Source organism: Mercenaria mercenaria, chromosome 3 (assembly GCF_021730395.1).
Source record: "Mercenaria mercenaria strain notata chromosome 3, MADL_Memer_1, whole genome shotgun sequence".
NCBI classification, from domain to species: Eukaryota; Metazoa; Mollusca; class Bivalvia; order Venerida; family Veneridae; genus Mercenaria; species Mercenaria mercenaria.
Window position 1 is genome coordinate 75989265 of NC_069363.1, and position 144179 is coordinate 76133443.

General features: G+C 36.2%; 2 protein-coding genes across 3 annotated transcripts; one reads left to right on the forward strand and one right to left on the reverse strand.

Annotated features, from left to right (window-relative positions):
- Positions 1-19122: 19122 nt before the first annotated feature.
- Positions 19123-42477, reverse strand: LOC123524342 (DNA-directed RNA polymerases I, II, and III subunit RPABC1). Its single transcript, XM_045302464.2, has 8 exons — positions 42322-42477; positions 34607-34695; positions 33981-34042; positions 32905-33044; positions 31013-31093; positions 29190-29248; positions 28840-28918; positions 19123-19999 (listed from the first exon to the last, which is right to left on the reverse strand). The coding sequence occupies exons 1-8, from the start codon at positions 42376-42378 to the stop codon at positions 19934-19936; spliced, it is 633 nt and encodes a 210-aa protein (XP_045158399.1). The 5' UTR covers positions 42379-42477; the 3' UTR covers positions 19123-19933.
- Positions 42478-43843: 1366 nt separating this feature from the next.
- LOC123524341 (phospholipid hydroperoxide glutathione peroxidase-like) lies at positions 43844-79324 on the forward strand. Of its 2 annotated transcripts, none has more exons than XM_045302463.2 (6): positions 43844-44152; positions 57738-57829; positions 59808-59955; positions 75074-75219; positions 75727-75811; positions 77887-79324. In XM_045302463.2, exons 1-6 carry the CDS (start codon positions 44132-44134, stop codon positions 77917-77919), a joined length of 525 nt encoding a protein of 174 aa, XP_045158398.2. In that variant the 5' UTR covers positions 43844-44131; the 3' UTR covers positions 77920-79324. The 2 variants fall into 2 exon arrangements, with proteins under 2 accessions (XP_045158398.2, XP_045158397.2); XM_045302462.2 differs by lacking the exon at positions 43844-44152 and adding an exon at positions 45649-45802.
- The last annotated feature ends 64855 nt before the right edge of the window (positions 79325-144179 follow it).

A 144179-nucleotide genomic window follows, 5' to 3' on the forward strand; every position in this document is an offset into this window, starting at 1 on the left:
CAGCCTTTGTCTTGATATAAGCTACATACATACCAAGTTTTATTCAAATATCTTTACCGAAACAAAGGTTATTGACCGGAAACACCAGTTTGACGCCGCCGCCCATCCGCCCGCCCGCCCGACCAACGACATACCCCAATCTAATCACTCAGGTTTTCGTTGAAAACCTGGTTAAAAAAAAGGAAAATAAAAAAGGACACCCCCAGTATCCTCCCCAAAATATACCACTATACCGTTATCATTTCAAGAATATTATATATCCCATGCTATTTTCTTATAATGAATACACCTTTACAGTATACAATCAGAAATATCAAATATTTGTTGAATCACAAGCTGATTGTTGTAGGCTTTTGTCCAGGAACACATTTTTGGCATACTGTCCGTTTGCAATAGTCATCCCTTTTCGTTGTCATAGGAACCTAAACTCAAGAGACAGCTAGTAAATATAGCATGCAAGTCGTTGTTGTTAGCTCATCTGAGCAATGCTCAGGTGAGTTTTTGTGATCGCTCAATGTCCGGCGTCTGTCTGTCCGTCGTCTGTCAACATTTAGCTTGTGTATGCGACAGAGGCTGTATTTCTCAACTGATCTTCATGAAATTTTGTCAGAATGATTGATAAAATCTAGGACGAGTTCGAAAATGGGTCATCTGGGGTCAAAAACTAGGTCACTAGGTCAAATCAAAGAAAAAACTTGTGTATGCGATAGAGGCTGTTTTTTTTCCAACTGATCTTCATGAAATTTTGTCAGAATGATTACCTTGATAAAATCTAGGCCGAGTTTGAAAATGGGTTATCTGGGGTCAAAAACTAGGTCACTAGGTCATATCGAACAAAAACCTTGTGTATGCGATAGAGGCTGTTTTTTTAATAGATCTTCATGAAATTTTGTCAGAATGATTACCTTGATAAAATCTAGGCCAAGTTCAAAAATGGGTCATCTGGGGTCAAAAACTAGGTCACTAGGTCAAATCAAAGAAAAACCTTGTGTATGCGATATAGGCTGTATTTCTCAATTGATCTTCATGAATTTTGTCACAATGATTACCTTGATGAAATTTAGGCCAAATTCGAAAATGGGTCATCTGGAGTCAGAAACTAGGTCACTGGGTCAAATTAAAGAAAATCCTAGTGTATGCGATAGAGGCTGAATTTTTCAATTGATCTTCGTGAATTTTGGTCAGAATGATTGCCTTAATGAAATTTAGGTCAAATTCGAATATTGGGTCATCTTGGGCAGGGCTTTCCCTAAAGTTTGAAGTAGTCAGTGATGAAAGAAAAGTAGCCAGCGGAATGTGAGCGGGGGGTCGGGGGGTCCTCCTTCGGAAAATTTTGAAATTGAAGGTTTAAAATGGTGCAATCTGGTGTATTTTTGGGTGTTTTTTCTTTGCTTTCTCTACCTATATTTTTTTATACAAAAAAGACATAATTTAAAAACATAATTCCTCTTAAAAATGTATTTGTGACATCACATAAAAATTCAGAGTCATACCCTCACTCTAAACTACTGTTATTATATATCGTCACAAAATCTGGATTTTCATACAATTTGGTCAGAATGGTTGCCTTGATGAAATCTAGGTCAAGTTCGAATATGGGTAGTCTGGGTTAAAAACTAGGTCACTAGGTCAAATCAAAGAAAAACCTTGTGTATGCGATAGAGGCTGTATTTTTCAATTGATCTTCATGAAATTTGGTCAGAATGATAGTCTTGATGAAATCTAGGTCAAGTTTGAATATGGGTCACCTGGGGTCAAAACCTAGGTCACTAGGTCAAATCAAAGAAAATACTAATTGATACTTTTTGCTCCAATTTTAATGATAATTGGTCAGAATATTTTTTTCCATGAAATAACTAGGTCAAACATGTTTACACTGTTATGGTTTGCTATGGTGTGTTTGTCAGGTGAGCGACCTAGGGCCATCTCGGCCCTCTTGTTTTATATTTGTTTAATTAAATCATTATATAAGTCACATGCTCTAAACGCGCCATGACTTTAAAATAAATCTTGAAGTCTATACTTCGCGGAATCATAGAACGTTGTAAAAAAATTCACATTAAACTCTTTCAATATTTTTTCTCCAAACTGTCAAAGGCCATCGGAGTTTCTGTAAATTCGTTATATCATTTTTCCACTTATACACATAAATATTTATAAAACATCTTGAGAGCAAGAGACGTGTTTTTGCTGCCCCACATTTCTTTCAAGTTCTTTGTATCTCATTAAAAAGGGGGATAAGTTTTTTGAAAAACTGACACTGTATCACTTAGACCGAAAAGTTATCAATTTTTAACATTTCGAAAGTGCTTTAAATTATCTGAAAATGAAAAAATAAAAAAATAAGAATTTCACAGGGCGTCTAAACATTCGTGTCACGTTAAACTTGTTTCCAACAAACATGTCAAAATTACTGTGTATCAAAAACTCTTCATAGACCCATCCTTGACAACCTTCTAATAACTCCGACTATTTTGCACGTATTTCACGTGTTTAAAATCATTTTGATACTTATTCTCGGTCTAAGTTTTGTCTTTCAAGTTTCTACATATGACGTGAAGGGCCCTTAAGTTTAAACAAATGATAACCAACCGACAGTTAAAGCTGACAAATTAAGCGGGCACTGACATAAGAGTTCTACTTAGCGATGTGAACAATGTTGGGAGATTAAGGACAAGTTAAAAGTCTGTACCTTTAAATTGATAGTTCGTGTAATAATTTGTCAATTTTAGCAATTGTAAAAGGTAATTTAGGAAATGACAATTTTGCCGGCGTCTAAACACACGTGTCACATTAAAAGGAATATTTTGTAATAAAAAGTGAAATTATTTTTTCTGTTAGAAACAAATACTCTTACACTCCCACGGATATTTCGAAACCGGCTGCAAGTCAATAAATAAAGCAAATAATATTTAAGTGATTTTTAATCTTAATTTGATAATATCTAAGAAATCGTTGCAGACAGGACTAAACTCTTAATGGCATGCTGTGTATTTATCTATTTATGCACATTGTACTAAAAACACTCAAAAACATGGTGATGAAAGTCGTTCATTTTTCATTATTATATGAAAATGTTAGTCATTCGGATGTTGTTTTTTAAGGATGCTTTTTGCAAGCTTACTGATATATTATTTTATTTTATGCTTATTGGTGAAATACTGGAAAATAGCAACGAGATATAAATTGATATCACTCACAGTGCCGAACTTCTTTTTTTTCCAGATAAATTATCTCCCTTGAAATATATTCTTTAATTACCTCAGTCAGTTGAGTACTAATCAAAACAAGAGCACCGCAATGCGGAGCAATATACGTCCGGAGGTTTGACCTTTGACTCCTCCGTGTAAGCAAGCCATACGAAACACGCGCTCTGCGAGTCGTCTCGATGTGGTGAACACTTGTGTCAAGTTTCTTCGAAATCCTTCACAGAGTTCATGAGTTACAAAGTGGACACGAAATTGTTAACGGACGGGCGGACACCGGCGTCATAATATAATACGTCCATTCGGGCGTGTAAAAGTTATTACCTTTTCAATTGCTTGTTTCACTTATTTGGTTTACTGGGTCAGGTTATTAAGTTATTGCTCATGAACATCCGTTACATGGACATAGGTACGTAGAGCAGATTTGTTTGTTTCAGCGCAAGACTGAAATATCTTTCAGGAGTAAACACCATATGCAGTATTTTCACGAAAATATGGTGTTCATCCTTGATAACTATATATTTTCATCATTGTGTGAAGTTTAATTGCTTTATTTTTGAAGTTTTCGTTAAATTTGCAGCATAAGATTTGTGAGACAATTGTATAGCTTAGTAAGTTACAGAACGGAAATATTTTTAAATAGAAAATACAAAGTAGAAAAAACTTTAATAATCAAAGAAAATAATGTCTTCTGTGATGAAAAGAAAACCCAAAGCATCAGTAGCGCAGCAACTTGTCTAATTTTTTTTATTTTGAAAATCAGTAGCCCTAGTAACGTCGCCTATACGTGTCGTAAACCTTGTCCAAACGTTTATAGTCGGGACAAGAATTGGACCTTTTTTCATTACCATATGCCACTATATTAATCCGGACTGGCGCCGTTAGACCGATGTCAACAAAGTGTTGAGAGTTTCTTGATCATGAGCCGATACTTGCAAAAGATGTCCCCTTAACACAATATTGACAACCGTACAATGCCTATTTAACAGCTGTTTTATATTCATAACTCGATACAAGACAAACATTTTACCAGTAACGAGTTTCGTGGCTTCGTTTTCATAATGTTTGAATTTAGGATTGTAAGCGGAAAGAAGGTTTACTTTGTTCAAATATCAATTACGTGAAAGATTGTTTTACGTGTTTCAAGAAGGCCCTGCCGTCTTCAGAGGATGAGATTGATTTATTCATTATTTAAAGACGAAATATCAATATTCTTACGTTACAGTGATAAATTATTATTTTTCAGGCCTTCTGAAGAAAGGTAAAACTACAGTACATTATTTGAGGGAAGTTAAAAAAGTTCCAATAACTTGGCCATAAACTATCTTACTAGTCGCCCTTTTCTGTTGTTTGTCGGGAAATAGCTCATGAGCTAATGTTATTTGTTATACTACATCCGATGTACAATAAAGTTTCTTGTATCTTGTATCTGAAATTTTGAATACTTGTATGGACATTCGACATGACAACTGAATATTTTGTCAATAAAAAGTATTCATTTGCAAGTTTCGACGTACATGTATGGACTAGGTGGTGCAAAGGTCGTGACGTTGACGTCGTTTTGTTCTAGCGCCTTCTAATGCTCAGATCAAAACCTCCTAAAAAAGGTGAACTGTTGCACAATTTTAAATCTTCTACCGTGTATCTTAAACATGAAATACGGAAGCAAATATAAATTGTAAATGTTATTATTTTGTTCTTATATCGAAAACTTGTAACGTCACCAAGATGACGTCACAATGAAACCTTGCAAAACCATCACGGTACACTTAAAATGAAAAAAAAGAAAGAGAATAAATTGCCAACAAAGTCTATTTAAGAACTGTTTTCAGTTGTAATGTATAAAATGTAATATAAGATGTACAATGATGGCTGTAAATTGTATTTGTAAAATATGAAAAATGTTATAACCTCACGGAACTTCTTGAACCACCCTCATACATGAACTTTTGCACGTATACAAAATGTACATGGCTGTTTAAAATGTTTGCATATTCTTAGCTGTTTAAAATGTTTGCATATTCTTACAGTTTGTGCTTGTATTAAAAGTAGATTTATTCCCATCATTGTTTTAAATTCATGTTCTGAATACTTTCTCCTGTTATAACTCGGAATGCTGTCTCATTACTTTACAGTGAATTGCAAGTTTTGATCAATGACACGATAGTGCAAAGAATGTCCCAACAAATATTACACCGTACAACCCAAACATTTTTTACTCAAAACCCCTGATTTAGCAAACATTTTAAGTTTTGTGGTTCGTTTTAATCATTGATTTGATTTAGGATTGTAAGCCAAAAACCTACAGTAGGTACTTGTCAAATACACAAAATTAACGTAAAATTGTTGTACAGTTAAGAAAGGGCCTGGTTTCCAAGGTCAATTGATACATAAAAGTACAATATAATTATTTAGTAGTAAAATATTAGGATTTTCCTTTAAAAATAAAAAAAAAAAAAAAAAATTGTAGCCAAATAATCTTTGCCATAAACTATTACTAGTACCCCTCAAATTGGGAATTAGTCATGAGCTATGTTTTGTTATACTACTCATGAATAAGTGTCTGTATTTTTCGACATTTGACTTGAAATGGAATCGTCTGACAATATAAGATATTTATAGTACAATAAAGAAGTAATTCATTAGAAGTTTCGATACTGTGGCTATGACAAGTTTCGTGTCTGACGTGTTTATGTTCTGGTTCTAAGTCAATCAAAACCTCCTCAAAAAGAACTGTTGGACAATTTTATCTTCTATGTATCTACTTTGGCATATAATTGACACTTGTCTTTATTTTGTTCTTCGCATGAAACTGAACGTCACAGATGGTCACATGAAACATTGCAACCAAGGGTTACATTAAAATCCTAAAAAAAGCATGAGAAAAATTGCCAACAAGTTTTTATTTTTTCCTTGTTCTAATGTGATAAAATGAATTAAGATGGTACATGTGGCTGAAATGCTCATTTGTAAATTATGAAAGATTATATAAACCTCACGGAAATTCTTGACAACAGTCATTCATGAATTTGCACTTGACACAATGTGACCTTGACTGTTAAATGTTTGCGCATGACACTGTTAATGTGTTGAACACGTTGTGCTGTTCATCAAAAGTCATTCCATCATTGTTAAATGTCACGGTCTGTACTCTATCTCCGTTGCACGACTTCGAAAGGGCGTCCATAATACGTCCCTGTTTTCAAACTGACAAAAATGAAATGGAACCTTATGCGGTTTATTAAAAATCTGTTGAGTTCCTACACGCAAATTATCAGATAGGTTTTGACAAGATACTGAACATTTCACAAAATACAAATAAAGTATACCTATTTATGCGCGCTCTCTCTCTCTCTCCTTTCTCCTGAGTGCATGCCCGTGCATGTGTGTGTGCTGGGGCTAGATTATATACAATATACCTAACTTTGACCTTTAGATCTGACATGCTGTATCATGAAAAGTATCAACTGTGTTAAGAATGAAACAAGTTGGACTGGAAAAGTTTTATGAAGATCCAGACAAAATATGATATCTAATGTTTTTCTATGACTTAGTGACCCATTATCTGCCAAACTGACTCAGCTTCACTATTGCCACTCTTAAAAACACTCCTGGGGTAGAAAATATGTCCTCTAGAGTGATGAAAAGTTCACTTAATGACCTAGTTTTTGAACTAAGAACATCAAGTTACAAACTGGTTTCTGACCCTAGTTAATACAGCTTAAAACTTGGTATTCATTCTGACCCTGTTTCTAAAGCTCTGATAAACATTAGGCTCTCTAGGGATTATAAGGTTTTTCTATGATTTTATCTAGTGACCTAGTTTCTGACCCCACATAACCCAGTTTTGTCTTTTTTTGTGGACAATTCAAATAAAAATATTCTAGCTAAGTTTTATGAAGATCAAATAGAAAATGCTGCCTAACACAGTTCTTGCATCGTTTGACCTATAGATATAAGTTTCTGATCCCAAATACCCATATCAAAAAAGTCAGTGATTTTGTTGAGGCATACATTCTACAAAGTTTCATTAAGACTCAACCGAAATAGCATACACCTATACTTTAACTAGCCCTGAACCATAGGTTCAAGTAAGGCCATGAAATATATTAATCTAGCACCAAAAGATGAAAATAGGCTTGAAAAGCAGACAACTGAGAGACCATTTCACATCAATTTCTGCAATATGACACTTGACTTGTTTCAACTCTTGCCCAGTCCCAATAAATCAGCAAAGGTTTGGTAATACAAATTTTACAGCCTTGTTAGAATACATATCATCAAGAGCTTCACATGGTTTATCATTTGATATACCATGGCTCATCAATCAAATGCTGAAATATATGGGCATATGGACTCTTAACACCTAGAAATATATCAGATGATAAAACATGTGTAACTAAGGCCTTGCTTATTCAATATGATAATTTTCACTACTGTCACTGTCTTGCATTATATAATTAAAACAATTTAATACATCATAAATAATGAAATTTTACATATAAAAAGGTTCTTTTTAACACAATATACCAGTATATAACTTCCTTCAGTTCAATCAAACAGTGTTATTTGAGAACATCTCAATTTTTTTGCAAATCCTATTATATGAGTCATCGAAACATGCAAACATAAAGAAAAATTGGAAAGCCAAAAAACTTCACTATGGTGGTCATATATTTCAAATGAGCAATTATATAAATTACAGGTTACACTCAAATCTGAATTGATACACGATTGATACTTGTGAACAAGCCTAATATCATACCTTTTATGCGTTTTTATGTGTTTAATTACATCGATTCAAAAGGTTGAATTACACAAAAGGGCTACATCAAAGTAATACAGGTTTAATATATTTACATAACCTGCAACTGAAAAGAGTTCCTTTCAAATACTTTGTTCTTTTCTTGTTATATTTGTCAATTATCATATATCAGTTTTTCAAAAATATGTTTAATCCCTTTCTTTTCAAAATTCGAGGTATTTTCATGGGAAACATTTTCAGATATTGTTTAATGAGAATGAAATCTATTAAAATATGATTTATTTAATGATTATGATTAAAATGAAATCTCTATGGGCGTGGTAAAAATGTCAAATTTCATTAACGAAAACAGTAAAAAAAAATGCAGTAGGTAAAGGATTGTATGCAAAAAATTCGTGTTGCGTTTTATTTGACAATTACAAATTAATACTAATTATTACTTAATAAAAAATTTTTCTTTTCCTTGCTGTCAGCGCTTGTTAAAATATGGGAAAATAAATGTGCAAGTGCGTGTATCTAAGTTTAATCAGAGTTGCCCACGGTTACCCACCCTCTTGAAGAATGTTGATAATAGTAAGTAAGAAAGTAACAAGAGCTGTCTCCATAGGATGACACATGCCTCTGATGGCACTTTGAATGAATAGTTATGGCCGATGTTAGAGTTTAGGACCTTTGACCTACGGACCTGGGTCTTGCGCGGGACACATCGTCTTACTGTGGTACACATTCATGCCCAATAATTTTAAAATCCATGCATGAATGAAAGATATGGACCGGACTCGCCCATCAATGCACTATCATGATATATGACCTTTAACGTCTAAGTGTGACCTTGACCTTTGAGGTACGGACCTGGGTCTTGCGCGCGACACGTCGTCTTACTGTGGTACACATTCATGCCAAGTTATTTGAAAATCCATCCATGGATGACAAAGATATGGACCGGACACGAATGCACTATCATGAAAAATGACCTTTAACGTCTAAGTGTGGCCTTGACCTTTGAGCTACGGACCTGGGTCTTGCGCACGACACGTCGTCTTACTGTGGTACACATTCATGCCAAGTTATTTGAAAATCCATCCATGGATGACAAAGATATGGACCGGACACGAATGCACTATCATGAAAAATGACCTTTAACATCTAAGTATGACCTTGACTTTTGAGCTACGGACCTGGGTCTTGCGTGCGACACGTCGTCTTACTGTGGTACTAATTCATGCAAAGTTATTTGAAAATCCATGCATCGATGACAAAGATATGGACCGGACACGAAAATTGCGGACAGACTGACAGAAATGTTAAAATTCTATTCGGAGGAATGCCCGGGCCCGACTGGAGACCACTGGTTTTGTGGTCAAGTGTCTTACCACTGGAAGTCATCTTTTCTTAGTAGAGAAGCTCCCAATGAATTTCAATGGATTTTAGCCAGTGGTTTCTGAGAAATAGCCCGGACAAGAATTCAGTACAGACGGACAGACGAAGCAGTGACTACAATACAATCCGTGAAAATTTCATGGAGCACAAAAATACTCAAATAAATTCAATAAATAAACAAATCAAAGAATTCTGATGTACATTACAAGAAGCATTTTTATCATTTATTGAAGGGTGCATATTTTTTTTTTTTGGTAATTTTCTATGTATCATTGACATCAAATACCAAAGATTTTAATTCCAAGAAATGTTCCCATTAGCAGTAAAATTATTAATAAACTTTTGAATTATCTTTTATCTCCTTTCTGTTTTTATTCAATCATATAATTTTAAGCACTTTTCAATTGGTTGTTTTACATGAAAAGAGAGTTATTTATTATATACCTCAAAAATACAGCTTGCATTTCACAAGGAAACACAAACAGGCTGAAAAAAAAAAAACGTATTGTACCTTCCAAAATCCTGTATTGTACCTTCGGTATTGTATGTTGCTGGACTACTTTCATTAATATGCATGAGCTGACACAGTTATATAAATAGCGCACACAAAAACATCACTCATTTCATTTAACATCAACACACATTTAGGATTTCATTCCATTATAAATAAACAAACAAAAAGATGGAGGTATATAATAAAAGGATCATTACAACAGTAGCTAGATCTGGGATTTTGTATTCGGCTCTCGTGGATTTTGCAAGGATGGATCACATTCGGCGCATGCGCTCCTCTTGAGATCCGATCTGGGAAAATCCACTCAAGCTGAACACAGCAGCCCATTTTTCTTTTTCTGTGAACTTGGGCTTCATTTTTGCACCTACTTTATATACAACCTTTAAAAGTTTGATTCATCTATTTGATGTGAAGATTTTTCTATTATTTCCCTTGTATAAGACAAATTTATATTATACGTGTAAATACTCTTCATTCAAAGGGTGGGAACAGATTTTTTTTTAAATTTCTGAAACGTCTTCATTAATTATGAAGTTACAATCAAAAATGATTTTGATAGAATAAATTTTTTATCATGATTTCTGTCTTTTTTCATTTTTTTATCGAAACTGTCCATTTCTTTTCCGGGAATATTACTTTTATACTACTTGAAAGTTATTTAACAATGCATCACCAAATATGGTCAAAACTGAAATTTTATAACTCTTTGGAATTCAAAATGTACATTCTGAAATGTACAATAGGAAATATCAAAATACCAAGATATTTTTTTTTATGACTGACAAAACGGAAGAATTCACAAATCAATATTAATTATTATGAAGACAGTTTATGGCCATCTTAAATCAACTGCAAAATTATCAGCCAAATATCTATTAAAAGGGGATGACAGGGGAGGAATTTATTATTTCTTTAATGTGATGGTATATCCTATATTAACATGAATAAGATGATGGGCTAAAATATAAAAACAGCAGTATATAAAGAGGTTGTCAATCAAATTTTAGTGAGATGAAATGAGCCGTGCCATGAGAAAACCAACATAGTGGCTTTGCTACCAGCATGGATCCAGACCAGCCTGCGCATCCGCGCAGTCTGGTCAGGATCCATGCTGTTCGCTAACAGTTTCTCCAATTCCAATAGGCTTTAAAAGCGAACAGCATGGAGCCTGACCAGACTGCGCGGATGCGCAGGCTGGTCTCGATCCATGCTGGTCGCAAACCCACTATGTTGGTTTTCTCATGGCACGGCTCAAATATAAAGCAATTACATAAAATAAAACAACCAAAACAAATTTGGTAAAAATAATTTTGAAACAGCTCTAAAAGAGTCAATTCTATTTTAGAAAATAAAATGGCCGCAGTAAAAATAGCTAACCTGATGGGGATGATGATTAAAATTTAATGATTATGCAGTTATCAAATTATTATGGCCTAAATAATTATTGAAGAAGTTTCTTACTTTTTTTCACAATTCACGGAAGTGTTAACAAATGATTAATCTTAAAAACTACTTTTTTATGAATGAGCCGCGCCATGAGAAAACCAACATTGTAGCTTTGCGACCAGCATGGATCCAGACCAGCCTGCACATCCTCGCAGTGACTGGTCAGGATCTATGCTGTTGGCTAACAGTTTCTCTAATTGCTATAGGTTTTGAAAGCGAACAGCATGGATCTTGACCAGACTGCGCAGATGCACAGGCTGGTCTGGATCCATGTTGGTCGCAAAGCCACTATGTTGGTTTTCTCATGGCACGGCTCAAATATAAATCAATAAGATCTTCACATTGTCATAACACTGAAAACTAAACTACCAGACAGTTTGTGAAAGACAAGTATACCACCCAAGGTAAAGGGCAAAGTGCACGTGATATTTGTTTTCCTTGTTTCAAGTTTTTGACACTAAGAGGTGTAGCGGGGCCATCTGGAGACAATCCTGGGTTGGTTTCTTATAGTTCGAAATTCATCACATCTTGCAAACATTACCAAAGTATATAAATCTTAGACAATTGCAATAATGCTTTCCATTTCGTATCATAAACACACCATAATTATAGCATTATTGTATTTCTCAATTGGTAGAAGAGCTTTTTTTCTATTTCAGCTTGCACGGAAATACCAAATTTTGCTTAGTTTTGTTGTGACAAAAGGATTTAACCCTAATCATGCTGGACACGATTGATTCTGCCTTTGCAACCAGTCTTGATCATGATAAGACTGCATGGATCTGCACTGTTTGCCATTCAGTCAGCATCTTTTGGGTAACCACCCCTTAACAGTAACTGGTACTGTCCAAATTGGAAGATGGATAAGTTCATTATAGAAATTTGGCAGGATAAGGGTTAAGTTGTATAATAGTATAAGTTATATAACAACCTAGATGACCATCCATAAATAGACTGGTGATTTAGTACAGTTGGTCTCTGGTCTAGAGGCAAGATGTTAGATTATGAAATGGTTGTAAGTTAACCTTTACCCTCCTAAATTTCTAAAATGGACTGGTCCATCATTCACTTTGGGCAGCACCACTTATTATTCAAAGGCGTGTTCACAGAAAACTTTCTTACTGAATATCGAACAGTGCAGACCATGATTAGTCTGCATGGATGATCAGCATGCTGCAAGGATGTGCAGGCTGATCTGTGGTTTGCACTGGTCTTAAAAGCAAAATCACTTGCCGTCTTCAGGCTAAAGTTTAAAGCCACACATCCTCCAGCCAGAAATGCAAAAAGTCTTAAGAGACAAGTCCTGTGTAAGGATACATTACTTACAGAATCAGGATTTTTCTGGAATATGGGCATTTCAAAAAACCTTTAGGTGTAACTAAATTTAATCCTATTTCAAACTTATTCTTTATAAAATGTGCAATTTACACTGTTGTCAAACATACCGGTAGCCAGGCCCTTTTTAAATTACAAATTCTTTTATTTCGAGAATTGTTCTAACTTGAAGGTAGTTCTGCACATTCGGATCAAATTTATTTCTAGTGAACAATTTTATTAAACCCTGATTTTCAAAACTTCAGAATTTACGTACCAGTAGAAAATTTGAAATAAAAATGATAGGGTCATATGCTTGATTTTTCATTAGGAGAGTATATGGGAAAATCCCATTGTTGATTACATTTTCCTGAAAGAAATTTTTCTACAATTGAGATTTAAATGAAACTTCTTACAGTCATACATAAACATATGACCTAGTACAATATGATTCAATTTTGCAAAGTTTTAAAGCTACAGCTCTTATAGCCTTTGAGCGAAACTGTAGCTTTTAGTAAACAAAAATCTTAAACAATTCTGACAATCAAGTGACTACAATACCTTGAAGATTTATTTAAAAAAAAAAAAAAAAAAAAAAAAAAAAAACAAGAGATCACAGAGTGATCTTGGCGCCCACCAATGTGCCATTTTTGAGTGTTCCAAATTTCTAGACTTGACCAGCTCAAGGTCAAATTTCATTTCCGTACACAACACTGTGCATGTGGTCCAAATTCGAAAGCTGTAGCTGGAGAAATGTGAAAGTAGGTCACTAGGTCAATGTCAAGGTCAAAGTTTGTTTCGGTACACAATCCTATGCATGTGGTCCAAATTTGAAGCTCGACCTTCAAAAATGTGAAAGTAGGTCACTAGGTCAATGTAAAGGTCAAAGTTTGTTTCGGTATACAAAACTATGCATGTGGTCCAAATTTGAAGGCTGTAGCTTGAAAAATGTAAAAGTAGGTCACTAGGTCAAAATCAAGGTCAAATATTTTTTTGGAATACAAAACTATGCATGTGGTCCAAATTTGAAGCCTGTACCTTAAAAATGTGAAAGTAGGTCACTAGGTCAAAGTAAAGGTCAAAGTTCATTTCAGTACACAAAACTATGCAAGTGGTCCAAATTTGAAGGCTGTAGCTTGAGAAATGTGAAAGTAGGTCACTAGGCCAAAATCAAGGTCAAATTACACTTCAGAACACAAATCTATGCATGTGGTCCAAATTCAAAGCCTGTACCTTCAAAAATGTGAAAGTAGGTCACTAGGTCAATGTGAAGGTCAAAGTTTTTTTCAGTACACAAAACTATGCATGTGGTCCAAATTTGAAGGCTGTAGCTCGAGAAATGTGAAAGTAGGTCACTAGATCAAAATCAATGTCAAATTTAATTTTGAAACACGGAACTATGCATATGGTCCAAATTTGACGCCTGTACCTTCAAAAATGTGAAAGTAGGTCACTAGGTCAAAATCAAGGTCAAAGTTTTTTCCAGTGCACAAAACTATGCATGTGGTCCAAATTTGAAGGCTGTAGCTACAGAAATGTGAAAGTAGGTCACTAGGTCAAAATCAAGGTCAACTCATGTCAAGGTTCATCTTGCCACTCAAAAATATACATGTGGTCCAAATTTGAAGGCTGTAGCTACAGAAATGTGAAAGTAGGTCACTAGGTCAAAATCAAGGTCAACTCATGTCAAGGTTCATCTTGCCACTTAAAAATATACATGTGGTCCAAATTTGAATGTTGTAGTTATTGACAAGAACATTTTAAAAGCTTTTCCCTATACAAGTCTATATGAACCATGTGACCCCCGTGGCGGGGCCATTTTTGACCCTAGGGCATAATTTGAACAAACTTGGTAGAGAACCACTAGATGATGCTACATTACAAGTATCAAAGCCCTAGGCTTTGTGGTTTGGACAAGAAGATTTTCAAAGTTTTTCCCTATATAAGTCTATGTAAACCATATGACCCCCAGGGCGAGGCCATATTTGACCCTAGGGGTATAATTTGAACAATCTTAGTTGAAGACCACTAGATGATGTCACATACAAAATATCAAAGCCCTAGGCCCTGTGGTTTTGGACAAGAGGTTATTCAAAGTTTTTCCCTATATAAGTCTATATAAACCATGTGACCCCCAGGGCGGGGCGATATTTGACCCCAGAGAAATAATTTGAATCATCTTGGTAGAGGACCACTAGATGATGCTTCATACCAAATATCAAAGCCCTAGGCTCTGTGGTTTTGGACAAGAAGGTTTTCAAAGTTTTTCCCTATATAAATCTATGTAAAATATAGAAATAAACAAAGGGCCATAACTCACTCATAAATTGTTGAACCAGTCTGATTTTCAGGGGGACACAACTAGGGTACCAATATATCATTCTGACAAAGTTTGGTCAAAATCCCCCCAGTAGTTTCTGAGGAGATGCGATAACGAGAAATTGTTAACGGAAGGACGGAAGGACGGACGTCGGACCATGGACGCAGAGTGATTTGAATAGCCCACCATCTGATGATGGTGGGCTAAAAAAAAAAAATCAGACAAGCTAAACATTTTGAAATATTAGAACTAATTCTTCCATATCCTACCAAAATTAGTCATGATAAATCATTTCCTGACAATCAAATTTTTAATGCAGTGATATTTGTATCCAAAATTTACACTCAATTCAGGAGCTGATCTTGGCTTTGGGTGGGTGGTGATGCAAATATTTCAAAGGTGTTTGAGGGCAAGCCCCCTTGAAAAGGTTTTTAGCATGTATTTCTAATACGGGTGAAACCAATTTATATTTAACATATCTGACACGTCACTTTTAAAATACACAGCACTCTGACCAGAACAACAGCTTCCAATTCTGACTGTTAGTGTTCCCTCACTTCAGCAGTTATGAATATTACTGATAACAAGAGATCACAGAGTGATCTTGGCGCCCACCAATGTGCCATTTTTGAGTGTTCCAAATTTCAAGACTTACTGACTAGCTCAAGGTCAAATTTCATTTCCGTACACAACACTTTGCATGTGGTCAAAATTCGAAAGCTGTAGCTTGAGAAATGTGAAAGTAGGTCACTAGATCAATTTCAAGGACGAAATGTGAAAGTAGGTCACCAGGTCAAAATCAAGGCCAAATTACACTTCAGAACACAAATTTATGCATGTGGTCCAAATTTAAAGCCTGTACCTTCAAAAATGTGGAAGTAGGTCACTAGGTCAATGTCAAGGTCAAAGTTTGTTTCGGTACACAATCCTATGCATGTGGTCTAAATTTGAAGCCTGTAGCTACAGAAATGTGAAAGTAGGTCACTAGGTCAATCTTAAGGTCAAAGTTCATTTCGGTACACAAAACTATGCATGTGGTCCAAATTTGAAGGCTGTAGCTCGAGAAATGTGAAAGTAGGTCACTAGATCAAAATCAAGGTCAAATTTTATTTCGGAACACAGAACTATGCATGTGTTCCAAATTTGAAGCCTGTACCTTCAAAAATGTGAAAGTAGGTCACTAGGTCAATGTAAAGGTCAAAGTTTGTTTCGGTACACAAAACTATGCATGTGGTCCAAATTTGAAGGCTGTAGCTTGAGAAATGTGAAAGTAGGTCAGTAGGTCAAAATCAAGGTCAAATTCCAATTCAGAACACAAAACTATGCATGTGGTCCAAATTTGAAGCCTGTACCTTCAAAAATGTGAAAGTAGGTCACTAGGTCAAAGTCAAGGTCAAAGTTTTTTGCAGTGCACAAAACTATGCAAGTGGTCCAAATTTGAAGGCTGTAGCTACAGAAATGTGAAAGTAGGTCACTAGGTCAAAATCAAGGTCAACTCATGTCAAGGTTCATCATGCCACTCAAAACCATACATGTGGTCCAAATTTGAATGTTGTAGGTTATTGACAAGAAGATTTTAAAATCTTTTCCCTATATAAGTCTATATGAACCATGTGACCCCCAGGGTGGGGCCATATTTGACCCTAGGGGGATAATTTGAACAAACTTAGTAGAGAACCACTAGATGATGCTACATTACAAATGCCAAAGCCCTAGGCTTTGTGGTTTGGACAAGAAGTTTTTCAACGTTTTTCCCTATGTAAGTCTATGTAAACCATGTGACCCCCCGGGGCGGAGCCATATTTGACCCTAGGGGAATAATTTGAACAATCTTAGTAGAAGACCACTAGATGATGTCATATACAAAATATCAAAGCCCTAGGCCCTGTGGTTTTGAACAAGAGGTTTTTCAAAGTTTTTCCCTATATGTCTATATAAACCATGTGACCCCCGGGGCGGGGCCATATTAGACCCCAAGGAAATATTTTGAATCATCTTGGTAGAGGACCACTAGATGATGCTTCATACCAAATATCAAAGCCCTAGGCTCTGTGGTTTTGGACAAGAAGATTTTCAAAGTTTTTCCCTATATAAATCTATGTAAATTATAGAAATAAACAAAGGGCCATAACTAACTAAAAAATTGTTGAACCAGTCTGATTTTCAGGGGGACACAACTAGGGTACCAATACATCATTCTGACAAAGTTTGGTCAAAATCCCCCAGGTAGTTTCTGAGGAGATGCGATAACGAGAAATTGTTAACGGACGGAAGGACGGACGGACTGACGGACGGACGCAGAGTGATTTGAATAGCCCACCATCTGATGATGGTGGGCTAAAAACAGAGGTCTCACTTTTTACTCTATCAAAAATGTACTCTCGCCAGATTTTGGGGAGATAGGGGCAGAGGACTTCACATTCCCACTGGATCTGCCCTTGCACTGCATTTTTGTTATCGTTTAGGCTATTTGTTTCTACGTGATTAAGGTAAAAAAAAGGTAGCAAAAGGTTACTGTAATACAAGTTATTCTGCATAATTTTTATTTGGCAATTTAAAAGCAATCATCCATAACCCTTCATACCTGGGAAGTTAACAGGAGATGTTTCATTTTATTCACATAATCCTCAGAGTTACTAAGTTACCGAGTTGATAACGTTAACTGTTTATTTTTAGTAACTGTGACCATGGCCTAATTGGACCATCATGTGATCCCAACCTCAGTATTTCTAAAAGGTACATTTTGTTTCTTACAGGCTAATTTGCATTTTAGAATATCAGTCCAAACTTTTGAGAAAACGCTATTTTTTCTTCATTTCTAGTGACTTGCCCAGGTAATGATATAAGTTTGCTTCAGGCAAAGTTTCATTTGATTATGTTTATCTGAAGTTGAGTTATTGATCGCTCCCATTTTTTTTTGTTCACTTAGCAATAGTGATCTCTATTAAACATATTCCAAAATCGAGGGTTCAATGCAATAAGGGCGTATCTACATATGATTATTATATGCAGATACGCCCGTATTGCGTTGAACCCTCAAAATGTGTAACACCTTCCTTCATTTTGATTTTTTTGTTTCTGTTGGGTTTAACGTCACACCGACAACAGTTCTCACTTTTTTGAAAGCAGCTTGCTGTAAACCATGACCCTATTGATCTTACTACACTTGCAAGTTAACTATGAGCCAACTTTCATTAAATTTTCAACATAACATTTTTAACGCACGTCATTGAGCAAACATCACAAATTTGGCACTGCCTATCTGCCTGCCTGCTTAATAATATTGCAAATCTTATGACTTGGTTTTTCATTGTAAAAAAAAAACTGTTTAAAATGTTTCCCTGGAAGTAAATGTTTGTTACCACAAGTGAAATACAATTAAGGTCATGTTCTGCCACAAGTTTTGTTCAGCATTTGTTTAGGTTGTAGTGGGAATAGAAGTGGAAGGGGTCAGATTTGCTGTTGCTGGCGATTGTTGGCAACAAGACGATTTTTTGCCCTGGCTAAAATAACAACACATTGCCACTGTCCCTGTTAACTGGAAAATTTTAAAGGCATAAATACATATGAAATACCAGTAATTAAGACAGTGGACCCATAATGGAAACTGTCATTTTCTGTTCGACAATGTATTTTCTGTGTAAGGTTTTAGCATTTCCCAGCTTGTATGGAAAACCTGTTGTTTGAGCTACATTAACAGATCAAGAATTCCGATGTAGGATACAGAAATGATGTAGGATACAGAAATTATGTAACTGCACTGAATTTGCAGAGTGCCAATACATGACAACAAGGGGCCTCCGTGGCCAAGTGGTTAAGGTCACTGACTTCAAATTACTTGCCCCTCATTGATGTGGGATCGAGCCTCACTTGGGGCATTGAGTTCTTCATGTGAGGAAGCCATCCAGCTGGCTTACGGAAGGTCGGTGGTTCTACCCATGTGCCCGCTCGTGATGAAATAATGCTCGAAGGCGCACCTGGTTTCTTCCTCCACCACCAAAGCTGGAAAGTCGCCATATGACCTATGAATGTGTTGGTGCGACGTTAAACCCAACAAAATAAATAAATACATGACCACAACTTAATAAAACTTTTTTAAAAAATGAAATGGATGCAATAGAGGCAAGACTTGGGCAAAGAGAAAATTTGCTAGAAAAATACAAATCAAATTTGTAAATAGAATAGCAACTTTTATTTATTTTTTTTCAAGTTCTACAAGTTTTCAACAGACATTCATAAACATTTAAACATGATTTACAAAGTAAAAAATATGTTGTACTTTCAAATGTATATATAATGTTGTCTTTACAACACATAGGGCTTTCTTTCACCAAATGAGGAATGGCTATGGGTCTGTACAATTGGAAAAAAAATTGACGAGACGACCAAATTTGGAAAAAATGACAAAACCGAAACGGGGGAAAAATACCACTATTTTATATCAAAGTAACGTAAACAATGAACAAAAGTAATAAACATGAAAAAATGGATGCGGTTGCCCAGTAACAGCGTAAGTAGCCTTATAGGCCAATGCTAGAGACATTCAATGAAAATAAGTACTTTTTGCATTTCCAAGGAAATTTTCACTGTTAATTTAGAATATTTCCTGGAACCAATTTGGAAATATTTGAAATTAAACTAGGAAAAAAACATTTTTTTTGCACTGGGTCAGTCCAGACACAAAACATAACTAATTCATATAAGCAGTTGCTTAATGCAAGGGAGAGCACTAGCACAAGATGTTAAGATTTAAATGCAAGATTTATCCAGCTTATACTTTTCCCACACACCAGCTGGTTTTTCTGGAATGAACTTTCTTCCTGCAGTTTGTCCAACACAAAATCTGTTTCTTTTCCCTTTACATTGTTGTTTAATACAACATTATTTTCATTTGTCATCAGGGTGTGTCACGCACTTGTGTGTCTATATGTCATGCACTTGACTATATGCAGTGTGTAATTTAGGTCCACTTTGCAAATTAATCACTATCATACACATAATCTGTAGCTCACATACCTTCCCGCTGTTTCACTAGGCCTGATAATTTTTACAACCTGGAAAATAATAAGAAATATTTTTATGATACATATTTTCTCAAGGTATGAGAAGTATTCATGATTAGCCTAGCTCCTTGGCTGCTTGGTTATTTTTTTCTGTAAGTACTGGAAACATTTTATAAGTATATTTTAAGCCTATAAAATAGCACACTTTGGTCTGATGGCTACACCACACAGCCCCTATGTCTGCAGTCAGGGGCAATAATAAATGTTAATACAGAAACAACCTGCTGGAGTTACCTCCAAGGTAAATGAAAATATATATGAGAAATATGACAGAACCGTCATAGGGACGGGAGCCAGTCTAAACTTTGATGTTCATGTTGTCTTTTGTTGTTATTGCCAAACAAAAAACATTTCAATACATCAGGAAGCCATGGGTTCCATAACCCTATTTTTCATTTTTACAAATTTATGCCAATTTTTCTGCTTAGCAGTTTTTGGTTAAGTTTTTACATGTAAGCAGGTATCTCAGTACCCACTAATGGGAATGAATTGAAACTTCACACACTTGTTCAGTGTGAAGATCTGTCATGTACTGCACAGGCTTCAAATACCCCATTTCGCATTTTTACAAAAGTATGCCCCTTTTTAGTCTAAAGAGTTTCTGTTTAAGTTTTTGTATTTTAGCAATTTTCGGTTAAGATTTTGTACGTAAGCAGGTTCCTCAGTACCCACTAATGGGAATGGATTGAAACTTTGTAAACTTGTTCAATGTGATGATCTGACATGCACTGCACATGTTCCATAACTCTATTTTGCAATTTTACAAAATTATGCCTTTGTCCCTAGTCTTACTGCATATTTTTCTCAACCTTTGACACAAGCAACCATAATTACTGGTAATGTTTTTTACTTGTTGAGTTTAACGTCGCACCGACACAATTATAGGTCATATGGCGGCTTTCCAACTTTTGATGGTGGAGGCAGACCCCAGGTGCCCCTCCGTGCATTATTTCATCACAAGGTAATGTAAACTATAGACAAGTTTGATGTCGGTTTAAACAGTGTTTCAGAGGAACAAAAAGCATGTTAACACATTACTGAACATTTACAACCTGGCCTGCATGACTCAGGACCTTAAAGGCCTACCTTCCGTACCCGGGGGAAATGGTTATCACCTTAGCATGATCCATAATATTTTCTAATTGTCACCTAATTATCAAGTAATTAATTGTAGCTTATGATAAGCAGAACTCTAGTATACATTATCAAAAGCAAAAACATATGGCCTTTGCCTACAAACCACCACTATCAGGTATCTAATTACAACAGGAGGTCCATCATGGCCAAATGATTTTATTTTTTGTACAAAACATGGGCGAGTTATGTGAATAATGGAATATAAAACATTGTCAACGAAATAGTAAAAGTTAGAATATTTATTTCAAAATAAAGTGACACATATGAGTTCTAATACAGAATGAAGTTCATTAATAAGTACATTATGTAGGCATACAAAGTATTCAGGAGAATTGTACTGTTTGCATACTTATTCTTCAAAACACAAATATGCATGGCCACATAAATGAAAACTAATTTGATAACTTTTTCATTTGATTTATTCGTTGACTTTTTTTCCAAGAAGGAGTTTCCAGCTTTTAACAGTATCATTGTGAAACTTGAAATTATGTATGGATACTATTGACCTTTATATCACTAACAGATAATAAATACGTTCCTATACTTTATCAGTAAATAAAATATAGATGAGTTCGGATGCGTAGTAATAAAATCCCGAGTACGCAGCACGAGTAATTTAATAAATCGCACCGGAAGGCACGGTGGTGTAGGGGTTAGAGCGTCGGACTCCTAACCCATAGGTCGCAGGTTTGAATCCTGTCTGCGGAATTTGACCGCGGCCTTCACAATCCATTCTTTCGGCACGAGTACTGGTCAGCACTCCAGGAAGCAGTCACCGAGAGTAGTTTATATAATGATTTGTAAGAACTTAGCTCTACAACTGATATAAAATAAAGTTTAAGATAAAAAATAATAAATTGCATCCAAACGATTTGCCGTTTTTCATTTACCGATAAAATATAGGAACATATTCATTATCTCGATTCTGAAATGACATTTTTAAAGTCAGTATCTCTTTAAAATTTCAGGAAATATTGTTGAAACCTAATTTTGCCAAAAGCACAATTTAACACAGTTTTGAAAATTTTGTCGCATGGACCCTGTTTCAGCCGGTGATAGTTGAATGTAAATTTTACACATGTGTAAACAACACTAACAATTTGCTAAAATAAAACAACAAAATGTTTCCGAGCAGCTATAACTTTTGTACATATATTACAAATGTTTAAAAAAATAGTGTTATCTTTTGCCTATTAATCATCTGCGTTATGTGTGAGACCTGCAACATTGTATTGTGATGTATATACAAACATATAGGGAAACCATCCAATACTTTATTCTACGATAAAATATACTTAGCTTCTCCACAAGTAATGCGTTCGGTAGGTATGACCTACGACATGAAACTTATGTAAACAAGCGCATCCAATCACAGTCTGTATTTGGAAATTACAATGAAATGATGCGTTCAACATAATTCAGGATATTTCTAAAAAAAATGTTTTAGAATCAAAATAATAAATATTTTCATATATTTTATCACAGAATAAAATATAGGCAATCGTTGGATGCGATTTATTAAATCACTCGTGCTACGTACTATTTACTCATGATTTAAATATTATGGGTCCGAACTCCTGCCTATATTTTATTCACTGATAAAATATAGGCAACATATTTATTATCTGATATAAATGTCAATACATGCTTTTCATAACTAAGAAATGCACTGCTAAGGTATAGAATGCATCTATAATTTCATTTGACAATGTTAAATGCTGGAAACTCTTGCAAGTGGTTCTTTTTTCTTAGAGAAATAAGTTACCAAACAATTCGGATAGAGAAAATTAGTGTGGCTTCATTAAATTAAATGCGACCACACATATTTGTGTTTGGAAGAACTGAAGTAGACACACAAAACAATTCTCCTGAATATTGTGTACGAGTGACTACATAATGTACTAACTTTTAAATTTCATTCTGGAAGAACTCATATGTGTCACAACTGTTACAAGGACATCCATTTGATTTTGTAATTATTTACTCTTACCCTTACTATTTCATTGACAATATTTTATGATTTTATGATTATTCACCTTACTCACCCATGTTTTGTACAAAAAATAAAATCATTTGGCCATGATGGACCTCCTGTTGTAATTAGATATCTGATAGTGGTGGTTTGTAGGCAAAGGCCATATGTTTTTGCTTTTGATAATGTATACTAGAGTTCTGCTTATCATAAGCTACAATTAATTACTTGATAATTAGGTGATAATTAGAAAATATTATGGATCATGCTAAGGAGATAACCATTTCCCCCGGGTACGGAAGGTAGGCCTTTAAGAGTCCTGGCTTATAGTTCAGAACTCTTTAACTGATCCAGGGAGACACATCAAGAGTGGACTATCCTAAAATCAGACATATTACTGGTAGAGACGGACAAATATTCCCTTATTTAGCACTTTTGATGATTTTGTGAAACTTATTCCTCACAAAAATCATATCTAACTTATCTGTGAGTACACTGTTTACATTTTAAACAAAGATTTAACATGGTGTAATTAGAATGCTTCTAAATTTCAGGAAATTCTGGTTATACAGTAAACCTCACTTATAAGGAACTCGGATATAAGGAACTTGGATATAAGGAACACTCGGTTATAAGGAACAGTTTTCAATTCCCGATCTAATTCCTTCTTTATTCAATGTAAAAATCCTCGGTTATAGGGAACTCGGTTATAAGGAACACTTTTTCCTGTCCCAAAGTATGAAATTCAATGGAAAACCCCTCGGTTATAGCGAACCGACAAAAAGAAAATAAATTATTAAAAACCGGAAATAAACAGAATCGCTGATGACGTCAGAGTAACGTGGGCACTTTCACGCACATAAACAAATTATTTCATTACTATGATCTATAGATTGTTAATTTACGGATACGATAAAAAGACAATATATAATATCATCATTAACATTTACCGAATACTAGACGATTATGTATTATGCTTCGGTCTTTTAAAGTATACTCGTAGAAAACACACTTGTGCTGTTTAGTTTATATCCCTACATTTGTAGAGACTCACAAAAAAGTATTAAAATCAATGTAACCAAATAATACATTACGCTTATTTCTGCGTATTTGGACGCATACATTTTGAAAAAGGACGCTAGAAAATCCCAGACGCGACATGGGACGCGTATCTTTTTGCCATGCACGTGCTTGCTCAATACACAATGAATTACATTAACGGAAAACAGTTGCGCCTGTCAATCAAAAAGCGGAGTTTACGATGACTCTTTTTGCTCCTGGCCAATCATAGATCCACGTTTTCCAATAGGAGAATGGTCAATTAAGGTACATGTAGTATTTTGTGTTTACGTAATCATCAACACGCGACAAACCACTCTGATAATGTCACAAATAATTGTGTTTTTAACACGCGGCGTACTAAGGTGTTTTGAATTCGCTGCTAATCGCGATAACTGGATTAAATGATGATTGAAATTAGAATGTTTGCAGGACAGTCACAGGATTTGATTGTGTTGATTTTCATAGCCGTTCCTGAATGAATTAAACAATAATTGGCTAACCCTAACCCTTTCAAAATGGATGCAATACGAGATATATTCCTTTTGCTGGTATCGTTTGGTCATTTTAAGTATAGAATTTCCTTGTGCAAGATAAATATAAACAAGAGCTGTCTCCATAGGATGACACATGCCCCCGATGGCACTTTGAATGAATAGTTATGGCCGATGTTAGAGTTTAGGACCTTTGAGCTACGGACCTGGGTCTTGCGCACGACACGTCGTCTTACTGTGGTACACATTCATGCCAAGTTATTTGAAAATCCATCCATGGATGACAAAGATATGGACCGGACACGAATGCACTATCATGAAAAATGACCTTTAATGTCTACGTGTGACCTTGACCTTTGAGCTACGGACCTGGGTCTTGCGCGCGACATGTCGTCTTACTGTAGTACACATTCATTCCAAGTTATTTGAAAATCCATCCATGGATGACAAAGATATGGACCGGACACGAATGCACTATCATGAAAAATGACCTTTAACGTCTAAGTGTGACCTTGACCTTTGAGCTACGGACCTGTGTCTTGCGCGCGACACGTCGTCTTACTGTGGTACACATTCATGCCAAGTTATTTGAAAATCCATCCATCGATGACAAAGATATGGACCGGACACGAAAATTGCGGACAGACTGACGGACCGACAGATAGACGGTTCAAAAACTATATGCCTCCCTTCGAGGGCATAAAAATGGACAGGGACTCACAACTTTCTCACATAAAGATTTATTGTCGGTCCGGAGTGAAAACACATAGCCCTTTTTAAATGTCAGTCAAATAGTGTTCGCTATACAAATTGTGTTTGTTATACCAACCTTGCTTACAAGGAACTAGTTCGCTATACGGATAATAGTGTTCGCTATACAAATTGTGTTTGTTATACCAACCTTGGTTACAAGGAACTAGTTCACTATATGGATATAAGGAACCTCGGTTATAAGAAACAATTTTTAAAGGTCCCAAGCTGTTCCTTATAAGCAAGGTTTACTGTACGACCATGTCCGATGATAACAGTATGAGGAAAACCAGTCTATACCAGTCAAATGAAACATCAGCTGTTTGTAAAAGTAAAACAAATACACACATAGACATTTAAAATCGGTCTACCAATGAAACCTATGATTTTCATATATTTCGTTAAGACTATGCTGAAAATAAAACAAAGTATACCACGCATGGTTGATTTAAGCCATTTTAATGGAAAATTACCCTCACGAATAAATAGCATATGGGAACAAAGGTGACTGAGAAAATTTCAGTCGTGTAATCTAAATATTATCCAAGTTATCGCAATTACAACAAGAGCTGTCACAGGAGACAGCGCGCTCGACTATTTCGATGCTGGATAGTGAAATTAGGTACATCTGAGGAAGCTGGAGCTGTCACTGGAGTGTTTAATGTCTCAAATGTGGATAAGTTATTGGACAATAGCTTTAAATGCACCATGTGTCATATCATGCGGCTAATAATTCAGAACAACTATTTTAAGTTTTAATCAAATCTATTTAGTAATACTGGAGATACAGCAAAAGTGCATCGCAACTTGAACTGGAAATTCTATTAGTAACAAGAGCTTGTAGAACACGAAATGCCCCCCTTGATGCATTCAGTAATTGCACAAGGAACAGAAATTATTTGGTCACTGTGCACAAACGTTCTACTGTTCTTGGTCAAAGTGACCTTGACCTATGATCTACTGACTTCAAAATCAATAGGGGTCATCTGCTGGTCATGATAAACCTCCCTATTAAGTATAGTGATCCTAGGCCCAAGCATTTTCAAGTTATCATCCTGACACATTTTAAATGTTCCTGGTCACTGTGACCTTGACCTTTACCTACTGACCTCAAATTTTTTAGAGGTCATCTGCTGGTCAGGACCAACTTCCCTTTCAACTTTCGTGATCCTAGGCCCAAGCGTTCTTGAGTTATCATCAGGAAACCATTAAACGGTGCCTGGTCACTGTCACCTTGACCTTTGACCTACTGACCTCAAAATCAATAGGGGTCATATGCTGGTCATGATCAACTTCCCTATCAACTTTCATGATCCTAGGCCCTATCGTTTTTGAGTTAACATCCGGAAACCATTTAACTGTTCTGGGTCACTGAGACCTTGACCTTTGACCTACTGATCTCAAAATCAATAGGGGTCATCTGCTGGTTATGATCAACTTCCCTATCAACTTTCATGATCCTAGGCCCAAGCGTTGTGGAAACGGATTGGTCTACATACTGACCGACATCTGCAAAACAATATACCCCTCCTTCTTCGAAGGGGGGCATAAAAAGAGGGCATAACTCAGAACATACTGGTGCCAGTATTATCAAACTTGTGTTGTATGATGTGAGTGATGATGTGGAACAACCATTTTAAGTTTGATTAAATCCATTTAGTAACAGCAGAGATATAAAAAGCATCAAAATTAAACTAATTCTAAGTGAAAAAGGGATATAACTCATAAAACATTTGTGCCAGAGTGACTGACCTTGTGCCATATGATGAGGATGAGGATCTGGAAAAACTTATTTAAGTTTTAATCAATTTCTTTAAGTAATGACAAAGATATAGTGAAAGTGCACCACAATTAACCTGAAATTCTAAGTAAAAAGGGGGCATCTTTCATGAAATATTGGTGGAAGTGTCACAGTTATGGCCCTTGTGTCAAATGATGTAGGTGGTGATGATGAACAATTATTTTAAGTTTGAATCAAATCCCTTGTGAAATAACACAGATATAGTGAAAATGCATCAAAATTAACATAAAATTCTAAGTAAAAAGGGGGCATAATTCATTAAAAAACTGGTGCCAGAGTTATGGACCTTGTGTCAAATGATGTGGGTGATGATGCAGAACAGCCATTTTAAGTTTGAATCAAATCCATTTAGTAATAACTGAGATAAAATGAAAGTGCACCAAAACTTTAACCTGAAATTCTAAGTAAAAAGGGGGATAATTCATGAAATATTGGCGTCAGAGTTATGACCCTTGTGCCATATGATGTGGGTGATGACGAGGAACAACTATTTTAAGTTTTAAGCAAATCCATCAAGTAATAACAAAGATAAAGAGAAAGTGCATCAAAACTTTAACCAAAGTGCTGATGCGGAAGGACGCCGAAGCCGGGTCGAGTAGGATAGCTCTACATACTTCGTATAGTTGAGCTAAAAATGACTGATTATAAAAGTCTATGAGTGTAACATTGTTCCTGTTGCAAGTAAGTAGATGTGCAATTTTCAGTCTAAAGTACTTTGTGACACTGATCTTTGATAACAATAGAGGTCTTCTACTAGCAACAGACAGTCATGCTCAGAGTTTACATGGCCATAGGCCCAAGCCATCTTCAGCTCAGCTAATAGATTATAACATTTTTTATTCTCAAGGTCACTTGACCTGACCCCTGAAACAACAGCTGACCTGTAAAATAACACTGATCATCTACTGACCATAGACGATCATGGTATTAAGTTTAAAGGGTGTAGTTTGAAGCAATTTAAAGCTGTTGATGTGTAATCCTTTCCAGTCTTTTGGCCTGATCGCATGCATTTGACAGCCTTAGGCCAAAGCACTTTCCAGTCTTTTGGCCTGATCACATGCACTTGACAGCCTTAGGCCAAAGCACTTTCCAGTTATTGATTGGAAACCACTTTCAGTCTCAAGGTCACTGTAACCTTTGACCACAAAGAGAAGGAGTCACCAAACAATAAAAGAAAATAATGTTGTGAAATCTGTTTGCCGTAGGAAAAAACATTTTCCACTTACTTATTGTTTTCACTGTAAAGGTCACCGTGACTCTCACATTTTGACCTACTGATCCCAAAATTTTAAGGCTCATCGAGTGACCAGGGGCAATCATCCAATTAACTTTTGACCATGTAGGCTGATGAATTCTCCAGTTACTGACCAAAAACTGTTTTCAGCCTCAGGGTCATTGCGACCTTTACATTTAACTTACTTACTCCAAAAAATATAGGGGATAAAGGTCATCTACTGACCACAGGTAATCATCTTATGAAGTTTGACCAGTGTAGGTCAACGCATTCTCTAAGTACTGACCGGAAACCAAAGTGTCTACTGACAGAGTCGCAGACAGACAGACAAACATGAGCAAAATAATATATCCCCTCTTCTTCGAAGGTTTCATAAATATTTACATGTCCTCTTTTCAAACCGAAGTATCTTGCCACAGGATCACCCTGCTGTATTCTAGGCAGCTGAGATTCCTTCAGTTTACTGTCATTGGGTTAAGGATACTATATCACTAATCAAATTCATAGTTCAAATACCTGAATAGGTTTGTGTTGGATTTCAGTCACTTATCAAAATGATTGACCTTTCCATATGCCAGGTAAAGGCATTATTCTACGTTATCTGGATAAATGACCAGTTCCATCATGTATTTCGATTTATCAAACATACACAACTACCTTAAAACTCAACAAAAGAACAAATAGTGATATTTTTTTATATTATCTGACTCTAATGTCTGTCACTGAAAGGATACTATCTCTCCAACAGTTCTTGTTTCTCTTCAGCTGTCATAACAACATGCTCTGGTACCAACTGAAAAACAGTCCAACATACTGACGAATATATATCTTAATGTATGTTATACAAAACATTTGATCAAAAATGATTCAAGTCTTCTCTCTTTTAAGCCTGCTAAATTTCTGAAATGGACTGGGTTCATCATTCAATTTGGGCAATATCATTTGTTATTCAAAGGGGTGTTCACTAAACATTTACTGATTGAATAGCGAACACTAAATAAGTATAAAATATTTTCTTTGTTTTGGGTTTAAAGCTGCTTTTTAACAGTATTTTAGTTATGTAACGGCAGGAAGTTAACCTAAACAGTGTTCCTTGATTCTGTCCCAGTACAAACCTAATCTCTGCAAGTAACAGCCAACTTCTTCACAGGAATCAGAGGTGGAGGACAAATGATTTCAGACAAAATGTCTTTTATCAAGTCGTCACAGAGAACATAGAGGATCAAACTCATCTATACTACCCGTGCTCCATAGATCTTCGCTCTGCCTATTGAGCCAAGTGGATGGGCAGTAACAACTATAACTGAGCCGTGCCATGAGATAACCAACATAGTGGCTTTGTGACCAGCATGGATCCAGACCAGTCTGCGCATCCGCGCAGTCTGGTCAGGATCCATGCTGTACACTAATGGTTTCTCTAATTGCAGTAGGCTTTAAAAGCAAACAGCATGGATCCTGACCAGACTGCGCAGATGCGCAGGCTGGTCTGGATCCATGCTGGTCGCAAAGCCACTATGCTGGTTTTCCCATGGCACAGCTCAATTATTTAACTAACAGTTTATCAATCTGCTGATTTAATGAAGTATTAAGGACACTAAACAGAACAAGGTTTACTTCTGGTAAATGCATGTAAATGGAGTTTGTTAACCTTGCACACTGGCCTTCCAATCCTGAGGTTGGGGGTTCGATCCACGGCAGCTACTCGGGAATTTTCAGAAATGCTTTTCAGTGTTTCCCACCCAACTAGAGGTGTACTGGTCAGGAACCCAGGCAATCCTTGTGTGTATCAGTGCTATACACTGGGCACATTAAAGAACCAAGCTGTCTATTCGCAACGAGCTAGGCTAAGTTAGCTGGATAAGCCTGTATCTGATTTCTGATCTCTCTGTCGTGGGGGCTTTGTCTCACTCTGTCCTTCTGGTCAGATCGCTCTGTGACTTTATTAGTGGAGGATGAATTATGCGCCCTGTGTGGCTGCATTTGAACTATGTAAAGCGCCTCTGAACGTGAAACTGATCATGAAAAGGGCGCTATATAAATCTGGTATAATAATAATAATAATAATAATAACTTCTGCAGTAAATTAAAATCTGAAGGTTCCTGTGGGCAAGGTGAAGCACACTCAGCAAGTATGCCGTGAGATCGTACCTTCAAATTTCATGTTAAACTTGCTAATATGATAACGGTAATGGTTTTGTCCTCAACATGATGAGGTTAACAACTGATGTACTACGAAAATCCTTCTAACATTTCTGACTGAAAACAACATGGCTATTCACCTTTAACCTCAGTGTGACCTCTACCTAGGACATAGTGACCTCAGGTCAGCCCGTAGTGTGAACACATCGCTCTTTTCAAACGTCAGCCAAATAGTGTTCGCTATACAAATTGTATTCGCTATACAAATTGTACCTTATAGAAACCTCAGTTACAAGGAACTAGTTCGCTATATGGATATAAGGAACCTCGGTTATAAGGAACAATTTTTAGAGGTCCCAAGCTGTACCTTATAAGCGAGGTTTACTGCAGGCGTATAATAAAACCACAGAAAAGTTACCATGTGTTCTGTGATATTGATGAGAAGCTCGGATTCCAAAAACTGTTCTAAGATGTACTTGGGAGCCATATCAACTAAGGCCTGAAATGCAGAACAGAAGATACGTCTCAATATTTCATGATAATGATTAAAGAGGAATATGCATTGATTACATGTTATTTGACAATGTACCTTTGTAAAAATAGCATAAAAGAACAAATAATCTGGCGAAAGAATTACAAATATTAAACTACAAACTGCAGGTTGCTTTCCACAAAATATGTATGTCTCAAATTGAGAGTAATGACTTCAGTAGAAATCATTTAAATCAGAAAATCACGATAATATGAACACCTATGCTTTACACTAATAACTTGTGAGGTTTGGTGAAATTCAGCCTAACTGTATACAGCAAGCAGTGTAATTTAAACAATGTAAGTAAACAATGTAAAAATATGACAAATCAAGGGCCATAACTCCTCTGAAAATCACTGAAGTGGAACATGTCGATAATTTGCATAATAAGACTTTGCACTGATCGCTCCTATAAGATCTGGTGGAAATTTGCCCTATTATATAAGAGCAGTGGCTCAAACATCATAAAATTTGATAAATCAAGGGCCACAAAATGCCGAACTGGAACATGTTGAAGATACGCACAACTAAGCTTTGCCAGGGCCTCCTCTGGGTTTTTCATACTTGTCGCCAACCTTTTCGCCAATTTGAAAAAGTTGGAGCCACTTTAGAGCCATTTTTGAGCCAAAGTTCTGAGCCACTTTTATTTCTCTTAGTTGGCTGTCATAGTGGGCATAGAGAAATAAAATATTGTAAATAATTTCATTAGGAATAATAACAAGTTTTGAAGGTGCATTAGTTTATTGTAGAAGTAATTTTTATTTTTATAGCTCTTTGGTCAGAATTACCAATTTTTCAGGACTCATTTATTTTCGGAAAGGAAAATTCGGATTTTTTTCTATTCTAAAAGGTCGAGTTGAACACTTGTCTAATGATTTTTAAGAAGCCATGGTAGCAAGTGATATCTTCCAGCTTCTGAACATTTCAAAGAAATTAACCAGGTCCAGGATACAAATTGAGGTCGATGTGTTTTTGTTTTCGGATCCATCGTTAAAATCTTTTATGAAAACTGAGGAATTACAAAATTATCTTGCAAAAACTAACAAATTAAATGTGTCTTTCGTACTTATTTAAATTTCGTCAGTCATACAACTGCATGCCACAAACATGTCGATCTTTTTTTTTTTTTGTAAAAAATCGCAACACATAAAGTACACCGTAATCGGCGTTAATTTTGGTGAATTCTCGGCAGAGGTCAAACATACAAGCTGGCAGATGTTTTGATTACTGGTTAATCATCAATTCACACATTATTACGCAATTATCTTCTCAAAGTGTCAACCAACTTCAATAGTCGAATTGTCAACACTGCCTAGACTGGTTATCGATTTTATTCACTACCAGCGTCTAGGTAAACGTGTATCGGGAACCAATTATTGGGCCGCTTATATCACTACGGAAAAAACAAATGCCGAGGAAAAAAAAACTATGCGCCACTTATTTTCGCCATTCGCAAAATTTAGCGCCAAATTCTTAAAAATATCGCAAATGGCGACATTGGCGATCGACAGCGGAGGCCCTGCTTTGCAATGATCACTTTGGTGAAGTTTGATGTAATTTCTCCTGGGATGATATTTACATGCAGAAAGGCTTTCTTTTCCCTATGCTGGGTCTAGCCATTATTCTATGTTATCCATATAAATGACATTATGACTTCCTGTTCATCATGTGCAGAACTATATTAATAATGAATAACTGAACTATATTAATCAAGCATGGACCACTTTGGGAGAAGTCTACCTTACAAAGAAAATACAGCCTAATAACCAAAAGCTAACCTGCTTAGCCGACGGTGTCATCCCAACCTGTACAATTATGATAGCCCGTGTAATATTTTCTTGTTGCATTCTCTCGCAGTAAGTTTTGATTGTCTTAATGCCGACCTTTTCATCCTCTGGGAAGAACACGAACATCTGGTCTGAAAGAGGACTTGGAACTAAAAGGCTTGATAGTATAAATAAATTTGCGTGTAAAAGCTGAAAAATACTTTATATATTCAATATTATACAACCCGATACTGACCAGCTATACAGATGAACCTGGCTACCACCTGTATTAGGCAGTTAGTTACCTGAACCAGTCAGTCACTTTACATCTCAAACTGAATCCCTTTTCTAATTTCAAGTTGTATTAGGCAGCCACCTGCCTTACGCAGCCAGACTGTGTCACTGCCTTGACTGGCTGCTAAAGGCAGGCTGGACTGTATATGGAGTTGTTTCTAGGAAGGCCATCTGTTTTAGTTTCCTAAAACAGGACAACAATATACATTAGGAATACTGACCACGTCACATGGAAACCATGACATTCTAAAGGGGAATAACAAGCAGTCAGCCTAAAGAAACGATTTTGTAATATGCCATTTGCTCTCTCACAAAAAAAATAACTGAGCTGCTCCATGAGAAAACCAACAGTTGGTTTGCGACCAGCATGGATCCAGACCAGCCTGCGCATCTGCGCAGTCTGGTCAGGATCCATGCTGTTTGCTGAAGGTTTCTCTAATTTCATTAGGCTTTGAAAGTGAATAGCATGGATTCTGACCAGTCTGCAGGCTGGTCTGGATCTATGCTGGTTGCAAACGCACTATGCTGGTTTTCTCATGGCGTGGCTCATATCACAGTTTTCTTTATCAACATTTGGCTTCCTGTCTGCCATTGCTTTTAGGCTTAAATCAGTCTTTATCTGTTTTTGCTGATAGCCCTGATAAGAATTTCTGTGAAATAAAATTTTGAAACCAAATATTGGTAATTTGTTTTACTGGATGCTTTAAATATAAAGGTTTCTATTTGATACCGGCTCAAATTCTAAATTTTCAAGGATTTCTATAGCAACCTAATTAACAATAAAACACACAAACCTGTGGGATCATCGTTGTGGGCAACAAGAACAATCAAGTCACTTCTAGCTGGTTTTCTTTCACTGAAACATGAAAATAAGGAACTTATCATTTAATTTTAAAACAATCAAAGTAAATACAGTCTTACCTGTCTTAAGCAGCCAGCCAGAGGATGCAGACAACTTGGCCGCTTAAGACAGGTGACTGCTGATCAGAGGTGACTGTTAGTACAGGAAAACTGCACAACCTGGAAGAAATTTTCTTAGGGGAAACAAACTGTGAAGGGTCCATGCTAGAGGAGAAGATTTATTTATCGATTTATTTTGGTTTTACGGCGCACCAACACAGTATAGGTTATATGGCGCCAAACAGGACTACAAAAGAGGAGAAGAAGCAGTCTTGCAAACAAAGCGTAAAAAGTAGAAAAATCTGAGATAATTGCTTTACAAGATAAACTTCAAACTGACTGGGCAAAAATACTGTTTCTCCTTGTATGATTAAGAGTATATATGTACTAGTTTCCAGTGTTGTATATGAGTAACTTCAAATAAATCAAAACAAAATCAATCAGATTATCATATTTGAAGACTTAATAGTTTCATGATGAAGAAACTACTACTACAACCTCAAGAACATTTTGTACTGACCTAGGTTTATCTCCAAACTGTCCCTTAAATTCGTCCAGTGTTTGGTCCAATTCATCTTGAGTGACAAGATACCCTCTATCATGACACAGCTGTAAAAAGAACAATACAATGAAATAATAAGGCGTAAAAAAAAATTGTTTGTTTCCGGTATCCCGACCTACCTTAAATTTTTGGCCCGACCCTAAATGTTTTTATGGCCTTTGAGAATAATTTTTTCAACTTTTTCACAAAGTTGCAAAACTGCACTTTTCATGCTTTAAACATGGTCAGTGATGTAAGAAATCAACTTACTGATGCTCTAAAGGCATAACACCCCTATTTGTATTCATTTTTTGACACAAAAATAATTTCCGAAAAGTCTCCCTTAATAAAAAAAAAAATCCAAAAAAAAAATTTTTTCCGACCTACCTACCCTAATTTTTTTAGCATGTTACCCGAAACAAAGAATTTTTTTTTAGGCCCAACTATGCTCAGGACTTCATTATTGTTTTTAGACTGGATTTTCATTATTGTTTTCAGACTGGATTTTCATTATTGTTTTCAAACTGAATTTCCTTATTGTTTTCAGACTGAGGCATCATGTTCTGGTGTGAAAACAATGAGTCTGGTATCCAGCTGTATCAGTCTGGGGAAGCTGTGGTTCAGTGGTTTAAAGGTTTGGGCCGCTCAACCTGACAGTTGTAGGTTGGAGCACCACTGACGTCATGACCACTCCTTTTCAGATGACACCAGTACTATTTTTTCAAGGAAGCAGCCTCAAGTGGTTCAAATAAGCTTAAAGTTTTCATCATAATTGAGCAAAAATAAATTAGTATAAGCTATCATTGTCAGTATTTTATTTTTAAAGAAACTAAAATTATGTCCACAGGACACGGATACCCCACATACTGCCCCATCCTTTATGGTCATATTCAAATGAAGTTGTGCAATGCATCTGAGCAATTTTGAACCAATTCCTTCAAAAAGTGTATGAGGATTTGAACACATGAAATTTCTTCACTATGGCCTACTTTGTGAAATTAAGAAAGGGCTATAATTCTAGAGAGAAAAAAATAGCCACAGAAAAAGTCCATTATTAATACAAATGTAGTCATCTTCACATCATGGTCTGATAATCCTTCATCTGTGGAACTTTTAAGCATATCCTTTCAATCGTGTTTGAGGAGTTGGACAAACAAGACTTTTCTCTATATTCTATAATTCTAAAAAAGTGTAAAGAAACCCTTGTTAATGAGCCATAAGCTGATTGGTTAAAAATGTGTAGCCTTGGGTCAAACATCTTTAAAATCTTGAAATGTAATGTTTTCTGTGCAATTTCAAGTATTTTATAGTTGATATTATTTTATATTTGATCCTGAAATTTGCAAATTTAGAAAAGTAAGTACTAGTGGGAATTTGATCACTAAATTCCATGCACAATTGAGGGTAGCTGTCTAAGAATGGAAAGAATGGAAATAGAAAAACTAGATGTGTGTCCACTGTAAAAGGTTTTATGACTCAGTTTTAAACATTTTTTAAAATGTTTGTGACACAAACTTTTAAGAACTTTATGTGTATTTTTCACTTAGTGAAGGACCATAACTCTGGCCTAGCTGAGTAAAATCCCAAAGAGAACACCCAGTGCAAAATTTCTTTGGCTATCAAACAATCCTCTAATGTTTTATGACTCTAGGTCAAGTACATTTTGACATACATGCAACACAAACTTTTATTTTTTTACTAAGTCAAGGGCCATAACTGTGGTCTTGCAAAGTGAAATAGCTCAGAAAAAACTCAGGTGCACACTTTCACATACTGGATAATATTCCTACATGATTTCACAATCCAATCTGACGGAGTGAAATCCCAAACAGAACACCAGGTGCGCAACTTCACATGCTATATAACAATCTCCTAATGTTTTATGACTCTAAGTCAAATACTTTTTGAGATACATGTGACACAAACTTGTATTCCATTTATGTACATTTTTGACAAAGGCCATAACTCTGGTCTGACTGATAGAAATCCAGAACAAAATCCCATGTGCACAACTTCACATGCTGAATAATATTCCTACATGATGTTTCATGACCATATAAATAAATACATGTCATATACTTTTTGAGATATGTGCGACACATTCATGCATAATTTTTTACTAAGTCAAGGGCCATAACTCTGGTCTGACTGAGTGATATCTCTAACAAAATCCCAGATGCACAACTTCACATGCTGAATAATATTCCTATAATGTTTCAAAATACTGGGTCAAATACTTTGAGATACAAGCGACACAAACATAGGCCCTTTTATGCCTATGACTACGTCAAGGGCCATAACTCTGGTCTGACTGTGTGAGATACAAATTAAAACCCCTGATGCACTGCTTCCCATGCTGAATACGGTCCTGTGAGGTTTGAAGAACTTAAGTTGACAATAATTAATGACATTAATAAGAATTACATTTAGTCATTGTCTATGATCCCAGGATTACATAAATTCTGATTTTTATAAACTTTGGAATCCAAACATAACATATTTACATAAAGTCTTCATTTCCACACATTCACAATTTCTTTAGTTAGGCTATAGGCCTAATGAGATTCTATTAGGTTTAAACATTTCAAAGGCCAAAATTTAATATTTGAAGCATTTATTATTAGTGATTTAAGTTTCTATGATAATAATTTATGTAACATTGTTGATACAGTATGTTTCAAATATGAATGACACAAATTATTCAAATAAGTTTTTCTTTTCATCTTGTTGCAGATGTACTGGTTGGGAACCATTTCCCAGACAGGACCAGTTTCTGGACACATGTAATATCCGCTTTATTTCGTTGTTATGCGTGTAATTGTTTCATCTAGATCATTGAGATGTTTGTTCTCCATGTCTACAACAAACCACTATTTTATAAGGCTGTATAATGTTTGGGTTTTTGATGATAACTCACCTGCGTTTACAAAACAACTTTCTGTCTTAACGGGGCATGAAGATAGCATTGCGCATGTGCAGTAGTTCACACATGCCGAGGTATCAAGTGGGGAAGAAATAATCAAACTACATAATGATTGTCTGCTGATAACATGTTCTACTTTTAATTTCACGCTATAAGTTACGAAAGATGCAGCACTGTCGATTTTTGCACTAATTTTATTCTATATCTATTGGAATTATCAAGAATTCATATAAGACGAAATTCGAGTTTTTTGTAGTCAACCTCGGTTTGCTTTCGTAGCTGCTATTGAACGTCGGGTTATGTTTCATGTGAAATTTTGAAGAGATGAATGATAAAGAAATGTGTAGAAATAGTATAATTACTTATTTTGATATCAAATTTACAACAAAACACCGTCAAAATATTTGTCCGGATACTGGTTTACCTGACGTGGAAAATAGCTTATTTTAGTGACCCCATTTGAGGCCCCATGGAACCCATATTTTACGTCACAACGCGATGCTGATTACAACATGGGATGTGGAAGGAGCTGAAGTTTGTGCAGTGTGGGCTTCTTTTATGTCAAATATTTTTTTAGGGAATAATGGAGCCAAAATATGAAAATGTGTCCGGAAAATGGTTCCAAACCAGTATATCTATACCTTACCTTTATTTTTGTTCAGAATATTTGTAAAGTTTTCACATGTCGAGATTCAATTTTAACATTTTATGCAGTCTAAGACATAACAAGCTTATACATCATGTATTGCATTCAGAAATTATGGATTATTATAAATACAAATAATTGTAGTAATAGAACATAAAGGTCCTAAAATAGATTGTAATTCCAGATATTTGCAGCTTTAGTATATTATAACACAACTTCTTTAATTTTTTATGGGGCACTGGTGATTTTTCAAGGGAGCTCTGCCTTTTGGTAGCATCTAGCCTTACTCATTTGGCTTATCTGGATGATTTATTTTATGATCTGATATTTTATACTGTTAAGAAAGCAAAGACAATAAAAAATCCAAATAAGTCATAATATACTGGTCAGACTTACTTGCTTTAATAAATTAAACATTAATATTCATGTAGAAACTTCAAATGGGTTGAATTTAATCCATATTTTAAATTATTTTCATATAAGAGACTTAAATCTTCGAAAATATGATGTGATAGGTGTGAGGAGATATCTACCTTGACCCAGGTTTCAATAAACAGCAGACTGCCGATGACACTTAATTGCAGAAACAATGTGTGTCTAGGGGTACTTTTCTTTACTTAATGTCGGTTAATTGATTATTAAACAAACAGTTCTGTGCCGATTATCATTATATCTTGTTAAATAACGAAATAAATACTAGGTACATATTATTATGCTTAATCTATTTTTTCTGCTGAATTTCAAATAGAATTCATTTAAGGGTTACAATGTAACATGCACTCATTTATATGTTATCAACAGTTTATTTTACAACAAACTAATCGGCACGGAACAGTGTATTCATTTGGAGTTCCTCGGTTATTTTGGTTTTGAAAGAGAAGGTAAACAATCGGGTGAACGCTTGTATCTGTAAACCATTTAGATCCAAGTTTTAGTGAACACTGGTTAAGTCTTATTTTTTATTTCATTTTCAACAAAATTTAAGATATATACCGTAGATACCCATGTATAATGCGCAGTTTTTTGACTCCCGGGACCACCCCCGAATCGTGGGTGCGCATAATACACAGGTATAGACAATTTTCCAACTTCAAAACAAGTTTGTTACCGATGTTCGCCATTTTGGTAAAGGGAAACTACTCCCCGCGCTTACTGTCTCCGCTAAAATCTAAGATTGCCGTTACGTTCCGTAAAAGATCGAATTGTTTATTTTTCTTTCAAAAAAATTAATTTCATATAAATTTAAAAGTATTTTGACGAAAGAAATGTTTATAAATCACAAAAATTATGTTACTTATTAAAGATCGAGAATTCTTTAACCGAGATCAAACTGTGAACAACATAATTGACACGAGGTGACACGTTAATTGCCGGTAATTACTGGCTTTATGATCGTGACAAAAAGACTATCACACCTTTTGTTATCAGTTTAAATTGAGAAGCTCATGTCATTTTGAAAGATACCATTCCGAAATATTGAATCAGCTGCTATTTATTTATTCAAAATAGTGAATTAAAAAAGGTAAAACAACAAATATAACAATAATTTACTGGTTTTATTTTCGAGAAAACAAAAATCGATAGTACCGTGAGACCGATGCTGCTCTCCGCCGCGGAGATAAAATTTATTACCGGTGTCGATGTAAACTCTACTTTCGTTTTCCATCCACCTCAAAATTGACCAAAATTTTTTTTTTTTTTTTTTTTTCCCAGGATTTTGGACTAAGATCGGGGGTGCGCATTATACACGGGTGCGCATTATACATGGGTATCTACGGTATAACCCTAAATCTCTAGAAAAAGGAGGTCCATACCCCTAGAAAACCCCTAACAGGATTGTCTAGCGGTACGGATCCGTACCTCTAGAATCAGATTCTAGAGTTACGGATCCATACCCCTAGACACTTCCAAACACAAAATATACATTCATAAAACAGTCAGGGGTGTAACTGTTTTAAGTTAGGTAACCTATTTCAGTTACTTTTTCAAGCATTTTATAACCTGTATTACTTATAAAATATAGTTAACTCAGGTAAGTTATTCAAAAAAAGTCTTTTTGCTGTTCTCACAAGGTGACCATTAAAGTGACATTAGTAGCAAACTGTGGTTAATCAAATTCTCTTTGAGTCTGATCATGACCTATTAAGCATAAATTGATGATAATGGGATGTTAAGAGTTTTACTGCTTTAAATCTTTTGTGTAAAGCTTTATCAGCCTTGCGTAAAAAATTTACTGCATAGCTGGAAAGATAAAGGTTCAAGGATTCAGAAAATAATTGCATTAGTCTCATTCAAAATAAGGAATTGGCACAGGAGGGCTTTGTAATATTTAATGATAACTGAAACAAGTTATGAAAGAATAAGCAGTAACTCAAATGGGTTATAAACTGCGGTAACTTGAAACAGTTACACCCCTGACTGTAAAATGTCTGAGAGGCAGTTTATGCTTTAATGTCAACATAAATTCATTATCAGACAAATACTTTGTACATGTACCAGAAAATGTTCCCAATGAATTTCATTGGGGATTTCCTAACAGAAATACATAGTTTGGACGTGACAGAGACAGCAACAGGGTTCTCGCTAGGATTTTCAAAGTAGGAGTCCGGGACTCCCTTCCTGGAAAAAGTTGCAGTCCCAGTATGAAAACTTGGAGTCCTATATTTTTGCCGTGGTTACATTTAGTCGTAGCCTTCTGAAGAAGTTTGTAATTTATATAACTTACAGAGAATGGTCTTCAGTGTGATGAATACATGTTGATTACAAAGTGATGAATCAGTAGCTGCACCTTTCAGACTGGTCTCAGAAAAGTTGTATAATTTAAAGATATTGGGAGGAAGAGACCTTGGGAGGATACTCATCTTAAACTTCTTTCCAGAGATTTTTTTTCAGACTGCTGTAAATTTAAATGTCGTAACAGGCCTACTTTTATTTTCACTTTTTAATTTCAGTTTATCTTGTTTATTGGTCCCAAGAAACAACTAATTAACAACTGTTACCTTTTAAAATTCCATTCATGTAAGTCTTAATTTATTCAAGTGAAATAAAAAAACAAACAAAAAAAACAACAAAAAAAAAACAACACTCATTAACATATTCATCAGTGACATCAACTGGGCTAATATGCATTTTTGCAACCTACTTCTAAAACGCCATACCAATCAGCTACAAAATAAACAAAATTAATGTATAATTTTATACATCTTTGATCATACCAATTGCTTATTTAAACCAGCGTGTAAGCATTACCAGGCCAGGGCTACTTTCAGTTTCACTTTCAATATGTAGATTCAACACGTTTTTCTAATCTGATGCTAACTGTGACATAATCACATTAGAAACTTTGTGATTTGAATACTATTATACCCAGAATTTTACTCATGACATTGAATGGATGCGATACAAAAAAACATTTCAAACGCCGACATCTTTCGGTCAATTAAAATGTGGAAACAAAGCAATATTTATTTATAAATCATAAATCCGGAACGGCTGCGAAAAACATCGCAATTAGTTCAATTACACTGACCTTCTTCAGTATTCATTTTTAAAATCCAATTATCAAAATTTGCGACGAATGCAAAAAGCATAAGTAAGCTGCGTGTTGTGTACATTAATTGACCAACACACTCATCAAAGGCATGTTGATTAAATCTGTTACGTAATAAACAGTACTACCCCAATCTACCATGCAGTTATTGGAAAACAATGATTTCTGATTGGTCGAGAGCGCCAAGCAGCCACCGTAAACCCCGCCTTTAATTGTCAAGCAGTTATTTTTTTGACTCGGTAAGCTATGCGTCCAACAATTTTTACGCGTCCATAGGACTCGCGATTGGAATATTCTCACGTCATTTTCCGAAAAGTATGCGTACAAATACGCAGAATTAAGCGTTCCCGAGAACCCTGTCCCGAAACGTCGTATTATTTGGACAACTAGCATCTAAATTTCATATTAGCATCCTCTCATGAAAGCTTTGAGGGGTTCCTACAGAGCCATTTCTTACAATGTACGCCTATCGACAATAACGACAGCAGAGGTCTTACCTAAGCGAGACCCACGAATACATATGACAATCAAGATAAATGTCTATTTAACATCAATCTGTGACTGACTGTAGATACCTGCATGATAGTTTTCCTTATTTTCCATAGCTTGTATGTTTCGGCCTCATCATCCATGTTCAGCTGTCAGAAGTATTTGCTAAATTACGCAAAAACACGCAATTCTTCGTCCCAAGGAAGATACCGGAAACACCTAGCTTTATAAAAAAAAATCGAATTTGAAGTCAAAATATAACAAATTTGTTGTTATGATAAAAAATAAATTTTTAATAATGCTAGTTATCCAATACATAATAAATACATTTCATGATAATCGTAGTCAAAGATAAAATTATAGGTTTTCTTTAATACTAATGCATGGCTTTGCTGAATCTTGATTAGGGATAATCTCAAAACACACATTTTGTTTTGATCAAGAGGCCCTGCTGTGATATCATGAATGAGCCCGCACATGAAAAATATATGAGATACGAAACACGAACTAAAATCATTTGAAACTGAAGAGATTTTATTACAGCTATTATTTATTATGGCCCGGTGTTAGATATAAAACTTATTTCTGTATATAGAAAATCTGACTATCATTGGCTGGGGGATGTTCTTTGGAATAGTTCCCGTATTAAAGTATCGCTGTAAAAATTAAAGGTGGATATACAACAGGGAAAGCTACGTTAAACAACAACAACAACAAAACAACAACAAACGCAACCTCTCTTGGTTCAGATGTCCAAGAGATAGTACTATGTGGGAAAAACGAGTACCCGTTCATAATCAAGGGTATATATAGCCAGCCTGTAACTGTCCAAGTGTCCAAGTGATAGTGAATATATATGATAGGTATTTGCATGTAAAATGGAAATGTGATTGCAACAAATATTATGGTAGATTTTGTAAAACATAATGAATGTGAAGTTTAAATCTCCGGTTTTTAGAGATTGTCGACCAGTCCAGATCTTCCTTCATGGCTGTAACACTTGAAAGACGAGAATAATCTGGCTTCGCCCAACGTAAAGCATGCCAAATGACCAGTCTTCCTTGTTGGTATTTGCATTGGTATTAATTAAAGATTCCACTGATGATATAGAAGCATATTCCAGGTATGACCGGACAAAGTTATTTTACATTTTCATGGCTGTTACATGCTGTTATGAATCCAAAGGTTTAGTACTTGAAGAAGTTTGAGTGTCAAGCCTGTCCCAAGTAATACATTTATCAAACTGACTTTAATAATGAAATACAATCAAGAATAGGAAAAGAGATTTTAACGAGTAAAAAATCAAGGTAGCTAGCAAATATAGACATGTGAAATATGGTCGTCTTGGCGAATCTGTTTTTTTACCAGTTTTTAAGTATTAGTAGATACAGTGGTGTCGCTTTACACAACGATCTGCATTTAAACACGACAGAATCAGTAAATTTTACTGATTCACTAAATTCGGGTAACAGGGTATAGTTTCAAGCCTGTGCAGCCAGCTATATACCCGGTAGTACATTGACAATCAACCCCGGTCTATTTAGTAGTCAAATTACGACTAAAGACTTCTATGAAGAGTAAACTTACACAAGAAAGAAACGAAACACGTAAAACAGGATATTTGCAAACATTTTTGTAAAAAATGAGCAGTTTCTTAAAGTTTTAGCTTATGAAATTCGATGCATCGTGAATTACTGACAGTTTAGTGTTGTGTTAGGCTCAAGTTATGTAAAGGAAACGAAATATACTTTACCATAATGATTTCGTAAATATTCATAATAGAGCTGTATTTCATTACAAGATAAAAGAACATTTTATATGGGAATATTGACAACGTTCCGGTTGCAAGGATAGATAAAACATTTTCTTTTCAAATATGTAATACTGGAGTTGAATATGGGAGCAGATCAGTCGCAGGTAATAGAAGTTCGACATTCGATACTTAAGAAAATATACTGTGCTTGAAATATCGGTCGTTACAAATTAGCATATGAAACTATTTATGCAAACAAACGTGTACGTGTACGTAATATTGTTTCTAGTGTTTATTATTTTTCAAATGTAAATTTAATCAAATATAACGGTAAATTAATTGTTCACCTTGTCAATGTATATGATACTATGACCAGATTTTTGTCATCGTTTTTTCCATTTGACTAATGAATGCAGTAAGTCTGTATGAAAAAAAGGATTTTGAAAAGAAAAATCCTAGACCAGTGCCTGAGACCTGAACGACAAAGGGAAAGAAAGTGAAAGAAAGTTAATGTTGAAAAATACTCTTTTAATAAATGGTCTTCTGTTTTGTCCTATTGCAAACAACCAAACGGGTAAACTCAGATTATGAGAGAAATATATTGGTCGCGTATTACTCATGTATATGTAAGAATATTTTTATAGCCTTTTGTTTGAGTAATTACAGGCTTGAAATAGAGATAAGTAGATACATGCGCAATGGACGAAGTGACATTACTTCTGGAACAACCCACGAACCTCCAGATATGCATGGAATAATTTTGAAATAACCAAGTCGAAAATAATGGGGGGTGGTGCGGGGGTTATTAAGTGGAACTTTTCGGAAATTATTTTTTGTGTCAAAAATGAATACAAATAAGGAGTTATGCCTTTAGAGCACCAGTAAGTTGGTTTCTAGCATCACTGACCATGTTTAATGCTTTGCAACTGTTTGTTAAGAAGTTGAAAAAATATTCTCCAAGGCCATGAAAACATTTAGGGTCGGGCCTAAAATTTAGGGTAGGTCAGGGTACCGGAAACGAACATTTTAAAGCCTATATTGCGAAGACTGTATGCATTAACTTTTCATTGCTGACAAAAAATGATTCATTTAGTTAATGACAAATGATTCTTTTGGTGTTGTTGGTGCTATTTTCTAATTTGTCTAAATATGTCATAACTTGTAGGTCAAGTTTGTTGATTTATTTTTTCTGAAATTCATTGATCACTGTTGCAATTTTATGTTATGCAAATGGATAAAGTAACGTCCAATACTAAGGAAGGTGAACATTTTAATTTCTTTTAAAAAGCACAGAAACTATTTCATTTTATTGGAAAATGAAAGTTGGTATGTAGAAATTCGAAATAAATCACAGTATATGTACAATTATTTTTCTATGAAGTATGAAGAAAGTTAAAAAGATTTTAATATATATGTGATTTAAGCGTAGTTATTTTTTTCTGTTTCACATCAATCAAAATCAAGCCTTTGTTAGATATAATCTACCTTGTGATTTTTTTTTTTGCATGCGGGCGATGGCCCAACATTGGTTAATTGTTCTATTTAGCGTCTCCTGGGATTCGATACTTTACCTTAATAATATTTAATGTTAGAACAAGGCATATGATTACAATAAGAATAATTACAGTAACATTTAGAAATGGATATATCGATTTATTTGAATACGTGCAGAAGAGCCTCTAGATAGTGTGAAATATAACTTTGAGATTATCCCTTATATCCCGACTGTTTGTTTACTTTTAATGCTCTCAATCCGCGTGACAGCGATTAGACTCAGTAAATTAATGGGAGTTTCTTGTTCATCAAAGAACATGGTAAGATTTTACAACTTTTTTTCCTGACTCTAAGATTTTTCGAACTGTATATTATTGAGCAGAATATTTGCATTCGTTCTCGAAATAACTCGCAATTTCAGCTTTAATAAATTATATATAATTTAAAAAATTGCGAGTTATTTACTTATTAAGACCTAGTGAATTTATTTTACCTTGCATTGAAACTAGAAAATATGCAAGCTATATTTTTTATTTAATTGTCATATAAATATACCTTATTATAAACATGTCGGAGACTAGTCCAAATAATTGTACTCGAGAGTTGAATATCGTTATATTATTTTGACTTGTCGATATCAGACAACGTAAAATATCAAAATGTAAAATCGGTCTGCCCAAGGTCTCATTATTTAGACAAGTCGGAGACTTCCCCAGGATAATGGGCATTCTCTGGATCTAAACACTGTCTCTTGTTCGTTTTTAGCTGGACTATTCGAATAGTCTAACTATTCTACTCACCAAGGCGTTGGCGTCGGCATCACACCTTAGTTAAAGTTTTGCATGCAAGTACATATGGCTACCATTTAAACGCACATAGCTTTGAAACTTATTTTAAACAATTACCAACCTCACTGGGTCAAGTTTCATAACTCTGACATGTATTTTGAGCAAATTATGCCCCCTTTTGGACTTATATATAAAGAGTAATAAATGAAACATTGTTAGAGAAGGGTATTGCCCTGTACGACTCATATTTTATGACTGAGTGATTTAAGTGAATGATTGATTGTCCTATTCAACATTTGATAGCTAAAATATTGTAATAGACACGGTTCAGTTCAACATTTGATAGCTAAAATATTGTAATTAGACACAATTCAATTCAACATTTGATAGCGAAAAAATATTGTAATCAGACACAATTCTTATTGATTTTAATTGATTAATTGTTACTTAATAACTTATGATTTAGTGAATGAAATAATGACTATCTGACTATAAAGAAAGGTGAAATGATTGCCCTTTTTGTTGCAACGGCCTGCTGAAAAGTGCCCCTTTGATCCAACAGCACCATGCCCCTTTTAGATCCTGGAAAAAAAAGCACTATTAAGTGTTGAAAAACATGAAATCATTATTAAAACAACCATTTCATTACATGATTACAGTCGAATTATTTTTTCATTGAAACAACTTGTTATAAATTTCAAGTAAACTTTACAGTAAACACATCTTTTAAGCATCGTAATGCTTAAACAAAATTCCCAAATAATTTGGATTTTGAAAATTTCATAAAACAAAGATAATTTTCTATATTTGAAATAAATTTGCACAGTTTTAATTGTTAATTGTCTTAAAAGTAAGGTCAGAGAATTTCATTTTCTCAACTAAGTGGCAACCCTGTGTATGGATTTTTTTTCGCAAAATTTTCTCCAATATTGTGATCAGGACTTTTTATCCTTCTATGATGGGCCGATCTGTGGCACCTTCACAATCCAAAACTGTACTATTTTTTTCACAAAGCGGTGGGAAAAAATCACATCTCCGTGCCGATTTCACATTATCAGGTTTTAATTTCAATACATCCCCACCACGAAGTTGGGGGAGTGGGGGGGTATATAGGAGTGACCTTGGTGGTCGGTCGGTCTGTTGATTTTCATGGTTTCCGGATGATAACTCATGAAAGGTTTGACTGATTTAAATGATTTTTGGTACACGGGTGTAACATCAGGAAATACAGGTCAACTTCGAATCTGGGGTCAGTAGGTCAAAGGTCAAGGTCACAGTGACCCCGAACAGTTAAATGGTTTCCGGATGATAACTTGAGAACGCTTGGGCCTAGGATCATAAATTTTGTTACACAGGTGTAACATCATGAAATACAGGTCAAGTTCGACTTTGAGGTCTGTAGGTCAAAGGTCAAGGTCACAGTGACTCGGAACAGTTAAATGGTTTCCGGATGATAACTTGAGAACACTTGTGCCTAGAATCATAAATTTTGATACACAGGTGTAACATTATGAAATACAGGTCAGATTTGACTTTGAGTCTGTAGGTCAAAGGTCAAGGTCACAGTGACTAGGAACAGGTAAACGGTTTCTGGATGATAACTTGAGAATGCTTTGGCCTAGGATCATAAATTTAAGTACACAGGTGTAACATCATGAAATACAGGTCAAGTTCGACTTTGAGGTCTGTAGGTCTGACAAAGGTCAAGGTCACAGTGACTCTGAAGAGTTAAATGGTTTCCGGATGATAACTTGAGAACGCTTGGGCCTAGGATCATAAATTTTGGTACACAGGTGAAACATCATAAAATACAGGTCAAGTTCGACTTTGAAGTTAATAGGTCAAAGGTCAAGGTCACAGTGACCCGGAACATTTGAACGGTTTTCGGACAATAACTTCAGAATGCTTGGGACTAGGGTCAAGAAACTTAATAGGGAGGTTGGTCATGACCAGCAGATGACCTGTATTGATTTTGAGTTCCAAAGGTCAAAGGTCAGAGTGACCTGGAACATTAAAACCTTTTCCGGACAATAACTTGAGAACGCTTGGGCCGACGATCATGAAACTTCATAGGGAGGTTGATAATGACCAGCAGATGACCTTTATTGATTTTGAGGTCAGTAGGGCAAAGGTCAAGCAAGTTCAGCTTTGACATTGACTTAGTTCTATGACAAGGCCATATTGTGGGTGTATAATTTGTCACTCCTGTGACAACTCTAGTTGTTTATGTTCCAGTAAACTTCATTTCAGAGGATTGTAAGTTCATAAATAATTGTTAATCGAATCAAGTGGTATAGCAGTTTATCTAAGAAAATTAGTACTGAAATCAAATGAGATTTATTTCTGTAGCGATTATAAACAAGCATGCATACTGTATTACATGGCTTATCAAATGTCCAGAAACAAAAAGATAGCAACAGGATTTATTTTCTTTAACTGCTGCCACTATTTCCCCTGAAAAAAACAACACAAGCAATAACAGATAAGTCCAATTTTTACTGGATAAATGTGTAGAAACTTATAGGTTTGTCTTTCTTTAGGCCATGATGTAATATTTAAAGCCATTTTTAGCTCGACTATTCGTAGAATAGGGGAGCTATCCTACTCGCCCCGGTGTCGGCGTGAGCGTGAGCGTCACACAAATGTTAAAGTTTGCGTACCACCCCAAATATTTTCAAAGTCCATTTAGATATTGCTTTCATATTTGCATACTTGTTTACCATCTTGACCCCAGTCTGAAAAAAGGAGGAGGCAGCTCTGTCAAGCATTTTGACTATATTATGGCCCCTTTTTGACATAGAATAAATGTTAAAGTTTGCGTACCACCTCAAATATTTTCAAAGTCCATTGAGATATTGCTTTCATATTTTGCATACTGTAAAATCAATTAATTTCGTGGGCATGAAATTTCTTGGTTTTGTTAAAACGGCAATTTCGTGGGGATATGAATACGTGGATTTCAGCTTTTGAACATAAAATTTATGGGAATTTTACTTGTTCGTTGGGATTAAATTTCGTTGATTGACCCAACCACGAAATCAACAAAAATTAGTCCCCCATGAATATTAATGATTTCACAGTACTTGTTTACCATCATGACCCCAGTCTGTAGAAAGGAGGAGGCAACTCTATCAAGCATTTTGACTGAATTATGGCCCCTTTTTGACTTATAATATGCTTATTGTAATGTTAAAGTTTTACTCATTGCTTATATTATACTATCAAGCACTGAGAATAGTCGAGCGCGCTGTCCACTGACAGCTCTTGTTCTCTTCATTATTTGTTCGTGGAATTTTTGTAAATTTGCTCATAATTAATTTTTCACAATTTTCCCATTTACCTTGTTATTTTTTTTTCCAAATGACCAAGGCCCAGACCCCTTCACAATTTTGGCAAAAAAAGCCCTGGTAATGTTAACAATTTTCTTAATGGTCATGCCTAACTAGGCAAAAAAGCCTTGCATAAAATTTACAATTATTTGTGTTCATAATGCATGTTTATGAATAAACTTTATTATAAAGTATCAGTTTTATAAGGTAAATGAATGGCCTTGTTTGCTGTTTTGCCATTTTCTAATGAATCTAGCAATATTTATTTTATGGAAACCAGGGGGCTCCATAGCCAAGTGTTTAAGGTCACTGACTTCAAACCACTTTTGCTGTAGAATTCTTACATGTGAGGAAGTCAGCCCGTCCAGCTAGCTTTCTAAAGGTTAGTGATTCTGCTCATTAAATACTGTGCGGAGGAGTCTTCGCCACCGTCACCGTCAAAAGTTGGAGAGCAACCTTTAAATTGAACAAAAAAATAAAAACCAGCTGTGTTGAGTTCATTTACTGTAGTGTTTCCTGCAGGCCTTTTCAACATGGCGCAGTGCCATGCCCCATTTGAAGTGGCGCCAAGCTGCCCTTCAAACTGCCCTTTTATTCTATGAGGCTTGTGTATTTATCGTAACAGTAATATTATAATTAATAAAAGAGATGCAGTTTTCATTGATTCTGTCAATGCACACAAAGTTAAGTCCAAACAGAAATTAAAGCAGTGAGTCGGTAACAGTCTTCTGCTATAAGATACTGAAATTATCAAAATCATTTCACCTCATGATCAGTGAAAAGGTGTTTCTTCCCTAACCTCGCAGCCCTACCCCACAACCCATCCCGACACAGTGAAAAAGTGATTTTGCAAAATAACAATAGTTTTGCCTGAATAAGTTGTACATTTTGTTTTCATTAATCAGGTTTGATATGGAAACACCATCAAACAACAAGTTAATTGCCCAAAACACAAATTAATAGCAGTACAGTTGAAGGCTGGCAGTGTGTCAAGTAATGAAGTATGCTCATTTTCATCCTTAATTAATTATGTAAAGATATCTTTCATTATACTGCAGTTTGATGCAGGAAAGCTGTGAAAATTGTTTCCAGATGACTCTTTAATTAAAGTGCTTCATTGAAAAGGAGCCATTAAAATTTAAGTTCTGAATTCTTGTCCATTAGGCTAATAGCAGCAAGTACCAGTTTGCAGAAATAATATATGGTATGTTGTTATATAGGAAGTGCTTTTAGAATACAAGATGTCCATAAAACTGATTACGATGTTTGATGATAATGCCATTTAGATATTAAAACTAAAACTCCAGTACGGGTTCTCAGGGTGGAAAGAGGGTTGTGTGTATTGGGGCTGTACACCTCTCACATTAAAGAGTCAGGCTGTCTGTTAGCAAAGAGCTAGGCTAAGTTGATTGTATCTAAAAGATATCTGTATCTATCTTATCTATTCTGGGAAGTTTCTCCTCTGTCCCGGGGTGGGTGGGGGGGGGGGGGGGGGTTGATGTAATTAGGCGATGTGGCCAGCGTTCGACACTAACTTTTTTGCCAGGTATCCTGAAGGAATACCTGCTGGGAAATTTAGAAATCCCTGCTGAAAATTAGGAGTCCCTGATAACAAAATGTGGTAAGAACATGAAAAAACTAAAATCTAACAAACACAACTGTTTACAGTACTACATGTATTTTATTTCCACTTTATTTCCATTTTACATCAATGACAACAATAGCTTGTATGACTTTTGCTGTAAAAGAATAATGTCATTTCTGTCCAAATCCTCTTCCCCCTCATCTTCATTACCATCGCACTCCTCTGCCATTTGTTGTAGTTCGTCTAAATGTATGCCGCCTAGTTCATTCCCCCTTATAACCCCCTTATTTGTAATCATTTTTTTGACATAAAAAAAAATTCCGAAAAGTCTCCCTTAAATAAAAAAAAATTAAAAAAAAAAAAAATGTTCCGCCCTACCTACCCTAATTTTTTGAGCATGTTACCAGATACAAAGATTTTTAGGCCTTATTAATGCAACTCCCACAGACTTTATCTAAAACTAGTACATTGGTCATAACAGATTTTCTTAAACATTTCATATTTTAGTTGTTTTATTTTGCACATTGCCTAAAAGTGGGTGGGTTTAGTGTTTGCATGCTTTTATTATCAGCAAATTCTTCTAAATAAGAGCTGCTTTGGCAACAGTGATCATATTTTTCGTAAATGCAGACGTTTTATTGGCTTTTTATTTTAGTTTGTACTAGAAAAATCTTGTAAGAAATGATAAAAATGTTCGAAAATGTCGGTCTAGAAAACGAGTGACAAATACGAGAAACGAAAGTAACAGTTAAAGTTCTCGAAAAGATAACTGTTTTAACTTTATTTTCTCATCATACCACGTATAATTTCTGCTTATTTAATTTTTAAACAAAGCCTCGGCAATGGTAATAAATTTGTTATAGACCGTAACGGCCGACCGGCTCATGTAATCGTATCGAGCACACAAAATAATGGTACAAACACGATAATCTAAGGCTGCATTGTTTATCAATTAACTTGTAAACATTGATCAATAAACACCTTTGATAATGGCAAGGCATATTGTACTAAATACAAACCGCGAGATAAGCACGTGTCATTTGGCGCGTGGCGTGACTGACATCTGTCGGTAGCTAATTAACATACGACGCTCCGCCTACTGCCATATTTCCGCTTGTGCCGGCGAACAATATTGAAATTCACTTGGATTTTGATTGACAGGGGGCAGAACTATCGAACTTGGAAGGCATCTAAGTAAATTTCCGCGAGTCAAGCCAACGCACGTGCCTTAATTTATGCGGGTAAAATACGAGTTTTTCTCGATTTTCGCGGGTCAAAACCCGGGACCTCGGGTCAACTGAACGCCCTGGCTTAGCAAAAGACCGATGTTTGAGCGAACAAAACTGGGAAATTTCATTTTTTTAGAATCATATTTTATCTGAAAATCAAGAGTCCCGACGGAACACCGAAATTGTGAACTTTAGGATCCCTTGCGGATTTTTGGTGTCCTCGGGATCCTGGGACACCGTTAGTGTCGAACGCTGGTGGCAGACTTTACAGCGACAATGTAGGATGATCATTTGTGTCAATGAAAAAATGTCTTGGCCCGATCTTTGCTTTGTTGTCGCCTGAAACTTTCTCCAATTGATCCAAATTTAAGCGCCAGATTTTTTTAAATCTGTGCATTTGGCACCATTGGTGACCCCTGTTCCTCTGGTCAGATGAATTTGGCACCCTGAAGTGGCTGTTTTATATTCCCTGTACATTTTGCAAAGAGGTACTTCAGATACGTTTAATAAAAACTTTATGAGTAACTTGGTCATTACATTCACTCGAAAAGTGAAAATTTGGAGTGCCCTTTATAAAATTAATGTAGTATTTCCTTCTTTCAGGCAATTTATAGAGTTATAAATTATAGAGTAATTCATTTTGAGTACAAGTGAGGACTGTAACTGTGAAGTCATTCATGTTTGTGTGGGATTGATTACGTCAATCCATAAAATTTAATCCCAGCAAACAAAAAAATATCCCTGATTATCTTTATAATATCGATATAAAATTTGAAATTTGCAAATTCATGGTTACATCAAATAACATATACCCGTTAACTCAGCGGCCCCTCTCTCCCTCGTATTTACAATTTTGTTTTAGTCATGTCATAAGTGTATTTTAGTAGTATATTGATAAAACTGGTTAAAATTCATTCATTAGACATTTGATTTATGGCAATATTCTCTTTCGGAAATATAACTTGAAATTGGGCGCTTCAATAAATACTCCCCTTTTGCAAAATGCACCGCCCTTAGCGTTCATTATTTACAGGTATTCAGCAGCTGTTTTGGTTGAATGCATGAAATATTAAATGACTTGGAACTTTATGTTTCAAGATGCTACCAATGATCAATTCTCCTTAGCCCAACCCCCCAAAAAATTGTGTTCCCACCCCTGCAGAAGAGGCAAGAATGGGCCATTATTGGTTATAACATCACAGCATTATACAATACCGTACAATGAACAAAAGAAAATAAAAGTTTTGATTTATTATATTGTACAAAAAAAGATACAAAGTACATGTACTTTAAAGAAAGAAAAGTACATGTTTTTCAGTGCCTTAGTGATTGAAATACAACAGTGAAAATAGTATGTCTGGTAAGTTCACAGAGAAAAGTTTCAGATTCATACATTTTATATAAAGTAAAAATAAAACTTGTTTATTGTGCCTCCCATGAGTGGTGGGGGGCATATAGATTTGGTCTTGTCCATGCGTCCGTCCGTCTGGGCGTCCGTCCGTCCGAAGTTCGTGACGCGCCTAGCTCAAAAAGTATTTGATATAAATTGATGAAACCTTGCATGAGTCTTTATCATGATATGAACTTGCGCACCTCCTGTTTTTCGTCTGGCTCCGCCCCCTATTTTTAGAGTAATGGCCCCTGAAATAGTCAAAAATGCACATTTTCACCTTGTGACACGCCTAGCTCAGAAAGTATTTGATATGGATTCATGAAACCTTGCATGAGTCTTAATCATGATGTGAACTTGCGCACCTCCTATTTTTTATCTGGCTCCGCCCCCTATTTTTAGAGTTATGGCCTCTGAAATAGTAAAAAATGCACATTTTCACCTTGAGCTCAAAAAGTATTTGATATGGATTCATGAAACCTTGCAAGAGTCTTAATCATGATGTGAACTTGCGCACCTCCTATTTTTTGTCGGTCCGCCCCCCTATTTTTAGAGTTATGGCCCCTGAAATAGTCAAAAATGCACATTTTCACCTTGGGACGCGCCTAGCTAAAATAAGTATGTCATATAAATTGATAAAACCTTGCATGAGTCTTTATCATGATATGAACTTGCGCACTTCCTATTTTTCGTCTAAGTCTGCCCCCTATTTTCAGAGTTATGGCCCCTGAAATAGTCAAAAATGCACATTTTCACCTTGTGACAGGCCTAGCTCAAAAACTATTTGATGTAAATTTATGAAACCTTGCTCAAGTCTTTATCATGATGTGACCTTGCACACTTGGCATTCTTCTTGAGAATCTTAGTGCTAATTACAGAGTTATAGCCCTTGAAATAGCCAAAATAGTGGATTTTTTGTTTGTGATGCTCATAGCTCAAAAAGTATATGGCCTAGAATAACGAATCCTTTTATAAAATTTTTGTTGAGGCTATACCCCATTAAGACTGCAAACATTTGAATTATTGCCCCTTCTTTGTGACAAATTTATCAGTGGGGGGCACACCCTGTGTCCTACAGACACACTTTAGTTTTTCATTTAAGATGAAAGTATTTTTCACTCACAGACATGAGATCTTGTATATTTTCATTGGGCCAACTATTGTTTATTTGGTGTTCATTTTGTAAAGATTTTCCATCTTACATCCAACAACAAATAACCTGCATACATTATCGATACTAACCCGCCCGCTTAGCTCAGTAGGTAGAGCGTCGTTTTACGGATCGCGGGGTCGTGAGTTGGATCCTCGGGCGGGGCATAATTATGTTCTCCGTGACGATTTGATAAACGACATTGTGTCTGAAATTTTTAGTCCTCCACCTCTGATTCATGTGGGGAAGTTGGCAGTTACTTGTGGAGAACAGGTTTGTACTGGTACAGAATCCAGGAACACTGGTTAGGTTAACTTCCCGCTGTTACATGAGTGAAATACTGTTGAAAAACGGCGTTAAACCCAAAACAAACAAACAAACAAATAACCTGCATACATTATAGATACTAAAAATAATTTAATTTCATGGTTTTGATTCAGATGGCCATGTGCTCACAAATTAATTCCTGGATTTCCAGTTTTAAAGGCTCATAATGCCTTTGTTTAAATGTGGCAGCCACATTTTCCATTATGAACATAAAATACATTAATTTCTTAATAAATCCTATTTCTAATTGTTACTTTCATGAACATTTGTCAAAGGTTTGAATATTGCTGAATATACTAGAATGTTTTGTTAAATTGATTTTATTTTATTACCTCCCTTTATGGCTCTAACTATAACAGTTCATGTGCAATAATAAAAGTAGTGCTTTTCTAAACATGTAAGTACATGTATGACTTATCTGCCATAACATCTATTTGAAAAGCAGTTTCATCTGTTTTTAAGATAGAAATTTTAAGCATTATGGATCTTGAAGGATTTAAATGAAGAAGTTTGGATTGAATTTTAAGGATTGTGTAAACCTTGAACTTAAACACCATTATTAATGATTTCACAGTATTTGCAAAATGTTCAATCAGTAGAATTAAAGAAATGAGCTGCACCATAGAAAACCAACAAAGTGCATTTGCGACCGGCATGGATCAGCGTTTGACACTAACTTTTTGGCCAGGTATCCCAAAGGAATACCTGCTGGGAAATTTAGGAATCCCTGCTGAAAATTAGGAGTCCCTGATACCAAAATGTGGTAAGAACATGAAAAAACTAAAATCTAACAAACACAACTGTTTACAGTACTACATGTATTTTATTTCCACTTTATTTCCATTTTACATCAATGACAACAATAGCTTGTATGACTTTTGCTGTAAAAGAATAATGTCATTTCTGTCCAAGTCCTCTTCCCCCTCATCTTCACTACCATCGCTCCTCTGCCATTTGTTGTAGTTCGTCTAAATGTATGCCGCCTAGTTCATTCCCCCTTATTTGTAATCATTTTTTTGACATAAAAAAAAAATCCGAAAAGTCTCTCTTAAATAAAAAAAAAAATCAAAAAAAAAAAAAAATGTTCCGACCTACCTACCCTAATTTTTTGAGCATGTTACCAGATACAAAGATTTTTTAGGCCTTATTAATGCAACTCCCACAGACTTTATCTAAAACTAGTACATTGGTCATAACAGATTTTCTTAAACATTTCATATTTTAGTTGTTTTATTTTGCACATTGCCTAAAAGTGGGTGGGGTTTAGTGTTTGCATGCTTTTATTATCAGCAAATTCTTCTAAACAAGAGCTGCTTTGGCAACAGTGATCATAATTTTCGTAAATGCAGACGTTTTATTGGCTTTTTATTTTAGTTTGTACTAGAAAAATCTTGTAAGAAATGATAAAAATGTTCGAAAATGCCGGTCTAGAAAACGAGTGACAAATACGAAAAACAAAAGTAACAGTTAAAGTTCTTGAAAAGATAACTGTTTTAACTTTATTTTCTCATCAAACCACGTATAATTTCTGCTTATTTAATTTGTTTTGCCCAAACAAAGCCTCGGCAATGATAATAAATTTGTTATAGACCGTAACGGCCGACCGGCTCATGTAATCATATCGAGCACACAAAATAATGGTACAAACACGATAATCTAAGGCTGCATTGTTTATCAATTAACTTGTAAACATTGATCAATAAACACCTTTGATAATGACAAGGCATATTGTACTTAATACAAACCGCGAGATAAGCACGTGTCATTTGGCGCGTGGCGTGACTGACATCTGTTGGTAGCTAATTAACATACGACGCTCCGCCTACTGCCATATTTCCGCTTGTGACGGCTAACAATATTGAAATTCACTGGGATTTTGATTGACAGGGGGCAGAACTATTGAACTTGGAACGCATCTAAGTAAATTTCCGCGAGTCAAGCCAACGCACGTGCTGTAATTTATGCGGGTAAAATACGAGTTTTTCTCGATTTTCGCGGGTCAAAACCCGGGACCTCGGGTCAACTGAATGCCCTGCTTAGCAAAAGACTGATGTTTGAGCGAACAAGACTGGGGAATTTCATTTTTTTAGAATCATATTTTATCTGAAACTCAAGAGTCCCGACGGAACACCGAAATTGTGAACTTTAGGATCCCTTGCGGATTTTTGGTGTCCTCGGGATCCCGGGACACCGTCAGTGTCGAACGCTGTGGATCCAGACCAGCCTGCGCATCCGCGCAGTCTGGTCAGGATCCGTTCTTTTTGCTTTCAAAGCCTATTGCAGTTAGAGAAAACGTTAGCGAACAGCATGGATCCTGACCAGACTGCCCGGATGCGCAGGCTGGTCTGGATCCATGCTGGTCGCAAATGCACTATGTTGGTTTTCTCATGGTGCGGCTCATTTGTTGATGATTCAGAATATCATTGTTATTTCTAAGCCTCTGGTTATTATTTTCAGGCAACTTCCCAGGACTGGAAATCTGCTTCAAGCATTTACCAGTTTACTGCCAAAGACATTGATGGAAATGATGTATCTCTAGAAAAATACAGGTATGTTTTGTGGAAGAAGGAAAAAAAGAGAATGTTTTATGATTAATTAACACAGTTCTTGCCTGAATTTCCTCTTTTCTTTGCACTCACTCAGTTTATTTAATGAATGTAAGTTACTAATTGTTAATGAATGGAACCTGTTAATGATGAGCATTCGGAAACAGTTCAGTTATACATGAAGTTTGAAATTGTTTAAATCAATTAATTACAAGTTTAATTTATAACTTTATTCGCTCACAAAATTGAAAAGTCTAAAATAAAGTTGTTCTGTTAATAAGCATCACTTTCAATAAATATAACATACCAGGGGGCATTTATTTGGGGGTTTACGGTATAAAATTTGGTGATTTAAAATTATGCTAAAGATGCATTTTTAACTTCACTATTCGAAGAATAAGAAGAGCTATTGAATTCGCCTGTGAGTCAGCATTTGTGTTGGCGTCTGCGTTGGTGTCCCAATTTTGTTAAGTTTTTGTTTTTAAGCTGGTATCTCAGTTAAACCACTTGTGGGAATGGATTGAAATATTTCCTTTTAATGAACATTTCTCACACTTTTATGTATGATAATAACATCTTGCTGAACATTATTGAATAGTCAAGCACACTGCCGTGTTGACAACTCTTATTTACTAGCACCCTAAAGTCCCTTTGTTTGAGCTGCTTAAAATGTTAATAAAAAATGCAACCCAGGTTCATTGTATTTGAATTAAAATAAAACTTAATGCCATAGATTCAGTTTATGTTCTGAATGTCACTGTAACAAAGATTATTAATTATCATCATTTAATAATTAATGGTTTGAAATGTGCTGATAATTAACCATTAGCCTGCCCGCGGCAAGTGATTCTGCCTTTGCGATCAGTGCAGACCAAGATTAGCCTGCTCATCTGTGCAGGCTGATCATGGTTGCACTGTTTGGTATTCAGTCTGTAAATTTTTAGTGAAAACCCCTTCGAATAATAAATGGTACTGCTCAAATTTAGTGATGGACCAGTACATTTTATAAATTAAGAATGGTAATTAGGTTAAATGAATGGTAGGAAGAGTTGATAATAGATATCTGCCTTGACTTGTATGTTTTAGGCACAGACCCCATCTAAGGGTGTCTTTATGGTATGGCATTTATATAGTAAGAAAACTATAGTAAGAAAACTACTAAATAAATGCCAAACAATAAGGATACCATTAGATGGGGCCTGTGGTTTTAGGTAATATTTATAGTAATCTTTGATCCAAATGGAGAACGATGCAGTTTTGTTCGAATTCTTTGCTCAGTTCAGCCCCAATTGCTAAATTACATTTATGTAATTTAAATTGTGACTTGTCATCAGTTGTATCGTTTTAAAACAGTCTTCTGGTCACAACAATTTGTCCCAGTCTAAATGAAACTTGGTCAGAATGTAGCTCAAAAGCTAGGTCATTACGTTAACTCGTAGAAATTTTGGTAGTCTTTGGAACTGGATGGTATTGGATCAAACATTAGGTCACTGGGTTGAATAAAAAAGACAACAGTAGATGTGGCATTTTCTGCCAGGTATACATGAAACTTGGTGAAAATGTTTACCTTGCTTAAAATCTAGATGAATTATGGGGGAGTGAAAAGTAGGTCACAATGTCAAATCTTAAAAAAACATTGTGACAAAATTTTCTCCCTGACCTACATGAAACTTAGTCAAAATGTTTTTCTATTTCAAGTTCAAAACTTTGTCATCTGGTTTACACAGGGATTCAGGGCCTTTAATGCTGCTTTGTATTTTAATGAGAGGTGTAAAAATAACATGACTGTATTTCTTAAGTAAAAGTATATTAGAACAAAAATATTTAAACAAAAGATGTAAAAGTAGCATGACGTAACAGTTATTTCGGTAATGGGTGTTTGTGGAATGGTTAAAACTATTTTCTCAAGGTAGTGAGGATTAGTTGGAGCTGTTGCAAGAGGTGGATGTTATGTAACATTCTGTTTATTTTTACCTTTCAGGGGTCATGTATGTTTGATATTGAATGTCGCATCTAAATGAGGTATGACTGTGAAGAACTACACTCAGCTTAAAAAATTGCACGCCGAATATGCTGAGTCGAAAGGTCTTCGTATTCTCCTCTTCCCCTGTAACCAGTTCGGTGGACAGGTAATAAATTTTCATTTTGTAATTTAAACAAGCATATACAGTGTAACTTCCGAAAACCGAACGACCACCGGACCAGCCTAAAAGTTCGGTTTTTGGAAGTTTCCGGAATTCAGAAGTTCAAAAGTTTGTAGGCAAAATGGACGTGGTGCACAAGAGTTATATTTTCTTACACGTAGGATGAAGGAGATTTTTATCCTTTTTAATTTTACAATTTCATATTAAGTTATTAATTAATTAGATATTTAATTAATTATTTTCAAACATTAAGGATAATAAATACACAAATAACAAATATAAAAAAAACAAACAGAACTTTAATACAATAGCATTTACGCAAACATTTTCCACTTACATTTTACCATCTTTGGACCCAAGTTCGTCAACATTAAATTTTAATTAATGTTGGTAATGCATAGTTTAATCGATGTAACCAAATCATTTAAAACATACATCTTTCTTTCGTTAAATAGTAAAAGTTTTTAAAAAAATATTAATAAATTCCTGACCTACAATGAAATCTTGTATAAATGTTTTCTATTTCAAGTTCAACTTTGTCATCTGGTTTACACAGATTCGGCTTTATGCTGCTTTGTATTTAATGAGGGTGTAAAATAAATGACGTATTTCTAAGTAAAAGTATATAAACAAAAGAAATTTAAACAAAGATTGTAATAGATACAGTAACAGTTATTATCGGTAATGGTGTTTGTGGAATCGGTTAACTATTTTCAGTAGTGAGGATTAGTTGGAGTGTTGAAGAGGTAGGATGTTCAGTAACAATCTGTTTTTTTCCTTCAGGGGATCAATGTATGTTGATATTGAATGTCGCATCTAAATGAGGTATGATTGAAGAACTACATCAGCTAAAAAAAGCACGCGAATTGTGAGTCGAAAGGTCTTGGTTTCTCCTCTTCCCTGTAACATTCGGTGAAGGTCATAAATTTTCATTTGTAATTTAACAAGCTATATTTATTGTATGGGCTTGCCTACTTTATTTCGTACTCCTAAATCTTGCTTTACAAGGAGGTTCTAGCTTAACCCAAGGTTTAAGTTACATGTATCTTCTTACTCACTTAGTGATCAAATATATAGTTTCAAAGCAATAATCTACCATACGGTGGAACTAAACAGAATGAACAGACTACATTTCCAGTTAAAAAGACCATTAAGGGAGTTAGGACTTGACCTGCCTATTACTAAATTATGATATAACAAATATCAAGTTCAAAGTATGTCCATAAAACAATTTTAATCAAGATTTCCATTCAAGACAAAATGCCATATTGAAGTGAGTAAATATTTTAGTAATGAGAGCTCTGTGCTTGCGGGTGACAGCACTCGTTAACCGTAACTGTTTCACTAAGGCAGTATGCAAGAAAAAGAGTTATTGTTTTTGGCCTTCTTACTCACCTAGTGATGACAAAAATATATAAAGTTTCAAAGCAATAATCTCCAAGAAAAGTGAACTTAAACAAAAAATGAACCAAGAAATACCAATTTCACAAGTTAAAAAGACCCATTAAGGGAGTTATGGATCTTGACCTGCCTACTTACTAAATTAATGATAATAAACAAATATTCAAAGTTCCAAAGCTATAGCTCTCATAAAACAAAAATTTTAATCAAGAATTTCCAGTTTTCAAAGAACATAAAATGCCATTATTTTGACATACATTATCAGAGTTATGTTTCTTGGCCTACATACCAAATAATGATAAACAAGTTTGCACAGTTTCAAAGCTACACTGTTATTGTATTTTAGTAATGCGGACCTGAACAACCATTTTAACCAAGCATTTGAAATTTTCTAAGTTCAAAAAAGGGCAATAATTTGGAGAAAATGCAAGCAAGAGTTATGGTTCTTTGCCAACACTGAACTTATCATGATAACATAACAAGTCTGCAAAGTTTCAAAGCAATAGCCTATAAAGTTTTAGAGAAAAAGTGGATTTAAAAAAATCATTACCAGTGGCGACAGCAATGATCAGGTGATCAGGAGAGAAAAATGCTTCGTAGATTTTTTTTTTTAAAAACCAGAATGATTTTCTAAATTGACTGCAGTCCAATAATGGATTTACATGGATCCTTGTCTGCAGAATAGCAAGGATTAGGAAAAAGGCAGATTGAAGTGTTGAAGTGTTATAGACCATCTGTTTATGTAGTTTTAACACTTAAAATATCTAAGGGCTGTCCTTGGCTTGAAAGCCAAGAGGCTATAAATTTTGTGGCTCACAAGTTGTACCATGAGAGTGAAAATATATTTGAGCTGCACCATGAGGAAACCAACGTAGTGCATTTGTGACCAGCATGGATCCAGACCAGCTGTGCATCCGGGCAGTCTGATCAGGAGCCATGCTGTTCGCTAACGGTTTCTCTAATTGCAATAGACTTTGAAAGCGAATAGCATGGATTCTGACCAGACTGCGCGGATGCACAGGCTGGTCTGGATCCATGCTGGTCACAAATGCACTTTGTTTTCTCATGGTGTGGCTCATATGATCTAAACTGTAGATAGGTATCAATCGAAAGCTGGCGTGCCATGCTAATTAACCAAATGCTAAATGACAAATGTTTAATGGTAATTGTGAATTACTTAAAAATGCCAACAATTTAATGCAAATTGTTACATTCCAAAGCTATATGCCATATATTAAATGCTAAATGCCAAAAACTAATTATCAAATAGGTAATGCTTATTGTCAGATAATAAATGCTAATAGTCAAACTCTTTAACTTAATGAGATAATGATTTGTATGGCTTAAACAAATGAATGTAATTATTTGAAAACACATAATATGCCACCTGTCTGATTTAAAGCATTAACATGATCTACCGCTCATGAGAACGTGAGACCAAAACTGTTTACTGTAAAATGTTTAGAAAATACGTTTTTAACAGAGACAAAATCCTATAATGATGGCCAATGACTGTTTAAAGGATGCATTCATCTACTGATGTATTAGTTCAGCTCTTTATTAATCCCCCGCCACCCGCCACAGGTGGTGGGGTGGGGGGGGGGGGCTATAGGAATGGTCTCTGTCAGTCCTTCCGTCTGTCTGTCTGTAACATTTCGTGTCAGCTCTGTATCTCCTAAACCCCTTGAAGGATTTTCATGAACTTGGATCAAATGATCACCTGATCAAGACGATGTGCAGAACCTATGAGTCAGCCATGTTGGCTCAATGTCAAGGTCACAACTCCAGATCAAAGGTTTGAGCCTTCCATTTCGTGTCTGCTCTGTATCTCCTGAACCCCTTGGAGGATAATCATGAAACGTGAGTCAAATGATCACCTCATCAAAACGATGTGCAGAACTCATGAGTCAGCCTTGTCGACTCAAGGTCAAGGTCACAACTCAAGGTCAAAGGTTTGAGACTTCCATTTCGTGTCCGCTCTGTATCTCCTAAACCCCTTGGAGGATAATCATTAATCATGTAAGTTGGGTCAAATGATCACCATATCAAGATGATATGCAGAACTTATGAGTCAGCCATGTTGGCTCAAGGTCAAGGTCACATGAGCCTTCCATTTTGTGTCCGCTCTGTATCTCCTAAACCCCTTGAAAGATTTTCATTAAACTTGGGTCAAATGATCACCTTATCAAGACAGTGTGCAAAACTCATGAGTCAGCCATGTTGGCTCAAGGTCAAGGTCACAACTCGAGGTCAAATGTTTGAGCCTTCCATTTTGTATCCGCTCTATATCTCCTAAACCCCTTGAAGGAATTTCTAGAAACTTGGGTCAAATGGTCACCTCATCAAGACGATGTGCAGAACTCATGAGTCAGCCATGTCAGCTTAAGGTCAAGGTCAAACTCAGGATCAAATGTTTGAGCCTTCCATTTTGTGTCAGGTCTGTATCTCCTAAACTCCTTGAAGGATTTTCATGAAACTTAGGTCAATTAATCACCTCAACAAGACAATATGCAGAACTCATGAGTCAGTCTTGTTGGCTCAAGGTCAAGGTCACAACTCAAGGTCAAAGGTTTGAGCCTTCTATTTTATGTCTGCTCTGTATCTACATAACCCCTTGAAGGATTTTAATATGACTTGGCAGTAATATTCCAGCTTAAGGTCAAGGTCACAACTCTATTGTTTAATGGTTCCACCCAATACTATAAACCCTTTCACTATCCATTACAGTGGCAGGGGATATAGCTGTCTTTCAAACTGCCTTCTTGTTATTGGAATAAGCGTTTCGCAATGTATTCAACAATAAGCATTTATCATTAAATAAAACAGTATTTGACATTAAGGATTTGAAAAGTAGCATTTTGCATAAACTATTTGGCAGTTAGTTTGGTGTAATTGCCTTCCAGAGGTTTTTACTTAAGGCCTTTGTGTGTTATGCTAAATACTTGTGCCAAATACTTAGATTTATAATTGTCAAAAGCTAAATGTGAAACTCTTAATGCAAAATGCTAATTGATGTTTGGTATTCATTTACTTAATTTTTCTAGTGACAAGGCTTTTGAATATTGGAGCTTTTCTGTCCTCTGAGAGCACTTGTTTTCTAGAGACGGTTTCTGTGATATGTTTGCAAGGCTGGTAGAACATGCTACAGTTTAAAATTTGCCTGGTAGAACAGTATAGGTTTCAAATGATTAAAAGTTACATTCAAACATAAAGTTAAGGAAGTTGACAATTTGCATTTAGCATTTGGCAGGTAGCATAAGATATTTGACTTTTGGCATAAGCATTTAAATATGATTTGGTTCTTAGCTGTAACTATTTTGCATTTAGCATAGGATTTAGCAATTAGAATTGCATACTGACCTTCTCTAGTTTTTCTGATACTTTTTATCAGTAATGTACATGTAAGTTCATAATTCCTATGTTGTTACAAAATTAGAAAGAAAAACAGATCTAACACCAGGAGACAATGGAATTTTATTGATTTTATCCTAACTCACAGTGCAGGGTCTAATAGATATAATGAAAATTCTGTTTGCGGCAAGTACAGAGACATTTGATGGTTGTCAATGAATAGTACTGGCATTATATGAAGTAAATAGAACGCTGCTTGCTTAAAGAGGTGACAAGAGGATAAACAAATGCTCAAGTTAACTTGAGTTTCAAGCGGCCCAAATATAGAAAATATAAGGAAACCAGCAGGCGTCCTCATGAATTGTTCAAGTTAGCATGGGTACTAGAGCTGGTATTGCTCTAGTATGTTGTGTTTCACTGTATTGCAGTATTTGTTCCAGATGTAGACCTTATTACACTATCCTGATAATTCTGATGTATGAGTCATTCTATCCATATTCCTGATGTGACCATTGTAAATAACAAATTGAAATTTCTGAAACTTAAGTGGCCATTTCCTTAATTTAAATCTTGAATGCCCATTTGACAAAAAGTTCCAGAGGCGTGTTTGGTTAACTTTTAGCCTGCTGGCGACAAGTGATTCTGCCTATGCGACCAGTACATACCAAGATAAGCCTGCAAATCCATGCAGGTGGATCTTGGTAACTATGTACTTCAGTCAGAAAAGCAGGATAAAGGGTAAAGTTCACATTCAAGAAACATTTCTCCAGAAGTATTACAAAGTTCTGTTTTATTTATGTTTTATGGCAATACATTTTCATTTGTTATGTGAATCTTGATAGTTAGTTTATCCAAACTGCTAAACGAAAGTATGAAAAAGTGATTAATGTAGACTTTTTCATTAAAAAGTTGGTTGTAGGCCAAGATGAAATGTAAACTTAACCCCTCACTTAATAAAAAATTGATCTGTTTTAATAGGTTAAATAAGTATGAGGAAAAGTAAGATTTTATGAGGGAATTGTAGTTTCACAGAATTCTGTGAAAATGAAACAGGAGTTTGCCCATCTTGTATCAAATCATCATGTACACGTATTTCACCATTTCCAGTCTTTCTGGAATTTTGAATATTTAAGTTGAATTTAATAAAAAAAATAATTTCACTTTCTGCATCAGAAAAATAGTTTCATTAAATACCAAGTTGTATGATAATCAAATTGCTTATCAAATTGAGTTCAGGGAAAATGTGATTCATGCAGAGACAAAATTTATATTGGGAGGACTGGAGGTAACAATTGAAAACTCATATAAGGGTACACACCATTGCACATTGTACTTTCAAGACTTTGATCCCCCCCCCCTCTTTTTTACAAATTACCTTGAAAATACTGGCTCAGGCCTACAAAACTGGTGGATACTAGTATTACAATTTAAGAAATTTTTGTTTAACAACATCTTTGTAATTAATAAAAAGGTATTACTAACTCCAAGTGTTAGAGTGTTATACAGAAACAGTTATAATGTACAGTAACTTACAAGTCCAGACTTTTGTTACATTTTATTTTGGCAAGGGAAACAATTCTTTTCCTGTTTTGGAATGTGAGGTATTTTGTGTAAACGCTTGACGTCTGCAAAAAGTTACTAGTTGCCTTCTGGAAAGTTTTTGTGAATTAAGCCTGCAGTTATTGCATCTGGTATCACTCAGTGAAATATATATTTTCATCTTCCATTGAAAACAAAAACAAATATACTCTATGTATTTGGCTCTTAAAAAATGAAGGAAATTAAAAATCAATTTAAACAACTTTATTCAGTAAGAACAGAAGTAAAGGATAAAATTTGTATTGTGATGTCAGGGAAAAAAGAAAACCTAGCTAGGTCTACTTCAAATGTTGGTTCATTTTCAGCTTTATAAAAATTATAAGTATAATTGCTCAAAATGTAGGGAAAGCTTCTAGGAATTTACATTTATGTACTTTAATTAAATTTACAATGAATATATATGTCAGTATTACTGCAACACGCCTTAATAAGTAGCTTACATTAGTGTGCCCTGTATATCGGGTATTAAGTACCATGCAATATCAAATGATTGCAATTGGTCATGGAAATTTATACAGGGCTTTTTCCCCCTATAAATCTACCTCTGGTAAAAGGAGGTAATCCCAATGCAAAAATGTATGTTTTTTTCCCAAAGTTGAATTCAAAATTCCCAAATGATTATACCTTTTAGGGTTTTTGCTGTTTTAAGACAGTTTTGCTAATTTGTATGTATATTTAGGTAAATTATAATAGTGTTGAACAATTACTGAAATGCAATTCATTAATATTTCACACAAAAACACATTTATGTTGATTTTGGTAATTTGCCAATTGTCCCAATTAAGACAATTTCCGAGAGCATTTTCCCAATTCCACCGGTGTTGGTGGCATTCCCAAATTGATGAAAAAAAGGCCTGTTATATGATACCTATATTCAGAAGTAAAATATAAATTTTGTTGAAATCTTAAACTTTGCTTTCTATACAGTGTTGAAAGTAAGTTTTTTTACTAGAACCTTTATTATGCCCCCCTTTGAAAAAGGAGGGGTATATTGTTTTGCAGATGTCGGTCGGTCGGTAGGTCTGTCGGTCGGTCGGTCGGTCGGAATGTAGACCTATCCGTTTCCGGATGATAACTCAAGAACGCTTAGGCCTAGGATCATGAAAGTTGATAGGGAGGTTGGTCATCACCAGCAGATGACCCCTATTGATTTTGAGGTCTGTATGTCAAAGTTCAAGGTCACAGTGACCCTGAATAGTAAAACGGTTTCCGGATGATAACTCAAGAACACTTGGGCCTAGGATCATGAAAGTTGATAGGGAGGTTGGTAATGACCATCGGATGACCCCTATTGATTTTGAGGTCAGTATGTTAAAGGTCAAGGTCACAGTGACCCTGAACAGTGAAACGGTTTCCGGATGATAACTCAAGAACGCTTAGGCCTAGGGTCACGAAAGTTGATAGGGAGGTTGATCATGACCAGCAGGTGACCCCTATTGATTTTGAGGTCAGTATGTCAAAGGTCAAGGTCACAGTGACCAGGCACAGTAAAATGGTTTCCAGGCAATAACTCAAGAACGCTTGGGCCTAGTGTCAAGAAAATTGATTGTTAGGTTGGCCATGACCAGCAGATGACCCCTATTGATTTTGAGGTCATTAGGTCAGAGGTCAAGGTCACATTGGCTAGGAACAGTTAAATGGTTTCTGATCTTCTTGTCCAAAACCATAGGGCCTAGGGCTTTGATATTTGGTATGTAGCAAAATCTAGTGGTCCTCTACCAAGATTGTTCAGATTATTTCCCTGGGGTCAAATATGGCCCCACCCCTAGGGTCACATGGTTTATATAGACTTATATAGGAAAAAAATTTGAAAATCTTCTTGTCCAAACCACAAAGTCTGTGGCTTTGGTATTTTGTAATGTAGCATCATTTGGTGGTTCTCTACCAAGTTTGTTCAAGTTATCCCTCTTGGGTCAAATATGGCCCTGCCTCAGAGGTCAAATGGTTCATATAGACTTATATAGGGAAAAACTTAGAATCTTCATGTCCGTAACTTACATCATTCAAATTTGGACCACATGTATTGTTTTGAGTGGCAAGATGAACCTTGACATGAGTTGACCTTGATCTTGACCTAGTGACCTACTTTCACATTTCTGTACCTACAGCCTTCAAATTTGGACCACATGCATAGGTTTGTGTACTGAAAAAACTTTGACCTTGTTATTGACCTAGTGACCTACTGTCACATTTTTGAAGGTACAGGCTTCAAATTTGGACCACATGCATAGTTTTTTGTTCCAAAATAAAATTTGACCTTGATTTTGACCTAGTGACCTACTTTCACATTTCTCAAGCTACAGCCTTCAAATTTGGACCACAAGCATAGTTTTGTGTACTGAAATGAACTTTGATCTTGAGATTGACCTAGTGACCTACTTTCACATTTCTGAAGGTACAGGCTTCAGATTTGGACCACTTGCATAGTTTTGTGTTCTGAAATAAACTTTGACCTTGATTTTGACCTAGTGACCTACTTTCACATTTCTCAAGCTACAGCCTTCAAATTTGAACCACATGCATAGTTTTGTGTACCGAAATGAACTTTGATCATGAGATTGACCTAGTGACCTATTTTCACATTTTTGAAGGTACATGCTTCAAATTTGGACTGCATGCATATTTTTGTGTTCTGAATTGAAATTTTACATTGATTTTTATCTATTACCTACTTTCACATTTCTCAAGCTACAGCCCCTCCAAATTTGAAGCACATGCATAGTTCTGTCTACCGAAATGAACTTTACCTTGAAATTGATCTAGTGACCTGCTTTCACATTTCTCAAGCCACGGCTTTCAAATTTGGACCACATACACATTGTTTTGTACCTAAATGAAATTTGACCTTGATTTTGACCTTGAGCTAGTCTTGAAATTTGGAACATTCAAAAATGGCTCAGTGGATGGCGCCAAGATCAATCTGTAATCTCTTGTTAGGTTAATAGGTTAAAGGTCAAGGTCAGATTAAACCAGAATGGTAGAATTTTTGTTTACAGTGAGCATATAATTTCTGTTCCTTGTGCAATTACTGAATGCATCAAGGGGGGCATTTCGTGTTCGACGAGCTCTTGTTTGTTTGGCATTAGTCTTGACAATACAATGTTCAGTGACTTATAATGGTGACTTAATTGTGTAGGAGACTCCAACTAGGTGTGCATTGCATACTGTCTAATTTTCAGACATAGGTGTCAGAGGCACCTGGGTATTTAGAACTACCAACCTTCCACAAGCCAAGTTGGTTATGTTCCTAACATAAAAGAATATTCTAGTTGCTAATCTGGGTTTCGAAATGATAGCCACTCAGCCAGGGAGGCGAGATTCCTGCATACTGTAGAGTAGCTGGCTTGAAGGTGGGTCCGAGGCGAGATTCTCACATACTGTAGAGTAGCTGGCTTGACGGTGGGTCCGAGGCGAGATTCTCACATACTGTAGAGTATCTGGCTTGACGGTGGGTCCGAGGCGAGATTCTCACATACTGTAGAGAAGCTGGCTTGACGGTGGGTCCGAGGCGAGATTCTCACATACTGTAGAGTAGCTGGCTTGACGGTGGGTCCGAGGCGAGATTCTCACATACTGTAGAGAAGCTGGCTTGACGGTGGGTCCGAGGCGAGATTCTCACATACTGTAGAGTAGCTGGCTTGACGGTGGGTCCGAGGCGAGATTCTCACATACTGTAGAGTAGCTGGCTTGACAGTGGGTCCGAGGCGAGATTCTCACATACTGTAGAGTAGCTTGTTTGACGGTGGGTCCGAGGCGAGATTCTCACATACTGTAGAGTAGCTGGCTTGATGGTGGGTCCGAGGAACTTTGGAATATAAATTGATGAACAGGTTAAAGATATTTCACAATTTAGTATTTAGTTTCTGTTCAGTCAGAATTGAGCATAAAGAAAAGCCCACAGTCTTTTCAAATCAAATAAACTTGAATAAGCACAAAACTATACTCCATATATGCAGAGAAATACGGTAAGCTTGAAAAATGCTTTACCTTAAATTTGAATATAAGATGGATCCTTCTAAAATAAGATATGAATGTCTTTTTATGATGTTAGTTATGGTATTAAACAAATTTAATATACGTTAAAACTTCGTAAGTGTGAAATTAAAAGTTTGCACAATCAAATTTTAAGTTATGGTTCACAGTCCATGTTTATAGGTCCATGTCATAAAATTTTGTGTGAAATGAAATTATATGGCTTATCTATTAAATAGGTGTCGTTGAATTATCTGATCAAAGAAGACCCTCCCGCTAACACTTCATAAGTTATTTCAGTTTTTAGAAGAAAGTTGATTGATTTTTATCCTGAATTTCTTGATTTTCTTGGAAACGAAATATACCCCCCCACACACACACCCTATTTGTCCTGTTTTAGGTGGTCAGTTATATTTTCGCCATGTAATGGATTTCTTTAAAACTTTATGCTTTCTTGCTGGGCTCTCAACTTAAATTTTGTAAGGTTAATATACTCGCTGGAGATAATTATATTTATCTTAAACCTGGTGAAAGTTTTTAGGCTAAGAATTAATTTTGTAAACGTTATTGTAACATTGCATTAGGAACTAAGGAGTGCAGTAGCAATCTGATCACATTTGACAAAGATTTGCACAGAAAATCAGACAGGAGTTCCATTTATTGTTAATTAAAGAAGGAGTAGGGGAAGACTTGGGGATTGTCCACTTCGCAATTTTACTTGCTATTGGGAAAGTAGCTGGGGCTTCGGATCATTGTAGCAGGGGTAATACCCACCCTTATTACCCGCCCTCCATCCATTACTGATACCCAGTTTAGGTGTATATTATTAGCATTGCAGTAGGAATTGTAGTTTCTAAAATTATGATTATCTCCCTTTTGATGGTTGAAAATAAATCATCTTGACTTTTGCTTCAGAATCTTGAAATATCCTAATAGCTGTCAAACAGATGTGTGAAATTTTGTATTGATGTCAAAAGAAGTAATTTAAAACAACTTTTTACTTATTTCACCTTAAAGGGAGGTAATTACAAATCTTAGTAATGACAATTCAACATGTACTTCTGATAGTAATCGGTCTCAAAGTAATATGTCATTTTCTTTTCTTAAATTGAATTTTTAACATAACAAATATGCAAAAAAATTGAAAAGTGTAATAAAGTTTTGCTGAAATGGAATTGACAGCAAACTGCCATGATTTTTTCAGGTGATTTGTCTGAAAATAAAAGACAAACAAACTGTATATTAATCCTGTTTAAATACCTTGTTTCATATAGTTTAGAAAACAAACATGATTTTAGTATTAACCCTTTTCATGCTAGACAGGACTGATTCTGCCCTTGCGACCAGTGTAGATCATGATCAGCCTGCATATCTGTGCAGTCTGATCATGATCTGCACTGTTCGCCATTCAGTCAGTAACTTTTTGGTAAGCACCCCTTTTAACAGTTAATGATACTGTCCAAATTGAAAGATGGACAAGTCCATTGAAGAAATTTAGCAGGGTAAGGATTAACTGTTGAGCTAGTTTTTCATTCAAACTTTTTGTGTATCTAAATAACAAATTGAAACTCCAGATCAAAGTAATGTTTATCATTAACGCATATAAATTTGGGTCAAGCATGCCGATCAGAAATTTATGTAGGTTCACAAACACTTAAGATATGCATAATGAAGTAATGCCCATTCAAGCCAGATACTAAATCCATTGTCCTTTCATTCTGAAGAACATTAAACAGACCCTTTCGAATAGCAATTAAGAAATTTAGTCACCATTGTTTTAGTAACTGCCCAGATATTTCGGTTAACCGTAATTATATTATTAAAGAGATTGTAAGCGTGCATTTACTCCCCGACAGCTATAATTAAGTGGATGTAATTATAGTATGTAAATATTTCTTGAAATAAATTAAACCACAGTGTACAGTGCATAAATATATCATATTACGAATAATTTTCATGCATTTTGCATTATATTTGTGGCATACAAATGCATAAAATGCGCTTAATTTCAATTTGAAGTGCAGTACGTAGATTACAGTCCTAAGGATTGAGAGTGTTCAGCCTCAGGTCTGTGGCGTTTACATCTCCATGATGATAAGAAAAAATTAATCCTTCTCCTCTAGTTTACTGTATTTTTCCTGATGTTTGGGGTAAGGGGGAGGAGGAGGGGTGGGGGTTGGGATGGGGGGTGGCAGGGGGTAATAACTTTTATGGATTTCATTGTTGTATCAGTCAACAAAATTTAATCCCAGTAACAAATGATATAGCATACCAAAAATTTACAGACTGAATGGCACCTATGCAGGTCATGTTCAGACTGCTCTGTCGTGCAGGCTGATCATGATCTACACTGGTCGCAAAGGCAGAATCAATTGTGTTCAGCATGATAAGGGTTAGTAAAACTGTTAACAAGGTGAAATCCACGTATCCCCACGTAACAGCCATTTAATATTGGTGGACTCAACTTTGATATAATGTTCTGTATTTTGAATTCAATAAAGATACGTTACTTTATTATCTGTTTATTGTTTATCTAAAGATAGATGGTTCAAGTACAGTTCTATTACTAGGTCATACGTGTTTACATGTTTTCAAACCGAAATTTCTCTACTTGCAAAATGACCTTTCTAGTATTGAAAAGAATGACACATAGTCATAAGTACAAATTCTTGTTCTGTATTAAAATTAAAGACAAAGACTCATTGTTGTGGCTTAAGTTTAGCTAGATTTAGTTAATCATAGTGTAGGCTTAGAATTTTTGAATCACGTGAAAGGGATATTCAGGTGTGTGTTTTTTCAACATGAAGATCAATGATTTATTTCCAATGTCATTTTAACCTGTCATATGATGGTCAGATTAACAAAATCATAAAAATTACACACCCATGTCATCAAAGGTTAGGAGTACACTATCATTTTATACCCCCACCCCGGCCCCTGCCCCTCAGCCCTATACCCACACAAACCATCGGGTGCCGCATATAATAATTGGTGAGTCTGTCCAGATTTCATGTCTGGTTTGTAACTTTGTCATTCATGGATTGACACAAAAAAATCAACATGACATTACCGTGTGATATGAGCAAATGCATAACATGACCAAAATCTGATTAACCACCTTTAAACTTCAGCAATAATTTGGAAAATTGCGAAAGGATCATTAATTTCAGATGTGTTGCTGTAAGATAAGCTGATTAAGGTCAGTTTGACTGATTGAATAGTCTGAGCAATCAATATTCCGTCAAAAAATTATGTATGTCGTTATAGTGTGTGTGGGAGTGTGTTGGTGTGCGGTTATGTGCATATCTTCCTGTTTAATGCAGATAAATTTGTTATCGTAGGTGTTAATTTTTAGCTCGACTATACGAAGGATAAGGAGAGCTATCCTACTCACCCCGGCGTCGGCGTCGGCGTCTTTCCGCGTCCCCACCTTGGTTAAAGTTTTGGTGCACTTCCTCTTTTTTCAACTTATCTCTGTAACTACTTGATGGATTTGCTTCAAACTTGAAATACTTATTCCTCATCATCATCCACATCATCTGACATAAAGGCCATAACTCTGGCACCAATATTTCATGAATTATCCCCCCTTTTCACTTAGATTTTCAGGTTAAAGTTTTGATGCACTTTCACTCTATCTCTGTTATTACTGAATGGATTTGATTCAAACTTAAAATAGTTGTTCAACATCATCACCCACATCATATGACACAAGGTGCATAACTCTGGCACCATTTTTTCATGAATTATTCCCCCTTTTTACTTAGAATTTCAGGTTAAAGTTTTGGTGCACTTTCACTCTACCTCTGTTATTACTGAATGGATTTGATTCAAACTTAAAATATTGTTCAGCATCATCACCCACATCATATGACACAAGATGCATAACTCTGGCACAATTTTTCATGAATTATTCCCCTTTTTACTTGGAATTTCAGGTTAAAGTTTTATGCACTTTCACTCTATCTCTGTTATTACTGAATGGATCTGATTCAAACTTAAACAATTGTTCAACATCATTACCCTTATCATATGACACAAGGTGCATAACTCTGGGACCAATTTTTCATGAATTATTTCCCCTTTTTACTTTAGAATTTTAGGTTAAAGTTTTGATGCACTTTCACTCTGTCTCTGTTATTACTAACTGGATTTGATTCAAACTTAAAATAGTTGTTCAACATCATCACCCACACCATATGACGCAAGGTGCATAACTCTGGCACCAATTTTTCATTAATTATTCCCCCTTTTTACTTAGAAGTTTAGGTTAAAGTTTTGATGCACTTTCACTCTGTCTCTGTTATTACTGAATGGATTTGATTCAGACTTAAAATAGTTGTTCAACATCATCACCTACACTATATGACACAAGCTGCATAACTCTGGCACCAATATTTAATGAATTTTGCCCCTTTTTGCTTAGGATATACTTATATAGTGTTTTGATACATTTTATCTTTACCTCTCTTATTACTTTAAGTTGATATTCTTGACTTAGACTCAGGCTATTGTGCAATATCTTCATCCACAATTGGAGTAATTAAACACTCCAGTGACAGCTTTAGTTTCCTCAGATGTGCCCAGTTTCACTATCCAGCATCGAAATAGTCGAGCGCGCTGTCTCCTGTGACAGCTCTTGTTTTTTTGGTTATCAGCATGCAGTCGAGACATTACCAAAGGGAAGTAATAGAGTCAGTCTTAGTACATCACACATTTTACTGGTTAACTCCCTTAGTCCACAAATATATTTTTATTCTTTTCTTTTCTTTTTCTTAAGGAACCTTGGCCAGAGGAAAAGATTAAAGAATTTGCCCAGGGATACAGTCATGGTTTTGAATTATTTAGTAAAATTAATGTGAATGGCAGCGATGCACACCCTCTCTTTAAATACCTGAAGGATAAACAAGGAGGGACTTTCGGAGAGTAAGTACATTCAGTATTTTTTATTTAACCAGGTTTTTTAAAGTTACAAAAATAAACTATATTATGTGAAGAGCTTTTTTATGCATTCCCTAAGTTATCAACTTCTTTTTATGGTGTACTAGGAAATAGATACATTATAATTTTAATTTACAGGACTTAAAAGGGGTGAGTTGTGAAAAAAAATGGCACCCTTGAGCGGTCAGAGGTTATATAACAGGTTCTGGAGACCAATAATAAGGTTTTATTTTGAGACTGGTCTCAAAATGCAGTTTTATAGCCTTTAGGCAAGAGTGTTCTGAGCTTGCATGTTAGAATTAGTCTAAAAAATTCAAATTTTCAAGTTATAAACACGGATACTGCTGGAACTTCCAACACAGGATGGATAGCAACCAGTTCTGAATTTTGATATTTCCTTGATTTCATGTGAAAAAGGATATAGATAACATTTGTTGAGAATTTATTTTAATGTACACTTTTCACAAATCATTTCTGTCTTCTGTGTTTCAGCTTTATAAAATGGAACTTTACCAAATTCTTAGTAAACAAAGAAGGAATACCTGTTAAACGATATGCCCCTAATGTTGATCCTGAAGTGAGTATATTTATTTTTGGGTTGACAATATATATCCCTTTACTTAAATCCTGCAGCAGACGTAAACAAAAATCTTGATTTGTTAGGGAGCAAGCATTGTTTATGAAGCAGACTGCAAGTCATTTTGCTATCACTGTTTCTAGCATTAAGACAGCTGAGTTCCCTAGGGCCTCCCTAGTCTAGCCTTAAGACAGCTGAGTTCCTTAGGGCCTCCCTGGTCGAGTGGTGAAAATTGATGACAGTGCACATGCCACTCACCTCTATAGGCTTGAAAATCCACAAGGGATATAGAAGTCTTTGTACAGAAGCCATCCAGCTGGTTTACAGAAGGTCTGTAGTTCTACCCAGTAGCTTGCCCATGTCTGAAATAATGTGAAGAGGGGCTTTTCTTCAGCAATGATAACTTAAAAGTTACCTCATGACTTAAATTGTGTCGGTGTTACCTAAAATCCAACAAAATAAAACAAACATTTGACTGTGGTAGCTACCTGCCTTTGTTTGTTTGGTTCAGGTTTAGCGCAGCTTTTAGCCCACTGTTCGGAGAATAGGGGTGCTATTCTACTTGCCCCGGCCTTGGCGTCGACGTGCCCTTTCTTGGTTAAAGTTTTTTGGCAACTTTTGTTTTTCTGTCATATCTTTGTTACTATTGCTTTTATTTTATTGTAAGTTCACATAAATATTGTCCAGCATACAAACAAAGTATGTGCAGGGGCTGGGCCCATTATACTGAAGGTCAAGGTCACCAAGTTGTTATGTTTGGAATTATTTTCATGTTAAATTTTTTCGAAAGCTTCGTTCTCATAGACATATCTTTAGTACTTTAAAAGATAATGACTTGAAATTAAAAACTTTTCTTCATAATCATCATCTGCATGTGTGGTTATAATCCACATAACTCTAATTGTATTTTTGACAGAATTATGCCCCTTTCATTAAAGTTTTTTGGCTATCTTCGCTTTCTGGATATAACTTTAGTACAATATAAGATAATGACTTGAAACTTAAAATGTATCTTTATTATCATCATTTGCATGTGTGGTAACAATCCCCATCACTCTGATTTGTATTTTTGACCAAATTATGTCCCTTTCATACTTACCTTTTTTGACAAACATCGTTTTCTGGACATAACTTTGTTACTATATAAGATAATGATTTGAAACTCAAAATATATCTTTACCATCATCATCTTGGTGTATCTTCCTTTTAAAGTAGAGGTCTCATATTGAGACATAAACTGATTTTACTGTCAAATCGCTGAATAGTGGAGCACACAGTGTTACATTATGGCAGGCAGTAAGCCTAACCAGTGTTTCTGTATTCAGTACCAGTACTAACCTGTTCTCCTTGCCAACTTCTCAACATGAATCAGATGTGGAGGATGAATTGTTTCAGAAACAATGTCTTTTATCAAATCCTCTTGGAGAACATGCACCTTGCTCGGAGATTCAGCTTGTGACCTTACAATCATGTAGGTCAGCGCTCTCCCTAGTGAACTAGTCTGATGGGTTCAGCCCCTTAGATAGAAGGTTGCTGGGGTCAGTGAGTTATGCAAAGCAATATGTCGTAGTACAGTGCAGCCTCTAAATATCATAAGGGAGACTAAAATATGTTTGGTGTACAGAGATTGTTGCTCTGGAGAGGTTGATTTTCTAAGAATTTTGTCTTAGAAAGGAAGCATATGTCTTTGTAAAGATGTAACTTTCTAAGTGGTGTAGTAACAGAGGTTATATTTTATCATATGAGCTGCACCTTGAGAAAACCAACATAGTGCATTTGCGGCCAGCATGGATCCAAATGCGCAGTCTGGTCAGGATCCATGCTGTTCACTTTCAAAGCTTATTGCAGTTAGAGAAACTGTTACCGAACAGCGTGGATCCTGACCAGACTGCCCAGATGCGCAGGTTGGTCTGGATCCATGCTGGTCGCAAATGCACTATGTTGGTTTTCTCATGGCGCGGCTCGTATAACCTTTGCAGATGTATCAAGTTTCAACGGTATTCCATTTGTGCATTTCCTGGTCAATGTATTTCATTTGTATATTTCTAAGACTTTTGTAATTTGTATATTTGCAGACTGTAGCCAAGGACTTCAGCAAGTATTGGTAGTGATCTCCCTTCTGATATTACTACAAAATGTCACTGTGATAATACGTTACTCAGTTGTGTAATTTACGCGTTAATGAATGACACCTTGTTAATGAATGACACTCAGTTAATGAATGATGCTCGATCCTCAGCAGTAAGAAATGCTACGTCTCATACAGAGGCCCAGATGTAAAATATTTGCTGATATTTCATTCATATGTGTGCAGGAGATTTTCATCTGCTCTGCATGAAGTGAAAAACTAGAAAATTTCTGCTCTGCTTGAAGGGAAAAACTGGAATTTTATCCGCTCTGCTTGAAGGGAAAAAGTGGAATTTCAACTTGAAGCAAACTGATGTATACTTGCTGTAAAATGACAGGTTGATAAATCTCTCCAAGTAAACATTATATTGCAGTCAAGATGTGCACAATATTTTCATTTAGTTTATATTTACTTTACTGTTTAACAACGGTTGTCAATGTGTTGTAAGGATACATATTAAAGATCTGTAAAGTACATATTTCATAATTCCATTTGTGTAAGAATACTAGATATAAAAATGTTAAAGGAGCACACCTCCAGATTTGATGTTAATTTTTGTGGCTGTTGAGAAAATGATTTCATTTCTTGGTACCGTATATTCCCTAATTAATACCCTGTCACACCAACCCATCTTTAAAAAAAAAAAAACACAAAAAAAACACACCATGGTAGTGTCATATTGTTTAAATTCATACATTATGTATGATTCTTAATGTATATTTATAAACAAATGTAGAAAAAAATGTTTTAAGGCTTTAATAAACTTTGCAAATATTTTTTGTCGTCCATAAGGTATACCACAAAGCTTCATAAGCATAAGTTATATGCAACAGAAATTTAATGTAAAACAGAAACCTCGATGTACTTAATATCATACCCATAACATATCAACTTGTTTTATTTCATTACTTCTTGATATTTTATTGCATATTGTTTCTGTTTCTGTTTTTCTTGTTCATCTGGAGGTATGCCCCTTTAAATGGGAAATTTACAACGTTTGAAATATTTCATTTATAAACAGCTTGGTGAAAAAATTATGAAAAATCATACTACAAACAGTTCATGCCCATTCAGTGAATCACTGATCACTTGAAGTCACAAAGGAAAGAGCAAAATACTTTAGTTTTCCAATATTTCAAGCAACTAAATGTAGAAAATGTAAGGATAATACTTTGGGACCAAATGGCTGAGGTCCATTTTAGTGCCCGGGCCTTCAATGTCCATTGATCAATGTTTCACTAAATAAGGAGGAATGAAAATGTTACTGTGCCCGAAATGGCTGCCATTTCATTAGATTAACAATATTCAAATGGCTGATATTGTTCAATTTTCATGATTTTTCACCTGCTTTCATATTTGATGAAGATCTTCCAAAATGTTATAGTTGTAAAAGTTCCATAAGGCTTTTAACCCTTACCATGCTAAATTTCTATTATGGACTGGTCCATCTTCCAATTTGGGCAGTACCATTTATCATTTCAAGGGGTGTTTACTAAAAATTTACTGACTGAATAGCGAACAGTGTAGACCATGATCAGACTGCACGGATGTGCAGGCTGATCTTGGTCTGCACTGGTCGCAAAGGCAAAACCAATCGCCGCCAGCAGGCTAAGGGTTAATTTTATGCTAGAAACGGATATAGCAGTTGTCTGAATAAAGAACATGTATCATTACATGATAAGAAAGAACACGACATTGCAATGTCAATATTATATGTAAATTTATACAGTCAAGAGCTACAAAGGGGGATAATCAAAACAGTGGATTCAATAATACTTTTTATTGTGTTAATCAAATATTCAGACCTACAACAAGGATATGAGATTTTTTTTATGGGACAGGATTTAACAGGAAAAGAATGTATTTTATGCTTATAACAAAAATTGTGAGAGCCACAACAATTTAAATTTTGCACATTTCCTTTAAAGAAATACATATGATCGCAGCTTTAAATGGTACTAAATATTTTTAGCTCACCTGTCACAAAGTGACAAGGTGAGCTTTTGTGATCGCGTGGCGTCCGTCGTCCGTCCGTGCGTCCGTGCGTGCGTGCGTGCGTAAACTTTTGCTTGTGACCACTCTAGAGGTCACATTTTTCATGGGATCTTTATGAAAGTTAGTCAGAATGTTCATCTTGATGATATCTAGGTCAAGTTCGAAACTGGGTCACGTGCGGTCAAAAACTAGGTCAGTAGGTCTAAAAATAGAAAAACCTTGTGACCTCTCTAGAGGCCATATTTTTCATGAGATTTTCATGAAAATTGGTCAGAATGTTCACCTTGATGATACCTAGGTCAAGTTTTAAACTGGGTCACGTGCCTTCAAAAACTAGGTCAGTAGGTCTAAAAATAGAAAAACCTTGTGACCTCTCTAGAGGCCATCTTTCTCAATGGATTTTCATGAAAATTGGTCAGAATGTTCACCTTGATGATATCTAGGTCAAGTTCGAAACTGGGTCACGTGGGGTCAAAAACTAGGTCAGTAGGTCTAAAAATAGAAAAACCTTGTGACCTCTCTAGAGGCCATATTTCTCAAGAGATCTTCATGAAAATTGGTCAGAATGTTCACCTTGATGATATCTAGGTCAGGTTTGAAACTGGGTCACGTGCGGTCAAAAACTAGGTCAGTAGGTCTGAAAATAGAAAAACTTTGTGACCTCTCTAGAGGCCATATTTTTCATGGGATCTTTATGAAAATTAGTCAGAATGTTCACCTTGATGATATCTAGGTCAAGTTCGAAACTGGTTCACGTGCGGTCAATAACTAGGTCAGTAGATCTAAAAATAGAAAAACCTTGTGACCTCTCTAGAGGCCATATTTTTCAAGAGATCTTCATGAAAATTGGTCAGAATGTTCACCTTGATGATATCTAGGTCAAGTTCGAAACTGGGTCACGTGCGGTCAAAAACTAGGTCAGTAGGTCTAAAAATAGAAAAACCTTGTGACGTCTCTAGAGGCCATATTTCTCAATGGATCTTCATGAAAATTGGTGAGAATGTTCAGCTTGATGATACCTAGGTCAAGTTCATAACTGGGTCATGTGCGGTCAAAAACTAGGTCAGTAGGTCAAAAAATAGAAAAACCTTGTGACCTCTCTAGAGGCCATATTTTTCATGAGATCTTCAGGAAAATTGGTGAGAATGTTCAACTTGATGATATCTAGATAAAATTCAAAAGTGGGTCACGTGCCTTCAAAAACTAGGTCATTAGGTCAAATAATAGAAAAACCTTGTGACCTCTCTAGAGGTCATATTTTTCAATGGATCTTCATGAAAATTGGTCAGAATTTTTTATCTTGATGATATCTAGGTCACATGTGCTCAAAAACTAGGTCACTATGTCAAATAATAGAAATAACGACGCTACCAGTCAACACTAGTCAATTGGGGATTTAGAGCGATTACAGACCACTATGGTCTACATTTTTTAGACTTAACCCGTCTCCCAAGGCAAAAATGTTTCATAAAATCTTTTCTTTGCATCTGAACTAGCTAATTTGTTTAATATCCAGGGAATTTATACAGATATCAGGATTGTTATGTTTTGTTATTATTTGGTTATTTTACTTTTTTTTCTGTACAATACAGGGATATATTTAGACAAGTACCTAGCGGCTCGTTCAATAAGTTTTTCGAATGGGTTCGAGTCCAAATGTTTCTGGTATTGTACAGGAAAATATTTTTTTAATCTATCTTTATTTTTCTCTATAAAAGTGAAAATCAATACTGACAGGCATGATTCCATCTATACATGTACTATTATATGTTCTAAAAATAGACTAAATTTCATTGGCCGAAACTGCTCACTGTCTTTCAAAATATATTTCATGTTTACGGTAATGGTTAGTGGGGTTTCCCGATTAAACTTGACTTTCTAAAAATAGAATGGAAGTTATTTATTGTTACTTTCAAACATTAGATATGTTGCAACAAATATTTGTTACTTATTCATAAACCTGAACCCATATAATAAAACAGTTATTGATTCTTGAGCCATTGGATATGATATGATATTCACCAGAAGAGGGCAATATTGACCTCGGCTATTGCCTTGGTCAGTGTTGCCCTGTTCCGGTGAATATCACAGCATATAAAATTGCTAAAGAGTCATTAACTGTATATTGTCGGTGATTGAGACTAAAAGTGTATATTCCAGGTGAAAATTTGAAGCATTTCGTGACATTAAATTTTGTGCGGATATTTTTTATCTCTCAACAGCTTTAATCACTAACATTAGACTTAGTAAAAACATTAAACCATCCAATATGGAATATATTGTATCCAATGCAGAAATATATTATATGGTCACATGGTGCAAATATTAAATGCTGATTGGAGGAGAAAAATATTTATAGAATAAAAATGATATGTTGTTTGTAATTACTTGTATTCCATGTGTGTTTAGAAGTTTAGTTAATGTATTATGTTATATTCTGATATTGAGTCAGTGTTGGTTAATTTAAGTATGCAGTGGAAAGTTCCGTATATCATATTGATGTTGTTTTATGCTTTTTTTCGGGATGTATATGTACCTTAGCGCAAAAAGTGAATAAGTGCTTCTATAAGTCAATGGAGTTATTCACTTTTTGCACTGAGGCACCTTTTATTTTTCAGAATTAATTAATACAGGTATTATTATATTTTACAAGATTTTGTTTAGACTGGTTTTGTTAAGGTTTGGAGATTTTGTCAGCAGACTGTATGACGGAGTTTTCCATAAACCAGTCTTTCTGGGTGGAAATTCCTGAATCTTCATTGGCGTGCGGAAACCGTCTGTCTGACTTAATCGATGTTCTTTAAAGACCCAGTCATAGTCAAGGCTTGTGGAATTATATTTGAAGTATTAAAAGATGCACTTTGTTTCTTGTTTTTTTACCCACTTGATCAGTTTGTTGTAATAATAGTTGTATATCATGTTGCATAAATACTGCCCTATAGACAATGATTGATAATGGACAGGTTGAGATCTTCATATAGATATTGATTCAAGAAATGCTACGTCTCATACAGAGGCCCAGAAGTAAAGTATTTGCTGATATTTCATTCATATTTGTGCATGAGAAATTCATTTGCTCTGCATGAAGTGAAAAACTGGAAAATTTCTGCTCTCCTTGAAGGGAAAAAGTGGAATTTCAACTAAAATTTGTAAAGTTGAAACAAACTGATGTATACTTGCTGTAAAATGACAAGTTGATAAATCTCTCTAATTTAAACATTATATTGCAGTCAAGATGTGAACAAGATTTTCTCCTAGTTTATTAGCTCACCTGTCACATAGTGACAAGGTGAGCTTTTGTGATAACCCTTCGTCCGTTGTCCGTCGTCAGTCCGTGCGTCCGTCCGTCCGTCAACAATTTCTTGTCTGCACGATAATGGTTTCATTTAGGATTTTATTTTAACCAAACTTGCACACAACTTGTATCACCATAAGATCATGGTTCCTTTCTTGAACTGGCCAGATCCCATTATGGGTTCCAGAGTTATGGCCCCTGAAAGGGCCAAAATTAGCTATTTTGACCTTGTCTGCACAATAGCAGCTTTATTTATGATTTGATTTTTACCAAACTGGCACACAACTTGTATCACCATAAGATCTCGGTTCCTTTCTTGAACTGGCCAGATTCCATTATGGGTTCCAGAGTTATGGCCCCTGAAAGGGCCAAAAGTAGTTATTTTGACCTTGTCTGCACAATAGCAGCTTCATTTATGATTTGATTTTAACCAAACTTGCACACAACTTGTATCACCATAAGATCTCGGTTCCTTTCTTGAACTGGCCAGATTCCATTATGGGTTCCAGAGTCATGGCCCCTGAAAGGGCCAGAATTAGCTATTTTGACCTTGTCTGCACAATAGCAGCTTCATTATGTCTCCCCCAGGAGACATATTGTTTTTGCCCTGTCCGTCCGTACGTCACACTTCATTTCCGAGCAATAACTGGAGAACCATTTGACCTAGAACCTTCAAACTTCATAGGGTTGTAGGGCTGCTGGAGTAAACGACCCCTATTGTTTTTGGGGTCACTCCGTCAAAGGTCAAGGTCACAGGGGCCTGAACATTGAAAACCATTTCCGATCAATAACTAGAGAACCACTTGACATAGAATGTTGAAACTTCATAGGATGATTGGTCATGAAGAGTAGATGACCCCTATTGATTTTGGGGTCACTCCGTCAAAGGTCAAGGTCACAGGGGCCTGAACATTGAAAACCATTTCCGATCTATAACTAGAGAACCACTTGACCCAGAATGTTGAAACTTCATAGGATGATTGGTCATCAAGAGTAGATGACCCCTATTGATTTTGGGGTCACTCCGTCAAAGGTCAAGGTCACAGGGGCCTGAACATTGAAAACCATTTCCGATCAATAACTAGAGAACCACTTGACCCAGAATGTTGAAACTTCATAGGATGATTGGTCATGAAGATTAGATGACCCCTATTTATTTTAGGGTCACTCCGTCAAAGGTCAAGGTCACAGGGGCCTGAACATGGAAAACCATTTCCGATCAATAACTAGAGAACCACTTGACCCAGAATGTTGAAACTTCATAGGATGATTGTACATGCAAAGTAGATTACCCCTATCGATTTTTGGGTCACTCCATTAAAGGTCAAGGTCACAGGGGCCTGAACATTGAAAACCATTTCCGGTCAGTAACTTGAGAACCACTTGACCCAGAATGTTGAAACTTAATAGGATGATTGGTCATGCAGAGTAGATGACCCCTAATGATTTTAGGGTCACTCTGTTAAAGGTCAAGGTCACAGGGGCCTGAACATGGAAAACCATTTCCAATCAATAACTTCAGAACCTCTTGACCCAGAATGTTGAAACTTCATAGGATGATTGTTCATGCAGAGTAAATGACCCCTATCAATTTTGGGGTCACTCCATTAAAGGTCAAGGTCACAGAGGCCTGAACATTGAAAACCATTTCCGGTCAGTAACTTGAGAACCACTTGACCCAGAATGTTGAAACTTAATAGGATGATTGGTCATGCAGAGTAGATGACCCCTAATGATTTTAGGGTCACTCTGTTAAAGGTCAAGGCCACAGGGGCCTGAACATGGAAAACCATTTCCAATCAATAACTTGAGAACCTCTTGACCCAGAATGTTGAAACTTCATAGGATGATTGTTCATGCAGAGTAAATGACCCCTATTGTTTTTGGGATCACTCCGTTAAAGGTCAAGGTCACAGAGGCCTGAACATTGATAACCAGTTCCGATCAATAACTTGAGAACCACTTGACCCAGAATGTTGAAACTTCATAGGATGATTGAACATGCAGAGTAGATGACCCCTATAGATTTTGGGGTCAGTCTATTAAAGGTCAAGGTCACTGGCCTGTTCATGTAAAATCATTTTTTGGAAATAACTTGAGAACCACTTGACATACAATGTTGAAACTTAATAGGATGATTGGACATGCAGAGTAGATGACCCCTATTTATTTTGAGGTCACTTGATCAAAGGTCAAGGTCACAGGAGCCTGAACAGTGACTTGAGAACCACTAGGCCAAGAGTGTTGAAATTTAGCGGGATGACTGGACATGCCAAGTAGATGATCCCTATTGCAGCCAACCATCTGTGTCTCTTTGACTTTCGCTCCTGACCCCTATTGACTTCTTGCCTATAGGACTTTGCATTGGGGGAGACATGCGCTTTTTTACAAAAGCATTTTCTAGTTTATGACTTTAATTTAATCAAACTTGCACAAAACTTGTGTCACCATAAGATCTCGGTTCCTTTCCTGAACCGGCCATATCCGGTAATGGGTTACAGAGTTATGGCCACTGAAAGGGCCAAAATTAGCTGTTTTGACCTTGTCTGCACAATAGCAGCTTCATTTATGATTTGATTTTAACCAAACTTGCACACAACTTGTATCACCACAAGATCTTGCTTCCTTTCTTCAACTGGTCAGATTTCATCATGGGCTCCAGAGTTATGGCCCCTTAAAGGTCCAAAATTGGCTATTTTGGCTTTTGCAGCCATATAGAGACTTCATTTATGGTTTTATTTGATACAAACTTCCAAAATACATTCAACAACAATAAATCTTGGATTCCATGACAAATCAGATCCAGTCATAGGTTCCAGAGTTATTTTATATCTGATTACCTCCCCTGATTGTAATCAAAATGGATTTATATCAGTAAGTACTTACAGGACTTATTTGAAATTTCATTATTGTTATTAGTTGGACTGAGACAATCAGGGTAGATAACTATGGACTGATTTTATGTCAAATTACCTCCCTTTATTTCAAATTAAAATTGTTATATCTCCATAACTAATGAAGATACTGATCTGAAATTTCATTTATGTCAACAGATTTATTTGGCAGATCCTTCTTTTATGCACTTACAATATTTTTTTTTTAATTACTTCCCTTTTACGTTACTATAAATAGCTTATATTTTAGTAACTTTTTTTATTATTGGCCATAGGGAAAACACGAGACCAGTTTTCTGTGGTACAACATGGATGGTACCTCCAATTTTTAGGTGTATTTTAACATATCTATACATTGTAAGATTTTTTTTCTTTTGGTTAAATTTCTTCCCTTTGTTGTTCCTGTCCTTTGGACTTAGATATTTTTTCTGAGAACCTTCTTGTCCTCAAGTACAATGATAACAGGTGAGCGATATAGGGCCATCATGGCCCTCTTGTTTTTACTTTTGTGTTTAACAACAGGTGTCAGTGTGTCGTAAGGATACATGTTAGAGATCTGTAAAGTACATATTTCATAATTCCATTTGTGTAAGAATACTATGTATAAAAATGTTAAAGGAGCACACCTCCAGATTTATGTTAATTTTTGTGGATGTTGAGAAAATGATTCCATTTCTAGGTACCGTATATTCCCTAATTAATACCCTGTCACACCAACCCATCTTTTAAAAAAAAAAAAAGTAATAGAACAAGATTGTTTTGATCACAAGTAAAAACCCAAACTATGGCAGTGTCCACCCGCTTAGCTCAGTAGGGAGAGTGTTGGTCTATGGATCGCGGGGTCTTGAGTTCGATCCCTGTTCTGGGTATATGTTCTCCGTGACTATTTGATAGAAGACATTGTGTCTGAAATCATTTGTCCTACATTTGTTGTAATTGTTGTTATATTAAATGTTTTATAATTACTGCCATACAGACAGTGATTGATAATGGACAGGTTGAGATGTTATATAGATACTGGTTCAAGCCATGTACATTTCCAATTCATGTCCCATATACTTGCAGGAAGTCTTTAGCTCTCTAATATTGCACTGAAGACTCTCTAACACTGCATGGAAGGCTTTGCCTCTTTAATACTGCATTGAAGACTATCTCTCTAAACTGCACGTAAGACTGCATGTCTAATGCTGCATTGAAGACTATCTTTTTAATACTGCATGATGACTTTGCCTTATACTGCATTGAAGACTTTCTATCTTATACTGCATGGAAGACTTTGCCTCTGTTATACTGCATGGAAGACTTTGCCTCTCTAATACTGCATGGAAGACTTTGCCTCTCTAATACTGCATGGAAGACTTTGCCTCTCTAATACTGCATGAAAGACTTTGCCTCTCTAATACTGCATGGAAGACTTTGCCTCTCTAATACTGCAAGGTAGACTTTGCCTCTCTAATACTGCATGGAAGACTTTGCCTCTCTAATACTGCATGGAAGACTTTGCCTCTCTTATACTGCAAGGTAGACTTTGCCTCTCTAATACTGCATGGAAGACTTTGCCTCTCTAATACTGCATGGAAGACTTTGCCTCTCTAATACTGCATGGAAGACTTTCTCTCTTATACTGCATGGAAGACTTTGCCTCTCTAATACTGCATGGTAGACTTTGCCTCTCTAATACTGCAAGGTAGACTTTGCCTCTCTAATACTGCATGGAAGACTTTGCCTCTCTTATACTGCATGGAAGACTTTGCCTCTCTAATACTGCAAGGTAGACTTTGCCTCTCTTATACTGCATGGTAGACTTTGCCTCTCTAATACTGCATGGAAGACTTTGCCTCTCTTATACTGCATGGAAGACTTTGCCTCTCTAATACTGCATGGAAGACTTTGCCTCTCTAATACTGCAGGTAGACTTTGCCTCTCTAATACTGCATGGAAGACTTTGCCTCTCTTATACTGCATGGAAGACTTTGCCTCTCTAATACTGCATGGAAGACTTTGCCTCTTTAATACTGCAGGTAGACTTTGCCTCTCTAATCCTGCATGGAAGACTTTGCCTCTCTTATACTGCAAGGTAGACTTTGCCTCTCTAATTCTGCATGAAAGACTTTGCCTCTCTAATACTGCATGAAAGACTTTGCCTCTCTAATACTGCATGGAAGACTTTGCCTCTCTTATACTGCATGAAAGACTTTGCCTCTCTAATACTGCATGGAAGACTTTGCCTCTCTTATACTGCAAGGTAGACTTTGCCTCTCTAATACTGCATGGAAGACTTTGCCTCTCTTATACTGCAAGGTAGACTTTGCCTCTCTAATTCTGCATGGAAGACTTTGCCTCTCTTATACTGCATGAAAGACTTTGCCTCTCTAATACTGCATGGAAGACTTTGCCTCTCTTATACTGCATGAAAGACTTTGCCTCTCTAATACTGCATGGAAGACTTTGCCTCTCTTATACTGCAAGGTAGACTTTGCCTCTCTAATACTGCATGGAAGACTTTGCCTCTCTTATACTGCATGAAAGACTTTGCCTCTCTAATACTGCACGGAAGACTTTGCTTCTCTGATACTGCATGGAAGACTTTGCCTCTCTTATACTGCATGATGACTTTGCCTCTCTAATACTGCATGGAAGACTTTGCCTCTCTAATACTGCATGGAAGACTTTCTCTCTTATACTGCATGGAAGACTTTGCCTCTCTAATACTGCATGGAAGACTTTGCCTCTCTTATACTGCAAGGTAGACCTTGCCTCTCTAATTCTGCATGAAAGACTTTCTCTCTTATACTGCATGGAAAACTTTGCCTCTCTAATACTGCATGGAAGAGTTTGCTTCTCTAATACTGCATTGAAGACTATCTCTCTAATACTGCTTGGAAGACTTTGCCTCCGTAATACCACATTCAAGACGTTCTCTCTAATACTGCATTGAAGACTTTGCCTCTCTAATACTGCATTCAAAACTTTCTCTCTAATACTGCATGGAAGGCTTTGCCTATCTAATACTGCATTGAAGACTTACTAATACTGCATGGAAACAGTACTTATTGGATCTATTTCACCGACGATGTCCTTGTCTTGGACAAGAAATAGAATCTGTATTCGTGTTTCCGCTAACATACGAGAAAAAAATATATTTATTCCGCTCAGTTTGGCAGGACAGTTTGTTTTTCAATTTTTTCTATGTATTTCTATCTCCACTATTCGGAGAATAGGGGTGCTGTTCTACTCGCCCCGGCTTCGGTGTTGGCTTTCTTGGGTAAAGTTTTTCGGCAACCTTTGTGTTTCTGTCACATCTTTTTTACTTTTGCTTATATCTTACTGTAACTTAGTCACATAAACGTTGTGCAGCATACGAACAAAGCCTTTTTTATGCAGGGGCTGTGTCCATTATACCCAAGGTCAAGGTCACCCAAGGTGTTATACTTACTCTTCGTTTAAATGGGTCAACAGTGTTGTTGTACTTATAAAATAGACTGTCCCGGTTTATAGGTTGGTCAGGGCTACAAATATGCGATATGTATTGTATTTTGTCATTATTTTTTTAACATGGATCCCCTTCAATTTGGAACCGTCCATGTTTATTTTATGAGGAGTAGTGTTTGAAATTATTTCCTGGTAGTGTCAAAATGTCGAATTAAAACGCAAGGCAATGGTAGCTTTATTCAAATTACATGTAGTTATACATGTAATCACCAGGAGCCGGGTCATTTTCAGTTTGTTCTGTTAATTATGAATGAAAACGAGAAAGACCTGGATGTTAGCTTCGGTCTGCTTGAATTTGAATGATATCAGCGGTGCTCTGGAGCCAGATATTAAAATAAACTGAAATTACCAGTTACCGCGCCAACGGCAACTGTTTCTTCTGTGAAAGATGATAAAGTCCCTGTCGTAAAGTCCGAACAAGTCTCCGAGATTCCGGAAATGGATCAAACACTGAGTTGTGCCATGTAACGATAACATAAATCATGCGTTAGGGATAAATGTTCCTAACTGTGTAAAGAATCTAGTAGTTTATATTACAAAAAAAAAATAATAATTTCAAACACTATGCAGGTTAGAGTTTATTAATTAGTACGTATTTAACAAATTCAATTGGTCGCCGCAGCCGCACTAGATCAATTTTAATTTGATAAATGTTTACTAATAAACACTAACCTATGCGAAAAGTGGAATTGAAACTGCAGAAATAACATCTAAACTGGCCCATGACTGTTCTGGAAACGAAAGAAATTATAACTGTTACTTTTTAACTGTTGCTTATCATAAAACAAAGTCAAAACTTTGAAATATAAGAATGAAAAGAAGTTTTGAATATGCGTACAGTTTTTCGACTAAGCGTACAGTCCGGATTTTAAAAATTGCGATTAGTGGGCCAGTAATGTATCGAAAAGTGGGACAGTGTAATCGGCATACATGTCTCATAAAAACACATTTTCCTGAAAACGTATTCGTTACCATAGAGCCATGCTTGTATTTACCGATGCGTAAGATAATCTACGAAGTAGCAAATGTTTCAATTCTTTGCAAAAGCTCAAGATACATGTATTTCAAAGAATTGATAGTTTCATTACAAAATCGAACAAATATCATTACGTGATTTGATTGAAATTAAGTATATAATGTGTTTTATCAGGCGTGTTTGGTATGTACGTAAACAGTAGCTCATAGACAATACGTAAATTAAAAAATACACTTACTTTATGCGATATTAACGAAATAAACTAAGAAAATCCAAGCCATCCGCGACAGCAAAAAATTGTGTTTTGATTTTTGAACGCCTAGTTTTTGGCGGCTTCCATTTGGGCGTACAGAGAGTCTATACACTGTGATTTAGGGTAGTTTTGAAGCGAAAAACGTATACGGGTCTAGATTCCGCCCGATTCTACATGCGCGGAAATCTCAAGTAACAGGTAAAATCAAGACATAAAATCTAAAGTGATGAATTTTCATTTTAAATCATTTTAGGCTTTTATTAAGAATTATTATATTTTTAAGTTTGCATGTCAATTTTCAAGAAAAAATATTTATATATAAGGTGGTTTTGAAACGAAAAACGTATTTCGCCAGATTCTATAGGCTATGCGCAGAAATTTCAAATGACAAGTAAAATCAAGACATAAAATTTAAAGTGATGATTTTTTTTTTAAATCCTTTTAAGCTTTTATCAAGAATATATTTCTACGTGTGCATGTCAGTTTTCAGGAAAACATATTAATATTTTTAATAGAATGATTGATAAACGAAAAACTTATACGGATGTTGATTTCGCCAGATTTTATGTAAAATCTTAAAACTTTAAGGAATGAATATTTTTAAAAACTCCTTTTGAGCTTTTATTAGGAATATATTTCTATGTTCTACCCAGATGCCAATTCTAGCCTGAGATGATGCCCGGAGGGATACCCGGCGTCTTCCTGCACCATTTAAGTCTGGAAAGTCACCATAATTATGACCTATAAAATTGTGTCAGTGTGACTTAAAACACAACAAATAAATATTAAAATGTATTAAATAAAGATCTTGGTCAGAAAAGTTTGTGAATTAAAAATAAAAGTATGTACATGCTAAAAATGAAACCAGCCGATCAGACCATTGAAAACTGAAAGTGACGGATGGTTTGCTATTCAATCATCAATTTAATACTCGCTGGAGATGTTATGACCAAGGGCAAATAGTACTCATGCCCTAAGAGTGATTTAGTTAAAGTTTTTTAATTAATTTATTTATTTATTCGGGTTTTATGGCGCACCAACACAGTATATGGCGCCAAACAGGACTACAAATTTTGGTTCCACATCTCATTTACATCGAAATAAAAACACGAGGTATGGAATCAAAATTTGCATACCTGCTGGAATCACAGTTACTGCAAAACCAAATGTTAAGACCCTATTAGTCGCCTCTTACTAGCCTGGGAAGCCGTTGATAATATTTGTGCTTTGTCAGAAGAAATCATACCTAATATTTATGCATTATAGATGCTACTTATGTGCGCTAATAAATGTTAATTGGCATTCATCGAGTTTCTGATATTATAAACTTGCAATTTGCAGGTAAATAAAAGATTAGAAATTGTCAGACTGGATTCCCAGGCTAACCTCTTACGATCATGCAAGGGTAAGGCAGTGGTTCCAATTCTTTTCATACACAGACCATCCCAGAACCACATGGGGCTAACGTTTTTCAAATCATCAATTCTATGTTCAAGATAGTAAAAAAGTTAAACACAGAATAGTAATTTTCTTTGTATTACAGGTTAAATGCGTAATAAAGTAGCGTTAACATCCTTTCAGGCAACACATTTGATGTGATCACTTATCGTCCGTTGTTTTAGTGATTTTTACTGCCCTTTCCAGCTCACCAGAGCCACAGGCTCAGGGTGAGCCATTAGGATCACTCACTGTCCAGCGTCCGTTGTCCGGCGTCCGTAAACTTTTACTTCAAACGACATCTCCTCATAAACCGCTAGGCCAATTTCATCCAAACTTCACAGGAATGTTCCTTGGGTGAAGCTCTACAAAAATTATTCAAAGAATTGAATTCCATGCAGAACTCTGGTTGTCATGACAACCGAAAGGAAAAACTTTAAAAATCTTCTTCTCAAAAACCAGAAGCCCTAGAGCTTAGATATTTGGTGTGAAGCATTGCCTAATGGACCTCTACCAAGTTTGTTCAAATCATGACCCTGGGGTCAAAATTGACCCCACCCCAGGGGTCAATTGATTTTACATAGAAAAATCTTAAAAAATCTTCTCAAAAACCAGAAGCCCTAGACCTTAGATATTTGACATGTAGCATTGCGTAGTAGACCTCTGCTACAGTTGTTCAAATCATGACCCCGGGGTCAAAATTGACCACGCCGTAGGGGTCACTTGATTTTACATAGATTTCTATAGGAAAATCTTCAATTTAAAAAAAAAAAAAAACCAGAAGGCCTAGAGCTTAGATATTTGACATGTAGCATTGCCTAGTGGACCTCTACAAAATGTTCAAATCATGACCCCCGGGGTCAAAATTGACCCAGCCCCTGGGGTCACTTGATTTTACATAGGAAAATCTTCAATTTTATTTTAAATAAACCAAAAGGCCTAGAGCTTATATATTTCACATGTAGCATTGCCTAGTAGACCTCTACAAAATTTGATCAAATTATGACCCCCAGGGTCAAATTGACCCCGCCCCATGGGGTTACTAGATTGTACATAGAAAAATCTTCAAAATTTTCTAAAAAAAACCAGAAGGCTTAGAGCTTAGATATTTGACATGTAGCATTGCCTAGTGGACCTCTACAAAATTTGTTCAAATCATGACCCCTGGGGTAAAAATTGACCCCGCCCCAGGGGTCACTTGATTTTACATAGGAAAATCTTCAAAAATTTTCTTAAAATAAACCAGAAGGCCTAGATCTTAGATATTTGACCTGTAGCATTGCCTAGTAGACTTCTACAAAATTTGTTCAATTCATAACCCCCATGGTCAAAATGACCCAGCCCCAGGGGTTACTTGATTGTACATAGGGAAATCTTCATAAATTTGCTAAAAATAAACCAGAAGGCCTAGATATTGGATATTTGATATGTAACATTGCCTAGTAGACTTCTACAAACTTTGTTCAAATCATGACCCCCGGGGTGAAATTGGCCCCGCCCCAGAGGTTACTTGTTTGTACATCGGAAAATCTTCCAAAAAATTTCTAAAAATCATCAGTTCGACATTTGAAAGATGTAGCTCATATTACTCAGGTGAGCGATCCAGGGTCATCATGACCCTCTTGTTTTTCCCCTCCTCCTGCCAACTTTTTTCTGCCCAGAATCCGAGTAACAAAAAATAAAAAAAACTGGCCTAAGTGTGACAAACACATTCAATTTAACCAAATCTACGGAATCCTGTTCGTGCCACTTAAATTGTCGCCTCGCCAACACGCGACAACGCGATAATTATCACGTTGTCGCCCTGTCCAAAAACATATGTACATGCGACATTTAACAATCCTCGCGAGGTTAAGAGGGCGATAATTATCGTCTTAATTGTCGCTTGTCTTTCTTAATTCTCGCGTCATGAAAATGAACTCCAACCGACATAGTTGCGAGAATTAGTAAAACCTCGCATTGTCGCATTGTCGCACTGTCGCTTGGGATTAAATTTCCGGACAAATTGATCGAAGTAATTCTTCCTGGATATTATTTATTAATACACCGAAACAAATTTCTAATGACAGTCTCTGCTGGCTGAACACCGCTAAATCCGACTGATCTTTATTTCATATGATTTTAAAAATACACTTAATTTAAAACGGTTTTTCGACATTTTTTAGCATATATATTTTCAGAGACTTATTTTTCCCGTAACGAACTATATCGCTACTATGATATCTGAAAGTTTGTGACAAAAGAGACAACATCTGTTCGTCCGCATGTACGTAATTTAGGATAAAAGCTGCATTTCCGTACTTTTCCGTATTGAAAGAGTTCGCGGTTTTCATTAACTTCAATTAATTGTATAATGTTCCAAACATAAGATATTTTAATGAATTATATTTCATAAATTAAATCTTAACATTGTCTAAACAGATATGTGATTTGTACATTTTCATCGAGGACGGTTTCGTCGGAGGACCGTCAAAAAGTGTACCATTTTTCGTGCAAATATGCATACTCCATATACTAAATAAAGGGTAGGGCCTTGTCAGAGAAGCTATATCTTCATAACTTGATGTCTGACTTTAATAAATGATATCTTTTTGCAAAGAACATGGCAGTACCTCGAAAAAACAGGCCAAGTCGGGTTAGAGCCCGGTCGGCTGGGGTCAAGGTCATAGGTCAAAGTTCAGTAATATTCTCAAAATATGAACTTTTCAGAGCAGTAAAGGCAGTCCTGAAAACGAAAATACAATTTTCATTGAGTCAAACGACACCATTGGAGCAATTCTCTCGTCGGTAGGTATAGGTCCTAGCTACAGATTGAGACCCAGTTCAGGTACCTAGTTTAGCCCGAGGGGTCAGGGCAAGTTGTAGAAGGTCACCAGGTAGTGTTCGAACTTTGAAAATCTGCTTATTTTGACCACGTTGGAAAGGTTTTCGATAAAGTCCTGGCTATCAATTGATGCCATGTTTGAGTACCTCGGATAGCCGTAGGGGTTGGGGCGGGTTCGAGTCTGTACATCCCGGGTACCTACCTATTCCATACGAAAATATGTTGGTTGATATCTAAGCTACTTACAAGTCCATATGATGCCATCAGCGCTCAACACAGGTTTTAGAAAATGACCAAACTTGATACATTGTATATGCGGTAGGGTGCAGACCAAGCCTAAGCTGGCCCGACCGGGGCAGACGAGAGAATTGCTTATGGGTATGTCAAATACTCAAACTTGACTTCATTCGATAACAAGGACATATACCTATCTTATGGTATAACATAGTGGTATATGACGGGTCACAGGACATCCAACCGGGATGAAACCCGTCCAATATTGATAAAAAATAATGCTGTTTTGACTCCAACATTCCTCCATAATATTATATTGCATGTCCTGACCTCAGATGGTATCCAATATACCCGAATGTGTTTTTGAACAGTAGCCAGGACCCGTACAAGCCAGACCATATGTAGTAAGGGTATATGTGATGACACAGATGCTCGAACCAGGGTCTTAACTTGTTAAATTAGGTCTAAAGCTGATGTTTTATTGTTTATGCTGTACTTGATTTCCATATTTCATCTTCTGTGACCTCAAGGGTTTATCCTTCCACCTTTAACCTACCTTAAAATGTATGTTATTTAGCTATAATATTAAGTACATTTATGTGTAAAGGGGGCTGTTTTGTAAAGGCGTTGAATTCTTCATGTAAGGAAGCTATCCAGCTGGCTTACGGAAGGTCGGTGGTTCTACCAACGTGCCCACTCGTGATGAAATAATGCACGGAGGGGCACCTGGGGTCTTCCTCCACCATTAAAGCTGGAAAGTCGCCATATGACCTATCATGTGTCGGTGCTACGTTAAATCCAACAACTTTCAAATAGTGTCATTTTCTACAAAAAGTTTTATTTGCAGTTATTTACGTAAAATAAATATTTCATAAGCATTTTTCCTTATTTTACGGCTAATATTTTAAGCAAAAAATGCAAAGTTAATTTTTCCGACGGCGCGTAGAAAATTGTTTTCATACTCGTTTTTTGACAATATTTCGTCGGCATTCAATGGAACACTAACCGGATTCCATAGTTTCCCTTTGTCAACGGTGTAGCAAAAAAAATCACCAACAGTGCTATTGTAAGAAATTATCCCTATCACCGGGCGACAATGCGAGGTTTTACTTTACAAATTCTCGCAACTATGTATATTGGATTTCAATTTCACGATGCGAGGTTTAAAAAAGACATGCGACAATTAAGACGATAATTGTCGCGTTCTTAACCTCGCGAGGATTGTTAAATCTCGCATGTAAGTATGTTTTCGGACAAGGCGACAACGCGATAATTATCCCGTTGTCGCGTGTTGGCTAGGCGACAATTTAAGTGGCACGAACAGGATTCCGTACAAATCAGTTAAACTTGAATATTGCCTACACAATAGATATCTGTAGTATATATAAGTAAGTAAGAAAGTAAGTAAGTAAATTGTTTATTATTGTGATGTGTGCATAAACAGTTCCATCATTACACATAATTATATATACAACATGATAGCACCCGGCCCAATGGACCTATAAGTCACCAAATCAGATAATCATTATATACAAGAAACCATATCAAAACATGAAACATAATAATCATGGTTTAAGTAAGTACGGAATGAAAGGATTCAGGTTCATGTGAAAATAGATCTATAGTGGTGTGACTACGATTCAACAAAATAAACATAGATAAGATAAATATATACAGCAATTGTATAGCATATATATAGTGGACGCAACTTGACCCCGATGGTTGACCTTTGTATTATAATACATAACGAGGCACAACCTATAGCTATTATTGAAAAGGTGTCTACGTAAAACGCCGTATACAAACTCATTCTATATAAATACATACACGACCGCCCTAAGCGCCCCTCATTTCTACACTCATGGAGGTAATATAGAGAAGGAGTGCGGACGAAAGCACTTCAAAGGTACACTGTGCGGCACCGCGGTGTGATCCTCGCATAAGTACCTGTCAGTCAGTAGCAACCAGGTGTTAATCCTTACGGAGTTTATCGAGTGAGACCCGATGAACAGTCGGAATAGTCCGATAATGGGATCGGGATGTTCCGATATTTTCCGTTTAGTAATACCTAACACTTCAAATACACATTCTGACGTTGTTTTTGAAATATTGACATCTTGGCAATTAAAGTTTACGAAATACACGCATTTTCATGTCACCCATGCTCATGCAATTACAACTGATTTACATCGAATTTGATCTTTTTGGAAAGACTTTATTGTAAGTATTACTTCTGGCAAATAATGATTACGAAAACTAAGATTTTGAAGGGATTTTCTTTTCCAATGAATTAATTCAAGTAACAGGGCTGTGGAGTGATTCTGAAAATGACTAGCCACATTTTTTAACGTGAACACCCGAACGATAGAGAAATGATTAATTGCGAACATGTAAATGCGAATTTGAATGGTGGCACTATTCGTTTGCCAATTTGAAAGCAGAAACCTTACCGGAGGGTCCCTGGTTATGTCCAGAATGTAAAGACAAGAAAGATATGAATACGAACATTCACTTTATAATAAATGAGATTATAACGTAATATTACTGACCTACAAATCCAATTTTAGCTGTACAGAGCGTATATCGATATTAAAACAGGTCTTGTCAATATGCTTGTACATTCTAGGCGAATAAGTGAAATGCAAGGCACATTTAAAAAAAAAAAATGTGCATCTTTACAGGCACTGACCTCAAAATCGTGCGGCAAAATTGTGGAAAATGTCCACTTTAACTGTGAGATTTTACACCAGCTTCAAATCTGCGAAATAAATTAAATAATCGAATAAATAAATAGATGTATAGATAAATACACGAAGAAGGCGTTTGGTAACTGAATAACTACTTAAATACATAAAATTTAAGTTATATGAACGACTTACATAAACTTGTAATCAAGACCAATTGTATAAAATATGCAGTCTAAAACATGGTCATTATTTAAAATGCTCACAACTGCTCATGTTTTTAATACCCAGTAAATGAAAATTTGATACCTTAACTTTAATTTAGCATGTCTACATTTTTTTTAGGAAATTTTAGGAAATCTAAAAGAATTTAGTTTAAAATGACTACATAGAAAACTGTAAACGCTTACTTTAATGAGTCACTGTTATCTGAAGAGTTACAATATCACAGAAACGAATGCTTTAAGAAGAAGAACATTTACTCTACCGATGAATCCCCAGCAATGCGCATTATTTGTATTAATTAGTTTCAAAATATGACACGTGCGCATATGTCACCCACAACTTCCGTTTTGTTGAAATTTTGATGCATCTGCTGATTTGCGATAAAACCGTGGTGCCGCACAGTGAGTTCAAAGGATTATGTTAATTACATGTGAAATGGTGATAATTAAGTGACTGTGGTGATATCTCTCGTAGGATTCTGAAAGGAGCTCAGCAAGGAACAACATGTGGTATAATAAAAAATTATCACCAATTATCTCGTTCGCACTCTCCATCTCTATATTACCTCCATGCTACAATGAAATGATCGATATGAATAATCAGCCTAAGGTCAACCATCGCGGTCAAGTTGCGACTACTATACGACATTGATATCTTATATAAATAAGGGAGGAGTAAAGTCCAAGGGTGTATTGTCCCAGGGATGTAATGTCTTGATAGCTTTATTGAAGTTGTTACAGGATTTTATCGCATAGTGCGGCAATTTTCCTTTGATCTTTGCAGCATGTTATACATAGTAACACACATTATTACTACAAAACTGTGCTGATATCTTACAAAACTGTTGCGATATATATCAACACGGAAATCTCTATGCAGTTTCATAAGAAAAAAAGTGTTCCGATATATATCAGCACAGTAAAACTGTTCCGATATATATCGGAACACTTTTTCTCTATTGAGGTCCTATCAAGGGAGTATAATTTTTTCCTTTCAAAGAAAAGATGATTTTAGCTCCAATTTACAGTTCACAGAGAAAGAATTGTCACAAACACCTACATTTATAAAGTAAAAGAATAAATAAACTAGAATATTTCAAAAACTTGATAGTTATTGCCAAATTCAGAAATACATGAACTATATGAAATTCTGAGATTTCTCAAATGTTTCTTTTTCTTTGTTTTTTTTTACAAACAAAACAACAAGTTTTACAATATGTCTGGCCAATGAAATGCAAAGATTTAAAACCAATGCAGAAATTTGTTGGGAACTTTTATCTGGGGAACACATTTTCTAAAACAGAAGTTTTAGTGTTTCAGTCAGCGAGGCGCAGGAAGGGAATCGAAATAGTAAAAATAATAATAAACAAATTTAAATGAAAATAATATATATATTTTAATGATAAACTATGCGATAAAACAGTTATAATATGTAGTGCTCGTGTGTTACCAGGATATATCAGAGCTAGGGGTACATCTCGTTATTTTTCTCTTCACATATCTGTCTCGGCCTACCGGCCTCGACGATATGTGCAGAGAAAAATACCCTCGATGTACCCCTAGCTCTGATATATCCTGGTAACACACTCTCACACATACTATAACTATTACTTAATTCGGCGTTGCACACGAGAAAAGGAAATCCATTTAAGGTAAATAAAACCAAATTTTGTATAAGAATTTAATGCTAAATATCCTTTAGGGTATTTGTTCTACCCTGAGGAATGTCAGAAATAATCTTGGATGCGTTGTTCATCTTTCTTGCCTTATTTAACGTGTCAGATGGTGTAAGGTTTCATTTTATTTACCAGACCATTTGAGCCGTGCCATGGGAAAACCAACATAGTGGGTTTGCGACCAGCATGGATCCAGACCAGCCTGCGCATCCGCGCAGTCTGGTCAGGATCCATACTGTTCGCTAAAAGTTTCTCCAATTCCAATAGGCTTTAAAAGCGAACAGCATGGATCCTGACCAGACTGCGCGGATGCGCAGGCTGGTCTGGATCCATGCTGGTCGCAAACCCACTATGTTGGTTTTCCCATGGCACGGCTCATTTATGTATCAGCACCTTGTTTTCCACTTTGGACACCTTATGTACCACATATAATATGATATATAGTGGGTTATCATTTTTATTTTAAAGAACTATGCGCAATTTCAAGTAAAACTCCAGCTGAAATAGATGTATTTGTAAAATGGTGGTGGAAATTATAGCTTTTAACCAAATAATTTTTATGTTACCAGTATTGTACAATTTATTTGACCTGTCAAGACCTGTTTCTGGCTTTCAAGTTAATCTTATATAGCAGTAAACAGAATATAATGAAAGCTGGGAACATGTTTTGACAGGTCGAATAAATTGTTAAATACAACAACAACAACAACAACAACCACAACAAATACTTTTATTTCCAGTCAGGTCGCACCTTAGACTGATATGGTGTGCTTAGGTTAGCCGTGTGTTTAAATTTATGAATGCAAAGATATGAAGTGTTTAACGTACACTCCTTTTCAATAATAGGTTGTGCCTCATTATGTGTTATAATACAAAGGTCAACCATCGGGGTCAAGTTGTGTCCACTATACAACATTGTAACAAAAAGTTGCAACAATATGTAGGTTATTCAGGCACAGAAAAGTTATTTTTCTTGGGGACAGTTAATTGTACAAAAAGGAATTAACTATCCAGCTTTGGTGGACTGAAAGTTATCACTTTTATAATTTTCACTTAAATTTACACTAGTACATGTATAAAATTACAGTCGGTCTCTAACTTAAGTTCATAAGATAAGGTAATTCGCAAAATGATATAACTATTAATTCTATGCCCTGTTATAAATGTTCTATATACAACAGTAGTCACAAGAAACACAATAACAAGTATCAGCTAGTTGAATAAATAAATTGTACTTATAGTACAGACACATGATATAACTTTCACAAAATAATATATAGTATAAGACTGTATGCAGGAGTTGCTTCCCTTCAACTTCAGAAATCTCAACATATAGGTAAGGGAGATCACTGTCCAGAAGATTGAAGCAAATAATTATTATTTGATTAGTCAGATTTTTTTTTATTTCTAAAGCATCAACGCAGCATTATTGTTAATTGAAATCATTTAAATACAAACCAACCGAAAATTACTTTTATGGAACGTTCACCAAAAACAAACTTCTGCAGTAAGATGCGCATAATGCCACTTTATGATCAAAATATTATATAGAGGATATTACATGAGTGTGTTTTCATATTGAATTTATTAAACGAGTTGAATAAAATGATAAAATGCGAGGCTCTGCCGAGCATTTTATCAATTTTATTCAACGAGTTTAATAAATTCAATATGGAAAGTCACAAATGTAATATTCTTTTTATCACATGTTAGCCTTTCTTGTCGAAACATCAAAAAATCGACTTTCTTTTACTATATAAACAAGACAATTTGACCGACGTCGCCTACATTATAAATGACGTCGACGTCAAAGCTTTATTACACTAGTGTATTATCATTTTTATTTGATGGCTTTATTACACTCCCGCGACGTCAAACATGTGATAAATACATATATAAAGTCATTTTACATCAAGGCATGCTTCCTGGGAATAAATCTAATGATATTCTAAAGGGAAGATCTAGTGGTGGGTATCTTTTCAGTACTATTTTCTACTGTATAAGATTAAGCCGCGAGCTACTTTTGTTTGAGGAAAATGTTTACATATGCCACATTTATGTAACACCTATGAACTCTAATGTAGCCAAAGAGGATGAATTTAATTGTTTTGATAGTTTTGAAAGTGGTATTTTGGGAATATAGTGGGAATGGCAAGATGTATATAGTTAGCGATTTAAATAGCCGCACAGCTTCTGCTACAGATTATTTTAAATTTGATAAATACTTAGATGAAAACCTCTCATTTGTTAATACTTATAGGCTTCGAATTTCATAAACTTTTACTCATAAAATCTTATGAGATAGTTATAAAGTTAACGAATTTATTGATAAGCTTTCAAGTAAAATTGATATGATTTCAAATCTGTCCGAAAAAGTAACTTGATCCGGAATCGCTGGACATTATAGTTTTTATCTTTTCTGCAGTATTGCTAGAGACAGCTTTGGATCGGCGTGAAGTTGGCAGTACAGCAGTAGCAGCAGTAGGAGCAGTTAACTGCTGTAACTGCTGGCAGTAGCAGCAGTTAACTGCTCCTACTGCCAGCAGTTACAGCAGTTAACTGCTGCTACTGCCAGCAGTTACAGCAGTTTATTGCCTGTCGCAGTTAACTACCACTAGTTACAGCAGTTGATCGTGTTTACTAACACCAGTTAACTGCTACTACTGCCAGCAATTATAACAGTTAATAAAGCTGTATTACCAGATGATTAGAATGGCATAAGGTATTTATTTTGTCAGTGTCCTACATATAATACTGCCAGCAATTAAATTGTGTTATTAAAATCAGTTTTACAAGTTTCCTTCAGATGTGTAATAGGCCGTAAAACCTGCCCTTCTCGCTTATACATTTGTCCGTACCGTTTAAAGATCATTGAAGCGTTCTTAATCTATTTCTATCATGAATTATCTGCCCTTGAAACTGACTTTTAAGGGCAGAAAATTCAGGATCAAGCCTGGATACCTATGATTTTAATACATATTTTTGTTCTAAACTTGATTCTCAGTAAGTATACAAAGTTTAAAGAAATTCTGCCCGTAGGAAAAGTTTTTGCCCTATCAAGGAAATTGTCCCATTTACCCTTAAATTCTCCTACAAACTATGTAATACCAGCAGTTAAATGGTTTAAAAGTCTCTCCCGTCGTGACTTATTATTTAATTCTAAACCGCGATGCACGATGATACGATGACGAAAACGCAATGGCGCGATGACACGATGATGAAACAACGATGGTACGATGATGAAAACGCGATGGCACGATGATTAAATCGCGATGGTGCGATGGTACGATGGTGAAATGTCGATGTAATATCGCGTTTTCACCATCGTACCACCGCGTTTTCACCATCGCACCATCGCGTTGTCATCATCGTACCATCGTAGTTTCATCATCGTACCATCACGTTTTCACCATCGTGCCATCGCGTTATCATCATCGTACCATCGTGGTTTCACCATCGTACCATCGCGTTTTCACCATCGTACCATCGCCTTCCGGCTGGAAATGCGTAGTCCCATGCACTTGTACTTTTGTCAACAATAGATGAATGTATCTCAATGTATTTTGTGAGAAGAAATTTACCATTTAGATTCTGCTGTTTTGCAATATGTTTTACAAAATGTTCAGTGCTCAGTTCATTAAAACTGTGTAAAACCTTCAAGGCCACGTCCTTTGTATTTTATGTATGCATGAAAGTAAATAAAAAGCTGGGTGTAATAGTCACATGATATTATTCAAACTCAGCTTATTCTTGTTAGGATGTAGAAGTTATATAGTGCAATGTGAAAATGAAATTGTATCAAGCCTGTATTTTACTGACACATAAACTGTACCACTGCGCATGACCACCGGTGAAAACGCGATGACACGATGGTGAAAACGCGATGGTACGATGGTGATAATGCGATGGTACGATGATGAAAACGCGATGGTACGATGATGAAAACGCGATGGCATGATGGCGAAAACGCAATGGTACGATGATGAAAACGCGATGGTACGATGATATGATGGTGAAAACGCGATGGTACGATGGTGATAATGCGATGGTACGATGATGAAAACGCGATGGTACGATGATGAAAACGCGATGGTACGATGATATGATGGTGAAAACGCGATGCTACGATGATGCGATGGTGAAAACGCGATGTTTTGATGATGAAAACGCGATATTACATCGACATTTCACCATCGTGTCATCGCATCATCGCGATTTCATCATCGTGTCATCGCGTTTTCACCATCGTACCAACGTTGTTTCATCATTGTGCCATCGCACTATCGCGTTTTCGTCATCGTACCATCGTACATCGCGATTTAGGATTCAATAAAATGTCACGATTGTCCAAACGGGACACCGTAATGAGAGCATGTCACTTCCAGCAGTGAAATGACCAATGAAAGCAGTTTTAGAGTTTTCTATGTGTTACTGGCAGCAGTCAAATGGTTTATAAGACCAGTATACCAGTTTTTTTTACATGTAACTTCCAGCGATTAAATGTTTACAATGCTCCTCTTCCTGCTAGCAGTAAAATGTTGATGACAGCAAAAAGCAAGGCTCCTGTTACGGCAAACGAGAGCAATTTACCAGTTTCGAATATATTTCTGGTGTATTTACTGCTGAAAGAAAACCACTCAAGCGGCATTCAGCCCCGAGTTCCTAAAAACAAGAGTTATCCTTGGAAACAACGCCCCACCTCGACCCGGGTTTCTCCCAAACAAGAGTTTTCCCGGAATGGCGGCCACCCGTGCCTGGTGGGGGACGACCCTCTCTACAATGGCCACCCGGTCCGATCCAAAACTCAAGGTCTGGGGCGGAGCTGGGGGCGCCCAAACTGAAGAAAATGAAAAATTCCGAAAATGACCTAAAACCAACTTTGAGACCCGCTCACGAGTAAACAAGAGTTTTCCCGGAATAGCCACTATGCTGGCCACCCATAGACCGTCACCCTCTACAACGGCCACCCGGTCTCAACCCAAACTCAGGATCCCATAGGGACCTCCTATTAACTGCTGGAACGATTTGAGGCCACCCCCGACCCATCCCCGCCTCACACCTCGACCCGGGTTTCTCCCAAACAAGAGTTTTCCCGGAATGGCGGCCACCCGTGCCTGGTGGGGGACGACCCTCTCTACAATGGCCACCCGGTCCGATCCAAAACTCAAGGTCTGGGGCGGAGCTGGGGACCCCCAAACATTTCGCTTCTACCATATCTACATGATTCGATAGAACCTTCCCGGTAGCCTAGTGGTAGAGCGTCCGCCTCGAGAGCGGGAGGTCGTGGGTTCGATCCCTGGCAGCGTCATCCCAAAGATGTAAAAAAATGGTACTAGCAGCTTCCGCTTTAATACGATAGTACTAGGTCTGGTAAGCCCGGTGTCAGTATAATGTGACTGGGTGGGAAATCATGCCATGTGTCTACGGCGTGATATTCCAGTGAGGCAGCACTATAAAGTTGGGCTTTGTGCTCACAGTTGTAGTTGGTACAAGTAGACACCGTCTTTTATATGACGGAAGAAATGTTGAAAAAGACGTTAAACCCGAACACACACACACACACACACACACACACACACACACACACACACACACATAATGCGATAGATGGAGTCCTAAAACCTAGTTTAGTGTCTTTACGGAGCCAGGAAATTCGATTCCACAGCAAGCAACTGTTTGTTAATATTTATTCCTATCTTCACGTCAATAATCTTAAAATATATCTCATTGAATATATATGCCTTTAAAATAGACGTACTCCTTTTATTTAGAAAACGTGCCCGGGGCCAAATACGAAACCATAATTTTTCATACATGTACCTATCTAGAAAAGCGCGTGTTTTTCTACTTTCATTTTCATAACGAGCAAATCAAGGGAATTAATTACATCAAACTTGTTGAAACTAATTTACCATAGGCGTAGGAGCAAGGAAGGGGGAGGAGTAGGGGTGGAGAGGGGTAGGTAGTGCACCCCTCTCTCCAATTTTGTGCTTGAAATAACAGTACAAAAAGGAAACATTTACACTGTCAAAAATGGGAACGTGTAACACGTTTTGCCGGTGTTCGAAAACAAAACATCTCCGTTTTTAATCTAAACACATCTGTTCTACTCAAAACACTATGTGTTTTACATATGTTTAGTCGCTGAACGTAAAACGGTAGTGTTTTAATTGAAAACGGTTCGTTTTCTTTTCATAAATCATTGGTGTTACTGAAATGTCGTAGTATGATAGGCAGCAGATTGAAACTGTCATAAACGAAACAAAACACCAAAACAATCAGAAAAAAAAACAACAAATTTTCAAGCTGATTTTCGAGGAAGTGCAAAACACTTAAACGCCAACTGTTTTACTGGTGTGAGTGTAGTGTGCAAATCGAGTACACCAAATAATCTCTAAAATGTTTTGACGTCATAGAAAGTTTAGTTACAAGAAAGTGGTGAATAATGCTATAAACTATTTTTCTTATATAAAATATTTCATAAATATAATATAAAGTTTAAGTATCTATGCGATAATTTACTGTAGGTAAGCGGTTGATTTTGATTCAGAGATTCACATTTTTGGCGGTTCATGAACGACGAGTGCAGTGCTCCGGCTATTTTTATATTTTGGAAAATCTCATCGCATGTATAGTTTCTACTATAATGTGCTTCATATTTAACGGTATATCCACGGTATATTAACGGTAAATTGACTGATCCTAATTTTCATGAACTTTATTCTTACATATGTACAGATTTTGTGTTCATAAATTGACTGATCCTAATTTTTATGAAGTTTCTAGTCTCATGTGTTCAGATTTTGTGTTCATAAATTGACTGATCCTAATTTCCATGAAGTTCTAGTCATATTAGGTATTGTGTTATTAAATTGACTTATCATAATTTTCATGAATTTTTAGTCATATGTGTACAGATTTTGTGTTCATATGTTATAAGTCATTTGCATATTGTTTTGAGCTGTAGTAGTTCCAAGTAAAATGTTTCTGGTTCATCATATGTCTGTATTGTATATTTTAATTGTGTAGCTGTATTATGAAATATGGTATGAAGGTATTGGTACATTAATTAATAAAACTTTTTGTTTACTATCATTTTAGCAATTCCTGCTTAGTGTCCCCATCCCCTGTCATAAGAGTGTCAGACAAGGATAAAGTTTTGTCCCAGTTTGTCCGTCCAAAAAAAATGTGAAGTTTTATGTTTCAGTCGAACTTAAATTTGCACACTCGCAGAAGCTGTAATATTGTCCGGCCTGTGCGTACTGAAATCAAAAAGTGTTATGAATTAAAACATGTCGTGATTTGTGGAATCTGAATGAAAACGTTCCATGTTTTGAATTCAATCACATGAGGTGTTTTCGGAAGGTGTTTGTGTTTTAAAAGTGCCACAAAGAAGTGTTTTGAAATAAAACGTGTTACGTGTTTTGAAATAAAACGTGTGACGCGTTTTATTGGTGTTTAATAGGGTAACACTAGCGTTTTCCTATGGAAACACTAGTGTTTTACACCAAAACACGTAACATGTTTAAGCTGGTAACATGTTTTAAAAGTGTTTTGAAATAAAACGTGTGACGCGTTTTATTGGTGTTTAATAGGGTAACACTAGCATTTTCCTATGGAAACACTAGTGTTTTACACCAAAACACGTAACATGTTTAAGCTGGTAACATGTTTTAAAAGTGTAACAGAAATGTGTTTTAAAAAGTGTTTAATTTCAAAACACCAGTTTTTACAGTGTAGATGCACTGAATGAACTAATATAGGGATTTACTTGATGTGATGTATATTGCAAAGAAGGTGAAGGTTTTTATTTACACGAAATACTTGATGTCAGCAACATCATCAAACTAGTGTAACAGCTTATTAACTGCTGTAACTGCTAGCAGTAGGAGCAGTTAACTGCTGTAACTGTTGGCAGTAGGAGCAGTTGACTGCTGTAACTGCTGGCAGTAGGAGCAGTTAACTGCTGTAACTGCTGGCAGTAGCAGCAGTTAACTGCTCCTACTGCTGTACTGCCAACTTCACGCCGATCAGCTTTGGATATTTCTGACTAACTGACCAAGAAAGTAAATAAAAAAAAAAAAAAAAAAATAGAAATGGTTACATTAAAAAGAGACGATAGATGTTTTAACGAAAAGAAAAAATGATAATAATACACGAAACAATTTTACACGTGATAAAAATGATTTTTCTACACGCAACTTAGTACATTAAAGAATATGGGAGTTTTTTTAAAACATGTTGATTGTTGTATGACCGAGGCTGTGCTCAAGGTGTTTTAAAAGGCGACAATATATCGAATATATTGGCTGAAGGTTGGCAGGGCGGCTTGTGAGGGGTGCTGATCCCCAAGTAAATGAATTGGTTTGTTTCCCAGGAAATGTGACTTCATAATGATTTGTGTTCAATGCATGATTGTTATTATGTACCATCAATATGTACTGGTTAGTACTGATTTTCTCCAAGAGTTGTGGTGATTATTTCATTTCAGTGTGCCTGATTCTTTATCTTAATCTGCTATCTAAAATATACATCTATGTCTATAAATGTACGGAGGCGAATAAGCCTTGCGGTGACATAGGTATACTGCTTATACTTCCGGTGCTAGGGTGCGTGGGCAGTATTGCATTTTCCGTTACTGCTCAGGAACAGACTCGATCAAACCGAGTCTGCAATTTTCTTTTTCTCGGTGCTTCCGAGGGATCTACCTTCCAGATTATATATAGTATTTAACTCCATTTGACAAAGTTTTTTTCTACAATTATAAATTATTTTCATGTGTGTGCATGCGTGCGTGCGTGTGCACACACGTGTGTGTTGTTCGTTTTCGCTGTTGTGTAGCAATGGATTTAGCTGTGAATGTGAAATATGTAAATTTCACTGTCGTCCATAATAAATGCACTATCCTCAAATGTGCATAATTTCACTTGTACTTTTCAGAGGGAAGCTGTTTATTTTGAAAGGCTAGCATATTCTAAGGATTAGTAAAGGTGCAATTGTATTGTAAAGATAAACCCTAAAATTTTCAACGCTAGAAATGTATTAAATATTTAAAAGTCTAGAAATTTATTTCTGCGTCCTTGAAATAACAAAAATGATTTTACAAATTAATGTGAACTTTATGATAGTTTCATTAATATCAATAACAGAAGTTTTGATTGTGACTGCAAAGATAGACAACTCTTGCCGTAGGCCAGTACTTACAAGCAGATATCTATTGGTTTAAACAATATTTTATTCATATATATTTACAACATGAAACGTTACATAGTTACAGCATGAAGGATTGAGTAGAAAGCAAAGCTTATTTGAAACTCTTTCCTTTAAGCAGATATCTATTAGTTTACTTTGCTTATATTTCATCTTTAAACTATCCTAATAGTTTCACAGGTAGTGTCAAGTTCTTTTTCCATATATCCAAAGAAAGATTGTATTGCACGAAACAATTGAAATAAGAAGAAAATTAAGTTGCTTGCGTTAATCAAAAGTTACAATGTAGATCTAGCCTATCACAAAAGGAGAATGAATTTTTAACGCCTCGATCACTACGTATGCCACTGCTATGCTGACTTCGAATTTATGGCCAATTCGTGACATAATCAGCAATTAAACGCGTAGGCTGCGACAAAAATTCATCGAAAAAGTCTTCCACTATTTAGGTATTTCGAGTGTTTGACGCGAGTGGAGATATTGCCCATATGAAGAAATGGTTTGAAGGCTGATAACTACTAAATATGTACACTGTAAGCCTCCGCTGGTCTAGTCAGAAGTAGTCCAAATATAAATAGATAGTGCTAATCTTTTTTTCCTTTTCTAACGCCTTTTCTCAACAGCAACGTGCTTACCTTTACCCTAACATGTTTCAGTATGTATTACTTTGCATTCTGTCGAAATCGGCATGCTCCGATCGCATGCTAGGTAAATGGTGGCGTAAGAATGTAATGTCTCGAAAAGAGGAATTGAAAGAAGTGAAAAGTAGTAAAATCAGCGGGTTGTATTAAACGAACTGTAATTTTGTTATATAAAAGTTAACATACCCTTTTCTTTTGTTTTTCTAAAGTAGCGATCTAGTTCCTTAAGGGAATATAATTCTCTGAAAAACTGATATGCTAGAAAAAAGTCGAAAAAATCGTTATGAAGTAAGTGGATTTATATGAAATAAAGAACAGCCGGATTTAGTTGTGTTCAACCTAGAATGCACTTTAGCGGTCCTCGGAAGTTTACACTGCGCCTGCACAGTAAGTTGGGGCGTGTGGGTAAAGTAGTAATGTGGGGGCAGTAGCATTAATCTAAAATTAAAGTTACCGCTCACTTCTGATTTTTAAGGCATTTCTAGCTCGACTTTTAAAACAAAAAGTAGAACTATTGGACTCACCCATGCGTTGGCGTCTGTGTCGGCGTCCCGATTTTTGTATGTAAGCTGGTATCTCAGGAACCAGTTGTGGGAATGGATTGAAACTTCACACACTTATTCATTGTGATAAATTTTCTTACACTGCAGAGGTTTCATATCTTTATTTTCCTTTATTATTTTTTTTTTACAAAATTATGCCCTTTTTTCGACTTAGCTGGTTTTGATTCATTTTTGATATGTAAGCTGGTATATCAGTACCTAATAATGGGAATTGATTGAAAAGCCACTTTTTCGACTCCAATCTTCATTCATTTGACAAGACTGTTGAATAGGAGAGTGTTGCTGTCCTCCAACAGCTCTTGTTAAACTTTTATCATCTATCATTGCAGGGATCACTAAAGTGCAAATGCTCAGAAAAAATGTTTCCATATTTTCTAGGATTGCATAAAATTTGTTGCGCAAAGTTGTGCTTGACCATTATCATAAGAAAAACTGCAGCTCCTTGATTATTGCCTCTGGCTTACGCTAGAATGACGTCACGTTAAAGTTTTTGTTTCTACCAAGAAAGAGCGCTGAAATATTTTTAACTACTGTGTTTGATTAAGGTATTAGGCCCATAATAGAGTACCTTCTTTTTGAAGAGTATTCAATTCCTACCATAAAACTACTTTGACTGCAATTTTCAGGGGGGCGTAGGTTCAAGCCCCACTGGGACCAAATTTTTTTTTCTTCATTTTCCTTTTTAGCTCACCTGAGTGAGATTTTGTGATCGCTCGATGTCCGGCGTCTGTCTGTCGTCTGTCAACATTTAGCTTGTGTATGCGATAGAGGCTGAATTTTTCAACTGATCTTCATGAAATTTTGTCAGAATGATAACCTTGATGAAATCTAGGCCGAGTTCGAAAATGGATCATCGGGGGTCAAAAATTAGGTCACAAGATCAAATCAAAGAGAAACCTTGTGTATGCGATAGAGGCTGTATTTTTCAACTGATCTTCATGAAATTTAGTCAGAATGCTTACCTTGATAAAGTCTAGGCCGAGTTTGAAAATGGGTCATCTGGGGTTAAAAACTAGGTCACTAGGTCAAATCAAAGAAAAACCTTGTGTATGCAATAGATGCTGTTTTTTTTTCAATTAAACTTCATGAATTTTGGTCAGAATAATTACATTGATGAAATCTAGGCCGAGTTTGAAAATGGATCATCAAGGGTCAAAAACTAGGTCACTAGGTCAAATCAAAGGAAAACCTTGTGTATGCAATAGAGGCTGTATTTTTCAATTGGTCTTCCTGAAATTAAGTCAGAATGATAAACTAAATTAAATTTAGGCCGAATTTGAAAATGGGTCATCTGGGATCAAAAAGTAGGTCACTAGGTCAAATCAAAGGAAAACCTTGTGTTTGCAATAAAGGCTGTATTTTTCAATTGATCTTCATGGAATTTGGTCAGAATGATTGCATTGATGAACTCTATGTCAAGTGCAAATATGGATCTTCTGAGATCAAAAAGTAGGTCACTAGGTCAAATCAAAGGAAAACCTTGTGTATGCGATAGAGGCTGTATTTTTCAATTGATCTTCCTGAAATTAAGTTAGAATGATGGCCTTGATGAAATCTAGATAGAATTTGAATATGGGTCATCTGGGGTTAAAAAGTAGGTCACTAGGTAAAGTCAAAGAAAAACTTTGTGTATGCGATAGAGGCTGTATTTTTCAACTGATCTTCATGAATTTTTTTTCAGAATGATAGCCTTGATGAAATCTAGGTCAAGTTCGAATATGGGTCATCTGGGTTCAAAAACTAGGTCACTATGTCAATTAAAAAAATACTTGTTTATACTTAAGATTTTTGCTCCAATTTTAATGATAATTGGTCAGAATATTTTTTCCATGAAATTACTAGGTCAAACATGTTTACAATGTTATGGTGTGTTTCTCAGGTGAGCGACCTAGGCCCATCTTGGCTCTCTTGTTTTCTAGTAAGTATTCACTTCTTTCAAGACTTGTTATTGATTTATTGTATAAAAGTGGAAAAAAAACCATTTGATAAGCGATTTCTTGCTGTTCAAAGTGAATTTACCTCTGAAACAGAAGGAGTAGAGTTAGACATCTTTAAAAATACTGAGTTACATACGGTAAAAGTTCTTTATTTTGCCTTTATTCTTTAGATTACATATTGTGGAAGAAATGTAGGTAGGTTTTACTTCTGCCTCAAGGTTATTTTTGAATGAAGTGAGCAAAATTCAAAACAGACCCACAGCATTCGACCTTAATTTTTCAATGTTGGAGTTAGAATTCTGTCTCATTAGATCCGTTTACTTGAGGCACCCTAGAAAAAAAATGATATTGACAGTTTTATTTTAAGTTTTATAATTGTTTACCAATAGTTTGATGTTTCTTTCATAAAAAATAATGGTATAATGAATTCTCTGCAAGCGTTTTAGATAAAGGCCATCACTTTGAAATTTGTCTCTACTTGAGCTTGAGGAAATACCACGAATTACACAAAATTTATAAAAAACGGCACGGTAAAAGTTTTTAAAAATTTGCAACACAATGTAAAGCACGGTAAACTGTAAGAATATACCAAACAAATGCCATTTTTTTAAACATTACTATTAGGGGCCTAATACCTTAAAGGCATTTTAGAATTGAAATAATTTATAACAAAACCGTGTTTTAACACTATTTATACATTCAGGCGGTAATTCGTTGTACAAATAATTTCACTGGGACTGCTCCCTCGTGAAATTATTACGCCTGACGTATTACCGCCCGTCGTTCACAATAGTGTTAAAGCACTCTTTTAATATATATATATTTTTTTAATAAAGCATGTACTTGTTGGCGAAATAACTCCGACACAAAAGACTGAACACTACTAAATCTGTCTGAATATTATTTCATGTTAAATCTGCTTACTTTATAATAACATTTCGACATTTTCTAGCATAACAGAATTTCAGAGACTTATATTTCCAATAAGAACTTAATATTGCTGCTATGAGGAGACAGAATCTAATGTTTTCATTGATAGAAAAGCATTAAATAAAGTCTAAAAATTGATATCTTACTCCTGGAAATAACCAGAATAATTTTACAAATATGAAATTTGTGATTGTTTTGTTAATATCAATAACTGAAGTTTTATATATTATTTCACGTTATGACCCGCAAAGAATAACAACTCTTGCCGTAGGTCAGAACTTATAACTTATAGGCAGTATTGTCTATTACGAGGGTTGCCCGCAAAACGGCGGTAACTGCATTTTTAAAAACTTTTCAGGAAAAGCGAACAACTTTCTTATTTGGCAAGAAACAGCTTGCTTACATGTCTTTTCTGAAGTTCCTTTAAACACTTTTGGCTGTCGAGGGTCTACCTCAGAGGGACGATTTATTTATCTTTTAGATATTCAGCTTCTGAATGGCTCTGTTTTCTAATTAGGATCTATTTATATTTTGGTCCAAAATCACAAATCCTGTAGGACAAGTACTACAACAAGTTTCACATGCTCAGAGCCAATTTCTACTCATATCTGCAACGGGACAGTGTATTTTGTTGAACCCTGTTTAACTTAGCATTAATTACTAAAATTATGAGAGCCTGCATGCATCACAGTGTACACATGCAAATCAAATCTAGAAGCAAGTTTGACATAAATTTTGCATACGTTTTACCTCGACTATTCCAAGAAAAGGTAGAACAAGTTAAAGCATAGCAAAAGTTCCTTCTAGGGCACATCTGTATAAATATATAATGATCATCTTGTAAATTTTGGTTGCAATTTCTTCTTTAAATATTGGTCATCAGTGTGTGGAACACTAGGATTGGACGCAATGATAAGACCATTCTACCTTATTGGCATTCCATAACCCCCGTTTAAGCGCCCCGGGGGCTATAGATTTGCACCAAGGGGGCGTTTATATCTGCACCAAAATACAAAAAACAAAATAAACTAAAATTTTGAAAAAAAAAGATCTATGTTGTTTTCTACTGCCTGAAAAAAAATGTCAAGTCCGCTATTTCCACAGTAATTACGCTAAAATAAGTTGTTAAATCCAACAACAAAGTAAATCCGTTACCACTTTTAGTTGAGTAAATATGGCAATTAAGAAACACTGGCACGTGTTATTGGAAAATCGTACACGCGTGTAGATTTTTTGAGAAGTTTATAGAGATGATATAGCGGACAATTAAAGGTGAATAGCGGATATTTTACGGAACATAGTGTTTTTTTTTCTAACATGTAAAATGGATATTATACGCAAGTGTTTGGTTTTAATCAGTTACTTTTTGAAAAATGTTCATCCCTTCAATAGCTGGTGATGGGATCCTAATTTACTAGTGATTTGGGCCGCCGTGATTTGGTGCGCTGTCTTCGACCTCGCACACAACAAATTTAGCGGTCATTAATCAAGTAATTCATGGCTGTAATTTAGTAGTATCTGTCCTAAACATCCGGGCATTCGATTCATGAATTTGTTGTGCACAATGAGAGGGTCGCAATTGGGTTTGTTTTCACATTATTAACATGCATTCGACGTATGTTAACCTTTGTGACAAATGATATGTTTGGCCTGTTTCAACAACTCCACTTTTCCATCCCCGGGTTTAGTAATGTGTAATCTGCAGAGCGCGTTCAGCCAGAGAGTCGCCTCAATTACGGAAAGAATAATTTAAACGTCAGAGGTTATTTCTAAGGCCATGGAGTATGATTGGCCAGCTTGTAATGACATCAGCTTTCAAGGTCAACACTCAGTCAAGTGTGACTTACCCATTCTAAGTGTTCCATCTCAAGAGATGGAACAATTATTGGCTTTTTTTTTTTTTTTTTTAAGAAATGAAGATTTCCAAGTACATTATAAGAATGTTTTCCATAAAAAATACTTGTACACTTTGCAAGTTGACTTTTATTGCATTGTCTTGATATTTAAAATATTTCAGGTGCCTTGTTTAGCTGGCTGGTTAATTGTGAAGTTTTATGCCGATAAAGCAACTTTACATACATGTATATGAACTGACGAAGATTTGCAGATAAATGTATTTTAAGGTAACTTTTACTATTATCTTATTTAATTCCGTCTTCAAATATGCAATTCATATTGGATAATTGAAGTAGATATTCAGCATAATGTGGTGACATTATATCTACAAATGCGACGTTCATTCTCATTCATCAGAGGTTTATCAAAATCCTGAGACGAACCTCGGATTTATTTCTTTCGTTTTAAGCTTGACTATACGAGAGCTATCCTACTCGACCCGGAGTCGGCGACCTTTTGCGTCCCCACCTTGGTTAAAGTTTTTTTTACACTTTCTCTTTTTTCTTTTTATCTATGTAATTTAATACTTGATATATTTGACTCAAACTTAAAATAGTTATTCCTCAATATCACCCACATCATCTGACATAAGGGCCATAACTCTTGAACCAATATTTCATGATTTATCCCCCTTTTCATTTTGATTTTCTGGTTAAAGTTTTCATGCACTTTCACTCTATCTCTGTTATTACTGAATGGATTTAATTTAAACTTAAAATAATTGTTCAACATTATCACCCACATCATATGACACAAGGTGCATAAATCTGGCACCATTTTGTCATGAATAATTCCCCCTTTCACTTAGAATTTCAGGTTAAATATTTGATGCACTTTCACTCTATCTCTTTAATTACTGAATGGATTTGATTCAAACTTAAAATAATTGTTCAGCATCATCACCCACATCATATGACACAGGGTGCATAACTCTGGCACCAATTGTTCATTAATAATGCCCCTTTACTTAGAATTCAAGGTTAATTTTGATGCATTTTCACTATATCTCATTCATTACTAAATGCATTTGATTCAAACTTGAAGTAGTTGTTCACATAATCACCCGCATCATATGACACTAGGTGCATAACTCTTGCACCAATATTTAATGAATTATGCCCCCTTTTTGCTTAGAATTATACTGATATGGTGTTTTGATACACTTTATCTTTATCTTTACCTCTCTTATTACTTAATATTTTTGTCACATACTTAAGATATTGTGAAATATCTTCATCCACCATTGGAATCATTAAACACTCCTGTGACAGCTTCAGTTTCCTCAGATGTGCCAAGTTTCACTATCAAGCATCGAAATAGTATAGCGCGCTGTCTCCTGTGACAGCTCTTGTTAGTTTGACAATACAAATAATATGGAGAGCTATACTACATGTACATGTACTTGTTAAAGTTTTTATGAAATAGTAATGTCTTGTATACCATACTTCGAACGTGGAATGCTTGTTTATTATAACAGCCTCTACCTTTAGACAAGAATACACAAGTCAAATGGTTTATCGCGGCCAGAAATTTGTACAAACCGGACAGAAGTTGCGAAATTGTCATTTGTGCAGGAAAGAAGCGTTTACCATAATGTCCAGTACTGGACAGGTATAGTGACTATGCACGGACACAGCCAATTTTCTCAGAGGGGGTCCAATCCCCTGTCCCCCCCCCCCCCCCCCCCCCCCCCCCCCGGAATATTTGAAATTTAGCACTTCATTTTTTGCATTCTGGGACAGTTTTATGGACTAACCTGCTAAATTTGGGAAAAATGATAAAATCAAGCTTTCTTGAAGGTAAAATTCTTAGTTTCTTTTAGATAAATAATATGAATTATGTCGGGGTCGTATGTAGCAGCAGCTGCATATACTTTACATGCAGTCCTAATGTTGCCTTTTTCGAAAAACATTTTCTTTCCTTCTTGTCTTCTTTCCTTTTTTAAAGATTTTCCAGAGGGGGTCCGGACCCCCGGTCCCCGCCCCCCCCCCCCCCCCCCCCTCTGGATCCGCGCATGGTGACATATCATGCTTTCTGTTTATGCAGGTAAACTTGTGTTTGGTTAAATTTCAACAGAGCACAATTATTGTCTGAACAGTGTACAAACTCATTACTGTTTTTTCAGGCAAGGGTGGAAAGTGGTAGAAAATGAAAGCAGTAACATTTTTATTAAAAAAAATAAACAATGAGACAAACATTTCCAACATCTTTGGACGGTTCAAAAATCCCATGTTAAACATACGATAAAGCCCGAAACGCGTGAAAATGTTCCGAATGTAAATCGGGTGAAGTAAGCGCTCTATGTATGCGTCTGGATTGATTAAACTGGGCGAGTCTACTTACTTATTACTTGAGGATGAAAAAAAAACGTGTTTTTTAAATGTTGCTCTTAAACAAGGGTGCGGTTGAACTACTAAAAGTACAACAACATTTAATTCACAACAAATCGTACGGTATGTTTTATAATCAGTAGAAGCTAGTCGTATTTACGCTTATGAGACCTGTTTCACCCACAAGTAAAGAATTCACAGGTCCATCATGAAATTTTTTCCCCAGCGCACATATACTTGTCCTATTCAAAATGATCGCGATCAATTACCTTTTTGGTTCAGAATTTGTAAAAGTTATTGCTTTGTAAAACCTACTTGTGGCTTTGAAACTTTGAACACTTGTTTATAATAATATAAAATAAGGCAATGCCTCAATCGGGAATCGGTACAGTCCATCAGCTTGCCCAGAAATATGCATTTGTATCCATTTAAAGATAGCTTTTGGAATATAAAACAATACTGCCCATATTTGTACTGATGTGCCTGACGGTGCGGTTCGGACAAGTTATGTGGAAGCTTATTACGCACATAGAATTCTTCCATAAAATCCGAAGTCAGATGCCCTGTGCACGTGCAGCAAGACCACATTTTTAGCTCACCTGTCACAAAGTGACAAGGTGAGCTTTTGTGATCGCGCAGCGTCCGTCGTCCGTCGTCCGTGCGTGCGTCCGTGCGTGCGTGCGTAAACTTTTGCTTGTGACCACTCTAGAGGTCACATTTTTCATGGGATCTTTATGAAAATTGGTCAGAATGTTCCCCTTGATGATATCTAGGTCAAGTTCGAAACTGGGTCACGTGCAGTCAAAAACTAGGTCATTAGATCTAAAAATAGAAAAACCTTGTGACCTCTCTAGAGGCCATATATTTCACAAGATCTTCATGAAAATTGGTCAGAATGTTCACTTTGATGATATCTAGGTCAAGTTCGAAACTGGGTTACGTGCAGTCAAAAACTAGGTCATTAGGTCTAAAAATAGAAAAACATTGTGACCTCTCTAGAGGCCATATTTCTCAATGGATCTTCATGAAAATTGGTCAGAATGTTCAGCTTGATGATATCAAGGTCAAATTCGAAACTGGGTCACGTGGGGTTAAAAACTAGGTCAGTAGATCTAAAAATAGAAAAACCTTGTGACCTCTCTAGAGGCCATATTTTTCATGAGATCTTCATGAATAATGGTCAGAATGTTCACCTTGATGATATCTAGGTCAAGTTCGAAACTGGGTCATGTGGGTCAAAAACTAGGTCAGTAGGTCTAAAAATAGAAAAACATTGTGACCTCTCCAGAGGCCATATTTCTCAATGGATCTTCATGAAAATTGGTCAGAATGTTCACCTTGATGATATCTAGGTCAAGTTCGAAACTGGGTCACATGCGGTCAAAAACTAGGTCAGTAGGTCTAAAAATAGAAAAACCTTGTGACCTCTCTAGAGGCCATATTTTTCATGAGATCTTCATGAATAATGGTCAGAATGTTCACCTTGATGATATCTAGGTCAAGTTCGAAACTGGGTCATGTGGGTCAAAAACTAGGTCAGTAGGTCTAAAAATAGAAAAACATTGTGACCTCTCCAGAGGCCATATTTCTCAATGGATCTTCATGAAAATTGGTCAGAATGTTCACCTTGATGATATCTAGGTCAAGTTCGAAACTGGGTCACATGCGGTCAAAAACTAGGTCAGTAGGTCTAAAAATAGAAAAACCTTGTGACCTCTCTAGAGGCCATACTTTTCAATGGATCTTCATGAAAATTGGTCAGAATGTTAACCTTGATGATATCTAGGTCAAGTTCGAAACTTGGTCACGTGGGGTTAAAAACTAGGTCAGTAGATCTAAAAATGGAAAAACCTTGTGACCTCTCTAGAGGCCATATTTGTCATGAGATCTTCATGAATATTGGTCAGAATGTTCACCTTGATGATATCTAGGTCAGGTTCGAAACTGGGTCACGTGGGGTCAAAAACTAGGTCAGTAGGTCTAAAAATAGAAAAACCTTGTGACCTCTCTAGAGGCCATATTTCTCAATGGATCTTCATGAAAATTGGTGAGAATGTTCAGCTTGATGATATCTAGGTCATGTTCGAAACTGGGTCATGTGCGGTCAAAAACTAGGTCAGTAGGTTGAAAAATAGAAAAACCTTGTGACCTCTCTAGAGGCCATATTTTTCACGGGATCTTCATGAAAATTGGTGAGAATGTTCACCTTGATGATATCTAGGCCAAGTTTAAAAGTGGGTCACGTGCCTTCAAAAACTAGGTCATTAGGTCAAATAATAGAAAAACCTTGTGACCTCTCTAGAGGCCATATTTTTCAATGAATCTTCATGAAAATTGGTCAGAATTTTTTATCTTGATGATATCTAGGTCACATGTGCTCAAAAACTAGGTCACTATGTCAAATAATAGAAATAACGACGTCATACTCAGTTCAACACTGGGTCATGTGGGGATAGGTGAGCGATTCAGGACCATCATGGTCCTCTTGTTTATTGGATAGTATATTTCATTCGGTATATATCTCATGTTACCGTAGAGGAAGCGATCCTCATGATGAAAATTTGTAGGATCGATTCCCTTTCAGTCTCTACCTTTAGGCAAGAGTACATGACTCTGTCAAGTATTTTTATGATTAATGGCCCTTTTTGGACTTGGAAATTTGTTAAAAATAAAAAGTACATAACTCTGTCAAGTATTTTGTCAAGAATATTTAGCATGTGACTTCAAGCTTTGAGCACTGTCCTTCTTCATGCTCTCCATCTGAAGTCAAGGGTATGTAACTATGTCAGAGATATTTGGCTGAGTTTTGGCCCTTTCTGGATTCAGAAGTCAGAAAAGTTTTTCGTACTAGTCAGTATTTTGTCTAAACTCTTCGGCATATGGCTTTGAAACTTCGACAACTTGTTTACCATCATAGTCTCCATATGAAGGCAAGACTACATACCTAGGGAAAGGAGGTATGACTCTTTTTAGCTCACTTATTAAAAAAAGCACCCTTTGTAGCTCGCCTGAGCAATGCTCAGATGAGTTTTTGTGATCGTTCGATGTCCGGCGTCCGTCCTCCGTCCTCTGTCGTCTGTCTGTGAACATTTAGCTTGTGTATGCGATAGAAGCTGTATTTTCAACTGATCTTCATGAAATTTTGTCAGAATGATTGCCTTGATGAAATCTAGGCCAAGTTCGAAAATGGGTCATCTTAGGTCAAAAACTAGGTCACTAGGTCAAATCAAAGAGAAACCTTGTGTATGCAATAGGGGCTGCATTTTACACTGGATTTTCATAAAATTTTAGTCAGAATGATTACCTTGATGAAATCTAGGACAACTTTGAAAATAGGCCATCTTGGGCCAAAAACTAGGTCAAATTAAAGAAACCCCTTATGTATGTGATAGAGACTGTATTTTTCAACTGATCTTTATGAATTTTTGTCAGAATGATTACCTTGATGAAATCTAGGCCACGTTCGAAAATGTGTCATCTGGGGGTAAAAACTAGGTCACTAGATTAAATCAAAGAAAATCTTTGTGTATGCAACAGAAGCTGTAGTTTTCAAATGAACTTCATGAGTTTTGGTCAGAATGATTGCCTTGATGAAATCTAGGTCAGATTCGAAAATGGGTCATCTGGAGTCAAAAACTAGGTCACTAGGTCGTATCAAAGAAAAAGCTTATGTATGCAGTAGGGACTGCATTTTACACTGAATCTTTCCATACGTCATGTTTTTATTTCGATGTAAATGAGATGTGAAATCAAAATTTGTAGTCCTGTTTGGTGCCATATACCCTGTACTGTGTTGGTGCGCCGTAAAACCCAAATGAAATAAATAAATTACACTGAATCTTCATGGAATTTGATCACAATGTTTGTGTGGATGAACTCTAGGTTTAAATTGAATGTGAGTCATCGGGTGGCATAAATTAGGTCACCCGGGCAAATTAATGAAAAATCTTGTGTACGCAATAGGGACTGCATTTTACACTGGATATTCATAAAATTTTGTCAGAAAAATAGCCTTGATGAAATCTAGGTCAAGGTCGAATACGGATCATCTGGGGTCAAAAACTATGTCACTAGTTTAAATCAAAGAAAAAACTTGTGTACGCAATTGAGAATGTATTTTTCAACTGCTCTTCATGAAATGTTGTCAGAATGGTAGCCTTGATCGAATATAGACCAGGTTTAAAAATTGGTCATCTGGGGTCAAAAACTAGGTCACTAGGTCAAATCAAACAAAAACCTTGTGTATGCAATATGGGCTGCATTTTACAACTGATCTTCATAAAATTTTGGTCAGAATAATTACCTTGATAAATTCTAGGCCAAGATTGGAAAGGGTCATTTGGGGTAAAAAACTAGGTTACTAGGGTCAAATCAAAGTAAAACCTTGTGTATGCAATAGAAGCTGTATTTTTCAATTGATCTTCATGAATTTTGGTCAGAATGATTGCATTGATAATATGTAGGTCATCTTCAAAAATGGATTATCTTGGGTCAAAAACTAGGTCACTAGGTCATATCAAAGAAAAAAGGTTGTGTATGCAATAGGGACTGCATTTTACACTGAATCTTCATAGAATTTGATCACAATGTTTGTCTGGATGAAATCTAGGTCAGGTTTGAATGCGAGTCATCTGGTATCAAAAACTAGGTCACCCGGCCAAAATAAAGAGAAACCTTGTGTACCCATTAGGGGCTGCATTTTACACTGGATATTCATAAAATTTGGTCAGAATAATAGCCTTGATTAAATCTAGGTAATGGTAGAATACGGGTCATCTGGGGTCAGAAACTAGGTCACTAAATCAAAGAAAAATCTTGTGTATGCGATAGAGGCTGTGTTTTTCACTTGATTTTCATGAAATTTGGTCAGATTGATAGCCTTGATGAAATCTAGATCGAGTTTGAATTTGGGTCGTCTGGAATGATAAACTAGGTCACTAGGTCAAATCAAAGAAAATACTTGTTTACACTCGAGATTTTTGCTCCAATTTTAATGATAAAATTGGTCAGAATATTTGTTCCCATAAAATCACCAGGTCAAATATGTTTACACTGTTTTGGTGTGTTTCTCAGGTGAGCAACCTAGGGCCATCTTGGCCCTCTTGTTGACTTAAAGTTTTGCATGCAAGTTATCATCTCCAATACTAATGCAGATATTGAACTGAAACTTAACATGACTGTGTCTTCACAGTGTTATGAAACTAAGTCGCTATCAAGTCCCATAATTCTGACATGCATTTTGGCCAAATAACGCCCTCTTTTGGACTTATGGACTCCTGGTTAAGGTTTTTGCATGAAAGTACATATAGCTATTATTTAAAGGCATATAGCTTTGAAACTTACATGTATGTTTCATACCCCTGAAGATGAGCATGTTAAAATTGCACTGTCCACCAGAGTGTGCGTCAGTGCGTCCTTGTAAATTTTTGTCAGAGCTGTAACTCTGCATCAAAAAAGGGATTTTGGAATAACTTGGCTTAAATGTTTACTATAATGAGTAGACGTGTTGTGCACAAGACTAATAACCCTAGCCTCAAGGTCACACTTAGAGGTCACAAGTTAACAGGGTTTGTTTTGTGTCTGGCCCATAACTCTGCCATCCGTAAAGGAATGAAATTATCTGGCATAAATGTTACCCTTAATGAGGCGACATGTCATGTGCATCAGATCCAGACCACTGGCTCTAAGGTCAAGGTCACACTCAGAGGTTAAAGGTTAACATGGCCTGTTTCTTTTCCGGTTTATTACTCTTCCATTCATCAAATGATTTTAAAATTACTTGGCATAAATGTTTAAATGTTCCCTATAATGAGATGATGTGTCATGTGCATGACCTAGACCCCTGGGGGTGGGGGGGGGGGGGGGGGGGAGGCATTTGTCACTAATAGTGACAGCTCTTTTTCTAGATCGATAACCAACCTCACAGGATCAAGTCATAAAACTTTAACATGTATGTATTTTGGGCAAATTATGTCCCCTTCGTGGTTAGAAAATTCTTGTTAAAGTTTTGCATGCACGTTACTGTCTCCAAACCAAATGCAGATATTGATTTGACACTTAAACTTCACATCTGTCTTCAGGTTATAAAACTAGGTGATAGCGTCCAGTCCCATCACTCTGACATATATTTAGGTCAAATTATGCCCCCTCTTCAACTTAGAAAATTCTGATTAAGGTTTTGCATGAAAGTTACTATTTCAAAAACCAATGCAAATATTGAATTGAAACTAAACACATTTCTTTAGGTTTATAAAACTAGGTCATAGCATCAAGTCCCATATCTCTGTATTTTGCAAAATTATTATTGCACTTGAAGGATTCTGGTTAAAGTTTTGCATGCAAGTTACTATAGATACTGCATTGATACTATGTCAATATTTTAACGTTTAGGGTAATATTCTTGCTTCTGGGTCAACAGTACAAAGAATTGAGCATTGGCTGTCCTATGGACGACTCTTGTTTGACATATAAATAAGTTAAGTTTCGTGTACCATTCCATATATTGACCTCATACTTGCATCAATTCTTCGAAGAATAGTTGTGCAAGCTGTCAACATTCAGCTCTTGTTTTGTACTAAAAAGCATTTAATATATGCCATAGGGTCAAGGTCAAACTAATGACGTGAGTAGGAATGACATATGCCAATGACACATCTATGTTTGTTGTACATGTACATCTGAATAGCATGATAGGATGCAGTCAAATATATATACGTATATAACTGAACATGATCCTTTTTCACAACAGCATATTATGGCATGATGCAAAGTTTGAAAATTTGGTTTTCATGGAATTTCCATATTTCTTGTCTTAATATTGGTTCTTGGTGTGATGCTATCCCATTATCTACCACCCAATAACACCCTTGAGAAAATAACCTTTAAACTTTTGCATCGAGCTTTGTTGTCTGCTTAAAATTCTTGTTGGTTCTTAACACAGTCTTTGTAGACACATTCTTACAAGTGATACACGTCTTTTAACCTTTAGCTTGCTAATTTTCAATCATTAAATTTGGGCAATACCTTTAACAGTTTTTAACTCACCAGAGCACAAAGTGCTCAAGGTTAGCTATTGTGACCTGTCATCCCGCGTCCGTCGGCGTCTGTCGTGCGTCAGTGTGTCGTGCGTCAACATTTGCCTGGTGAACACTCTAGAGGCCACATTAAAAATTTTATGACCCAATCTTTATGAAACTTGGTCAAAATGTTAGTCGTGATAATTTCTAGGATAAGTTTGACACTGGGTCATGTTGGACCAAAAACTAAGGAAAACATTCTAAACACTCTATATGCCACATTTGTGACATAATCTTTATGAAACTTGGTCAGAATGTTTGCCTTGATGATCTCTAGGTCAGTTTTGAAACTGGGTCATGCAGGGTCAAAAAGTAGGTCAGTTGGCCAGATCAAAGGAAAAGCTTGTGAACACTATAGGCCACAGTTGTGACTCAATCTTTATGAAGCTTGGTCAGAATGTTTGTCTTGATGATTTCTAGGTCAAGTTTTAATCTGGGTCATTTAGGGTCAACAACTAGGTCACATAGTCAAATCAAAGGCAAAGTTGTGAACACTCTGAAGGCTACAGTTGATACTCAATCTTTATGAAACTTGGTCAGAATGTTTGTTTTGATGATCTCTAGATTAAATTCGAAACTGGCTCATGTGGGGTAAAAAACAAGGTCAGTAGGCCAGATCAACTCTGGTGAGCGATATATAGGGCCATCATGGCCCTCTTGTTTGAAGGGGCATTATTTGAAAATTTTGTGGCTGAGTAGCTAACAATGCAGACCATGGTCAGCCTTTTCGGACATGCAGGAAGAGCATTGTTTGCACTGGTCGCAAAAGCAGATCTCACTTGCCACCAGTAGACTAAATTTAGAAGGTTTGGAAAATAATTTTTTTTTTGTTAATTGTAACCCCCAAACAACAAAGTTGTAAGGAGCGGGGTTATACTGGTTTCAGGTTGTCTGTCTGTAGAAACAATCTTGTGCACACCATCTCTGTCCATCCCCTTGACACAGTTTAATGAAACTTCACACAAGTGATCAGTAACAGCAGTAGTTGGGCCTGGGGCATGTTCTTTCAGGAAAAAATTGCAGAGTTACGGGACATTGTTTTTTGTTTCTTTACTATATACATAGACACAATCTTGTGCTCACCATCTCTCCTAAACCCATTCATGACAAAATTTAATGAAACTTCACACAAGTGATCAGTAACAACAGTGTTGTGCAAGGGGCATGTTAGTTTCTGTTCAGAGTTTCGAGACTTTATTTTTTTGTTACTTTACTGTATACATAGACCCAATCTTGTGTATACCATCTTTCCTTAACCCCTTGACACAATTAAAAAAAAACTTCACTAAAATGATAAGTAACAGCAGTAGTTGTGCAAGGTGCATGTTAGGTTCTTTCAGATAAAAAAATACAGAGTTAATACAGGACTTTGAGTCTCTATAATCTAGCTATTCTACTTACCATGGCGTCGGCGTCACGCCTTGGTTAAAGTTTTGCATGCAACTACATACAGCTATCATTTAAAGGCATATGGCTTTGAAATTTCTTTTTTTTCCTCACTGGGTAAAGTTCCATAACTCTGACATGTATTTTGAGCAAATTATGCCCCCTTTTGCAAGTTACTATCACCAAAACTAATGCAGATATTGAATTGAAACTTCACATGTATCTTCAAGGTTATAAAACTAGTTGATAGCATCAAGTCCTATAACACTTACCTGCATTTTGGCCAAATTATGCCCCATTTTGGACTTAGAAAATCCTGATTAAAGTTTTGCGTGCAGGTACATACAGCTTTTACTAAAAGGCATGTAGATTTGAAACTTATTTTTAGCCCGTCTATTCGAAGAATAGGGGAGCTATTCTACTTGCCCCGGCGTCGGCGTGAGCGTTAGCGTCACATAAATGTTAAAGTTTGCGTACCACCCCAAATATTTTCAAAGTCCATTGAGATATTGCTTTGATATTTTGCATACTTGTTTACCATCATAACCCAAGTCTGTAAAAAAGGAGGAGGCAACTCTGTCAAGTCAAGCATTTTTTACTGAATTATGGCCCCTTTTCGACTTAGAATAAATGTTAAAGTTTGCGTACCACCCCAAATATTTTCAAAGTCAATTGAGATATTGCTTTGATATTTTGTATACTTGTTTACCATCATGACCCCAGTATGTAAAAAGGAGGAGGCAAGCATTTTGACTGAGTTATGACCCATTTTCGACTTAGAATGAATGTTAAAGTTTGTGTACCACCCAAAATATTTTCAAGGTCGATTGAGGTACTGCTTTGATATTTTGCATACTTGTTTACCATCATGACCCCAGTCTGTAAAAAGGAGGAGGCAACTCTGTCAAGCATTTTGACTGAATTATGGCCCCTTAACGACTTAGAATATGCTTATTGTAATGTTATAGTTTTACTCATAGCTTATATTATACTAGCTATCAAGCACTGAGAATAGTCGAGCGCGCTGTCCACGGACAGCTCTTGTTAAGCTTAGCTGTCACGTACTGACAGGACGAGCTTTTGTGATCGCCCTTCGTCCGTCGTCCGTCCGTCCGTCCGACCATCCACAATTTCCTTTTGAACATGATAGAGACCACATTTCTTATTTGATTTGAATCAATCTTGCACACAACATGTATGGGCATAATATCTTAGTTCCTTTCAAAACCTGGCTAGATCCCATGACTGGTTCTAGAGTTATGGCCCCTTGAAGGGCTAAAATTTGCCATTTTTGGCTTGGGAACATGATAGAGACTACATTTTGCAATCAACTTGAATCAAACTTGCACAAAACTTGTATTGGCATAATATCTCGGTTCCTTTCGAAAACTGGCTAGATCCCATCATGGGTTCCAGAGTCATGGCCCCTTAAAGGGTCAGAATTTGCTATTTTTGGCTTGTGAACATGATAGAGACCACATTTTGCAATCAACTTTAATCAAACTTACACAAAACTTGTATTGGCATAATATCTCGGTTGCTTTTGAAAACTGGCCAGGTCCCTTCATGGTTTCTAGAGTTATGGTCCCTTAAAGGTCCAAAATTTGCTATTTTGGATTTTGCAGTCATATAGAGACTTCATTTTTGGTTTGATTTGATACAAACTTGCAAAATATCTTCAACATCAATAAATCATGGATTCCATGATGAATCTGTCAGATCCAATCATAGTTCCGGAGTTATGGCCCCAGATTGACCCCTAAAAGAGCCAAAACTTGTTAATTTTTAACCTTGTGAACACGATAAAAGTGACATTTTATATTTGATTTTGACCATACTTACACACAACTCAAGTTACAATACGATTGCTGTTCCTTTCGAAAACCAGCTAGATTCCATTCATGAGTTACTACCAATGAAGGGGGAAACTTTTCAATTTAAAAAAATTGCCCTTTTCAGCCATATAGAGGTTTCATTTATGCTTTGATCTGATACAAACTTGCACAGAATAATTATCTTGATGATCTCTAAGCCTGGATCGAAACTAGGTCATATCGGGTCAAAAACTAGGTCATAAGGTCAACAACCTAGAACAACCTGAACAACATAGAGGCCCCATTTATGATCCTACCTTCATGAAACTTGTTTATCTTGATTTTTCTTACTTTAAGTTTGAAACTGGGTCATATGGGGTCAGAAACTAGGTCACACAGTCAATCAAAGGAAAAGCGTGTGAACTAACACTCTTGTTCATTTGATGTGCATGAAACTTGGTCAGAATGTTTGTCTGCATGATGTATCAAATGAATTTTTATCTTGGTCATGTGGGGTCAAAAACTAGGTCAGCTGGTCAAATCAAAGAATAAGCTTGTTTACACCCTAGGGGGCACATTTTTGATTCTATCTTCATAAATTTTGGTCAGTGTTTGTTATTATGAAGTCTTGAACAAGTTCATATCTGATTCATGTGGGTTAAAAAATCAAGGTCAAATCAAAGAAAATTGTTTGTTTACATTACATGTATATTGAACTGAAGCTTCACATGTGCCTTTGGGGTTATAAAAGTAGTTGATTGCATCAAGTCCCATAACACTGACCTGCATTTTGGTCAAATTATGTCCCCGTTTGAACATAAAACGTTTGGTTAAAGTTTTGCATGTAGTTACTATCTCCAAAACTAATGCAGATACTGGATTGAAACTCTATAGATATTTTAACATTTAGAGTAACGTTTACCTGCTTCTGGGACAATAGTTTGGATGGTCGAGCATTGGCTGTTTTACGGACAGCTGTTGTTAGATAAATATTCAGCAGAGTTATGGGACATTGCTTTTTAGCTTGACTATACGAAGTATATGGAGAGCTATGCAACTATATCTCACTTATTACTAAATGGATTTGATTCAAATTTAAAATACTTGTTCAACATCATCATGACATCTTATGACACAAGGGCCATACTCTTGCACCAATATTTCACGAATTATCCCCCTTTTTACTAAGAATTTCAGGTTATAGTTTTGATACACTTTCATTTTATCTCCGTTTTTACTAAATGGATTTGATTTAAACTTAAAATGGTTTTTCCACCTTATCACCAACATCAGGTCTCAGTTATTACAAAATGCATTTGATTCAAACTTGAAGTAGTTGTTCCACATCATTATCCACATCATATTGACACAAGGTGCATAACTCTTGCACCAATATTTTATGAAATATGCCCCCTTTTTGCTTAGACTTAGGCCTAAAAAAATTGTTTGTTTCCAGTGACATGGCCAAAAAAAATAGGGTAGGTAGGTAGGATTTTTTTTAACCTAACACCATCGTAGTTTCAAACAGGGAGATTATAAACCTTATAAACATGCATCCTATTGTTATGTTTGATTTACACCCGGACGTACAATGACTTTAATAATGTTTAAGCAATATAAAATGCCATTTGATTGTGTATTTAAATATTATGAACTAAATATTTGCTTTACATGTTTGCGTTTTGTTGTTGTTGTTTTTTCATTTCCAGATTAGCCCATCCGATTAGCTCAATAGGTAGAGCAGTCGATCTACGGATCAAGTGGTCATAGGATCGTTGTGTCCTATATCATTCATTCTCCGCCGCTAGTTCATGTGGAGAAGTTGGCAATTACTTGCGGAGAACATGGTTTATATAAACATGAAACTTGAATGAAATCTTGCTGTGGATTCTCTCTTTAAATAATACATTTAATATTGAATATTATTCAACAACCAACATTTATATTTCAAGTAAAAGCCCACTGGCCATGAATATGATTTGCATCTTTGAGCTGCATTGAGATTAATACCATCACTCCCTACCCCAATCTAAAATTCTGGATTAACTGGAAATGCCAGACAATGGAGTTTTGACTGGTATGCCCAAATTGTGAATTAATAAAGCTGCAAGTGGTTGTTCAACGTCTTACTACTATAAATCCCATCTAAAACCTGACTTTTCAAGACTCTGCAGGCCTCGACCTTAACTTTTTTCAGCAGGTCCACCAACTCCAATTCTGTCACATAAATTATGATATTGTAGACATCATAACTTCATATGACTCAAAGAAACAGGACTTATTTCTAAAATAATTAAAAATGGAGGACTGTAGCAATCTGTTATCCCGAAAAATAATTATTTTGAAAAGTGTCCCAAAATATGGACACAGTAATCATCATCCACCCGACCCGTGTTGAAAGTGAAAAAAAACAACATTAACAATTATCGGTAATTATTCTGATGATAAACTAAGTAATTAGCCTTGTTTTCATCATCAATTAACACCCCCGCAAAGAGCTAAAAGAAGTGTGTCGGTTATTATGGCATCTGAAGTGGAGATCAAAGCGGTATAGTTGCCCGAGATTGTCATGGCATTACGTCATGTTTTCGCGCCATGTGACACATCACTGTCTGATCGTACTTTCACGATTCCTTAAATTGTTGAGAAGAAATCAATAAAAAAGTTTTTTTAAGAGCGAATGTGCAATATCCCGAATAAACTGACATGTAAATGTGTCAAACCGTGAACGATGATAGTGGATAGCCTACCTCTGTGACCTTCTTGCCCTCAAGGAATTTACATTATTGTTTGAGAAGAATATCTAACAAAGTGTTGTGTCAAAAAATACATGTACAAAGAATCATTTAAATCATCCGCAACAACATCATACTGCTTTATTTTAAAACCACATTTCTATTTATGTTCACGAGGTTGCCGTGCTAACAGAAATCTGCCAAAAATCGTTTTACTCCATGTATTTAAATTGCTGCCGCTTTTTCATTATTTAAGATTTTTAGCTCACATGTCACAAAGTGACAGTGTGAGCTTTTGTGATCGCGCAGCGTCTGTCATCCGTGCGTCCGTCCGTGCATCCGTGCGTCCGTGCGTAAACTTTTGCTTGTGACCTCTCTAGAGGTCACATTTTTCATGGGATCTTTATGAAAGTTGGTCAGAATGTTTATCTTGATGATATCTAGGTCAGGTTCGAAACTGGGTCATGTGCGGTCAAAAACTAGGTCAGTAGGTCTAAAAATAGAAAAACCTTGTGACCTCTCTAGAGGCCATATTTTTCAAAAGATCTTCATGAAAATTGGTCAAAATGTTTACCTTGATGATATCTAGGTCAAGTTCGAAACTGGGTCACGTGCCTTCAAAAACTAGGTCAGCAGGTCAAATAATAGAAAAACCTTGTGACCTCTCTAGAGGCCATATTTTTCATGGGATCTGTATGAAAGTTGGTCTGAATGTTTATCTTGATGATATCTAGGTCAAGTTCGAAACTGGGTCAACTGCGGTCAAAAACTAGGTCAGTAGGTCTAAAAATAGAAAAACCTTGTGACCTCTCTAGAGGCCATACTTTTGAATGGATCTTCATGAAAATTGGTCAGAATGTTCACCTTGATGATATCTAGGTCAGTTTTGAAACTGGGTCACATGCCGTCAGTAACTAGGTCAGTAGGTCAAATAATAAAAAAACCTTGTGACCTCTCTAGAGGCCATATTTTTCATGGGATCTGTATGAAGATTGGTCTGAATGTTCATCTTGATGATATTTAGGCCAAGTTTGAAACTGGGTCAACTGTGGTTAAAAACTAGGTCAGTAGGTCTAAAAATAGAAAAACCTTGTGACCTCTCTAGAGGCCATATTTTTCACAAGATCTTCATGAAAATTGGTTAGAATGTTCACCTTGATGTTATCTAGGTCAAGTTTGAAACTGGGTCATGTACCTTCAAAAACTAGGTCAGTAGGTCAAAAAATAGAAAAACCTTGTGACCTCTCTAGAGGCCATATTTTTCATGGGATCTGTATGAAAGTTGGTCTGAATGTTCATCTTGATGATATCTAGGGCAAGTTTGAAACTGGGTCAGCTGCGGTCAAAAACTAGGTCATTAGGTCTAAAAATAGAAAAACCTTGTGACCTCTCTAGAGGCCATACTTTTGAATGGATCTTCATGAAAATTGGTCAGAATGTTCACATTGATGATATCTAGGTCAAGTTCGAAACTGGGTCACGTGCCATCAATAACTAGGTCAGTAGGTCAAATAATGAAAAAACCTTGTGACCTCTCTAGAGGCCATATTTTTCATGGGATCTGTATGAAAGTTGGTCTGAATGTTCATCTTTATGATAGCTAGGTCAGGTTCAAAACTGGGTCACATGAGCTCAAAAACTAGGTCACTATGTCAAATAATGGAAAAAAAACGACGTCATACTCAGTTCAAAACTGGGTCATGTTGGGACAGGTGAGCGATTCAGGACCATCATGGTCCTCTTGTTTAATTGTGTTTTTAGCTCACCTGTCACAAAGTGACAAGGTGAGCTTTTGTGATCGCGCGGTGTCCGTCGTCCGTCCGTGCGTCTGTGCGTCCGTGCGTCCGTCCGTAAACTTTTGCTTGTGACCACTCTAGAGGTCACATTTTTCATGGGATCTCTATGAAAATGGGTCAGAATGTTCATCTTGATGATATCTAGGTCAAGTTCGAAACTGGGTCACGTGCCATCAAAAACTAGGTCAGTAGGTCTAAAAATAGAAAAACCTTGTGACCTCTCTAGAGGCCATATATTTCACAAGATCTTCATGAAAATTGGTCAGAATGTTCACCTTGATGATATCTAGGTCAAGTTCGAAACTGGGTCACGTGCCGTCAAAAACTAGGTCAGTAGGTCTAAAAATAGAAAAACCTTGTGACCTCTCTAGAGGCCATATATTTCACAAGATCTTCATGAAAATTGGTCAGAACATTCACCTTGATGATATCTAGGTCAAGTTCGAAACTGGGTCACATGCCATCAAAAACTAGGTCAGTAGGTCAGATAATAGAAAAACCTTGTGACCTCTCTAAAGGCCATATTTTTCATGGGATCTGTATGAAAGTTGGTCTGAATGTTCATCTTGATGATATCTAGGTCAAGTTCGAAACTGGGTCACGTGCGGTCAAAAGCTAGGTCAGTAGGTCTAAAAATAGAAGAACTTTGTGACCTCTCTAGAGGCCATATATTTCATGAGATCTTCATGAAAATTGGTCAGAATGTTCACCTTGATGATATCTAGGTCAAGTTCGAAAGTGGGTCACGTGCCTTCAAAAACTAGGTCAGTAGGTCAAATAATAGAAAAACCTTGTGACCTCTCTAGAGGCCATATTTTTCATGGGATCTGTATGAAAGTTGGTCTGAATGTTCGTCTTGATGATATCTAGGTCAAGTTCGAAAGTGGGTCACGTGCCGTCAAAAACTAGGTCAGTAGGTCAAATAATGGAAAAACTTTGTGACCTCTCTAAAGGCCATATTTTTCATGGGATCTGTATGAAAATTGGTCTGAATGTTCATCTTGATGATATCTAGGTCAAGTTCGAAAAAGGGTCATGTGCGGTCAAAAACTAGGTCAGTAGGTCTAAAAATAGAAAAACCTTGTGACCCCTCTAGAGGCCATACTTGTGAATGGATCTCCATAAAAATTGGTCAGAATGTTCATTTTGATGATATCTAGGTCAAGTTTGAAACTGGGTCATGTGCCATAAAAAACTAGGTCAGTAGGTCAAATAATAAAAAAACCTTGTGACCTCTCTAGAGGCCATACTTTTCATGGGATCTGTATGAAAGTTGGTCTGAATGTTCATCTTGATGATATCTAGGTCAAGTTTGAAACTGGGTCAACTGCGGTCAAAAACTAGGTCAGTAGGTCTAAAATTATTAAAATCTTTTGACCTCTCTAGAGGCCATATTTTTCAATGGATCTTCATGAAAATTGATCTGAATGTTCACCTTGATGATATCTAGGTCAGTTTTGAAACTGGGTCAAGTGCGGTCAAAAACTAGGCCAGTAGGTATAAAAATAGAAAAACCTTGTGACCTCTCTAGAGGCCATATTTTTCATGAGATCTTCATGAAAATTAGTGAGAATGTTCACCTTGATGATATCTAGATAAAGGTCAAAACAGGGTCACGTACCTTCGAAAACTAGGTCAATAGGTCAAATAATAGAAAAACCTTGTGACCTCTCTAGAGACCATATTTTTCAATGGATCTTCATGAAAATTGGTCAGAATTTTTATCTTGATAATATCTAGGTCAAGTTCAAAACTGGGTCACATGAGCTGAAAAACTAGGTCACTATGTCAAATAATAGAAAAAACGATGTCATACTCAAAACTGGGTCATGTGGGAAGAGGTGAGCGATTCAGGACCATCATGGTCCTCTTGTTTGTACATTCTGGTCAAAAGTCTGAATTTTATTACCATAGTAAGTACCGTTTATTTACTTTAAGAAAGAAGTAAATAATCAAGATCGCGCTGTTTGAAATTTTACAAAACATTATATGAAAATTTGATCGTTTTTTAAAGAATTTTGCCTACATTCCTGTTGATATCTTATTAAAATTGTTGTAGAACTCAAACTGTAATACAGTTCTCAAGCGGTTTTGAAAATTTAAAACGATTATATTAAAAAATGAATGCACTATACGCGTTTTTTGTGTCAAAAGTATCCGCGATGTAAATTAGATATTACGATAGGGCGCACGTGCTTGTGGAATGGAAAATTACTAGCATGACGTTTTGATATTTTTACGATTCGCGGGTAAATTCCAGTCAATCCAGGTAATTTTGCCTGATGTAATTTCTCAATTTGGTAAAGTTACCACGTAAAAACCACTCGCCCGATCGGTGGAGTAGTCCATTTGTGCAAAGAGCTATAAAAATAATAATATACTTATTTGCAAAAATATGCGGCCCGATTTTACCGCTAAAAATGTTTAGGGTCGGCGGTAAAAAAATAGGGTAGGTCGGGCCACCGGAAACAAACAATTTTTTTTTACGCCTTATAATGTCTTGATACATTTTACCTTAACCTCTCTTATTACTTAATATCTTTGACACAGACTCAAGCTATTGTGCAATATCTTCATCCACCATTAGAGTCGTTAAAAGATCAAGTGACAGCTGCAGTTCCCTCAGATATCCCCATTTTCCCTATCTAGCATCGAGATAGTCGAGCGCGCTGTCTCCTGACACAGCTCTTGTTTTTTTAGCTCACCTGTCACAAAGTGACAAGGTGAGCTTTTATGATCGCGCGGTGTCCGTCGTCCTCCTTGCGTCCGTGCGTCCGTAAACTTTTGCTTGTGACCACTCTAGAGGTCACATTTTTCATGGGATCTTTATGAAAGTTGGTCAGAATGTTCATCTTGATGATATCTAGGTCAAGTTCGAAACTGGGTCACGTGCCATCAAAAACTAGGTCAGTAGGTCTAAAAATAGAAAAACCTTGTGACCTCTCTAGAGGCCATATATTTCATAAGATCTTCATGAAAATTGGTCAGAATGTTCACCTTGATGATATCTAGGTCAAGTTCGAAACTGGGTCACGTGGGTTCAAAAACTAGGTCAGTAGGTCTAAAAATAGAAAAACCTTGTGACCTCTCTAGAGGCCATATTTTTCATGAGATCTTCATGAATATTGGTCAGAATGTTAACCTTGATGATATCTAGGTCAGGTTCGAAACTGGGTCACGTAGGGTCAAAAACTAGGTCATTAGGTCTAAAAATAGAAAAACCTTGTGACCTCTCTAGAGGCCATATTTCTCAATGGATCTTCATATAAATTGGTCAGAATGTTCACCTTGATGATATCTAGGTCAAGTTTGAAACTGGGTCACGTGGGGTTAAAAACTAGGTCAGTAGATCTAAAAATAGAAAAACCTTGTGACCTCTCTAGAGGCCATATTTTTCATGAGATCTTCATGAATATTGGTCAGAATGTTCACCTTGATGATATCTAGGTCAAGTTCGAAACTGGGTCATTTGGGATCAAAAACTAGGTCAGTAGATCTAAAAATAGAAAAACCTTGTGACCTCTCTAGAGGCCATATTTCTCAATGGATCTTCATGAAAATCTAGGTCAAGTTCGAAACTGGGTCACGTGCGGTTAAAAACTAGGTCAGTAGATCTAAAAATAGAAAAACCTTGTGACCTCTCTAGAGGCCATATTTTTCATGAGATCTTCATGATTATTGGTCAGAATGTTCACCTTGATGATATCTAAGTCAAGTTTGAAACTGGGTCACGTGGGGTTAAAAACTAGGTCAGTAGGTCTAAAAATGGAAAAAACCTTGTGACCTCTCTAGAGGCCATATTTCTCAACGGATATTCATGAAAATGGGTGAGAATGTTCAGCTTGATGATATCTAGGTCAGGTTTGTAACTGGGTCATGTGCGGTCAAAAACTAGGTCAGTAGATCGAAAAATAGAAAAACCTTGTGACCTCTCTAGAGGCCATATTTTTCATGAGATCTTCATGAAAATTGGTGAGAATGTTCACCTTGATGATATCTAGATCAGTTTAAAAGTGGGTCACGTGCCTTCAAAAACTAGACCATTAGGTCGAATAATAGAAAAACCTTGTGACCTCTCTAGAGGCCATACTTTTCAAAGGATCTTCATGAAAATTGGTCAGAATTTTTTATCTTGATGATATCTAGGTCACATGTGCTCAAAAACTAGGTCACTATGTCAAATAATAGAAATAATGACGTCATACTCAGTTCAACACTGGGTCATGTGGGGATAGGTGAGTGATTCAGGACCATCATGGTCCTCTTGTTTATTATGCTATGTACATACAGTCTATATACATACAGTCCACATAATTATGCAATCTTGTGTGCTTCAAATTGCAATGTACTGTGTCAGTGCGTGCGGGGGTACATTCATCACCTTTAATAATGATCGGTCTAGTTTTGTTTTTGTTTCTTTAGCAAGCAGGTGCATACAACAATGAAATGCTGAAGTATGTGTGGGGAGATGGACTGCCTAAGTCCCACTATTGTGTTAACAACCTGTGACACAACAACAGTTGAACAGTAAAATAGTAATGGAGAAGATGGAGCAGAAAAGGAAAGATGGTGCTGGTGATGGTCCGGTCACTGCAAAAAAGAAACAGAAAACTAGTGGAGCTGATAACGAAGAACGAAAGGATGATGCTTTAGAATTTGGTACTAGATCGAAACAGAATTTAAAAAATTTGGAGCAGGATAGTAGCGATGGGCCAAGCAAACAAGCTGAAACTGAGGATTGTCCAGTAAGTCATTATAATAGTTTATGCAGTCGTAGTCCTGATCTATAAAATTATTTGTTATGCCTCCGAAACAAGTTCATGTATCGGTTTTTAGTTGGGGAGGGTGGGTGGAGACATATATTTGAGGTCAAAAGGTCATGAAGAGGTTAGGATGGTTTGTGCATGATAATAGGATCAACTGATATACTCATTTTTATGCTTCCCGAAGGGGAAGCATATAGTCGTCGGTTCTTCTGTCTGTCCGTCCGTACATCTGTCTGTCCAGCATTTCTTGTCCGGGATATTTCACAGCAACCACTTGTTGGAACAAAGCGAAACTATCAAGAGGATATGCACACATTATCTTCCTGTTCCGGTAGGATGATTTTTAACAGAGTTATTCAACAGTAGTATTCTACAGTACAATTCTTGTCCGGAGTATTTCTTACAGCAACCACTAGTTGGAATTTGGCCATACTTCATAGGAAACTTTACTATTAAGAGGAGATGTGCATATATTCTTCGTGTTCTGCTTGGATGATTTTTAGCCCACCATCTGATGATGGTGGGCTATTCAAATCACTCTGCGTCCGTGGTCCGTCCGTCCGTCATTCCGTCCGTCCGTCCGTCCGTTAACAATTTCTTGTTATCGCATCTCCTCAGAAACTACTGGGGGATTTTGACAAAACTTTGTCAGAATGATGTATTGGTACCCTAGTTGTGTCCCCCTGAAAATCAGACTAGTTCAACAATTTTTGAGTGAGTTATGGCCCTTTGTTTATTTCTATAATTTACATAGATTTATATAGGGAAAAATTTTGAAAATCTTCTTGTCCAAAACCACAGAGCCTAGGGCTTTGATATTTGGTATGAAGCATGATCTAGTGGTTCTCTACCAAAATGATTAAAATTATTTCCCTGGGGTCAAATATGGCCCCGCCCCGGGGGTCACATGGTTTATATAGACTTGTATAGTGAAATTTTTTGAAAAACCTCTTGTTCAAAACCACAGGGCCTAGGGCTTTGATGTTTTGTATGTGACATCATCTAGTGGTCTTCTACTAAGAATGTTCAAATTACCCCCTAGGTTCAAATATGGCCCCGCCCTGGGGGTCATATAGTTTACATAGACTTATATAGAGAAAAACTTTGAAAATCTTCTTGTCCAAACCACAAAGCCTTGGGCTTTGATATTTGTAATGTAGCATCATCTAGTGGTTCTCTACCAAGTTTGTTCAAATTATCCCCCTAGGGTCAAATATGGCCCCGGCCAGGGGGTTGCATGGTTCATATAGACTTATATAGGGAAGCTTTTAAAATCGTCAATAACCTACAATATTCAAATTTGGACCACATGTATAGTTTAGAGTGACAAGATGAACCTTGACTTGAGTTGACCTTGATTTTGACCTAGTGACCTACTTTCACATTTCTGTAGCTACAGCCTTCAAATTTGGACCACATGCATAGTTTTGTGCCTAGAAAAAACTTTGACCTTGACATTGACCTAGTGACCTACTTTCACATTTTTGAAGGTAAAGGCTTCAAATTTGGACCACATGCATAGTTTCGTGTTCCGAAATGAAATTTGACATTGATTTTGACCCAGTGACATACTTTCACATTTCTCAAACTATAGGCTTCAAATTTGGACCACGTGCATAGTTTTGTGTACCAAAAAAAACTTTGACCTTTACATTGACCTAGTGACCTATTTCACATTTTTGAAGGTACAGCTTTCAGATTTGGACCACATGCATAGTTTTGTGTTTCGAAATGAAATTTGACCTTGATTTTGACCTAGTGACCTACTTTAACATTTCTCAAGCTACAGCCTTCAAATTTGGACTACATGCATAGTATTGTGCACCGAAAAAACTTTGACCTTGACATTGACCTAGTGACCTACTTTCACATTTTTGAAGGTACAAGCTTCAAATTTGGACCACTTGCATAGTTTCATGTTCCGAAATGAAATTTGACCTTTATTTTGACCTAGTGACTTACTTTCACATTTCTCAAGCTACAGTCTTCAAATTTTGACCACATGCATAGTTTCGTGTACGGAAAAAAACTTTGACCTTGACATTGACCTGGTGACCTACTTTAACATTTTTGAAGGTACAGGCTTCAAATTTGGACCACATGCATAGTTTTGTGTTTTCGAAATGAAATTTCACCTTGATTTTGACCTAGTGACATACTTTCACATTTTCAAGCTACAGCCTTCAAATTTGGACCACATGCATAGTTTTGTGTACCAAAATGAACTTTGATCTTCAGAATGACCTAGTGACCTACTTTCACATTTCTCAAGCTACAGTTTGTGTTCTGAATTGAAATTTGACATTGACCTTTACCTAGTACCTACTTTCATATTTCTCAAGCTGCAGCCTCCAGATTTGAAGCACATGCATAGTTTTGTATACTGAAATGAACTTTGACCTTGAAATTGATCTTGTGACCTACTTTCACATTTCTCAAGGTACAGCTTTCAAATTTGGACCACATGCATGGACCACATGAAATTTGACCTTGATTTTGACATTGAGCTAGTCTTGAAATTGGAACACTCAAAAATGACTCAGTGGTGGGCGCCAAGATCACTCTGTGATCTCTTGTTCACAAAGTTATTGCCCTTTGCTTATTCAACAGTAGCATACTATAGTACAATTCTTGTCCGGAGTATTTCTCAAGAAACACAGATTATAATTTAGCCATACTTCATATGAAGCTTCACTATCAAGAGGAGATGCACATATTATCTTCATGTTCAGGTGGGATGAATTTTAGCTCCACTATTCAGGGAATAGGGGTGTTATTCTATTTACCCCGGCGTCGGCATCGGCGCCGCCGTGAGCGTTAGCTTTCTTGTTTAAAGTTTTTTCGGTAACGTTCGCTTATATCTTATTGTAACTTCACATTATCATTGTTCAGCATGCAAACAAAGTATGTGCAGGGGCTGGGCTTATATACCCAAGGTCAAGGTCACCAAAGTGTTATACTTAGGCTAAATAAAAAATATCTGTGGTTCAGGTAACCCGACTGACCCTTCTTTTTTGCTGCCGACCCTAAGACTTTTTATCATTTTTTTCAAAGGAAGATTGTCTGTGTGGGACGAAAAATGTGGAGTACAAACTGAAAGGATGTGTCTTGTTGTCCCGTATTAACTGGATGCCTAACCTGCGTTCTAGCCGTCCGGAAATAGATTTCCTAATGAATAAGTAATGATACCTGTTATTTACTAAAGATATTGATACTTATCTGCAAACAAAATTTTGTGTGAATACATGCTAAAGATTTACTTTTGATAGTCTGGAATAAATCACTGCATTATTCAGCCGATAAAACGAAAGTGTGCCGAAATAAATAATGGCGATATCGCGTGACGTCACTCATTAAAATCTGTTCATCCGGTGGCGAGCAAAACAATGTTTTTATGGGATCGGAATTTTTTAATTTTAACAACGTTTTCACTGGATTTTCAAAATCAAAATAGTTTTAAAATCTTCTTGTCTGAAACCAAAAGACCTAGGCCTTTGATATTTGGTATTTAGCATTGCATTTTGGTTCCCTACCAAAAGTGTTCAAATTATGCCTCTTGGCTGAAAAGAGGCCCCGCCCCGGGGGTCTGAAGTTTTACATAGACTTAAATAGGAAAAAAATCTTCTTATCTGAAACCACAAGACCTAGGCCTTTGATGTTTGGTATGTAGCATTGCCTTGTGGTTCTCTACCAAGATTGTTCAAACTGTGTCCCTGGGGTGAAGAGGCCCTGCCTCGGGGTCCCCAGTTTTACATAGACTTATATAGGATTTTTTTAAAATCTTCTTGTCTGAAACTGCAAGGCCTAGGCTTTCGATTTTTGGTATGTTGCATTGCCTTGTGGTCCTTTACCAAGAGTGTTAAAATTATGCCCCTAGGTTGAAAAGAGGCCCTGCCCCGGGTGTCCCAAGTTTTACATAGACTTATATAGGAACATTTTATTTCAAAATCTTCTTGTCTGAAACTGCAAGGCCTAGGCTTTTGATTTTTGGTATGTTTCATTGCCTTGTCCTTTACCAAGATTGCTCAAATTTTGCCCTGGGGGTCCCAAGTTTTACATAGATTTACATAGGAAAAAACTCTTAAAAACCTTCTTGACTGAAAGTTTAAGGCCTAGGCTTTTGATATTTAGTATGTAGCATAACCTAGAGGCTCTTTAACAAGATTATTCAAATTATGTCCCTGGGGTGAAAAGAGGCCCCGTCCCAAGGGTCATAGCTTTTATATGAGTTATATAGGAAAAAATACTTAAAAAAATTATCTGATCATATTTCCTAGACCTTTTTTATCATAATTATTACCTTATGACCAAAAGTAATTAGGGGTCACTTGACTGTGACCTTGACCTACTGACCAACTTTCTTGTTTTTAAAGATACAGCCATGAAATTTGGATGACATTTACAGTTTTGTACACCGATCATAAAACTGACTTTTAGTGGCCATGAATGTGACCTACCGACCCACTTTCTTGTTGTTAAGATACATCCTTGAAATTTGGATGAAATGTAGAGTTTTGCAAACCGATCTTAAAACTTATCCGTTTAGAAATCAATTACCGGACGGCTAGAAAATTACCCGAAGATTTGCCAGATGACTAGAACGCAGGCTAAGCGTCCGCTTACCGGACGGCTAGACACGAACTAAAACGCTTTAAGGCAAGCGTCTAGTGACAGATAATCTGATACTAAGTAATACACAAAGACAATACACCAAGACAATACACCACCATGTCAATGTTGAATTGCGCCTCAGGGCATAATTTAAAACTTCAACGAAGCCTGCCCGCTTATCTCAGTAGGGAGAGCGTTGGTCTACGGATCGCGGGGTCGCGAGTACGATTCCCGGACTAGGCGTATGTTCTCCGTGATGATTTGATAAAAGATATTGTGTCTGAAATCATTTGTCCTCCACCTCTGATAATTCATTTGGAGAAGTTGGCAGTTATTTGCGGAGAACAGGTTTGTACTGGTACAGAATCCAGGAAAACTGGTTAGGTTAACTGCTCACCGTTACATAATTGAAATACTGTTGAAAAACGGCTTTCAACCCAAAACAAAAAAAAAGAAAAAAAAGAACTTCACCGAGAGTTACGAGAGTGTTCCTTCATGCAAGAAGGAATATCAGTCAGGGGCCTCCGTGGCCGAGTGGTAAAGGTCGCTGACTTCAAATCACTTGCTCCTCATCGATGTGGGTTCGAGCCTCACTCGGGGCGTTGAATTCTTCATGTGAGGAAGCCATCCATCTGGCTTGCGGAAGGTCGGTGGTTCTACCCAGGTGCCCGCTCGTGATGAAATGATACACGGAGGGGCACCTGGGGTCTTTCTCCACCATCAAAGCTGGAAAGTCGCCATATGACCTATAATTGTGTCAGTGCGGCGTTAAACCCAGCCAAAGAAAGAAAGAAAAAGAATATCAGTCAATCTGATTCGCCAAATTTTTTCCCGTTTACTTCTACGAAAGCAAATGGAACGAAATATTGCTGTGCGCTTCGTCTAAAGCTCCACCCATTTTATTGATGCTAAAACGCGAGATAAATTTACAAGTTAATTTTGATATCAAGCGAAATAAATTAAAAAGTTATTTTTAATATAAAGCCGATTTAGCGGAAGTAATGATCAATCACGAGAACCGAAACAAATGTTTGGAAATAATAATAAGTCGAAGCGCTCGCAAAAAAAAATATATTAATTATATGCATTCCCGATAGTAAAATGTGTGTAATAAATCTACGCGTTCGTAAAATTTCAGTCGAAGAATCTTTGAGATACAAACTATAAGCAGTTCGTCACGTGGTGACAGGGTGAGCTTTTGTGTTTGGCCTTCGTCTGTCGTCCGTAAGTCCATCGACAATTTCCTTGTGTAACCAAACTTGCACACAACTTGTATGGGCATAATACTCGGTTCCTTTCGAAAATTGGCTAGATCCCATCATGGGCTCCGGTTATGGCCCCTTAAAGGTCCAGAATACGCTATTTTTGGCTTGTGATCACGGAAGAGGCCACATTTTGCAATTAACTTTAATCAAACTTGCACACAACTTGTTTTGGCATAATATCTCGGTTCCTTTCGAAAACTGGCCAGATCCCATCATGGGTTCCAGAGTTATGGCCCCTTAAAGGGCCAAAATTTGTTATTTTTGCTTTTGCAGCCATATAAAGACTTCTGTATGGTTTGATTTGATACAAACTTGCAAAATATCTTCAGCAACAATAAATCTTGGATTAACCACACGTTTACACAACTTAAGTCACAATAACATCTTGGTTCCTTTTGAAAACCGGCTAGATTCCATCATGGGTTCTTGAGTTACTGCCCCTGAAAGAGGCAAAATTTTCTATTTTGGCCACATAGAGGTTTCATTTATACTATGATTTGATACAACTTGCACAGAATGATGAGCTTAATGATTTCTGTGAAACTTGGTCAGAATGTTTGTCTGCATGAAATATCGTATGAATTTTTATCTGCGTTATGCATGGTCTAAGATTAGGTCATTAGGTCAAATAAAAAAAATAAACTTGTTCACACCCTAGGGGCACATTTTTGATTCTATATTCATAACTGTTGGTCAGAATGTTTTATCATCAAGTCTTGGACGGTTTCTAATCTGGGTCACATGGGGTCATAAACTAGGTCACTAAGTCAAATCATGGGAAAAGTTATACACACTAGATGCCAATTTTTTGTCCCAATTTTCCCGAAACTTTGACAGAATGTTCGTTTTCATGAAAGTTCGAATATTGGTCACGTCGGGTAAAAGACCTAGGGCCATCTTGGCCCTCTTGTTTAGGCAATGTTACCTGAACCACATATACTTTTTAGGTCTAAGGTTATTTTCAGGGTTTAAGTTTTTTCGCAACCTTTGTTTTTCTGTCATATCTTTGTTACTATTGCTTATATCTTACTGTAACTTCACATAAACATTGTTCCAGCATACAGAGCATGTGCAGGGGCTGGACACATTCTACTCAAGGTCAAGGTCACCCAGTTGTTATATTTGGAATTATTTTTATGTTATTTTTTTCGAAAGTTTCGTTCATAGACGTATCTTTGGTACTTTAAAAGATAAGGATATAACTTAATTCCATCAAAATCTAAATTATTTGATAAAAATATTTGATAAATATATTTAATAAAAGCACATCACCAATTTGCAAGAACTGATGCCAATTGCC

Bases quoted from the DNA above. Each gene is read 5' to 3' on its own strand.
- LOC123524342 (XM_045302464.2), bottom strand. From the start codon at position 42,378: ATGGATGATGAGGCCGAAACATACAAGCTATGGAAAATAAGGAAAACT. The intron at 31,094-32,904 runs GTTAGCTTTTGG...TCTGCATTTCAG, and splicing joins TGACACCGTCGGCTAAGCAG to GCCTTAGTTGATATGGCTCC. The intron at 28,919-29,189 runs GTATCCTTTCAG...ACCCAATGACAG, and splicing joins CAAGAACTGTTGGAGAGATA to TAAACTGAAGGAATCTCAGC.